Raw genomic sequence first — 144,179 nt, forward strand, 5'->3', positions numbered from 1 at the left:
GTGACACGCGTGCCATAGGTTCGCCATCACGGCTATAGGCTATATCTCAGAGGAAGCAACTGCAAAACTACCTTTGAGTATTCCTTGCCTTAAAAAAAAACAGTGAAATTCATAGGTCACCATAAGTCACCAGGCGACTTGGAGGCACATTCATCCACACAAAATCCTTATGAATCCCTTTCTTAATCATCACAGACGTTCAAGCTCACTTTTAAAATGAAAGCTGAGGTTTTCTGCATGGTTTCCAGAATGATCAGTCTGTGTAAAGTGTGCCAGAGGCCATATTGCTTCCTGACTGAATTCAAGGTGTTGGTGATGACATTCAGAGACCTAAATGGCTTGGGACCTTGAGACTTGAAGGACAGCCTCTCATTATATATGCCAGATTGAGGATTAAGATCTGCTGGAAGAGCCATCCTGTGTAGCACCAGCAGGGAAGATATGAAATGCAAGGGCAGAGGAGAAGACCTTCTTGGCTATGGGACCTCAATTGTGGAAACTCGAGGCTTGACTGGTGCCAGCATTGGTTTATTTTCTGAACCAAGTCAAGACATTGCTTTTTATAAAGCTTGACTTTTATACATATATATTAAAAACAAACAAACAGCCTTTTTCAGATGTTCCAACTTGCATTGTTTGCTCTGTCTATCATCTTGAAATTATTTATGGATTTTAATTTGGAAATGTTTAAATTGTTTTATCTGTTTGCTGCCCAGATATAATATTTTAATAAATATTAAATCAAACAAAAGAATCTGGTGCTGAGTGCAAAGGAGAACTGATTGAACATTTAAATAAAAGGTAAAACTTTACAGCATTGTTTGCATCAGAGTTAATTTTACAGGAAACCATCTACATCTTTATTCTGTTCATGACTTTATCATCTGTCTGTCTGTCTGTGTCTCTCTAGTATGCATTAGTTCACATGTTTATATGTGCCCAGATATAGCCACAGTGTGTGAAATGTGACAGCATTGTATATGCTAGAGTGAGTTCATGTGTATATGTGCATGTCCCAACATGCATTTATACATGCTCAGCTTGGATGCATATCATGTGCTAACATGAGTGCAGACATGGGTCTATGATGATGGGAACAAATGTGTTCCTGCATATACATGTAGCAGAGAGCCAGTGGTGTAGTGGTTTAGGCATTGCACTATGACTCTGGAGAGAAGGGTTTGAATCCCACTGGATGACCTTGTGCAAATAACAGTCTCTCAGCTTCAGAGCATGGCAATGGCAAACCTCCTCTCAAGAAACTTGTCAATGAAAACCCTGTGATAGGGTCACCTTAGGGATGCCATAAATTGGATTAGGCTTGAAGGCACACAAACATGGAGGTTTTACTTTCAATAAGAGAGATAGTCATGGAGTTAATTTGGTCTGTAGGTGGCCATCTGCCAATTAGTGTACCATAATCCCTCTTCTCTTCATTCTGAGGCTTTCTTCCTTTAGATGGAATCTCCCTCTTTCCTCATTTATCCTTTGCCCCACCTTGGTCACCTAATTCTGGCTATAAGTAGGTTTAAATCAGAAGTAAAGGATCTATAGCTCTCCATGGGGTCTTTTCATACTACAAAGTTATAACACTATGATTCCACTTTATCTGCCATGGCAACATCCTATGGAATCCTCAGATAGAAAGTTTAGGGAGGGATGTTTAGAATTCTAAGGCAGAGGCTTCCTCTAGTACCTCACCAAACCACAAATCCCAGAAAGCCAAAGGATGTTGTAATGACAGGTAAAGTGGAATCTGAGCCCGTACAGACAGGCCAAAATAAAGCTGCTTCGGGTCACTTTGGAGGTATGGTATTTAAATGATGTATACGTCCTAAGTATTCAGAAGCTATGCCAAAGCCATGCTCCAGTCCTTAGCACTGGAGCTTGACTTTGGTGCAGCTTCTGGAATCTTAGGACACATGCATCATTTAAACAGCATACCTCCAAAGTGACCTGAAGCAGCTTTATTTTGGCCTGTCTGTATGGGGCCAGAGTATGAGTACTATAAATGTGTAGTATAAAAGGGCTCCAGATGATGTTGTAGTAAAAGTCTCTTTAGCCCTTGTCAGTATGGCTGTTAGTAAAGAATGATGGGAGTCTCACCAAGAGGGTCACAGCTTACTTCCTTTAAATGGATGTGTTAATGTGAATATTCTGTACAAGTTAAATAGAACAAGGATGCTTCAGGATAAATGAGACTTCTAAAAAAAAATTTGAAAATTAAAAGAAAAACCACCATACTTTCTTCAACTTTCTTTTAGAAGTATGGTGGTTTTTCTTTTAATTTTCAAAATTTTTTTTAGAAGTCTCATTTATCCTGAAGCATCCTTGTTCTATTTAACTTGTACAGAATATTCATTTTGTCTGATTTTGCACTGCTGTTCCAAAGGTCAGATGAACAAGGCTGAGTTGCTGAAATCCATTAAGACTTTGCCAGAAATATTCCCATAGGAAGAATAACTCCAGTGAATACCAGCTCTTTTACATCACTAATTAAAGTTGTGGTTATCAAACCTTTGTACGTTTTAAAAAATAATCTAAAATTGGAAATGGTCGGAATGGCTTTGGAGCAGCACCATGAACAGCTATTTAAATCAAATAAATGCTTCATGTCACCTGCTAATGCTTTCCTGTAGTCTCACAGTTTCCATAATTGTCTGGTTCGGGTGACGGGGAAGAAAAAAGAACCCCCTTCTTCCACTCACGCCACAAGCACAATTGCCAGCTGGCATGAAAAGACAGCTGTTCCATATTCTGTTGAAGAATATCATAAAAAGCACAGGGTCTAATGTGGTATGCACCAAGAAGTGTTGTTCCACATTAGTAAAAGTTATGCATTGCATTGGAGGAAAAATCTTTCATAAATATTATTCCATAAGGCATTCAAACTGCTTTCTAGAGGGAGAGTACAGTATAGTCATTGTTTCACATGAACTATCCAGGTATTATAGCAGGAAATGATAGGGCCAGTCCTTGTTATTCACTGACATGGCATCAAGAATAGCTCTAAGCCTGTTGTAAGGACAGAATGGAACCTGCAACAGAATGCTTTTAAAGCATTAGGGAGGCAGCGTGGTATAGTAGTTAGTGTTGAACTGGGATGTGAGAACTTGAGTTCTATTTGTCTTTAACAACAAAAAGAAGGAAAAGTGCATACTGAATGGGATGTTAATGTGCCTTGCATGTGTATCCTCCATTGAGTTCAGGGAGGAATACAAAGACTTGGGTTAAGTCCAGTATACCCACAAATATTCTGCTAATAATAACCCTGTAAGGTAGGTCTTAAACTCTGACACAGACTGCCATAAAGCCACATTGTAAACTTAAATTTGTATCAAGGATGGAACCCAGATCTTTTTGCTTAAAGTCCAACATACTGTCCACTACACTGGACTTTATTTTCTATGTGTTAGCTGTAAAGCCCAAATAAATTGGGCTTTACAGCACTGGAGAGGGTGGGAGAAAAGGGAAGAGAAAGAGCAAGCAAATTAGAGCTTAGAAAAGTTTTGGACTACAGCTTCCACATTCACACACACAGTTCTGGGAGATGTAGTCCAAAAACAGCAATGTTTCTGAACTCTGATATATGGATCAATACAACTGCATGAATATTTGTAGTCTCCTCATGGAGCTGGCTCTGAAGACTAGTATCACATCAGTGTGTGTGTGTGTGTGTGTGTGTGTGTGTGTGTGTCCTGAACTATGCAGAATGCCTCTTCAGACATTTTGGTTGGATTGCAACACATAACAAGCTGAACTGGAAAAATGATTCCAGATTGTCTTCACTATATTCTCCTCATACACCATACCAAGTTACTTTCTCCCATCCCTGTGTGGCATTTTTTGTTTTAGGGTAGACAAAATTGAATCCAATTATTTACAAAAGAACCCAGAAAAAAAAAAAACCACACACACACACACACATTTTAAATATCTCATAGGCGGGTTACAGACCGCCATTTAGTACGTATTCTATACGTACTAGGGTTAGGAAGGGGCGGTGCTTCTGCACTCCCCTAACCCTAGTACGTATAGAATGCGTACAAGATGGCGGCACCCTGTTCATACGGGCGCCGCCATCTTTACGTATCAGACGCTGTGCGTCCGAACGTGTCGCGGCACTAATGACATCGCGAATGCGCCCCTGGCGCCTTGCGACGTCATTAGGGCGCCGCAAGAAGAAGCTCCATTTTGGAGCTTCTTTTTTGCTCCGTAATGGAGCCGTGCGGTTTGGCTGCGACGGCTCCCTTACGGAGCAAACGGCGGCGGCGGCAGACCGCCTCAAAGCGGCGATCTATAACCCGCCATTGTCAATATACTAAGGACAGCTTCCTATGTTACTAGAACTTTCCAGTCTGGATGAAAGTTTCTTGCACTCCAAATATTAAAAACTTTCCTACCCAGAGGGAGTGACTATGTATCACTCTGCCTTTATGTGTTTATTGTGATCTAAGATGCTCCTCAAAAACACCAGGCTAAACTAGACCCATGCAAGAGAAAGACTCAGTTGTACCCCTGCTGTATAACTGTCCAACTTATATAAAGTACTGAAGCAATAAAGCAATAAAACTTCCAGAACATCGAATTTTCAATTGAAGTGCCTGCCCCATTGGTTCACCTGCAGTAGGAATGGCCACGTCTGCCTTGCATGAGGCATGAGATATTTTACATATCTCACACTTCACATTTGGGTAGAACAGTAAAAAGAATTCCTGCTCTTCTTCAAGGACAAGAAGAATTATGAGAGCAATTTATATTACTACTTGGTGGTGGAGGGCTGCTTCTGCTCATTGTACTGTGGCTTGCTTGTGGGAGGGGTCTGTATTCATCAGCTTTCACTTGCCAGTGCCACAAAACTCCTTCCCTTGGTACAGCTACCTGGCTTTTAAGGTGGATTTTAGAGTATTTCACCTAAAAAGATGGATCAGATGAAGCATAGCTATGACATCGTACCCATGGATCTCAGTTGCCAGCATCACAAATTGTATCTTATTAAACTTTGAACCCACTCACATAAATGAGGCCGCCCGCCTCGGCGGGACGGCCCGGTTGCCGCTGGGGGATGCCCCCACAGTGGGCAGCGAGCCCTTCCCGGCTCGAGCGGCCCCAGAAGCCCCTGCACGGGGCTGCTCGAGCCACGATTGGCCCGGAGGGAGGGTGGGAGGCGGGACTTCCACCCGCACTGCTGGGACTATAGGTCCCAGAGGGCTTTGCGGGCGGAAGCGCCCGCTGATTGGGCAGCGTCACTAGATGGCGCCGCCCGTGATTGGTTGGGGGGCCGGGGGGCAGGCTCTGGCCCCCTTTGCCGGCCTCCCATTGGCCAGTGGGCCTTTAAAAGGCCCACGAGGTGAGGGAGCTGGCGCCATTTCATTTCGGCTCACCCACCCACCCTCCCTATGTGCATTGCGTGTTGTCACAACTTTGTGGGGCGGTTGCATAGGTCTTGGATCTGGTGGGCGTGGTTTCCAGGGCTGCGTAGCATTGGATCGGGAGTCCATCTGGACATGGGGGGATGGCTGCGAGCGATGCCGGGTTGCCATTGCGGGGGCATCATCGGCACAGCTCCCCCTCCATTGACAAGGGATAGTTAGGCGTTGATGCGCGTTGCAAATATGCGATCAATCGCCAAAACGGTTGGAGCGTAAGCGTTAACAAAATCCCTTGCCATCCCAAAGCTTGGCCATGACCAAGCACCTTGATTCATTCACTCAGCACTGGGCTGATGAATGACAGATCAAGACCTCATGCATTGGAGCCAACCCTACGTTCTGTATTTGCTGTATTTTGGTATGCTAATAAAGTTGTGGCCTTTCCTCCACATGCACTGTTCTCATTTGTCCGCGGCGGCGTCCCTCTAAGGCAACTATTCCTGTGACTTTAATACTTTATTGTCTGGGATGGAACAGCAACCACGTACACAATCCAACTGCTACTACTGTGGCCTCTGAAGACAAGAACAGCAGCCAGGCACAGTCCTATCTTTCCAGGGGCTGCTGAAAGGTTCTTCCTCCATTTTAACTACCACTGCTGTGGCTTCTGAAAAGAGAACAGCATGTATATATAGTTCCATCATGCCTCAGTCCCAGCAGCTAGTAAGAGGCCCTCCTTCCATTTCAACTGCCACTGTTGTGGTCTCTGAGAGAGGGAAAAGCAGGCAGGCACAGCTCCATTATGCCTTGGTCCGAGCAGCTGGTAAGACACCCTCCCCTCCCATTTAAACTGCCATTGCTGTGGCTGCTGGTTGAACACCAACGAGGTAAATCTCCAAGGCATGTCTTGGTCCCAGCAGTGGGTGAGAGGTCCTCTCGCCTATCACTGTTGTGGCATCTGAGGAGAGAAGAGCAGCCAGGCACACCTCCATCATGTCTCTGTCTCAGTGGTAGGTGAGAGGCCCTCCCTCCATTCCAGTTGCCACTTCCTCATTGCTATCCCCTTTTCTTTGTACAGGCACAGAAGTGTCAATTTGAAACTTTTAAGCTGTTCTGGGAGTCCTGTTTTGGCTGAAGAGTGGGTTATTAATGCTCTAGATAAGTAGATAAATAAAATCAGTTAAAGGCACTGCTAGATGCCTAATAATTTGTGTAGTCTGCCCATGTAAGATTCCAACCACACTAACAATGTGAGTTTCATTCTCAATTGCTTAATACGTTACTAGCCCTGACACACAAATAGCATTTCATGCATAGGTGATGAGCCAACACAAGACTTGCACTATAGATAGATAGATAGATAGATAGATAGATAGATAGATAGATAGAGAATTAGCTGTTCTCTATTCTTTGGCATACATTCCATTATTTCGCTTATCTGTACTAAATTACAGCTGAAGTCATTTAGAACTATAGAATCTTCTTTATAAAAAGTTATTTGATATTATATTGGCTTTGAATTATGAGGACCTTATGCATAAGAGGTCTCAGAGGCTGGGACCACAAGTAAGCAAGTAATATCAGTTTGTTATAACTGTGTAGGATAGATATCTCATCAAGTTGCCTTGGCTCTGCAGATGCTTGAGGAAAGCACATGTGCATCTCCAACACTATTGTATTTTATCAGATCTGGGTTGAGATTGGAGGTTTGTTTTGATACCCTGCTAGCATTGCTAGTGGTGAAAGACTAAGGCATCTTTAGTAATCAGATGTCACATTTTTATATGTTGAATTTCTAGGGAAGGACACATCGTCTTCCTTGTCCCTGATTTCCCCCTTCTGTGCACTTTTGTTCTGAGATTTATCTAGATTCACCTGCCAAGAAATTAAGCCAGGGCCTCAATACAACAGTCTGGTCTACAGCTCCTACAGCTGCTGGTGTACAACTGCCTCTCCTCTCGAGCCAGATTCTTTCGCAGACTTTGGCAGGCTTCCTTCAGAATTTTTATTTTCATTTAAAAAAAAAAGATTCTTCAACCTCCAAACATGTTACTGCTGGCTTGTGCTGTTTCTTTTAATAGGAACCCTCTGGAACCCACCCTCAGTCTTTGAGATGTTGCGACTCAACGTCTTTCTGGAAGAACCATTTTGAGCCCTGGATAAAATGGAATATTATTTGATCTTTGATTAAGAATGGAGAGAATATTCCATAATATTAACAAGTTAAAAATGCATTTCTTGAATGTCAAGAAACTCTGACAAGGAAAGCTGGTGACAATCTGCACAGTTTGGAACTTATTCTGCTCAAATTCAAATGTGTGTATGTGTGTATGTGTGTGTGTGTGTGTATTGGCACAGAAAATAATATTTCTTATGTACAGAATAAGTCTTCAACTACAGCATTTTCCTGCACAAAATTCACAGGGAAAACAAAGAAAACCCAACAACAAACAAGAGCATGTGAATTTTGCACAAAATAAAGTATGAACTACGAATACAGGTTGAATCTCCCTTAACCGGAATTCCAAAATACTCTAAAAACAAAACTTTTTTTTATGGGCAGCTGAGATAGTGACACCATATAGATGACATTTATCTTATGCTAAATCAGGGGTAGGCAATCTTTTTGAGCTGGGGGCCAGCTTGCTGTCCCTCAGACAACTCGGGGGGCCGAACCCGGGGGTGGAGCTTCCACCCTCTGGGGGCGGGACGACATGCCGGGGGCGAAGCTTCCACCCTCCAGGGGCGGAGCCGCATGCTGGGGGTGGAGCTTCCACCGAAGCCCCGTGGAGAGGAGGAGGCGTGTGCACGCCCTCTCCTCCTTGGTCCCTTTCTGGCCAAACACCCCCAACCTGCATCCCAAAACACACACAACAGCACATTTGTGCATTTCACATGGCTTTACTTAACATGGCCTCTTGCATATTTCAGAGGCTTATTCCATAACCAAACCCCTTGGGTTTAACACTTAGCATGGTTTCACATGGCTATGCATATTGAACATGTCAAGGTGGTTTCACCGTTTTTGCACCAAGTGTACTTCTCAGAAGTGTGTACTTGGTCAAGGGACTTTGGTTTTTCTTCACTGCACATGGGTTTGTAAAAATCACAGCAATTTACACTGGCCTTGCCTCAGAGGCTTGCTGATATCAATATCACCATTAAAGAACCAAAAACACACAGAAAAGGCACTTTGGAAACTCACACTCTCTTGGCTTCAGAAACAGTGTGTGCATGCCTCTGAAGCTGACTCATATCATTATCATCATCATCATCATCGTCATCGTCATCGTCATCGTCATCATCATCACACTATCATTGTCAAAGCAAGGGAGACTTGTTAGCATTAAAAGCACTCAAAACACACTTTGGAAGGTGACACTCTCTCGGCTTCTGAATCAGTGCCTGCATGCCTCTCAAGCTGACTCATATCATCATCATCATCATCATCATCATCATCACCACCACCACCACCACCACACTATCATTGTCAAAGCAAGGGAGACTTGTTAGCATTAAAAGCACACAAAATAAAATTTAAAAAAACCTTGAGGCCTCTGGCCACTCACCACCTTCTCCTGCTCCTCCTGCTGCCCCCTCCTCCTTTTCCTCCCTCCTCTTCCTCCTCCTGCTGCCCCACCTCCTTTTCTTCCTCTTCCTCCTCCTGCTGCCCCCACCTCCTTTTCTTCCTCTTCCTCCTCCTGCTGCCCCACCTCCTTTTCTTCCTCTTCCTCCTTCTGCTGCCCCCTCCTCCTTTTCTTCCTCTTCCTCCTTCTGCTGCCCCCACCTCCTTTTCTTCCTCTTCCTCCTCCTGATGCCCCTCCTCCTCTTCCTCCCTCCTCTTCCTCCTTCTGCTGCCCCCACCTCCTTTTCTTCCTCTTCCTCCTCCTGATACCCCCACCTCCTTTTCTTCTTCTTCCTCCTTCTGCTGCCCCCACCTCCTCTTCCTTCTTCTCTTTCCCCCTCCTCCTCTTCCTCCTCCTCCTCTTTCTTTTCCTCTTCTTCCTCCTCCTCCCCCCTCCTCCATGTGCCGTGTGGCCTGGGGGCGGGGTGGAGGAGGCAGAGGAGAAGGAGGTGGGTGGCGCTGGGAGGCAGGGAGGGCAGCGCGGGGCCCCACGGGGCCCCAGAGGGAGGGCAGTGCAGGGCCCCGCGGGGAGGCGGGGAGGGCAGCATGGGGCCCCGTGGGGAGGCGGGGAGGGCAGCACGGGGCCCCACGGGGAGGGCCGCGCAGGGCCCCGCGGGGAGGTAGGGAGGGCGGTGCGGGGCTTCCCCCTTTGCCTCCTCTTCCTTCTCCTCCTCTTCCTGCGTGGCCTGGGGCGGGGTGGAGGAGGCAGAGGAGAAGGAGGTGGGTGGAGCGGGGAGGCAGGGAGGGCGGCGTGGGGCTTCCCCCTTTGCCTCCTCTGCCCCAGGCCACATGGCCCTCTTCTTCCTTCCCCGCCGTGGTGGAGGAGGAGGAGGGCCGCACGGCCTGGGGAGGAGGAGGGGGAGGAGGAGGTGGCGGCAGGACTGGGCTGGGGACGGTCCTGCCGCCTCCACGGGCCGCATCAGGCCCGTGGGCCGGGGGTTGCCGACCCCTGTGCTAAATTATGAAAAAATGTTTAGAAATAGTCCAAATGCCTGTTAGAAATGTAAGAATAAAGTTGGAACATTTTCACATGTGGTGGACTTATAGTGAAGCACACAAATACTGGACTTTGATACACAAAATGATGAAAGATATCTTTAAAGAAAAATTCAGTGGAACCCAGAGACTTTCTTGTTTGGATTGTTGGATGATCTGGAGAAGAATTATGGATGGACTTTACAATATATGATTACAGCAGTGAAAACTGTTTGTGCTCTGAGGTGGAAGGAAGCTGCTACTCCAGCTAAAGAAGGTTGCTGATGAAGATAGCTGAACTTGCTGCAATGGACAAATTGACAGCTGTGGCTTCTAGCCACTTTGCGGGCAGATGACACACACCCCCGGCACAGCCAGAAGCCACCAAAGCCACTGGCAAAAGGAGCAGTGAAAGTCCAATCCTTGCTGGCAGCCCATTTGGAACCATAGCAGTGGCCCGCTTTAAGAGCAAGCTGGTTGCTGCAGCCCCCAGTTGATTGCAGGGCGATCACAGCTGGAGCAGCCAGAGGATGGAGTGGCCAATGTTTGATGCCACTTTAACTGCCATGGCTCAGTGCTATGGAATCTTTGGGTTTGTAGCTTGTGGCACCAAAACTGTCTAGGAGAGAAGGCCAAATGTCTTCCAAAACCGCCATTCCCAGAATTCCATAACATTGAGACATGGCAGTTAAAGCAGTGGCGAACTGCATAATTTCTAAAGTGCAGATGCAACCATAGCAGTCTTGAAACTAGCCAAGGCATTTGTTCCATTTGACTTTTTCCACAGTGCTCAGAGCTGCTGCTACCTCTAAGGACAGGGTCCAATTAGAAATACCATCTAAGCACCCAAGGAAAAGAGGTGAAGTTAACAAGGGAATGCAAATGCAGCAAACAGAAGAGTTCCTAGGTGTGAAAAATTTTCAGTGTCATAGTCTGTATAATGCTATAAATTTGAGGACTAAAGGAAAATTTTATGGGGGGAAGAATTCCTATTTGGAGACAATGCCCTCATTTGGCCCCCACCCATAGTTATACCCCACATCTATAGACACAAACATAAAATAGTAAGTTGGAAGGGGCTTCATGGGCCATCGAGTCCAAACCCTTGCTCAGTGCAGGATCTTCAGCTAAAACATCACCAGCTGGTAGCTGTTCAGCCTCTTTCTGAAGATGTCTGGAGAAGGAGACTCCACCACCTCTCTAGGCAATTGGTTCTCTCAGTGGCATCACTAGGGTTGTTGTCACTTGGTGTGTTAACTGATGGTGTCACCTCCTTCATTGACCTCCTACCATACCACACCATACAGAATACTTAGTAATTTTTTTTGTACTAAATTTACTCACAAATTGCAATTCTTGTATATCACTGACTGTAATGGCAATAGTTGTGACATAAACAGTAGCAACATTAAAATAATACCTTTAAATTACAATATCATACACACGGCTTAACTGTATTTACATATACATAGATTCATGTAGTTAAAGTGAACAGACCCCCCCAAAAACCCACAAAAAACAAGCCCCCTCCAAAATAATAATAATAATAATAATAATAATAACCACAACCCCTAATATACTGAAATCTCAATAAAAGCAAAACACATCGAAGGGGCACAGGATCTCAATGAAAGTAACACATCCCACCCACTTTGATTATAATTTGTGTGCAAAGGCTTAAATATCTAAAAACTGGGGGGGGGGATCTTAGACTCATATGTGTGTGTACGTATGTGTGCACATATGGATATATATACATGGGTCATTAAGGTTAGCAACCTTTCCATGCTTACGCTCACTAATTGCTAGCTTGAGTGTTTGCCGATTTTCTGTTTACTCATTTTTCTATACCTATTCTCTTCTTACATCAGTTAAGTCTCAGCAATATTTTTGATTTCTTCTTTCTGTTCCATTAAACCCTGTATTTCAGTGTGATCAAATAATTAGAAAATAAATCTACTTTTTATGTTTTACAAAAAAGACTAACCTTGTTTCTTTTCTCTGCTAGACTACATGTGGCAGGCATGAGATTGCTTGTTATTCAGCTTCAGCTTTGCCAATTTGATTACTCTGCTTGATCCAATACTATCTTTCAAATGATTCAGTAACCAGAATTTGGAAATGTTATTTGCTTGGACTACAGCTTCCAGAATTCCCCAGCCAGTATGTCATGTTGAAGGCATGAAGGTTGATGGTGGAGTCTTCTGGTTCATTCCTGTTAATTGCTGTCAGATTTCAAACTTCTGCAGAGCTTTACATTTCTTTGTGCATATGGATTGCTCCCCACCTCCCATGCATAGGACATTATTGCGGGTGGTAGGAATTCTGCATACTCAGTAGCAGAGGTTAGTAACCCTTGAGCAATTTCCATCCTGGGGCATATGGGTTCTATTTTGTGGTGATATATCTATGTCCTTGTTAATAGAATAAAATTTCTGTAAAGGAATGTTGAACTTTAAACATGTGTTTTAGTAATTAGTCACAATTGCAATCCTTTTTTTTTTTTTTTTAAAGGAGAACTCTAAATCAGGCATCTTTATCTTGGAATGCTCCATAACTACCTATGTCCATTTCCTTTAAGTCTTGCCACTGTGTTTCAGAGATAAAACCCATTCTAAATTCCTGGAAGCCAAATTAGAAAGTGATAGATCATAGGTTGTTTCATCTTGCAGCTGTTTAAGAATTCTCTTTTATTTTCTTTATTTTCTTTCCCTTTTTTTAGTATGCTTTACAGCTCTAGTCTGTCTGGGTTGGGAAACTTCCAGCTATACTTTTCCAGCTGTAGATATCTATGATTTCTCATTCCTTCTCTCTAGATTTATGTTGCTTGTGTGATGTTATGTGCCTTTAGTCAGATGCAAAAAACTGTCTTCCTTCCATTCATTTTATTCAACTGAATGATCTGAAAGGATAGAAAGTTCCCCCTCAGTGTAGCACTATGCATGTGTTAGATATCTGAATTTCCTCAGTTCTGTGGCTGACAAGAGAGCTAGTGGGGTATAGCTGTTTGAGTGTTTCACTAGGACTCCAGAAGACCAGGGTTCAAATTCCTGCTCAGCTATGGAAACCCATATTTTGGTGATCTTGGGTAAATCACACTCTCTTAACTTTAGAGGAGTGAATGGCAATTCCATTCAACAAACATTTCCAAGAAAACCAGGTAATAAATTCACCCTAGGGTTCCAACAACTCAGAAACAACTTGAAGGCATACAACAACAATGACTCACCAAAAAGATGGCCTTGAAAACAGCAAACACAACATACACAACAACAACAACAACAACAACAACAACAACGCAAGACTGAATAACATCAACACACGACTGAAATTACCTGCACTGTTTTGATGGTTCATATAACAAAACCTAGTTAAGATATCTGTGTATATCCAATGAACACATGGGATTTGAAGGGACATTCCTAGCCAGTAGAAGAGAAAGGCAATTACATGTATGCCTATGTTGAATGCATGGAGATGCCCCCTTGCCAAAGATGGCTGGGAAACTTTTCCATCAAGCATTGCCGCTCCTGCAACAGTCATCTAGAAGCAATCCCACCATCTGGAAATTTGTTTTATAACATTAACAAAGTATGCCTGAGTTTACTTGTCTTCCTCATCCTCCTCTATTGTCATGTGTCTCTTCGGAATCTAAAAAGAAAGTTTACATGGCAAGGCTGAGGGCAGGGATTTCAACCCCTTATTTTCAATTGACCATTAAACCTTTCTGAGAGCTATCTTAGGTGCAGAGCACATTATAAATGCTCTGACTTAATTGGTAAATCTAAACACATGGTTGGAATTTTTCTTCAAAGATGACTATTTCCATAGAGTTCTTACATATATACATGTGTATAATTACAGCGCTCTAGAAATAAAGTTTAATAAAAAATAATAATAACATTCATAACCCTCATTAAACCTGAGGGCTTGGGCTGCATCTACATTGTAGAAATAATCCAGTTTGACACCACTTTAATTGCATGACTCCATGGTATGGAATTCTGGGAACTGTAGTTTTATGAGATATTCATCCTTTTCTGTCAGAGTGTTCTAGTGCCTCACCAAATCACAACTCCCAGAATTCCATAGCATTGAGCCATGGCAGTTTAAGTAATGTCAAACTGCATTATTTCTGCAGTGCAGATGCAGCCACAGTGACTGGCCCAAGGTTATCTGCTGATTTTTGAAGACCAGGTGAGATTTGAAGAGATATTTTTCCACTCCAAGGCCAATGTTATGTCCAGAATTGGATCATCCTGGCTTTCAGCGAAAGGAAAGAGAAAGGAATTTCCACCATCCTGTTTTAGGTACCAGTACATTTGGTGAATCTTTGCCAACCAAATGTAAGTGTGTGATTTTCTCTGTATCTTCATAGCAGTTAGCTAAACCTCAATCCAAAAATGTTTGACACCTACTGAACAAAACTGGTCAGAAGTTGTGGTGACTGGTGATCTTTCCAACGTTTGTAGTATCATGGTTCTTCTTCATCATCTTTTTTCCTCGTCCTCTTCTTCCTCCTCAGTGGTCCATGATGCTTATTTCATAGAAAGGGAAGTCCCTTGTCTCTGAAAATCTTCTTTGGTTTGGAATAGTAGATGAATTATTATTCTTGAATTTTCAGTTAGCCAGGAATGGATACTCTGAGTTGCTGCTGTCCAGCCACTGCTGAGCTGGAAGACAGAGCTGGGAGAGGTATTGGTGGCAGTATTTTTTTTTATCATGGTCACATGGCCAGTATAAGTTTTATTGTTCAATAATAATAATAATTATAATAAATTTATTTATAGCTGCCTCTCCCCGAAGGATCAAAGCAGGTAACAATCATAAAATATGAAAATAACAACTATAAAACAACATAACAGAAATAACATAATTCCCTTACCCCCAATTAAAATGAATACAACATCATAACATATATTCAAGTTAATAAAGTAACCATATTTAAAATGAGGCATCATGGGATGAACAGGGCAAGTCACATCGATATCATGGGATGATCAATCAATCAATCAGTCAGGGAAGGCCTGCTGGAAGAGATCCATCTTAACAGCCTTCTTAAAGGGGATCAAGAGTTGTAATATGGTGGATCTCTTCTGGCAGGTCATTCCATAATTTAGGAGCAGCTGATGAGATGGTCCTCTGGGTAACCGCAGCATTAATGCTGCTGGCATACTGTATTCTTTTAGTTTTCTTTTGTTTTGTTTCCTCATTTTGCTTATACACATTCTTGTGTGAAACATCTCCATTTGACACAAGAATTGCATAGTGCAACCAGCATGCACCTCCATGGGATAGATATATTATATATCCATAATGTAGGACCCTGGCTAGTGAAATCCAAAACAAATAAATAATTAAAAAAATTAAAAAAACAACAACACCCTTCCCAATACACAAACAAAAACACTGAAACATTCTTTGCAACAGTGTTAAAGTGCTACTGTGTATGGGTGGAATAAGTTAGTGCTTTTAAGTCTGGTGTTCAAATCTATAACCTGTTTACTTCATAGATATTATAATAAAAATGCATTCATAATAAAAAGGCAGGCACAGTGGGGATTTTATCATGGGGCCTGGCAATACTTATAGCACTTCATCTTTCATCTTTGTTAATTTAAATAGTGACATAGTGTAGGTATAAGTTCAAATAATACTAAAAAAAATCTGCATTTCTTTAGGAAAAATATTTTCTTGTCTATTTGCTCAACTTGATATTACAGCACATATTACTATTTTTGAACTACAAGCTATAGATTAGATAATGTTTTCAAGTTACTATGGCGGGATACAAACCGCCAAATAGTACATCATCAATATGTACTAGGGTTAGGAAGGGGCGGTGCTTCCGCACCCCCCTAACCCTAATACGTATTGAATACGTACAAGATGGTGGCATCCTGTTCATACGGGCGCAGCCATCTTGACGTATCTGACGCTGAGCGTCCGTACGCGTCGCGTCCTTTGTGACGTAGCGAGTGCGCCCCTGGCGCCTCGCTACGTCGCAAACGCGACTCCAAAAGAAGCTCCATTTTGGAGCTTCTTTTTTGCTCCGCGCGGGAGCCGCGCGGTTTGGCTGCTGCAGCTCCCGCGCGGAGCAAACGGCGGCGGCGGGGGAGCGCCGCAAAGCGGCGGTTTGTATCCCGCCTATGATTTTTTTTCTGCAATAGGAAAACAGCTTCCCTTTTTTGACATGAACTGCACTAAAATACATTTTTTAAAAAAACTTCAAATGACCTTGAAAAGCACGTTGTTCAGTAATACTTTTGGTACAGGCACGTTCTTATCTCTCTCTAACTACAGGAATTTAATTCTTCTTTCTAAAGGGATTGGTTGGCTTGAGATTTCAGTACAATGGTCCAAAGCTATCATGAAGTATCATCGAAAGAAAATGTATTGGATAGTTTCTTGTTGGCTTATTGGCACACAGAACATTGGCAGAGCAGTCAATCATTCTATAACAATTCTTCACAATAATTGAATTAACTGTGAAAGCAAAATTTTTAAAATGATTTTGTTGTTGTATTTCTCAGATACTTCATAAGCAAAGTACTATGAGTGGTGAAACATCTCTTTTTTAATTGGGGAAAATCTATATTTTAAAGTAGGTTGGAATAAAATATAGGTTGTAGCTCTGCCTGTTGTCTGGGTTCTCCTTAGCTTCTTCCATAATTTCTCCCATGGAAATGTTTGCACATTTATGTCCAGTGTAACATCTGTACTCAGTTTAAAGTTGGGGAAGCAGTGTCATGAATTTTTGGTTGTGTATTTGGTTGTGCGTTCACCTGCACAATGTTGCCATTCAACACAAGGGCTGCATACCACAATCAATGCACAACTCTACATGCAGAAATTTACATTATGTACTCTTGATGTAGGATTTTGCTCATAGTATAATGCACATTAAGGGACTTTGGACGATAGGTATGCTAATGATAATGGTTGTTTGGCTTCTGGCAATGATTGGTTGAAATGACCTGATGTCACATTGGATCTGATCAGGTACAAGGTACCACTGGCTAAACTGATGCTAGAGGGATAGAGCAGACAGACAGACATGAGGAGAAAGGAGCAACAGGAAAGACAGAGGCAGAGGGTTCTTTCATGTTGGAAGCAATGAGGCATCAACACATGTATCAAGATTAGTGTGACAGAGGAGTAATAAACACACAAGGCATATGTTGTACATTGGAAATTTATTTGTTATTAAGATTTGAAAATACAGTAACTTTCATGTAATAATTGTGTGATGAGGATGCAGGAAGCTACCGAACAGTTTGTGTTGAATTTTCTGAACGAAGTATATTATGTATTTTAATCAATAATTTTTTTTAAAAAAATAGGTCAATTTATTTTGTCTATTTCCTTTCCTAGCCTAAGATGGATTTCCTCAGACACTAAATGTAAATGTTCTTTTTTACCTTACAAGAACATCCAAAATAATTACTCTTGTTTTCACCAAAAGCTCATGTAGCCCTAGCCCTGCTGCAGACTGTTTAATATAGATACCAAATATTGCTACATTTCACACTACATAACTATAACATTATATTCCTCTTTAATGGGAATAATGATTGTAGTTTGGTAGGGCCCTAGCGCTCTTTGGCTGAGAGTTCTAAATACTTCCTCCTAAACTCCAAAGAAGGAGAGAGCCCTCTATCTGCCCATCACTTGATTTATGACCTGTTTTTCCCCAAAACTGGGACTCAAGGAGGTTTACAAAACACAGATAATTACAATAAAAACACATGTAGTTAAAAAAATGAGACTAAAACTACAAACTTAAACTAATCACTTGTTTAAAATTGTTTAACATATGAGTTTAAAATGAAGAATACAAGCAGTACAGCACCATAAAGCACAGGAAAATTCCCATAAAAAACCTTGCTGAACTAAAGAGGTCTTCACCTGTCACTGAAAAGACAGCAAAGAATGAGACAGCCTACGTTTCCTAAGGAGGGATTTCCAGAGTTTGGGAGCAGCCATGGAAAAGGCCTTCTCCTACCTTTCCACCATACATGCCCATTGGATTGAGAAATGCACCTCCCCAAAAGATCATATGGCTCAGAGGTTCATATGGGAAGATACAGTCCTGAGCCTGAGCTGCATAGACTGTTGGAAGCAACTGCTTGTCAGTACAATCCAATCCAGTCCAGCCTTTCCACTGTCATCCACACTGCCCTTGAGTCACCTCAGGAGGAGACAATAGAATAGGGAAAGTGAATGAAGAGGCAGAAAGGCAAGATCCAGCAGCCCCTTTCCAATCCAGTCCATTTATGCCCCTTTCTGCCCATACAGCAGAAGAAGGTGGGAAAAGAAAGAGTTAGAGCAAACAGTAGCCACCTTATAGCATTCCCAGAGAGTAGGCAAAAAATGTGCAGGATGTTTCCTTCTTCTCTTCCCAATCCTTTGTATGGTAAGAGCAGTTATGAGTCTGAATGGTGACTATAGCAAACATAGAAGCCTTGTCCTTACAGGTTTTGGTTTCAGGAGTTTTGGCTGGTTGACTTGGGTTCTTTGACTGCCCTTGTGTTTTATAGGAGGACCATTAGTGACTGTATATATCACTATTATACAGTCACCACCAGCACATCTCCAACCCACATACCAGAACTTTTGGATGGCAGAGGAGGGTCTTGGTCAGGTAGTTTGGAAGTAAAGTAATGATATTAACTGTAGTAAGTTACTTTGGGGGGCAATGAAAGTTTTTGAAGTAACATAACAGCTGGAAACTTCAATAAAATCTGGTTTCGTAACAGCTAATATTTACTTATTACTCTTGTTTCTTACTTGTCGGGGCCAAAATAGTTTGGGAACATTTGAGTTTTTTAAAAAAATCTGTTTTGTTACTCTTTATCTGTGTTAGCTATATTTTGTTTCCCCTCCCCAGAAAGGGAGAGGAAAAGTAATGAAAGTAACTGAATGAACAACACATAATTTTACTGGTTTCCTTTTAAAAGACCATGAGTAACAGTAACAAGTTATTTTTGCAAAGTACGAAATGTGATTTTGCAAACTGTGAAGAATAAACTTACTGGGATTGCATTGGATAAGGATGTTTGAGGAAGATCCTTGCTCTAGTTCTGAGCACAAGGTGTATGGAGGCAGAGAAGGAGAAATGGAGTTTATCAGACAAGGGAAATTGGAAGTATAATTCAATGGCAATCTGAATGCAATCATGGGGTTTAACGTTATTGCGTGATAGACTACCACACACAATTTCGGCCAATGGCAAGCTATTTTCAGGCAATGGGAAGTCAGTCTGAACACAATTTGAATTTACACAAATTCGCTGAACTAGCGAATTCACGCAAATGTGTTCTGGCCCCACTTTCTTTTCATTCGAAATTAAGAGAAATTCCTCCCATGTAATAAACTCCTAAAATGACCTGTGTTCAATATGCCATCCAATGTTTTGTTTCTGTCTGAGACTATTCTGATATGTAAGGCAGAGGTTACACCTTCAGAATCTACCTTACTTCTTCTTTCACAGCCATACGTTGTTTATATATTTGAAACTCTTCCTGCTTTACACATTGGCATTTTCCTCTCCATTTAGATGGATTGGAAAGACACTGCAAGTATATGAGCTTCATATGCCTTTTGTTGCAGCATGATGCCTCAAATGGTGTTGCTGGACTCAAGAGAGAGTATTCCTGACACTGATCATCATAGCCTGGAAACAGTCTTCCTGCCTGCCTTCTTTCCATCAATCCGTCCTTCCTTCCATCCTTCCTGCAAGGCCCTCATTGGCCATTCACGTTCACCCATACCATGGGGATTTAATTAGTTGATGGGATTAGCTGATCTTGAAATCGCTACCAACTCTACAATTCTATGATTGTATGATTATCTCATATCTTGAGTTGATTATCTCATATCTCGAATACCAAAACATTGATGCTTCCTGTATCTTTAGCCCTAGAAATCTAACTACAGTTGTCCCTCCCTTTTCATGGACTTGGAATCCACAGTGTTGCTCTTGGCAGGAGGAAGAAGTGCCAATTAATAAAATGGTGGTGCAGCCCTCTGTGCATACCATGGGCATGCAACCCAAGGGAGGAGCTACTGTATACGCATCAGTGTGGGGTTTTATGCAGTTCTTGCAATTTAATATTCCTGTAGTAAAAAAACAACATCTGTGTGGTCCATAATTAAAAACAAATTCAGATATCTGTAATAGCTTTTATTAGGATTACTAAAGTGTTAAAAATTAACACATAGGTTTTTGAATTCTCTAGAACACTTCATCAGGATGACTCCAAAGAATCCCAAAATCTGGAGAGTTGGATTAGCTTTTGTATGTGTCTCTGTAGCTGTAAATTAGTTACTACACACTCCATGAAAAGAAGACATCTTAGCCTATCACCTTTCAGCTTGCTGGGATCCACAGTTAATAATCTCTCTTTATACCCACCAACCAATAAAAACATATAGTAGAAAAACTTCCTCTGTGTTTGCTGATATTCAGTGCTACTGCTTAGCGTGAAACATTTCATTCAAAGAAGCATCTGTAATGCAACCATCTCTCTTCCAAGGAGACTGGAATACAATGGAGCTCTGCCACAGTATGACATAATCATTTCAAGCATTTCCAGCAATGTAACGCAAAGGGATGATATGCTGCCTGATACTCTTGGGCTAGATTGTAGCCAGGAAAATTGACTCCAGGTTAGCCCAGCACTGTTGAGCATGTATTCATCATTTGCAAAAGTCCAATCACATATTTTTCTCTCTGTGTCATCACTTATGTTAACTGCAGAACTGCAAGGGATCATCTTCATCCCAGTTTCCATTGACTCGTCTATGACATAAATTTTAGTTTTCTTTGACTGCCTGCTGGAAAAGATTGTTTCAGCACACTGTGCTGGATTCAGTTTCTCTCTGACATTGAGAATGTGTTTTATTGCCCTTAAAGGAGCTCATGGAACCATGTGATTTATATTTTTAGTCTCCTAATGTAGAATGCTCATTTGCAAGAAGCAACACTCATGTTTCTCATCAGCCTGTTTTGTCACTGATCACTATGTTGCCAGTATGTAGTGCATCAATATCACTCCAAATCTTTTGGTAAGTATGACCATCATGGGCATCTTGCTTGGCTTCTCTTTGGAAACTTTTGATGCCATCTGAACCTTTTTCATTATACAGTCGGCCCTTCTTATACACAGATTTTTTATACACAGATTCAAGCATCCACGGTTTGAAAATGTTCAAAAAAAAGTATAAATTTCAAATATCAAACCTTGATATTCCATTTTTTATAAGGGACACCATTTTGCTATGTCATTATATTTAATGAGACTTGAGCATCTACGAATTTTGTTATTTATGGGGGATCTTGGAACCAAACCCCAGCATATAACAAGGGTCCACTGTAAAATCAAGATTGGTATGAGGATTTTCCATAGTAAGAAATGCTAAATAAGAGATTTGGGTTTCTTTCAGATGACTCAGCCTAGATTTATTTCATAGCATTTTTCTGACTGGATACTGCTAGTGGCTCAATTGTCCATGGGCATACCATTGGCCATGTATGAACCCATATATATTATGAATACCCCCAAATCATGAATATAGGAACTGATTTATGCACATGGTACAGAGAGGTGTGAAAGTTATTCACAGCTTTTATCCTCTGTCAGATATGAGATCATCATCACTGCTACCAAAGGTTCTTTAAAAAGTCAAATGTTCTTCTCTTTTTCTTCATACTCTCATATTCACCCTCTGTAAAGTGGTTTCTTGTCTTGTGGGAATTCAGATACTATACTGTCATTTTTCCCTTTGTTTTCATTTGAGGTTCAATTAGACCTAACTAAAGTAAGTGGGGGAAAATGAAATTGTATAGATCCATGGTGTGCTGGAGCTCTATAGGACCAAAGCATGGTGGGAACTCACATTTTACAACACAATCTCTAATTTTACAACATAATAGCCAGAGTAGCTAAGATAAGAAGGTATGCGGTAATGCTTTTATTTAGGTGTGGAATCTGCAAGAAATTATTCTGGGCGTCACTGGAGATCCCAGTAGAGCTGAGCCACTGTATTGTTAAAGAGACACAATAGTCAGCTTTAGATAAGGCAAATCACAAAAAACCCTGCCACTATGCATCACAAAATTATATTATTTGTACAAATGACAACTGTTGAACATTTGTAACATAGCATTCGTTATCGGCTTGATGAAGTCTAAACAATCCACTGACATAGACATAAGGAGTTGAACAATTCTGTAATGCTGATAGAAAAGCAGTTGTAGTTTGTTGATATAGAGTGTTAATCAATAAGTACCTGTTTGGAGCATTATAAGTAAATAATATTGCTCAATAAATAATATAAAAGACAAAGAAATCTGCTTCACAGTTTTTGTTGATCACATGATTTTCTGCAAGCAGACATAGTGTAAGCTTTGGTACATCTGAATGACAACTTTAACTTAAGTTCCTATCAGACATTTTCATTGTGCCATGGAGAGTGGAAAGATATGCACTATGCACTGATTCTCAGGGTTGCTCTTTTTATTATTTATTAAACTGCTTCCCATGAAAAAGAACAAACAGAAACCATTCAGTAATCTTGGGGAATGTATCATTTAAGATCTTCAAAACTATTCCTAAAATGTACAATTAACATTTTGAAAAATTCTGCATTCCCCCCATTATGACTAAGAATCATTGAGCCATCCTTGCTTACTCAATCCTGACAGTGACGCAATGCAATAATTCACAGTCAACACTTCCCTCTTTCTAAGCCTGGGAAAGACATCATGCCCCTAATAGGAAATTCTGCATTACCTCCACTAATTTATTTTAGGCCTCTAGGTGTTCTTGGCAAGACACACATTTTCCAGAACATTTTCAACTGGGTTTGAGGCTCTGTTTTGGTGGATGGACTGTGTCAAAGAGTAAGACTGTTTATTGTCTTTGCTTCTTTAGTGGCATTTGATACCATTCCCCATCATAGCTTTTGAGTCACTCTAAAGAGTTGGGCATGTAGGGCCACATGCTACAAGTGTTTTTTTCTGGCCTGATATAACAAGATACTAGGACTTCTCTTCTATCTCTTGAGACTTGCCATATGTGATGCCTCAAGGGTTTATTGCAGCACTGCATAGAAACATGAAGAGCAAGGTCAGAATGTCTGGTCATCTAGCCCAGTACTATCTACTCCCTGTACTGTGGCATCAGCTCTCAAAAGTTTTAAGAGGAATCTTTGGCCTGTTACAGACAGCCAAAATAAAGCTGCTTTGAGTCACAGTGGAGGTATGGTGTTTCAATGATGCATGCGTCCTTAAGAGTCCAGAAGCCACACCAAAGCCACGCTCCAGTCCTTAGGGCTGGAGCGTGGCTTTGGTGCGACTTCTGGACTCTTAGGACACATGCATCATTGAAACACCATACCTCCACTGTGACTCAAAGCAGCTTTATTTTGGCTGTCTGTAACAGGCCTTTGCCTCCACCCACAACCAATTGGTTTTAACTAGAGATTTCAAGGATGATAGACTTATAGAATCACCGGCTTGGAAGGGACAACAAGTGTCATCTGTTATACAGGAATGCATAGCTAAAAACTCCCAAGACATGGCCATTCAACCTTTGTTTAAAGACCTCTGAAGAAGAAGACTCCACCATGCTCTGAGGTGAACAAAGCATGTTGAATAGCTGTTATGATAAGGATATTCTTCCTAATGATTAGATGGAATATATTTTCTTGTATTTCAAATCCCCTGGCTTGTGTCCTCATCTTTGAAACTGCAGAAAACAAGCTTGCTCTATCTTCTACTTGCCGTCTCTTCACATATTTAAAGGTGATGTTCAGTATTCTGTATCAGCTACTTAACATCTCCTGCTCCAACCCCACAACAAACCTGACATAAATGTTATTCATTATTATTTGCCAGCAGAATGGACCTCCTTCTCCCCAGGCAGCTCATGCATGGTAAAGTATAGAGGGAAGAACCATGATTGTAGAAATAGTGTCACAATCATGTGGCAATAATGTGACTGGCAATTGTGGATATCGCACCATTATCTAGAGTGACTCATCCTTAACAGTTCCATTTTCATAGTCATTACTTAGTCATGATTATGACACTATCGTCATAATAATAATAATAATAATTTGTTTTATTTATATACCGCTATTCCAAAGATCATAGCGGTGAACAGCAAGTAAGCTAATTAGCAAGTAAGCTAATTTGCCCCCAACAGTCTGGGTACTCATTTTAGCGACCTCGGAAGGATGCAAGCCTGAGTCGAGCTTAAGCCCTTTTGCTCGTCTTGAACTTGCAACCTTGTGGTTTTGAGTAAATGGCTGCAGTACAGGCATTTAACCACTGCGCCACCAGGGCTCCCTGGTTGATCTTAAATCCCCCTCAGCCTACTTTATGGAAATTCAGCAGCATGGGATGGAGGAGATCCATTCTGCTGGTGATCAGACCATGAGTGAATGGCATTTCCACCAACTTTGGGGGGAGTTGAACTAGCAGAGGTTATTTAGTTAAGTATCCTTAACTAAGCAGCTGATACAGAATACTGGCTAGTTATCATACTGTGTCTCAGTCTTCTCTTTCTCAAGATAGTCATGCCCAGGTCACTAAGCTGTTCCTCACAGTGCTTTGTTTCTAGACCTGTAGCTTCTTAACTCCCCTTCTCTACATTGAACCTAGGACCTGACACATGTCAAACATATGCTCTGCAACTGTGCTACATAATTTCCTATTGGATCCAGGTCTCCTCTTTGACATATAGGCCATAATGGTCACAATGAACGCCTTTAATCAGTTGACTAAATGTATTCCTTGCTGGAACATAAGAATCCAGCCACCACTATGCATGCCCTGATAACTGTACAGATGCACTACAGAGTTTATCACACATGTCCTGTTCTCACCAAAATTGCATTAGTAAAGGGAACTGGATACATACCAGTTTGGGAGCATTCCATCTCAAACATATTTGCAATAGCATGACTATACCCTCACACTCTCTTTCACATTCCTCCCTAGCCCTGTCTTCCTGCCCTATGCCCTACCCAGCATGCCTTTTGGGTCTTTGTGTTTGTTTTGATTTTGAATGCAATTATAGAGTCAGGTTAATATGATTTTTAAAAAAAGAAAAGATTTTTTTTTAAAAAAAGGGGGGGAAGCTTGCTTGGGAATAGTGAAGGGGGTCAGAGGGAGAGGAGGAGACACTGACACCATGCAACTGTCAATATTGGAACTGCCACACAAGGAGCTTACAATATATGAAGAGTAATGCTACAGGAGCACATTTGGGAGACTATTGACAGGTTTTCCCCATCAATGACAAGGTGCACTCCAACAACGTTTGGACAGCAAGGCAGCAACAAGATGGAGATGGTGTCATGTGATAACTATCACCAAAGGCACTATTTTGTAACTTGAATGGCAATTTAAAAGCCACATGTGATAAAGTCCTGCCCTTGACAACAGTTCAGAATCTTTAGCTACCAAACTGAGTGGCATTAACACATGAGCTCTACAGTAAATAATTCAATGCAAATACTTACAGCTCTTCCCTAGTGAGTTATCATTCAAAGCTGTTATGTGATAAGTCCAAATTTTATATACCCCACCTGAGAGTCAGTCTGAACTTCCATTTAATGTTGATGTTTTATGACACTTGTGAGAAGTGAAGTGGTGAGATCTGCAGACAGCTGGAAGTATCTGGCATGTGAAACAGGGCAGGTGTGTTTTACTTGGATGTTTTTGGAAGCTTTTGTAGCAAGCAAGCAGCTACACATTAAAAACTAAGAACATCATGTGCTTTCTGTTATGTGCCACAGTCTCAACGGCACCTGTAAAAGAGATCCAAAAATCTTAGGCCAACTTGAGTGGAATGAACTTCTCTGGAATATTACTACTGACTTCAGTACTTTTATTTCATAGCTCACAGTCAAAGATCAGATGTACCTGGCGAAGGTCTTACCTGCTGCACTCAGCTTCCTGGAAGGATTACTAACATTTTGCCTTAAAGCATGATCACTTAAACAAATATTATTTGGATAATGGCATAAAGTATCTGCAAAGGCTAGGAGATGTGCTGACCTAAAGACTGGAAAATATGACCAATGTAAGTGGAAAGTAATAATTATATTTTATGGGAATGATCAGGTGTGGGCTTTATCTACTTCTTATTTTAGCCCCCTCCCTTTTAAAGCACAATTCAGTATTTTAAAAAAACAAAAACTTCAGGAAGAAACTCCTTCACCAAAAAAGCTGTCCTAATCAGCTATTCAGCTTTTATAGTAAGCCTTTGGGGTATGGTAATGATGCCAACTTACAAAACAGAGTGAATTACCAACACACTCTGATTTTTGTACTCTATTTGTAATGTGGCAGTAAAGTCTGTGCATAATGACTTCATTGTCACCATCTCATGGAAAAATCAAATCCTGTTACTAGAGACTAATGTGCGTCCCAGATGACATGTAAAGTAAATGCTATGTTTAATAGATAAACACATTTCACTATGAGGGATGATAACATAGCTGCCATGAGTGGCAAGTAATAGTGACAATGACTTACTGCAGAGTTGTGAAAACTGCATTTGTTTATTCTTAGCAATTTGCTTCTCTAGAGTAGAATTCCCCAGTAGCCTTTTCTACTTTCTAAATTATAGTTTTGGATTCATGACAGTTCATAATGTTTGAACATTTTCTCCTCTTTAACATACACTTTTTGTTTTTGCAGCTAAACCCTCATTTTGCTTCTGCTTGGTTTGTTCTTCAAGGAAAAGAAGATGCAACACATTCAGATCCATCATCTTAGAGTGATAATACCTTAACTCTGGGCAATAATCCTGTTGGAGACCTGTGATTTTTTTTTTTTTGGTCCAAAAATACAATGTTGCATTTTGATGCAAAATACAAACATATACAACTGGAAGGAGAAACATTGGTCCAAAACACACTGTGGAAATAATCGAGTTTGAGACCACTTTATCTGCCCTGGCTCAGTGCTAGGGAATCCTGGGAAATGCAGTTTATTGTGGTACCAGAGCTCTCTGGCAGAGAAGGCTAAATGTTGCACAAAACTACAGCCCCTAGAATTTCCTAACACTGAGCCAGGGTAGTTAAATGGTCTCAGACTGGATTATTTCTGCATTGTGTTTTGGCTCATAGGTGTAGTACACTCACCAGCAATTTGACTGTTGATACAATAAAGCAACCCAATGTCTTCTCGTGTAAGCTGTTATTTTATTATCATGAGCTGATCCCCTCTTTAGAATCTACTGTCTCCTTACTGGAGGTGTGAAAAAAAAAGTTATATTTATTTTATGATTTCCCAATGCAGACCAGTGAAAGAGGACTGGTGATCTAGGTTTCTGGCTTTCTTTTCAGACTCAAGGCTCAAAATGGATGATGTATAGACCAATGTGGATCTAAGCAAGTCAGAGCTATATCACCAAACTAGTTGTTGTTTGTTACTATGTGCCATCAAATTGGCTATGACTTATGGTGACCCTATGAGTGAGAGACTTCCAAGACACCCTGTTATTAACATTCCTGGTAAGGTTTTACAAACTCAGGCCTGTGGTTTCCTTGATTGATGCTATTCACCTTCCCCTTTTCCTGTTGCATTTCACCTTACCAAGCCTTCTTGACTTTTCTACAGTTTTCCTAGATTCTGTACTAAATCTCCTACCAGTGTGGCTGTCCTGCCCCCAACATCAGTCCAGACACCCACATAGGATGTAACATGCAAACATGGCTTAGATGGGGAAAACAGCATAGCCAGCATCCCGTTATTGACTTCTGTAAGTGTACATACACCTTAAGCTTGCTTCTGTAGGGGTTGTTGTTGTTGTATAGGTTAGTATTCTCTTCTTCCCTTTGCAACATCCAAATCCTCTCAAGACTCACCAAGCCTCCTGCCCGCCATTCTGTTGCTGGTGGAGGGCATCTCAGAGAAGTGTTTGGCTATGTTCCAGTAACCTTCCACAGGTTTGAGTGAATGATGTCATCGGTCTGCATCTGGCTATGTTCCCATAACCAGAACGCAAACTGATGATATCACCCATTAAGACAATATCCTTGGTCTGCATCTGGCTTCTCTGATCTGCCTCTACTCTCCATCAGCAATGGAATGGTAGGTGGGGGCTATTGCATTGAAACAGTGAATCCAGGAGGGGGCGACAGAGGAACTGAAGCATGGTTCAACATTTAGAACTATGTACATAAGTACAAGAACGATGCAGCCTAAATACATAAAATTCAATGAATGTAAATTTTAGATAGCATGTCCCTTCACTTGATGTCATCTAGAAGATCCACCATATGAAAATAGCCTGTACACATGGGCTGAGATCCTACACTTTTGAACTTAGTATAGTAATGCTAAGTTCAAAAGTGTAGGATCTCAGCCCATGTCTATGGGCTATTTTCATATAGTGGATCTACCAAGTTCTGTCAGTCTTTGCACTGAGAGGTCCCTGAAATTGTCAAGCATAGCATACACCACTGCAGCAGTAAATATTTTGCGAGGCTCTTATTTCTGAATAGAACATGTTTTGAAAAATTAGTCAGTACAGTATTGTAATCGCCAACAGGCTTTGAGCATTGGAATAAACACAGCATCTTTATTTATCATTTTTTAATTACAAACACTGTCATTTCTGAAGAATTAAATCTCTTCTCTCAAATGGAAGTTTGATTAATCTCTCCACTATTTCCATATCTACTGCAGTGTGTGGAACCTGGGATTTAAATGGCACTGGTGGAAGGCAACTCTTTTTTCAGGACTGAATTCATGAATGTATGGAAACATCAAATTCCTTTAAGATTTGAAATATGGAAACTAAAGAAAAAAACACACCTTCTTCTCATTAAAGGTTTATGTGTTGCTAATGGGCAGAGTGGAGATATGTTTGGCAATGATATAAATATTAGCATTTTTCCGTTAGGGAAAATGAAATATTTATGTTCAAAAATTCATAAGGGGCATAAGGCTTCAACAAATGTTTGCTTCACCGCCCAGTTGTGCAAGGCATGGGGTAGATAAATGTGGAAAGACTGAGGTGTCATCAGGATATCACAAACCTTTCTTATACACCAGTGACTTGGACAGACCAAATTTTGTGGCACTGTGTTGTTGCTACCGATATAACAGCAAGAAAAGCAATTGCCAGATGTGACTGACCTACACTGAGTGTGATAGGGCTATGAGGACAGAGACGACTGGCCATAAACTTTCCAAAGCCTTCCATTTAGAGACTGCGTGGTATAATGAGTGGAGCACTGGCTGACAACTGGAGGAAACACTCAGGATTCATTGCTTTAGGAACCACTGAAAATGGTAATACAGGATAATAATAATATAGCTTATTTATACCCCCCCCCACCCGCCTCTCCCACGGATTGAGGCAGGATTACAAGATTAAAAGACAATTAGTACAATTTACAATCAATACAACAATAAAATACTAACACTGAATTTACCAAGAATTCCTATTAGTTCTCTAAAAATTACAATTTGTCCATTAGCCAACAATCAGAGTCAAGGAAGAGTATGGAATTCAGTGGATAAGCTCGCTGGAAGAGATCCATTTTGAGTGCCTTCTTAAAGGCCTCTAAGGTAGTAATGAGACGGATATCTTCCGGTAGGACATTCCATTGTTGCCTTCTGTTTTACTATCTTCTTGTGAGTTTCCCCAATTCCATTCCTGCCTTCCTCATCCAATAGTAAATGGTTAAAGCCTCAGTACAATTTCTGTCTGGGGTACAGATGAGTTGTACCATTGTTAGCGAAAGCATGGAATGTACGTTTTTCAACTTCAGCTCTGCACAGGACCTTGATTACTTTATATTGTTATTCTTTATTTCACTCCTCTCTCTTTCTTGTCCTCTTTCTGTCAAGTGTTGGCTACATATCTTCTCTTCCTCTTCAACTCCTTCTCCCAATACCCCCATTTATCATCTCCTTTGTTCCTTAGTTTCTTCCTTGCTTCCTTCCTTCCTACACTGCTACAACTCCTGACTAAACATTTTTCTTCTTTCTTTCTTTCTTTTTTGATTTTTTCTCCTTCTCCCCTCCCCTTCCTATAATTCCTGATTAAATCTCTTCACTTTCTCGATCCTTTTCTCCTTCTTTATCCATCACCCACTTGTTCCCTAGCCCTCCCTTTCTCTTACCTGCCCTGGTGGCGCAGTGGTTAAATGCCTGTACTGCAGCCACTCACTCAAAACCACAAGGTTGTCAATTCAAGACCAGCAAAAAGGCTTAAGCTCGACTCAGGCTTGCATCCTTCCGAGGTTGCTAAAATGAGTACCCAGATTGTTGGGGGCAAATTAGCTTACAGTTATAAACCACTTAGACACTGCTTAGGCGGTATGAAGCAGTATATAAATGAAGCTTGTTTGTCGGTTTGTTTACCCCCATCCCTTTTCTCCTCTCCCCCATTACTCCTGACAACATTGGTCCTTTGCTCTTTCATCCTCTTTCTTCCTCTTTTCTTTCTGTGGACTCCATCACATGGAGGAGGCAAGCGTCATTAAAATGGATTAAAATGTGGCAATAATGTGATTGGGCGGAAGATTATCACACCCCTGTGTACTTTTCCCATACGTCCCATGTCTAAACTGTAATGGATGTGTCATTGGGTAATAACGGGAGTTTCTGTTATTACCCAATGATGCATCTATTACAGTTTATGTATGGGACATGAATGGGAGAAGTGCACTGAGATGTGATAATCTTCCCCCCAATCATGCTATTACCACATTTTAATCACATTTTAATGACACTTGCCTCCCATGTAATAGAGTCCTCTGTCTTCTCATTCCTTTTCTCTCAGTCTCTTCAACACTTTCACTCTCCCCTCCCTGAAGAAAACCTTTAAACTATGACTGGGATATACTTCTCTTTTCATTCTATGCACAAGTCTTTTAAAAAGAAATCTCAAGCAACAACTAGAATACTAATTTTAAAAATAAAAGGCACAATACTGTTGGTGCATCACAGTGTTGTCCATTTGTAAGGTCATGGAACAGCAGTAAAGAATAATAATAATAATAATAATAATAATAATAATAATAATAAATATTTATTTATATCCTGCCTCTTCCGCTTTGAGAATCGAGGTGGGTAACAACAAAGTTCATACAATACACAATAATAAAAACAACAAGCCCCACAAGACCCCGGCCCAACCCTCCCTCCCAACTATAAAATTAAACAGTAAAACATGGTTAAAAAGCACGTAACAATACATCAAAATTAAAAAACAAACAGCAAATAAGAAAAATAATAAAAGGAGGGGGATTCAAATAGTTCTGGACATTATCAATCGGGGAAGGCCTGCCGGAAGAGAAAGGTTTTTGTCGCCTTTTTAAAAACCTCGAGTGAGGATAATTGGCGAATCTCTTCCGGCAGATCATTCCAGGTTTTTGGAGCGGTGACAGAGAAGGACCTCCAGAAGGTCACCGCCAGTCTGGTTTTTCTAGATTGTAAAAGGTTTTTCCCAGAGGATCGGAGTGTACGGGAAGGACTGTATGGGAGGAGGCATTCCTTCAAGTAGACTGGACCCAGGCCATGTAGGGCTTTCTAGGTGATAACCAACATCTTGTACTGTGCCCGGAAGCTAATAGGCAGCCAATGTAGTGATTTTAAAATAGGTGTAATATGGTCGAACTTGGATTTTCCGGCGATCAGTTTGGCTGCCATGTTTTGTATCAATTGAAGCTTCCAGACGTGGCACAAAGGTTGCCCCATGTAGAGCCCATTGCAGAAGTCAAGACGAGAGGTTACTAGAGCATGTACAACCGTTTCTAGGTCCCGCTGCTCCAGGTAGGGGCGCAACTGGCGTATCAGCCAAAGCTGATAACAGGCACTCCTGGCTGTCACATCAATCTGAGAAGACAGCTGAAGTAACGAATCCAGGAGTATCTCCAGGCTGCGGACGCAGTCCTTCAGGGGAAGTGTAACACCATCCAGGACTGGTGGACTTATCTCCATACCCAGATTGGGGTTACGTATCACAAGTACCTCCATTTTATTTGGATTCAGCTTAAGTCTATTTTCCCTCATCCAATCCATTACTGACTTCAGGCAGTCATTCAGGGGGGGAGATGCCCTCCTTGGTCACAGAAACAGTCAGAGACATAGAGAAATAAATTTGTGTGTCATCAGCATACTGATAACACCTCGCCCCATGTCTCCGGATGATCTCACCCAGCGGCTTCATGTAAATGTTAAACAGGATGGGGAACAGAATGGCGCCCTGAGGGACCGAGAATGAGCTTTTTGAATTTTATCAATATATCAATAGTGTGCACAATACGATAAAATTCGAAATGAACTTTGACTATGCAGAAATCAATTTCCTGGATGTATTAGTTGTAAAGAGAGGAGCCCTATTGAAAACTGACCTCTACAGGAAGGAGACTGACACTAACTCATTCCTGAGGTATGACAGCTTTCACCCACCCCACATGAAGAAAAACCTGCCTAATTCTCAGTTCCTCAGAATAAGAAGGAATTGTTCTGGATTAATAGAATTTGATAGACAAGCAAAAATTCTTATGGAGCAATTGGCAGTGCGAGGTTACCCCAGAAAGGGCTTAAAGCAGGCCTACTTCAGAGTAAGGAGGATGGAAAGAAGGAGCATTTTTACAAAAAAACAAAGAGAGGGAATACAATCTAGAATGTTCATACCCATAACGTATAATGGCAATACAAGATACATACAAAATGTTATCCTTAAATATTGGAGCCTGCTCCAGGATATCCCAGGTTGCTCAAAAAAAAAAACACCCTGTTTGTGTTTAAACGTGCTAAGAACCTTGCGGACCATTTGGTCCATAGTAGGTGCACAGTTAAGGAGACCCAGCAAAACATACTACAGAGGAGAACCAAAGGGAATGTCCCATGTTACAACTGTAGTGCTTGTAAATATTGTGTTAAAACCACTGCATTCATTAATCCTGTAAATAACAGACTGTATACTTTGAATGACCTGTTTACTTGTAATACTAAGGGAGTAGTGTACGCCATTCAATGTCCATGTGATCTTTTGTATATTGGTATGACTACTCGAAGAATAAAAATGAGAATATCAGAACATAGGAGTTGCATTAGAAATAGAAGAATAAAGGCACCTATGGTCCAACATTTTATTCAATGCAAACACTCGGATACAGACATCAGATTTTGGACGATAGAAAGAATCTCTGGAACTGGGACACATCTGGACAGAAAACTCCGACAAAGAGAACTGTTTTGGATTTTCACTCTTCAAACACAGAAACCACATGGACTGAATGAGATCTGCAATTGGTTTGAAATTCTGTAACTATTTACCTGTTCCTCTTTACCTATGTCTATGTTTGTTACCATGAATACTATTTGTTTGACTGACTGTATTGATATATTAGTAGTTACTATTTCCTACAGGATCCTGCTTGCTTCAGAACAGTTTTAGGTGGGACATCCCAGTCCTAGGTAAGTCTGGATACTATTTTAGGAGTTTACATATGTATTTTTTTTCCTTTAGGACTATACTTTATATCTTTAAAAGTTGCCTGCATGTATATTCTTTCAGATATTCTTATCTGAGAGATTTTATCTGCAAAGTGGTCGTTAAAGGCATCACAGCAGGCTCTCGTAGACTGAAAAAGAGGATTCAAGGTGGAAAGAGTTTGAGTCAATGTCTTAACCACTTTGAATAGCTCTGCCGGATGGGACTTTGCAGACACAACAGATGCGGAGTAGAAGGACTTCTTTGCTGCACACAAAAGCTATTTACTTTGAGCAGTGTATTTCTCACTGTAGAGCTGATCTGCCCCCTTCCCCACCCTTCAAATCTTTATGCATTAGAACAGGGGTTGGCAACCCCCAGCCCGCGGGCCGGATGCAGCCCGCAGAGGCAACAGGACCAGCCCCAGCCTGGTCCTGCCGCCGCCGCCACTGCCGCCACTGCCGCCACTGCCTCCGCCACCGCTGCCTCCTCCTCCACCACCACCTTCTCCTCCTCCTCCACCTCCTCCTGGGACGCATGACTGACTGCGCTGCCCTCCTCCTCCTCCTCCACTGCTTGGAGGAGGAAAAGGAGGGCCGTGTGGCCTGGGGCAGAGGAGGCAAAGGGGGAAGCCCTGCACCGCCCTCCCCGCCTCCCTGTGCGGCCCTGCACCGCCCTCCCTGTGCGGCCCTGCGCCACCCTCCCTGCCTCCCCGCGCGGCCCCGTGCCGCCCTCCCCACCTCCCAGCGCTGCCCACCTCCTTCTCCTCTGCCCCGCGGCGCATAAGAAGGAGGAGGAGGAGGAAGAGGAGGAGGGGGAGCAGAAGGAGGAGGAGGAGGAGGAAGAGGAAGAGGAGGAGGAAGAGCAGAAGAAGGAGGAGGAGGAGGAGGAAGAGGAGGGGGGAGCAGAAGGAGGAGGTGGTGAGTGGCCAGAGGCCTCAAGGTTTTTTTAATTTTATTTTGTGTGATTTAAATGCTAACAAGTCTCCCTTGCTTTGACAATGATAGTGTGGTGGTGGTGGTGGTGGTGGTGGTGGTGGTGGTGGTGATGATGATGATGATATGAGTCAGCTTGAGAGGCATGCAGGCACTGTTTCAGAAGCTGAGAGAGTGCTACCTTCCAAAGTGTGTTTTGGGTGCTTTTAATGCTAACAAGTCTCCCTTGTTTTGACAGTGATAGTGTGATGATGATGATGATGATGATATGAGTCAGCTTCAGAGGCATGCACGCACTGTTTCTGAAGTCAAGAGAGTGTGACTTTCCAAAGTGCCTTTTCTGTGTGTTTTTGGTTCTTTAATAGTGATATTGATATCAGCAAGCCTCTGAGGCAAGGCCAATGTAAATTGCTGTGATTTTTACAAATTCATGTGCAGTGAAGAAAAACCAAAGTCCCTTGACCAAGAACACACTTCTGAGAAGTACACTTGGTGCAAGAACGGTGAAACCACCTTGACATGTTCAATATGCATAGCCATGTTAAACCATGCTAAGTGTTAAACCCAAGGGGTTTGGTTATGGAATAAGCCTCTGAAATATGCAAGAGGCCACGTTAAGTAAAGTCATTTGAAATGCACAAATGTGCTGTTGTGTGTGTTTTGGAATGCAGGTTGGGGGTATTTGGCCAGAAAGGGACCGAGGAGGAGAGGGCGGGCACATGCCTCCTCCTCCCTGCGGGACTTCGGTGGAAGCTCCGTCCCAGGGTGCAGCTCCGCCCCTGGAGGGTGGAAGCTCTGCCCCGGCATGTGGCCCCGCCCTTGGAGGGTGGAAGCTCCACCCCCCAGCTTCGCCCCCCCCCAGTGGTCTGAGGGACAGCAACCCGGCCCCTGGCTCAAAAAGGTTGCCTACCCCTGCATAAGAAGATTATTTATATAGCCTTGCAAGCTTCCTGACGTTCTAGTTCCCTGTGTTTAAGCATCTATACAACTGTATAGCCATGTCCACACTGCAGAAATAATCCAGGTTGACCCCTCTCTAACTGCCATGGCTCAGTGCTATGGAATACTGAGAATTTTTGTTTATTATGGTACCAGAGCCTCTGACAGAAAAGGCTAAATGTATCAGAAAACTACAATTCCTAGAATTCCTGTGGCAGTTAAAGTGGCATCAACCTGGATTATTTATGCAGTGTGGATGCAGCCTCAAAGCAGCATTCCTTTAAATAAATCCTCCCTCTGGAATGGCCCAGTTTCAGATGTCACTTTGGCTCCTCCTGACCTCTGTTTTGTTAAAGCTCTACTTAATTATGAGCAGCCTTCTGGAATGATGGCAGTCTTTATGGTTGGACTGAGTGAGGTCTAAATCACTCTTGTTTCCCCCTGTTTTTGAAAGTCATCAGGAATGGGTAAAATCAAGTCAGCCAACTGTATTCTTGCCTTGCAACTATTCAAGAGCCTGAAATGCACACCAAGTAAGAAGTTGACATCTTTCCCATCCCCACAGTTGGTGCTAGTATTGGATGAAGATGCTGCTGTGTACACTCTTCTTTAGGACAGTTGTCATTTTGTGTGACTCTCCAGCAGCTGGAAGAAGGAGTAGATGTGTGTGCCTCCAACTCATATAGGCAATAATATTGTCCCCTCCTCCTTCTGCAGTTCTTCTAAAGATATTTTTACCTCTTTGGAGAGAGTCTCAAACCTGCAAGAGTGCTTTCCAACCACAATACTGACAGAAAGATTTTTTTTTTTTTGGTTTGGGAAGGAATCCATAGTTTTAACACAGATTCTGAACTGGCCAAAACAACATCAGGTGCTGTGAATTAGAGGAGTCGGGGAAAAGGATGGATGGAAATGATGATTTACACACAAAGAAGCTACACACTTCCCCCCCACGGACTTAGGAATGTTAAGCAATAAACGTCTGAGTGGGAAAGTGTGGTTTTGAAAACATTTTCTCTGAAATCAGCTGTGGAGGGTTTTTTTTTTTTTTTTGGGGGGGGGGGCTATTTTGGCTCATGACATTTTTCCTAACAAGCCAAAAATATTTGTTTCAGGATCACTCTTCTCCATGTGTTCTCTTTATTGCTTGCCTTAAATGGTATTTCTGCTTGCTAGTTAAATGGTGTTTCTGATTGCTGGTTTCATTGTACCTGACTATCCACCCACTGGTAGAGAACAGTTAATGTCAACTACACAGAGGCAACCTATCTCCTTTGCCTAATAGTAGGGCTGGCCTTGGGAAGAGGCAGTGGTTATTAAATGTGGCACAAAATTCCATTTCAAGGACATTTTTTAAATTTTAAAAAAATCTAGTTTGCCTCTGTTAGGAGTACTTTTATGTCTGCTGTAGAGAACTTTTTATAGCTTTGTTGAAACATTGGATACTATCTGTAATTTTCTAAAAATAACAATTAAATTACAGGCTTGTAAAAATTACTTAAAGAATATCCATTTTCTCCCCTGGTCAAACTGGGATTCTACCACAGCAGTATAAAAGGAAATTAAGAGCATTGAGAACACAACAACACTTTTCTTTGATAAGGCATTTGCAGAATGTTTTGATTGTGCTATTTTGACACTTTGGAGATTCACAATCCAGACCCAAAACATAGCTTCAGCATATCCATAAGTGAGATCCTTCAGTAGACAACAACCAATGCAGACTGTATAGTGCACAGAATTAGTTATCTAAACTCAGCATGAAAACATATCATAGGAAAAGTAGACCACTTCCCCTCAAGTAAGACAACTCCTTTGAATTCCAAAAGGTTTGCAAGATCTGGCACTGTAGGCCATAGGTCACATATGGCCCTTTGGACCCAAAGTATTGTGGATACTTCATTGTGGGCCAAAAATCCACTCCATTTTGGGATCATCTTCCAACTTGGGCCAAAAAACACCCCTCCTGTTAAAAGCCTCAAAGACTGTGGCAGGGCTATAAATGCCCCATCCTGAAAGAGCTACCCCTTGAAAAGTCAAGGGGACACAAGATGGAAAAAACTTTACAAAATTCTTCTGGAAGAAGAACTAGAAGTGGAAACAGCTAGAAAAGTAATGATAAAATGACTCCCAAACATTGGACATATGATAGAATCGGAACATTGGGAGAAATAATAGAGAAAGACCAACAAATTTATGCTATGTCAAGACCTAAAAGAAAATTCCTTCAAGATGTTGCACCAGAGGTGAATCAGAAAAACTTGATAAAATGTACAAAACTGATGAAAACAAATACTGGAAATGTCATGAAACTACAAGATCCTTTTTTCATATGTGGTGGAAATGCCCCACAGCAATAAATAAATATAAAAATAAAAATTTAAAAATAAAAATCACAGTCTGATGACAAAAATCTTTGGCAAAATTTTTCCCATGTATCTATAATTCTGTTTGCTAAACATGATGCATAGGTTGAAGGAAAACTCTGAGAGGAAAAATTGGGTAGTAATGTACATGATAAGTGTAGTGAGAATCCTGTTTGCACAAAAATGGAAAGTCAGAGATATAACTGCAACTGAAGAATAGCTGATAAAATTGGCAGATACAATGGAACTTTAAAAACATACATATTAAATTAATGAAAAATCAATGGTAAAGATTGGAAACCAGTAATAATAAACTGGAAAGAAAACTAGACAAACTTATTGCATATTAAGTGAGATACTGAGACAATAAAATATAATACTGAGATATTAAAAAGTGGGAAACTAAGTTAATAAACAGTTAAATAGGAGAATTAAAACAGAGCACATTTCTGCTCATATACACATGAATAGATTTAACATTAGTGTTCAAACCGGGTGAAATGGGAGACATATCAGATTTAGAAATAGGGAACATTTGATTTAACTATACAATGATATTGTTACTGTTGTAGGAAAATCAAGGAAAGAAAAAGAGAAGCCAACAAAGGCTAGATAGGAAGTACAAAGAAGTGCAAATAAATTAAGAGGGAATGCTAAAAGGAAAGTGCGCTTAAACACAAAGTAATTAGACATATGGTGTTTTCTTGGGTTAATGAACATGAAGATACAGTGGGCCCTTGTATCTGCTGGAATTTGGTTCCAGGACTCCATGTGCATACCAAAATGGATGCTCAAGTCCTATTATATACAGTGGCATAGTAAAATGGTGTTCTTTCTATAAAATGGCAAAATATAGGTTTGCTTTTTGGAATTTATATTTTTTTTAATATGTTCACGCTGTGGGTGGTTGAATCTGTGATAAAGAATATGTGGATAAGGATGATCAGCTGTACGTTAGATAAAATGTACAATTATGATTGGTGACACTTGTCATTTGACTTGGTTTTTATCAGTGGCATCACCAGTACGGGGGATCGGGTTCGCAGCAGGTGACACCATTGTTTCTCAAACATTTGTATTTTGGCAGAAACAGGTGTGAGTGGCCTGAGGCTCAGTGGAAGGAGAAAGGAGAGGCCCCAGATTTAAAAAAAAAAAATTAAAATTTTAAATTTTAAAAATGACACCATGAGTTGCTGCATCAGGTGATACCAACCCTAGTGAAGCCACTGGTTTTAATTATTATTTTTATATGCATAAATGTATTGTGTCAATTAAAAAAAAACAATTATTGTCTGAACAGACTGCCAGTTTGTGTAAAACTCTACCCATTGTGTCGCAAGCCACCTAAATATGTTGCAGCTTGAGTGTTTTAACCTGTGATTCAAACTACAAATTATTTTATTTATTATTATTTTTATTAACCATCTCTCTTTTACTGCTTTCTATATAGGATTATAAAAATTTGTATGACTTATATTTATATTTCCCGCTTCTTCCAATGAGGTCAAGCTAGCATACATAGTCATTTTCTTCTCCATTTCATTTGTATAAGAACAAACCTGAGTTAAGAGAGAGAAAGAGAGAGACAAGTCCAAAGCCACCCAGTGAGTTTAATGACTCAGTGGGAACCTGAACCTATATCTTCCAAACCCCATCAACATTCTAAGTGCCACACCAGGCTGGCTTTCATCTTCATTTTTCCATTTTATTTCAATTTATCCTTCAACAGGCTTTTAGCATTATTTAGCAAAGTCTTATAACAAACAGTCTCTTGACAGAAGAATACTTGATCAGAAACAGTGGAGTTTATCAGACAAGGGAAATTGGAAGTATAATCCAATGGCAATCCGAACGCAATCATGGAGTTTAACGTTATTGCGTGATAGACTACCACACGCAATTTCGGGCAATGGCAAGCTATTTTTGGGTAATGGGAAGTCAGTTTGAACTCAATTTGAATTCACGTAAATTCGCTGAACTAGCGAATTCACGTGAATGCATTCTGACCCCACTTTCTTTTCATTCGAAATTAAGAGAAATTCCTCCCATGTGATAAACTCTAGTGTCACAAGAGAAGAAGAAAAACTGAGCAATCCAATTTGCCCACATCCATGGTAATATGGGGAAAGTTATTACTACAATCCATACCAAGGTAAATGGAAAGAATGATATGGAGGGTTTCCCAATCTATGCAAGTGAAATATACTGCTTTGACATATTGCACAACATTGCTCTAAAACTCTCAGAAGCATTGCTTGGGATTATACTGCATACCAAATGAGCTAAGGTGGAATGCCAGATTCATCCAAAAATGATGTTGCTTTTTCCATGAGCCAGAAAAATTATCTTCCACGAATAGGTTGTGACAAAAGAAAACCTGGAAACAAAAACTGTCTGTCCTTATAGCAAGTTATCCATTTGTCCTATTTCTCTTCCCAATGTTTCTTTTGACAGATTAACCTTCTATTCACTTCAGAGCATCAGCTTTGTTTTAGAACTATGCTTCTAGAATGTGGCTTTCAGGCTCATTTTAAAAATTGTACTTTACAAAGGTCCCATTCAAAAAATTTCATTGCCTATGGCTGGCATCCTTATAGAGAGAACAATTTGAATCAGGAAAAGGAACACTGTGAATACAGAGTATCATTTTCTATGAGTGTGAATGAATATCAAGGAACAGAATTCTGTACTGCCCCAAATAATGGTTTTATGTAAGATATTTTACCTTTGTCAGGTTTCTTTTTTGACTTGGATGTGTAATAGTCACCTAAGGGCCTCAATCCAACATCCCCTCAGCGTAGCATAAATATCTGCACGTGGACCTATGCTATGCTAAGACATATACCCTCCCACTGACTTACTGTAAAGCCTCTGAAGACACCCCATATGGCCATTCTGTGCTTCCTTGGAAGCAGGATCAGAGAAGCATTTGGCTATGTCTCCATGGCCGGACACACAATGATTACAGAAGCTCTGGGACTCTTGGAGGACCCGGCAGATCTCAGCGCTGATGTCATCATTGTGCATCTGGTATGGGGAGGTAGCCAGATGCTTCTTTGGTCCTGCCTACTCATCACAAAGCACAGAATGGCCATGTGGGGCAGCTTCAGGTGGGGTGCTGTGGGTGGGATTTGGATGTTGCAGAGGGAGGCAGGGAATACCAACATCTTCCAAAAAGGACATCCACATGTGTAAGGGACACTTATGTGTGCATACATTCCTAATAGGACTCCAGCACTTGTGTGTTCTGTGAAGACCATTTATGGCTGTCTTGAGTTGTGATCAAATGCAATTTTAAGGGAGATGTAAATGGCCTGGTTAAATGAAATATCTGTAAGACGTTCAGGGAAAATTAACCACACTGGTAAAACACATGGCAAAAATTTTCAAGTGATTGGGGGTGAGCAAGGCATGTCCATCCAGATGTTGCTGGACTTCATGTCCTATCAGCCCCAGCCATCATAGCCAATGATGAAGAATGTTGTGGGTTGCAGTGCAGCAGAATATGGAGGGATGCACTTTGCCCATCCAAAAATTTAAATCAAGGATGGAGAGCTTGCTGCTACTGCTACTGCTGCTGTTGTGGTTGTCAAGGGTTTAATTACACTTTTGGCAGGTGTGATCTGTCAAAGGCTGCCTGTGGGTGGAGCTGAATCTAGAGGCGGACAGTGTAAAAAACAGAGTAGACAGGTATCTTTCTCTTCTCTTGCTCTCTCCATGCAATCTATCTATCTATCATCTATCTATCTATCTATCTATCTATCTATCTATCTATCTATCTATCTATCTTTTTCCAGGAGTTTGAACTGACAGCTTGCCTTCAGGGAGCCCTTGAAATTACAGTAGGTCAAGGGCCACATATGACACCAGGGCTCTAGATTGTCCACACCTGGCTTAAATAAAACATGGAAGACCTAGGCTACTGCCACACTGCATAACTGAAAGAGTGTGATACTACTTTAACTTCCATGGCTCAATGTCATGGAATTCTGGGATTTGTGGTTTGGTGGGGCACCAGAGTTCTCTGACATGGAAGGCTAAATATTTAACAAAACTACAGATATCAGAATTCCATAGCATTGAGCTTGGAAGTTAAAGTGGTATCAAACTGCATTATTTCTGCAGTGTGGCAGCAACCTGAGCTGCAAAGCATATGCCACAAGAAACACTGATGAGTGGAATGTATCACCTGCCTAGGCAGGAACATCACTGCCTTGGCCTGACTCTTTCATATCTCATTCTTTTGCTTTCCTGGCTTGCTAGAGCAGAAGCAAAACCACACTGAGGCATGTGGCCTGTGTATACACTGATGTAACACTGTCTCATAATAATTTGTCCCTTACTTGTAGCATCCATCTGTCAAAAAACCTTGGCCACTACTGGTTCCAAAGTTTCTGAAAGAAACAAAACACTTTACTGTATCTACTGAAAGGCAGGAACCAAGGTGGCAGAAATGTAGTCATTGCCCAAGAGCAGACAGTTTCCTCCTTCCAGAGTTCAACACCATTAGCAAGACCTGAACTGCCCCAAGACCTTTCCTAAATCTCTCTATCTCTCTTAATGTGTACAAAAAGATTCCAGCATGTGCCAGACAGATTAAAAAACAAAGCTCTGGCAGGCATTCTGTTGTGGAAGCTCTGGGAAGCATTTTGGCTGTGACCAGACACTTTCACAAGCTTCTGTATCGCAGAAGCTGGACAAGACGCACTAAATTGAAATTTCTGAGAAAACTAATTTTCCAAACAGGCCAAAGGACAGAACCTCTCCCTTTTTACTCTACAAATCAACTCAGATAATGCTTTCCCCCCTATGACTCACTTGTTAGTCCCTCTCAGTGATCTTTTGCATGCCAAATATCTGAACTTTTGGTGAGCCTTCCCGAAAACAGCCACTTCAAATAGCATTGTCCTTACCACATAGTGTATGTGTGACATTAGCGATCTGTCACTGACATCTTTTTTCCTCTGCCCACAAACATCTTTTTCATGTATGTATATATATCTATTTGTGTACGTATGTGTGCAGTTACATACATACACACACACACACATATCTGTGTTTTCAACAGTTGACTTTTGTGTAAAAAGTAAGAATGGGATAGAAGTGATCTCATTAAGGAAGAATAACTGCTTTCTGTCATCTATAACCACATTAGTATGCTGAATGAATGAACAATCATTGTAGACCACATGTGGGTGGGTGGAACTATGTCACTCATCATAAGCTTCTTTTCTTGTGCAAAAAATGTGGGCAGTAAGAGAAGTAATAAATTAATTAAACTTTTTTTATAAAGTAACTTTGTAGTTTTCTGATAGTCACTTGATTGATCTGATGCCAGTATGGGAATGCCTTTATAAAGGCTGAGATTAAATTTCTAAGAACTGTATGTGTGAATGGCTAGTCCCATGCTCAAACCATCCCTCTGTTTATCATTATGGTGATATTGTGAATGAATCTCAAATAGCCTGTAGACATTTGGTGAATTTCATACAGGTTTCTTAGGCAACTAAACAGTTTGCCAACTAAATAGTGATATGCAAATTATGCTGGGATTCTGGAATGGGCAATCTTGAAAAACGATCATTTCATTAGAGGTTGTATGAAACTCCCAGAGAGATCAGAAATAGAACACCTCTACTGTATCAAAGAAAGAAAAATATTTAACAGCTTTGCAAGTTTATTCTGTTCACATTTTCTTCTCGCTGCATCATTTATAGAATACAGATTTTATTCTTGTAACAGTCAGAAGCAATATTTATTTATTTAGTTTATTTAAAGTATTGCTGCTCTGGATTTTTCCACATATAGGTCTAGCTCTAAGGCAGCTTATGTAAACTCCTAAAACAAACTGACACATTTAAAATAATATTATCAGACAAACCAAACAGAATGAGAATAGCACCAGGAAAATGGCAATGGAAATAGTTTTTAAAAATAAAAATAAAATAAAAAGGAAAAAGACCACCATGAGTCAGTGGCCTAGGAAAGCAGAGCTGGCTCTACCATTATATACAGGTAGACCCCTTCTGATGATATCAGAACTTAATTGGGGTGGGAGAGAGAAGAAGAAAAAGAGTGTTAGATAACAGTGCCGCATAGCACTACCTCTCTGACCACTTTCAGCAGACAGTGCATAGAATTGGGAAGGGGATGCCATTTTGTCTTACATCTCAGGCAGCCCATGTCTCAAGCTGGTCGTGCCTGACACCTTTAAAATAGAATAATAGAAACATAAGATAATAGAGGTGGAAAAGGCCACAAGGGCAGTGCAGTGGTATCACTAGGGAGGTGCAGGGGGTGCAGCCCACATTGGGTGACACCTCAGAAGAGGGGTGATACCCGGTTTGGCCCTCCTCCCATTGCTCCCTTACTGGCTTGCTGTAGTGGTGGGGGCCTCCACATGAGAAGCAGCAAAGAAGAGGTCTTCCCCCATGGCAGCCAGCCCCACTGGTGATACCAGGGATGGGGATGCCACAGGGGTAGTGTCATTCAACCTCCAGCTACTCAAGAATACACAACTAAAGCACTCCTGAAAGATGGCCATCTAACTTCTGTCTGAAGATCTAGGAAAGAGATTCCACCACTCTTTCAGGCAGTCCATTCTACTGTTGAACAGTTCTTGTAGTAAAGATGTGTTTCCTAATGTAATTGTAATTTAAATCTCTTGATTCATTTAGAAAGGCAATGTGTCAAGGCCATGTCTCCAGTGATCACCTTCCTGACCTCTGAAGGTGTGGACATTGAACATATACTCACTAATGATGACTTGAGTGGAAGTCATATTGATGTGGAAGAAGATCACCTGTTTTTCAGGTGCCTTGGGGTCCTCTATATACTATAGAATTGTAGTGCTTTGATTACACTTAGTACTGTCAGCCCACGCCATATGCAGGTTTCCCTTATGCAGCTTTCAGCTTATGCTGAAGCTGCACTACAGTTAAATGAATGGCATACATGCCATGGCACACGCATTACACCACACTGCGTACACATGGCCCATTGTTTTCAATGAGCCATGAGCTTACATGCTTTTCCTTTTACACACGCGCCGGCTGGGGGGAGGGTCTGGAACGGATCCCCTGCATAAGGGAAGGGCTGATAGTAATGAAATCCTGGGATTGGCAGTTTATGGAGGGGAATTTAGACAGAGAGTGCTCATGTTTCACCAAACTAGAAACCTCAGGATTCCACAGGATACAGCCATGGCAGTTAAAGTATAATAGTGTTTTGTGAATAGGCTTCTGGTTGAAAGCCATGGGGGCTTTAAAATGGTCCAGGAAATCACTAGTACAAGAATTGTTATTAACAATTAATGCTGGTTGATTTTAGATCATATAGGAGATTATCTCTTAAGATGTTTTCTCAAATATATTCTCATACAGTTCAGCTATAAATATGAATGCAACAATTATAACATGGCATAAGAATTCCAAATCCACATAGCCTGGTGAAACATAATGCAGATTACAAAGGCTCATAAAACAAACAAACAAAAAACAACACCATTATATACAACAGCTTCATGAAACAAAAAAAGAAATAAAACTACAAGGGCCAAACAGATCTTAAACAACTAAATATACTGAAATGCTTTAAATGCTTGAAAAAACAGGGGAAGGCTTTAGCCTTGTACTTATTACCACAAATGTAGTGTAGTAAGCTTTTATACTTGGAATCTGGAGTGGACAGAAATAAGAAAATTAGTTGGAAATGGTTAATGAGTTTAGTTAATGGTTAACATGTTACAATATAATTCAATTGCATTTACATTAGAAGGTGAAATAACTACTAAATTTAAGTTAAATTTCCACTTAAATGTATGTTAAGTGCCTGCATTAAAAGTCTTACTAAGATAAGCTGCAAAATTCTGTTCATGATAGTTACTAATTTATTATTTTACTACTAATTTCCTTATGCATCCCAGCAAATGTTCCAGCCAGGATCATGAGCTTCATACTTTTATTTCCAGGGACAGATGAAGAGCATCTGTGTGGTGTCTGGTTCAGAAGACAGGAAAAACACCTACATGTAAACAAGATCATCCTGTTCCAAGACACCCTTGATGGTTTAAAAATGTTTAAAACATGGAAATAATTAATGTAGCCCAAAATCGGTTGGTTCTTTTGCAGTCTGTCTCATTAAATTAATTAATAACATAACTAATAGCTCAATTACAGACTGCCCTTCCGCAAAATTCTCCTTCTGACCCCAAATTTTTAACATTGCAGAGAATTAGATGCTGAAAATAATTTGCACCTAGAAATCTTACATTTGCTGTGTTTTTGTTAACATGGTCACTCTGCCTGGCTCTTTTCTTTGGATGGCTGAACTGCATTTCTAAATGCTCAATTGGAAATTTAAGTCAGGGTAATACTAGAAATTTGGAGACTGAAGGAAAATGTCATTGTAGGGAGGTAAAACCTTTGTTTAGGGAGGCAATGCTCTCATTTTGCTCTATCTCCTATAGCTACTAGACCTATAACTTAAGTCAACCACTTTAAGTATTTTTTTCAAATAAATTTAATTTAATTGTCCTTTTTCATGAAAAAAAATCCAATTTAATTGATAACCTGCTTCATTTTTACTAGTTAGCTCTTTTTCTGGCCTGCCCTGCTCCTCCTCCATTAAACTCCTCTCCCCAACAATTTCTCTGTGTCATCTTCACCTGGAAAACCTACATATCCACTTATATTCTAGCCAGCCTTCTTAATTGTGTTCATCTGAATATATTCTCACTTCCTACATTCCCCATGCAAAAGCAACCATGTGAACCATACAAAAATATGAAATGATCCAGGTCAGTTTGACTGTGACTGATCTCAATTAGTTAGGATCCAAGATTGAAAAAAGCTACTTTAGTGGATTACAACTCCCAGAATCTCCCAGCCGTCATAGACTGTGGCTCTGCTGTGTAGGGAATTTTGGCAGTTACCAAAAAAGTAATTTGCCCAAACTGTGTTTAGAAGCAGAAGATAACATGGCAAGAGGAATCTTGAATTCTTCTGCTACTTTCAAGGGTTGCCACATAATACAACCTGCTTCTGTGTCAGAAGCAGAGCAATGTGAAAAATTCCCTACATGTATAACCTTCAAGGCTGCCTGCTGTATGGAATAATATTAAGTACTGAAGTGCCCCTCCCCACTTTAGCCTTGCAGCTGAATTCTGCCTGAGCATTCTCTTTCCCTCAGGGGCCCTATTGCTCTGCAAAGTCCCTCTAACGAGCCAGCATTGATCCAGAAATGAAATATGTAACCCCCTTACTCCTATTCCCTCTCCTCCCTGCTCATTCTGTCTATATTCTGTTCTTGGAACTGGGAAGACAGAGGTGGCTGCTGCTATTTCTATTGCTATGTGGCCTCAAGCCTTCCACCAACCCAGCTAATGAGGGCCAGGTTTATTCCACATGCTTAGTGAGGCTGCCAAGGAGACAGTGCTTTGAGAAGATGGGAGAAGGAATCCACGTCAGGCACGACTTCCCACTGCCTTCCTCAGTTCAGCAGTTTGAGCAATCAGTAGTGTAAAAAGGGATTTATGTGATTTAAACACAGTGACATCCATCTCTGCTGCTCTTTCAAAGAAAATGGATCTTTAACTTTGTCCATGGTTTACAGGAGAACAAGAGCTGGGAAATGTGACTCAAAACCAAACTACCACTACCAAGAAAAACTAGAAGAAAACAAAACACAGCAACAATGTGATTCACAATAATTATTGTTCCTGAGTAACACTTTACTAGGCATTCATTAATAATGAATAATAGCACATTAATAATGACTTAGGGGCTATACAGACTGCCCCAAAGGGGTGGCCTGCACTCACCCCTTTTATGGCCAAATAGGGGCCACGGCAACCTCACACTGTGACCCCGATCCGGCCACTGGACGGCACAAAAAGGAGCCTCAAAAAAGTGACTCCTTTTTGCACCCTCCAAAGGGAGCCATAGCTGTGGCAGCACAGCTGTATGGCTCTCCTTCAGTGCTGCAGCACCAGATGTGCACCATGATGCCATGCACCATCTGGAATAGCGCACAGCATCATGATGCCCTGGGGGCAGAGTCAGGGCATCAAGTGTCAGGACTCTGTGCCCTGACTCCACTCACAGTCTGGCACAAAGTGCTGGTCTGTACAGGGCCTTACTCTCAACACATTTTTAAAATACACATACAAACGCACACCCTCAAATCACTACAAGAAATGCACTGGTGACTTGATTCAATCAATGAAGCTACAGCCCTGTGTTTGCAATTGATAACCAGGAATCTTAGAGTTTTCTCATTTTTAGGGTCAGCATTTGTCAAAGTCAACTTGATAGAAAATAGCAACAACAACATCAATGACAAATCACTATAAAAGACAAATTATGGCTGGCCTCACTGCAAATCCTTCAAAATTTTGTTGTTGTTTTGTACCATTACATTAACTGTAACTTATGGGGATCCTATCATAGGGCTTTCTTGGATAAATTTATTCAGAGGACTTTGCTGTTACCTTTCCCTAGAGCTGAGAGGGTGTGATTTGTGCTAGGTTATCAGGTGGGTTTTCATGATGGCAATTTCTGAGTGGGGTCTCCTAGCCCAACACCCAAACCATAATGCCATAATGACTCCCTCAAAAATAAGTTACTGAAATAAGGAGTAAAACATTACCTGTACAAAATGTTTGGTTATTAATAGTCTATAGCCTGAAAATAGAATAATTAAAAAAAATCCAAAAAACAAACCTTGATTTTGTCATTTTATATATGGGACATCATTTTACTACACCACTGTATATAATGTGAATGGAGCATCCATTGATTTTGGTTTCCACGTGTGGTCCTGGAACCAAACTCCAGCAGATACCAAGAGCCCACTGCATTTTTAATACATTCAGATTCTTACCATATGGTAGTTTTAGGCCACAATCTTCAATTTCCTTGGGAGAAGCTCCCACTGAATTCAATGGAACACTAGTGAATACATAACCTTTGCATTCTATCGGCAATAAAATATTATGATAAAGGGGGAAATCCTGCTGCATACATGTCATAACCTCAGTGTTTAATTAGTCAAACCTGGGCTGCTAGAGGGCTGCATGAACCTACTACGAAACTTTTCTAGTTGGCTGTATTTTTCAGGGACAAAGGAAATGCACTCTGAAGATGTGCAGAAACATTCTTTATGACTTCACATACTGCAGGACCATGCTGCCTACTCTTATCCCATCTGTCAACTGGGTCTTCAAAGTTATATTTCCCTGAGGCTTTGATTTATCATTGGTTGGATGAGAGAACAATTAGCACTCACAGGCAATTTCTCACAACAAGAAAGCCTTTGTTCCAAGCTTCTGGAATGTATTTTCTGTTGCATGTACCTGCAGCATGGGGATTTTTGTACATCCAACTGCCAAAATGGTGGGTGTTCTCTCTCTCTCTCTCTTTTTTTTTTAATGGCTTGGCAAAATTGCCAAGAGAGTTTTGGCAGGAGTACTCTTCAATTTCAGATTTTATCTTATTTTTGATATTTGTATCCTTAAGATTTTATTGATAGATACATAATGCTTGCATTGTTCCCCTTAACATAATGGTCTATGTTGTCGTTGCTATTCTTATGTGCTTTCAAGTCATTTCTGACTTATGGTGGTTTCTTCAGTGGAAAAACCATGAATATGAATGATAAGGAGTCCTCTCCCACCAAGAGCACAACTCACAACACTCTTTGCAACTTTGAAACACATTTCCAAAGTGTTTCTACTTTCAGTCTGATCTTAGCAGCCACAGCTTCACAGGATCCACCTTCTCTCTATCTCCTCCTCCTCACCCCCCTTCCTCCCAGCCAGACAAAAGCAACACCATATCTTGCCCATTTTGGCAAACTTTGCATTCTCCTCATTTCCAAAGTCTTTCCACTCTGAATCTGATGTTTGCAGCTATCACCACAAAGGGAAGGTACAGTGTTGTTTTTGTCTGGCCCAGAGAGAGGGGAAGGAGGAGGAGGGGAGAGGAGTTGAATACACCTGAGGTGGCTTCAAACATGGGATTCAAAGGGATAGTTTTTGGGAATGAGGAGGATGAAAAGTTTGGCAAAGCAGGGAAATGTATGGTGTTGGTTTTGGATGGCTGGGAGAAAGGGTGAAGAGGAATGGGGGGGGTGTGTGAAGAGGTTGACCTTGTTAAGCAGCAGCTACAAAGTCGCAAATAGTCAAAACCATAAATCTGAATCCCATGAATGTGGAGGTCTAATTGTATACCCATTTCCCTTAAAGGGCTTGGTTTTCAGACCATTTGCCATCTTGGTCACCCTTTTCTGAAGAAATTCCAGCTTGTCAATATCCTTCTTGAACTGCTGTGTCCAGAACTGAAAAGGTTTTTCCAGATAAGGTCTGACCAAAGCAGAATAGAATGACACTAATATTTCTTTCAGTCTGGATGCTACCCTCCTGTCAATGCCACCCAAACCAATATTAGCTTTTTTGGCCATCACATCACACTGTGAACTCATGATTAGCTTGTGGTCTACTAAGACACCTAGATCCTTTTCAGATGTACAGTATGCCCTTTCTTTACGCAGGGGATCCGTTCCGGACTCCTGTGCATAAAGCTAATTCCGCCTATGCTCGAGCCCCATAAATGAATGGGGCTCATGCATGTAGTGGCACGGTGGTGCAGCAGTGCATGCATGCCCCATCATTCCCTATGGGACATGCCGCCCCTTCTCCCCACACAACTTTCAGCATATGCTGAAAGCCGCATAAAGCGCGCCTGCGTATGATGTGGGTGCACTGTACTGTACGGTAGCACTATTTATCCCACATTTCTACAGATTATCCACAAGAATATCATGGGGAATCTTTGCTGCAAGACTATTAAACATAGATACATGGAAATTGGCATGCATAGTAAGGAGACTCTGTTGGTGTGTACTTGGACATTTTTTTTTTTAAAGATGCATTAATAAATACTAATTAATTTAAATGTGTCCATGTCCTTGAAATATGAAGAACCATGCTAAGTAACTAGGCATGGTAGACTTCCCTAACTAGCACATAGCTTTGGACTGGGAGTGAGGATTATGAGGGGCTTCTTCATGCCCCTGCTGTGGGACAGCTTTGCCTCATAGGTCTTTTCACACATGGAGTAATGTGAGGAGCAGCCCCATCCTAAAAGAAGAAGAAAGTGGGGCCAATTTGAAAATGAACACCATTATGTGCCACCTTATCTCACGCAAAGACAAATAGCACCCATTCAGAGGAGAAAGCATTGCCAATACGAATGAAATCATGACATGCCTATGCTTTCTCTTGCAAATTAACATGATGTCAGGGAGGACCATCTGAGGAGGATTTGATATTTCCACACACATACACACACCGAGACAGCTGGCTAGAAAGGAGCAGGCAGGAAGCAAGGTGAATGTCCTCACTGCCTTTTCCTTCCTGGTTGTGGGGCCAGGCAGGCGAGAGAGGCAGTCAGTCAGGGAGGGAGGGTGGTTGGGCTGCTCCTGCCTTCCCCGGCGTTCCCAGCAGAGAAGCCCTCCTTCTGGGCATGCAGACCCCAGGCTAAAGAGGAAGGATGGAAGGAGGGAGTCAGAGGGGTGAGGTGCCTGGCCCCACAACCAGGAAGGATGGAAGGAGGGAGTCAGAGGGGCGAGGGGTCCTAAGAAGGAGCCTTCAGCTGCCCAGGAGGAGGCAGCCTCAGTCCACCCTTGCTGCTGCTGCTGCTGGGGCAAGGAGGCAGGCAAGCTGAGGGCAGAGGTGCCTCTGCCGGGATGGAGGTGAGCTGAGCTGAGCCCTGCAATGTGAGCCTGGGGCTGGGCAATGCCTCCCTCCAGGGGCCAGGGCTGTCCCCTGGGTCCCACTGGGTCTACTCGGCAGGGTGGGTGTCAGTGCTGATGGTGCTGACACTGTCAGAGAATGGGCTGGCTGTGGCAGGAGTGCTGAGGCACAGGTCTTAAATTCGTCTGGAGAATAAAGGGAGTGGATCCACAGGGAGAGAAATGGCAGGGTCATGGGGTCATGGGGTGTCAAGGGTCATGGGGTGTTTCTAGTGCAGGCAATTCAAGGTTGATCCAGACGTGCATTCCATACCAGGCAAAATCAAATTGACTGTAATTTTGGAGGGGAACAGGATTTATAACTTGGATGTTTCTCCAAATTTACCTAAACCTGGAATGGCCCTGGATTGACCCTGGATTGACCCAATTGTGTTTTGCATTGTATGATATTATTTTGCGAATTGACATGAAACACCATGATTTACCCTGCATTGACTCTGGAATGACCCTGGGATAAACTTCCAATTCTCACTGTGTGATAAAGTCCATAGGTATGGAGCAGACATCTCCCAGTGGGCATGCCTAAGGTTTCAGCAGCCATGGCTTTATCCAGATTGGATGGGCACAATAGCTTGAACCCCACTGTTAGACCTCATTAGAATAGATCTATTTAATCTGTGAGATTTATCTATGTGTTGGCTCATCATTCAATAGTTCATTTGATGGTTCTACTCTAGTTGGGACTAACCAATATTCAGGCCAGCTCTGACCATAACTTTGGTAACTTTGCTTAAATACATCAAGCAAGGGGTTTTTCCAGCCCTTGCAAAGTGACAAGAAAAAGACCGGCTGATCCTCCTGTTTACCGAGCTTCTGATAGACCAAATCTCCAAATTCAGCTCACTGATATTGACTATGCATACAGTGTTTCAGTTTGATGTCCATGAGCCTTTGTTTTGTGTAGGATGTGAAAAAAGATGCCATTTAGGAATCATTTAAGAATAAAAGTCCCCTTACTTACCAAGGCAACAGCACATTATAAATATTTAAAGATCTGGGCCTATGGAGCTCAGGAAGGTTATTTTGTCATGTACTGACATTCTCAGATAGAATGTCATTGTGGGTTCCAATGATAACAAACTTACTGTCACCTCTAAAGGAGAAAATAAAGCATATCTGAGATATGCTTAACCTTGGTAGAAGCTTTTTTCACAAACCAGAAGATGGATCTTGTTATTACTTCCATTCTCGTTGCCTTGAGAACTAGCTAAAAAATTCCAGTAAAAGGAGAAATAGACATCTCTCAAAATGGCTGTAGCCTAATATAAGTGATCATCGTAACTGAAGTTAGTGCTGTTTCACAATTTTTTATTGAGCATTACTTGCTCCAGCCTAACCATGGACCAATTCACATCAGTAATACATCAATTACACTTCATTGAATCTTTTTGTGTAGACTTCTTCTGAGTAGAATTTATGTCTTTAATCAAACTTTTTGATGTTTGTTTTGAGCTTATATCATCTTTGCCTGAATTACAAAGATCAGGTTTACTTTTAAAGTGTCTCCATGAACAGAATCATTGGAGCATCTAAGGTTATTTCAATTTATTTTTGTCATACAAAGTTGTTGGTGTTACAGAGTGTCTTCAGATCACAAATTTCTATAGATTTTAAATGAGCAGAATTAACGCCACTTTTCTTAAATTGAGCTCCTCTATAAAAAGCAAGAAAGTCTAGTGAGAGTTTCCTGACATCTTGATGTTGTAGGAATTCAATTGTAAAAGAAATGTTCTCGCTACTCTGGAAAGAAGCAAAGTAGACAAATGTTTCATGGCAACTAGCTCCTTGAAATCATCGGAAGGGAGGTTTATCCATGCTTGACCAGAGATTGCATTTTGAACTAATAGATGTCCAAAGAACCATGAGAGGGTCATCTATTTTGTCAAAGGAACAAACTGTTAGCGTCACATTAGGTTCAATATATATATCAAATGTGTCAAAGACTTTTCCTCTGTGATACCTTGCATATGGCAAATACATTTCAAGAAAGTACATTTACTATTGGAGCCAACCTGAATGCAGATGCCCTAGGAGGGACAGGACCAAGCTAAATTCTACCTTATTCAATAATTTAAACTGAACTTTCACAGAATTTGGTCTATTGGATATAAATTTGGTTTGCTGGTTAGACAGAACCAGATTGTGGTGACAGAAAGTAATTCCATTCCTCTCATCATAGTTTTTATTCTAAAATAGACAAGATCCTACAATAGACAAGATGGCAGAGAAAAATGGAGTTGATTGAATAAAGGAGCTAACTCTTCTAAGTATATCCTGCAAACAGCTCATATTAGGAACTGAAGACAAAATTCCTACAGACAAAAAGACAGACTTGACTAAGACCCTGGCTTACGTTATCTGAGATCCTTCTTTGTGTGTGCACTTTATTCAAGAGTTGGGTGGAGAAAATTATACATAACACAAGAACTATTTATTGAATGGTAGGCCAAATCTGGTATCTGAAACAGAGATCAGTTAAGTTCTGCTTGGGCATCCTGTCTGCAAATGCCCCCAATTCACTACTCTTCAGAGTTGGAAGAATGCAACCTAGGATGATTTGAAGAACTGACTGTGTTCGTATCACACAATGCCTTGCCAGAAGTTTGATTTCAAAAAATACCTTTGCTTATGGCTGAGATAAGGTTTGGTAAGAAGATGGGAGCTGAACAGACATGGGGAAGAGACCTAAGCATGTCTGCTTAAGAACCAGGTTTGGGATTTGTATTTTAATGGTTTTATAGTGTTGAATTTTAACTGTTGGTTTTATGTGTTTTTAATTGTGTTTTGTATTTTAGTGTGATGTACTCTGCCTCGAGCCTTAAGGAAAAGCAGGAAAGAATTATTATTATTATTATTATTATTTATGAAATAGTGCCCCAATAAAATTAAACTCTTCTAAAATCAGAAGGCATTGTTTAAAGATGACATATCAGTGGTTCCTCACTCCATTGCACTTGAGCTGTCTTTGGGGAACTCCCGTCCTCAGAACTCCTGCCCCTGGAAGGGGGAAATCCCACCCCTGGAAGTCCCCCCCCCCAAAGTCCCACTCCTCCAGCACTGGGTAACACCCAGTTTGGGAACACCTTTGAATTTGGGCACTTGGTCACTAAAAGGTTCGCTAACACTGCGCCATGTTTTTGGCAGGATTGATTCAGATGAGGTTTGTCATTGCTTTCCTCTGAGGCAGTGGTCCCCAAACTGTGCCCTTTAAGAGTTTGTGGACCTCAGCTCCTAGAAGCCTCAGCCATATTGGTCAATAGTTTGGCATTCTGGGAGCTGACGTCTAAAATATCTTAAAGAACACAGTTTAGGGATCACTGCTCTGGGGCATAGTGAGCGTGGCACTACACTACACTGGTTCTGAAAGGTAAGCATCTCCCTCCCCCCCTCCGAAATATTCTTTCAGGCCCTCCAAATGTTTAGCATTGGAGGAACTTAAAATGCCAGTTGAGCATTTAGAAATACAATTTGGCCACCCAAATAAAAAGATCACAAAAATATACCAAAGGAAGAAACCAAGGGGATGGTTGGGTGGGAAGCAGCAAATACTAGAATTCTGGGTGTGAACAATTTTCATTACCTTGCAAGGCTAGAAATTTGGGGACTGAATGACATTTTTGCAGGGGCATGATGCCCAGACACATCCTTCTTTTCTAGATCATGTCCTACATTTCAGCCTTCTGTCCAGGGGGACTGTCAAATGTCCTCCATTTTCATCATAACTAAGAAGCATGAAATTACATTTCTGGGAGTTTTTAGCCTTTGGTTTGTAATGTCCTCCGTTCATCTCCATTTCGGGAACCCTGTTGGCACAGCGGTTAAAGGCCTGTACTGCAACCAGAAGGTGGTGAGTTCGATCCCAGGCCAGGGGTCCACTCAGCCTTGCGTCCTTTCGTAGGTCTCTAAAATGAGTACCCAGCTTGTTGGGGGCCATTGGCTTACACATTGTAAACCGCTTAGGGAATGCTTCAGTGCACTGATAAGTGGTATAGAAATGTACTTGCTATTGCTATCTTGAATGTCCTATGTTTTGTGGTGGCTTGTCCTACAAGGCTGTGAGGACCCTACATTTTTTTTTTTTAACATTCTTACTTGCGGGGGCAATGCCTTCATTTCTTCCTCTCACTGGATCATGCCATTATACCACATTGACATGTGCACCCATGCTGCTTTTCACCTTTCTTATTATGCCTTTTAATGTTTTTATAGTGCTGCACAATAGAGGACATTAATGGTCCAAAAGCAAATGAAGCCTGAGCTCTCCCTAGAATCCAGGGCTCCATCCACACTGGAGAGATAACCTGTTTTGGCATTGCTTTAACTGTCCTGGCTCAAGGCTATGGAATTCTGGGAGTTGGAATTTGTTGTGGGGCCCTTGTCCCACAACAAACTCCAACTCCCAGAATTCCATAGCCTTGAACCAGAAACGACTTAAAGCGGTGCCAAACCGGGTTATGTCTCCAGTGTGGATGCAGCCCAAGACGACTAAGCTTAGGCTGTTGTGCTTTGGATACCTCAAGAGAAAACAGAACTCATTACAAAAGACAAAGCAAAATGTTGTTTACAGTATTTGTTTGTTTACTGATTTACTTGTGGGATTTATACCCCACCTTTCTCCCCAAAATGGAATTGATAAACCCAACAGGGTGCTATTTGGACTGGATGATGGCCCTTGTGGGCTCTTCGTTTGGACAAGAAGGCACACTTTCTGGACCCTGGTCCTGAGGCTCCTTCAGACTCCAAGGGGGCCCTGCTTCTCCTCAGCTGGGGCCAGGGACTCGTCCAAACTCTTCCTTGCTGAGGAAAAGGAGGCACCCCGAGGAGCTCCTTTTTCCTTGGCATCCCCCTTTGTCCTTTGCCCCTCCCTCCTCAGCAAAGTTGGGGGATCCAGGGTGAGTAGGGATGCCCTTGGCTCCCCCCTTGTTCTCCACTTGGTCCCTCCCTCCCCATTGCGAGGAGCAGCCAATTTGGACAAAGGAGGGGGGGAGGCTGGGGCTGGGCTCGCCTTGCAGGTAGCCGAGAGCAGGGAGCCCATTCTGGCATTGCCGCGGAAGGTCCAAGGCGCTTCCTCCGCTGGCTGAGTGACAGCCCCTCGCCTATATAAAGCCGGCCCCAGAAGCTCTGGGAAGCCACTCCAGAGAGAGAGAGAGAGAGAGAGACAGGCGGACGCTCTTTGCTCCTTTCCCCTCCTGGAGAAGGCTCTGCATCTGCCACAGAAAAAGGAGGGAGCAGAAAAGGGCCATTCGCCTCCTCTGGGCTTGGAGCGAGGCGCTCAGGAAAGGCGGGAGAGCAGGTAAAAGTTTGGAGACGAAGGAGAAAAAGTGTTTTGAGGGGCTGGTGTCCTGAGGAATTCCCCATTTGCAGGTGGAGATGGTTCAGGGGAGGGGTTTAGGGCGCTTTGTGGCTGCATCCGCACTGCAAAGATCATCCGGTTTGACACCCCTATGATTTCATAAAACCTGGGGGAGGGGGGGTCATTTGTCCTTCTGATTTCAACATAACTTTTCCTCCAAAGCTTGTGGGGAGCACTAAAACTCCCAGAATCCCCCAGCCATCATGACCAGGAGCTGCAGAGCAGGCTGGGGGATGCTGGGAACTGGAGTTCAACTTTCCCCATTGATTTCATAGGACCTAGGGAGGGGGGGGGGGACATTTGTCCCACGGATTCCAACAAGACCTTTTCCCCCAACGCTTGTGGGGAAGTGTCCCCCCCGGACTAAAACTCCCAGAATCCCCCTGCTTCTCCCAATTTTGGCTGCATCCGTCCTGCAGAAATAATCCGGTTTGGTACCCCACGGCTTCATGCTATGGAATTCTGGGAATTGTTTAATTCAAACAGTTAAACAAAATACATTATTAAAATGGAACAACAGTGTCGCAACAAACGAGCATTCCCAGAATTCCATAGCACAGAGCCGTGGAGGCAGCCAAAGGGGTGCCAAACCGGATTATTTCTGCAAGGCAGATGCTACCAATGTTGCCAGAAGCAGAATTCGAGGAAAATTGGACTCCAGTTCCCAGCATCCTCATCCTGCAGTGCAGCTACTGATCATGCTGGCAGGGGGATTCTGGGAGTTGTAGTCCAGGGGGAAAAACTCTCCACAAGCTTTGGGGGAAAAGGTCTTGTTGAAGTCAGTGGGACAAATGACCCCCCCCCCAAAGGTCCTATGAAATCAATGAGGAAAGTGCCCCCCCCCCCAGGTCCTTGAATTCATGAGGAGATTAAATAGGGCTGGAGTCCGTTGTTGTTGTTGTTGTTGTTGTTGTTGTTATTGTGTGCCTCCAAGTCGTTTCCTATCATGGGATTTTCTTGGCAAGTTTCTTTAGAGAAGGCTTGCCTTTGCCTTCCTATGTGGCTGAGAGAGTGTGACTTGCCCAAGGTCACCTGGTGAGTTTTTGTGGCTGGGCAGGGATTTGAACCCTGCTCTCTCTCTAGTGTCGGAGTCCAACACTCAAACACTACACCATGCTGGAGTCTGATCCCTGTCTCTTTAGATCAGGGGTAAGTCCCATTGAGTGCAATGGGACTGGCTCCCAGACAGAACTGCTGCCATACCTCCTTTTCTCAGTCTCTTGGGTGGTTGGTTTGTGTTACTGTTTGCCTATTTCCTTATTGTAGAAGAGCTTTTCAGCAGTGGCTTAAGAGAACCAAGCTTTAGGACTAATAAGACAAAGGACTAACCCATTGCTGGCAAGTTTTCCTGGAGAAATGGATTGGAATGGAAATCATTTTTGTGAAGCATTTGAAGGAGGCTGTGACTATCAATTTTTAGCTTTCAGATTGGGAACTTTCACTGTCCAGCGCCCCACATAAACCCGAGAGGACAATCTTATGTGGATCTAGTTGGGAACAAGTCCTGTGTCCTCCAGCAATTGTTTAAAGCCTGCATCCTTAAAGCAGGGCAAGTTGTCACTCCCCAGAGCTCCCAAGGCACAAGATGCAGCAGCATCTTTGGGGCACAGTTGAGGTGTGTGACCAAGCAAGCCCCGCGTGAAATGAATGGAAGCTCCATGAAAAGTCTTCATTAATTTCACTGGTGTCTGAAATGAATGGGAATGGTGCAAGAACCCCTATTCTGCACAAGAAAACATCATTTTGAATCAGACACTTTGTCAACAGTATTCTTATCCAGGAATGGCACCTACTAAGTTTTTATGTTGATTGCTTTTTTGATAATGCAGCCATGGCTTGATAAGATGAAATGTTTCTTCAGAGTACAATGGGCTGAAAGCAGTTTGTCCAATGCCTGTATAGTTGATCATATATATATACTTATTGGCAGAGTAGCTAAGCATGCACTTAAATCTTCCAAGGGAAGCAAAGGGCCTGAAACAGTGCTTAACTTCGACTCCCATTCTGCCCACACTTAGCCTTGAAATATTGTTGAATGGCTAGTCCCCTTGCTCTAGTTAATTGCCACACATTATGCCAAAGGACCAAGTAAGGTGTCCGTGAATGACAAGGTTCCATCATACAAAATGGACACGATCCACTTGTGCAAATAAGTTAACATTCCTTGCTTTTGGTGTGATGTGATCTTTGGAAATGTGCATCAAGGACTGCACTGGGGCAGTGAGTGGAAAAGACTTCCTTTTCAAGTCATACATTTACTCAGAAGTAAATCCCATTGAATTCAATGGGGTTGATGCCAATAAGCTGTGAATTTGTAATTTTATCTGGATCAGGTTTTTAAGTATATCATGAAATGTACTGAAGCTTTCAAATCAAAGTAATATGTGACTAGGTTCACTCTATTGACTGCGTTCAGACCCTGACCAGATGTGCAACCCATTCATAAGCAAGCTTACTCAGAAGTAATACCTACTGGTATTCAGTGAAACATTATATAAAGTCAATATAGGATAGAGTATAAGGCTGCATAGGATTGCAGCCTTACATCCAAAAGAAAATGCATTATAATGATATAACATCCATGATATAGCAATAACTACTGAGAAGCAGTCTGCTATTTTTCCAATAACTAGTGTGTGTGTGTGTGTGTGTGTGTGAGAGAGAGAGAGAGAGAGAGAGAGAGTTGAGACTGAGACTGAGAGACTGGAATTTGCTGTTATAGCTTAATATATAAGTTAAATTACATGTGAAACCCTGCTGGAAATACGATTATCTTCCAAGAATGTAGCTCTGTAGCTAGCCAAAAGTGGATTTAAGAGATGCAATAACTAGTAGACTATTTAAGTGCCTAGGCGTCTCATGGAAAACTTTTGAAGACAATCCTAGTTATACTATATATATTTCCATGAATTTATTAGGAAAGTTATTAAACACTTGTGTCCCCATTCTAACTAGTTTTTGAGTGAGGATTCTCACCAATACCATCAAAATCAAATCTGGATCAAGCATACGGATTATAACACAAATACAGAAACATACTTGAAAATTACAAATACATAGTAATTTTATATGAATAGCAGGGTTTATAAGGATGCTCCATTTAGAGTAAACTGTTAATAAAACTGTTAATAAAAAGAAGCAGAATTTAATTGGAATAAAATAGTTTCCTTTGTACATTTGTGGGGGATGTATTAGTCTTTAAAATGGAAAAGGATATTCAGTAATGCATATATCTTGGTTAGCAGGCATTATGTTACACCGGAGCTGGCTGTTGTGGCTGACAATCTTGTTAACTTTGTGGGATTCATCAGAGGCTCAAGGTATGTCTTGAAATATCTGTAAAATTTTAGTCCAAGCATTTTTCATGTCCAAAGAGTAGACAGAAACTGCTATAACTATAACACAGTTTCTCAAAGAAATTAGCCTGCAGTATTATGCACACCCATTTGGCTTGGCCTTGAGAATAATTGTTCAAATATTTATTTCCATTGCATGCCTGAAACATGAAGCTAGCTTGAATAGACAACATATCTTACAAGAAATGTATCAAGGAAATGGGTGGGGGAAAACCAACAAAAAGATCAATGGAACAAATTTTGAGTGCACATCAATTGTTCAGAAGCGCTAAATTAACTTGTGGTCTCCTTACACACTGGCAACTCAGCTAATTATATTTAGAATTTGGTTCACTTTGCTGAGAATTGACATTCAGCCAATCGTTTGAAAAACTGCCATTTTTTAAATTTGCATCCTGCTTGACATAGAAAAAACTCAATAATAGTTTATATATGGGATTCATAGTGATGACTGGTGGTTCCTGTGTCAGTGGAGCACTGAATCTACTCCAGGGTTGGAGCCTTAAGAGTAGTATTCAGCACATTTGGAAACTCCCTTAAATTTCACACTAAATCTCAGAGTAGATTCCTCCTCTTGTCACTGGGACTTTCACTGCTAACTCTCATTTCCTTCATTTCAGTAAATATTACAACAGTAGCAGGTATTCCCAGATGATTAATAAGACCCAGTGCTATCGATTTAAACATTCATTCAGTTTCACTAAGAACATTACTTCTACAATTTCTTTAAGAGCCAATGCCAAATAGACGGAGTTGCTGGATTAGCAGCAATCATTCATAATCCATAAAGAAGAAACAATAACTACAACAATATATGTTTTTATTTATTTCACTTCTATGCTGCCTTTCTCCCAAAAAGAGTCCCAAAGTGGCTCATAAGATAAAAAAAATTATTAAAATGTCACAATAAAGCCACAAAAGAGCTGTCATTAGGAATTTTACCCTCTGATGATGGGGCCTTAGCTATATAGAAGAAGGTCCCAAAATATTACCATGCTCCAGTCATCCCTGACCAGCAACTACCAGACATTTCATGGGCCATGGTGAGCATGATAGTTCAATACTATCTGAAAATTAAAATATGGGAAAATCCAGAGGTTCAGCCCTGGATGTGAGAAGTCCTAGGTTTAGTCTTAGGTCTTGGGAATGAGAAAGCCCCTTACTTGTGATCCTTTAGATGCCTGTAAGATTAACTAGACCATTAGACTAGATGGGTCACTGGTCTGATTTAATATAAAGCAGCACTTTACAGTCTATGCAATGCAGAAAACTAGCAGTGGCAATGCATACTTTGAAATAAATCTAATCTTTCTGCCATCTTAAGAAACTTGGCACTGTGCTTTTTATTACGTTGGTTCTATGGGAAGTGCTGTATTGCTGCTTCTCCCAGCGCCTCCATGTGACATGAGAAGACTGGGAATACATGGGAAAAACCTATTCTGTACTTGGACTCCTCTCCACCTCGGCAGTGAGGAGAAGGTATGATGTGACTCCTCAGCTGAGACAGAAAGAATTGTATAGGAAGTAGTATCTCCCAGGGTAAACAGGCCTGGAAGATAGCCCCTCTCCAATCAAACTGGGCAACCTATTTCTCACAATATTTTAGAAACAGAATATGTGGGATTCCCTGAGCATATGGCTAACTTGAATGACCACAATTTAATTCCTTCATTATTTATCCAGTATGATTCATTGATAGCATGCTGGTTGGGTTCAAAGAGACGCTGGTGTACATTTCTGTTTAGCTGGGGATGGCCCTGACCCATGCAAACTCTCCACCTGATTTTTCCCATGTGTAATGCAGTGCTGTAGGTGATCTACCTCTTAAAATTATTGTGGGCATGGGTGAGTTGATTGCTACAAATTGTCCCTTCAAGTCTGCAGACTTGAAAATCTGCGGACTTGAAATTCCTCAGAGGAGCGACTACCATTAACCCTATGGGACATGCACTCATAGTGCATGCCCTGCACGCACACACCCCATTCAAGCCTATTGGGCTTGAATATGTGTGAGTTTTGGAACTTGCCAGGGGGGGGGGGTCTGGAACGGGCGACTGTATATGCTAATTGGTAATGCTCAAACCATACTTTATAATGTGACCTGTTAGCTAATGAGACACCACCATGCTGTACATTTCTTTATTAATCATGTTCATCCATGTTGATGACTTTGCAGATGAAGACAGAGTGGATGAGACCACATTTGACTTGATGCAAATCAGCAACATCAACAGGAAGACCATAGGAGCAAAAGCATTTCGGGGTAATATTTCTGGGTTCCCAGCATACCGCTTCATCCGGTTTGATCATATACCGCCACTTAACTCTGAGAAATTAAAACAGATTATTCAACTGATCCAACAAAATGAGGGGTTCATTCTTACTGCTACCTTCAGGCAAGACAGGGACTCCAGGGGCACTATCATTGCATTGGATGGCCCTGGCATCTCTCAGCGGCAATTTGAAATTATTTCCAATGGCCAAGACAATACACTTGAGCTTTCCTATTGGGTAGATGGCTCCCGAAAGGGATATCCTTTGGAAGATGTGGACTTAGCTGATGTACAGTGGAAGAATATCACTGTACAAGTAACAGGAGAAAACTATAGTCTCTATGTTGGGTGCGACCTCATTGACAGTTTAAGCCTGGAGGAACCTTTCTACGAAAACCTGAAAGCAGAGAAAAGCAGAATGTATGTGGTAAAAGGATCTGCGAGAGAGAACCACTTCCGGGTAGGTAATCTGCAAATGATACAGTTTATGAGTCAAATAACATACAGTGCAGTACTATCTGTATCTATCTGGAAATAAGTCCTCCTCAGTTCAGTGAGACTTACTTCCAGGTAACTGTGTATAAGATTTTACCCTTAATTGTCTTGAACTGAGTATCATGGTATCATGAGACACTAATCATTTACACTTGGTCGAAAATCCATCTGTACTCAATGCCTTTTTATTTGTGGTAGGTATGTTTAATATTGCATTCTCTTAGGTCAAGACTAAACAAAATTCAACTAATGGAGCTCTCACTGAAAGCTATAATCTTGTATCTAGTCTTGCTCTTCTCCCTAAAATGGGTAATAAAATATTTCATTTCATTTGTAGCCCACAATTCAACTTTCCAGGGTCCTAGAAGATTCAAGTTGCATGTATAGTTCTACCCCCATTTTTATTCTCACAGTCCAGTAATAACTGAGATTAAGTTAGGAGAGAATGACAGGCCCAAGGTCACTCAATGTGCATTGTGGCTGACTAGACTTTTCAACCTGCACTATTGCTTCAGCACCTAGGAAAGTGCTGTTAAAATTTGTGCTAAACTCTGAAGTTGATTTATTGTCCAGTTGATGTGGAAGGTATTAACCACCACTGATTATGGGAAGAGGAAGCAGAACTTCCAGGTGTACTGCAACTGATTTTATTTTTCTGCCAGAGCAGTAAGGTAAAACTTCACCATACACCATGCTTGAAGGGCCTTTTCTAGGGACTTCAATTTTTTGTCTGTTTTGGAACACTAGTCCTGGCTTTTCTTACATTACTCACTTCATATATAACTAAATTAAGAGCCCCATTTTCTGATAGCTAAAACAAAGGCATGTTTTGGAATCAGCAGAATCCCAGATTGAATCACTCTCATTAAGTAAGATCTGGAAATGTCTGCACCAAAGTGTCAATCAGATTCAGAAGGATCCAGTGACCCAGACGGTGTGTCTGCAAAAATGGATACATTTCTCCCTAAGCACTCTATATAGGAGGAGAGGGGGGAAGAAATGAAAGGGTGTGTTTTTGTGACTGGAAACACTAGCTTTTAATTACATACTGATAATTAATTATGATTTATCATAGCTTTCCATTCCTGGTGTTTTGGAAAAGCCACTGAAGTAATATATTTCAGGATGTTTCAGTGTACGTTGCCAGTTCTCTCTCCTAGGGAACAGGAACAGGAACATTAAACAAGTCTTTGTGGCATCTGTGGGATCTGGGAGTGTGAAGGAGTTTGTGCTTCACTGAAAATATTGATAGTTTCTGTCTTTCTGCAATTGTATGACCCAATGTCACCACAGAATGAACTATTGGACGTCTTTCTGCCTCTCCCACTGTGTTGTTCACGTTCATCATCCAGCCTGGCCTATTATGCTTCCTTTGACTTTGGTGCAAACTGGACATAGAACAAACAAATATTAAGCCACTTATAATTCATTATAATTTCCTATTTCCCATGCTTCTGTTATGTATACTATTGTTATTGTCTTACATATGACTCCTACACTACACAGAGAGGGTTAAGGGGAAGGAAATAATGATCAAATTAGGACTTTGAGAAAAATTTCTTTACCAGTAGTTCTAAAATTCTGCAAGTGTCTTAGCTGAGGCCACTACTATGCTGACTCTTGAATATATTTATCTTCCACTTGATAGGAACATATGGAATGGGCTTTGGTGAAGATCATGTGGCTGCTTTATAGCCCATTAAGAGTCAACTTAGAAGGGAGTAACTGTCTGAAAATGCAAACCAGTTCTGAGAAACAAATAAAAAACCCACTTGATTTCCAGTAATAGTCTCAGGTACACATGGTGATACAAGTCAGATTGGGGAACTACAAAATTGATTTGAAACAAATTGGGTCATCATCTGAAAGTGAGAATTGAGGCCTGTGTTTTGGGGTCAGTGCATACCCTTCCTAAAGAATTAACAATAAAGGTTATGGTGTAGTAGTTTGAGTGTTGAACTACAACTTTGGAGGCCAGGGTTCAAATCCCTGTTTGGCCATGGAAATCCACTGTATGACTTTGGGCAGATCACACACACTCAGCCTCAGAGGAGAGCAAAGGCAACCCCCCTCTAAAGAATTGTTGCCAAGAAAATAGACTGATACAAGCCTTAGGGTTCCCCCAAGTCAGAAATCTTTCAGAGCTCAGAGGGCCATTTATTTTTATATCAAGTAAAATATTGTTCAGATATACACTTAAGAGTTCTGCTGGGAGATACATAATGTTTTTGGTGAAGACCATGTGGTTGCTTCATAGTTAATTAAAATCAGATGTCTAGGTTGCCTCTGCTTATGGATAGGCCAAATGCCTTGCTCCTTAATAAGTTATCTAGCTGTTTTTTCCACCCATCGTCCTGCTAGCCTATGTGACCAGTTCCTTCCCCTGGTATTTCACTTAATATGTAGGGAGAAAAATGAGGGTATTGCTTCACTACAAATAAGAATTTTGACCCCTCTCATGAATTTTTCCTAAGGTCTCCAAATTCCTAGAATTGCTTAGAGTGAGATACTGAAGAACATTCACAACTAGGACTCTTATATTTGCTGCATTTGCCTTCCCTTGGTAATTTTGCCTGACTACATCTTTAGGTGCCTACACTGTATTTCTAAATGTTCAGTGGATGTTTCAAGACACTGCATTGCTAGAAATTTGGAGACTGATGGAAAATATTGGGAAAGGGGGAGAACTATTATTTGAGGGGGCACTTTGGCCCCCTCATAGCTACACCACTTTCTGAGAGGGCCAGGTCTATGTTGTGCTTCTTTGCTAGTACAACTTTTGAATATGGCATTGACCTAAAAAAAAGAAAGGCCACCATGTTTCTGACTGCTTGCCAATATTAAGTGTGCCACAAAATTGTAAAAGAAAAGTTCTGCAAAAGAATTCACTAAATAAAAATGTTTCCTCTCTAAAAGTGAGCAGTTGGATGTGTGTGTGTGTGTGTGTGTGTGTGCTCCTTGAGTGATCCTTTGGCCTAATTGTTTGAGTACAGAAAACATCCATGCACAATAAGCCATGCACAATGCTTTAGTAATATTAAAGTGCAGTTCATCACATTACTCAGAAGTCAGTCCAGTGGGCTGTTTGCCAAGGAAGCATATATGAAGACAGCATCATCTATAGTCCCAGTGACTAATCCCTGTAGCTATAAAATTGAGTGAAATTCCCTTCTGGAATCTTAGGTGATCTTTTAGTGCTGGTGGTGTGATTCTCTTAGAATCTCTTAGTTGGCCTCTCCTAGCCACCCAGGAAATTTCATACTGGTTCCCTTTGTGAAGGAATTAAAAGCAGATTTATAGTTTTTTGTGGGTTTTTCAGGCTATGTGGCCATGTTCTAGAAGAATATGGCCACATAGACAGAAAAACCCACAAAAAACTATGGATGCCGGCCATGAAAGCCTTCGACTTCACATTAAAAGCAGATTGTTGGGAGTGTGATACTAAGCAGGGAGTGGGAGCATATAGGTCTGATGGAGCCAAATTATCTCAGTCTTTGAACATGCTCCCCAAAATGCTCAAAGACTCAAACCAGTGCTAGAATGATTCCCTCCCCGCAACTCAAAAGGCCAAGAAAAGAGAACTGAATGTCATAAAACATTGTGGTTGTGAGTGGAAATGCTTCTTCTGCACACTTGCAGTACATCCCAGGATCTAGTATTTAGTACTCTGCTATGTTAAAAAAAATATAGATTATATTACAATGTGTCTCCCATTGCAGCTTTCAAGTATTTTAAAGGGTGACACAACTACTAGAACACCTTGTCTCTCATATGGAATAGCCCTGTGTCACTGTGTTTTGCTGCAACTTTCTGAAATTTTCCTCGTTCCTGAGTCTGATATATGCTAGCTTCAGAATGCAAAATTATTTTTGGTATGCAGCCTAGTTTTGCTGAAAAATGAAAGTCAACAAATGTATATTAAAGGTGCAAGGAAATTAGGCTACAATCTTATACTCACTTTCTGGAGAGTGAGCCACACTGAGTGCAATGAGATTCACTTCTGAGTAGGAAAGTGCAGGGTAAGGTTGCTAATTAGCTATTCCATTTCTCCCATGGAATGCTGAGAACTAGAATTCTGTGGAGCTGCTAGGGCTAACTATCTAGGAATTTTCAGCACAATCCTATGATTTTTTTAAAGATGGTAGTTAAACTGATACAAAAATAAACTTAAATTGTAGAGTACCTAAAATATTAATTGTTTTCTTTCATTTGCTTATACTTTCATGGGGCTCAAGATGGTATACTTTGTTTCCTCCTATTTGAGAGCGTTCTTACTACAATTTGTAAGGTTGCTGAGGCTCAGAAGCTGGTTAAAGACCACCTTATGATTTTGCTGAGTAAGACCTCCTAGTATGTAATGCCTGCTGACCACTCTACCACTTTGTCTCTCATATGGAATAGCCCTATGTGCTACTGTAAAGAAAACTGGGGTACCTGATAGTACTCTAGAATTTTTTAATATTCTCTGCTGAAAAATTCCTGCTTTGTTTATGAACCAAGTATATGAATAATATTAAAAATATATTTTTTACAATTCAGTAGGTTTGAATGTTAAGTTAGAAAATGTAAAGAGAAGAAAAAGTAGTCCAACAAGCTGCTATTATATCCTTATAATAATACAAAAGACTTTTTAATTATTGCTTGTAGGGTCTTATACAAAATATTCATCTGATTTTTGGAACGTCAGTAGAGGATATCTTACGCAACAAAGGATGCCAGAAGAGCCAATCAGGTAAGAAAAAAAAGGACCATTATTCATTAATGGCTTATTTTGCCTCTTACAGCCTAGCTGCAGGTTCTAGCAGGATGTGTGAATAAGCAGAAGATGAAGGGAGACCATGAACCTTACTGCATTACAAAACAAACCCAACACAATGCTGAGTCTTTCTGCTTGCTTCCTTGCATGATATTGAAGCATGTTTGTTCTCTTCCAGGACGTGCAACTGTCCTGTTCGGAAAAACACCAATTTTCAGTTCATCTCCCATGCTATTATGACCTGAAAAGAATGAAAGTGTTTCAGTATCATATGGAGAAGCAAACAGAGGTGGGTTACAGACCGCCTGTTTGGGGCGGGCTGCACCCGCCCCTTTCCCCGGTGTATTGGGGCCTCAGCTGCCAGACCGGCAGCCTCCGAGGCCCCGATCCGCCGCTTTGCAGGCTGCGGGGAAGCGGCAAAAGGCCGCTTCCCTGCAGCCTGAAAAGGGGTGTCCTTGGGGCTTCAAGCCCCAAGGACACCCCACGGCGGCGGGGAGGAGGAGAAAGGGGCCGCTTGGCCCCTTTCTCCCTTGCTTCGCTGGGCGCAGCCATCTGAACGCTGCGCCCAGCAACGCAAAGCGGTGCCGCAAACCAGGAAGGAGCTCCGAAACGGAGCTCCTTCCTGCTCCGCGCAAAGGGCGCACTAAGCGCCCTGGTGCGGAGCGACAACGTCACATCCGCGCTGCCCCCGTATAGAGGCAGCGCGGTCATGACGTCGTCATGGCGGTCCCCATGTGGAAGGGGAGCCGCCATTTTGTATGGACTCAGCTTGTACTAGGGTTAGGGGGGTGCGGAAGCACCGCACCTTCCTAACCCTAGTACGGATTGACTCCGTACTTTCATGGCGGTCTGTAACCCGCCAGAGAAAGCTTTTGCTGTGTGTCGGGTTTGTTTGACAATCATAAATGTAGGGAAAGGAAATTTTAGCATCTATAGAGTTGAACTCAATCTTCTGGCCATGTCCTACCTGACATTACTATGGCACAAACAAGCAGGGGGGCACGTCCATTACTTGCCGGGGCAAAGTTCTTGTCGGTGTGATATATTTATAAGGTGATGCTAATTATTTTTTTTGTATATTGGTTGCTGTCACATCACTACTGACACAAATATACTTGGTGCTTTCTTCCTGCTTTACATGTCTTAACACATTTTCAATCTCATTATGTAAGATAGAAAGATGAAAAAAGCAAGTTATTAAAACTGAAGATTAATGCATGATGCAATCTTTGGTTTGTGTGTATGTGTCTCAAGGTTGCCTTATGGTAATCTCATGAATTTCATAGGGTTTTCTTAGAAAAGGCATACTCATTCCTACATTCTTAGAAAAGGCATACAGTCGAACCTCCCTATACGCGGATTTGCCATACGCGTATTTGAGTATACGCGCATGGCAAACCCAGAAGTTGTTCCTAATGGCGGCGCGCGTGCATGCGCGCCGCCATTAGGAACAAAGTCCCTTTCCTCCCCTCTTCTTTCCCCCTCCTTCCTAACTTCCCTCCCCCCTCCCTCCCTCCCACCTACCTACCTACCTACCTAAAACTAACCTACCTTCCCTCCCTCCCTCTCTCCCTCCCTCCTTACCTGGGTCGCCGCGCCGCCACCGCCGCGTCCTCGCTGCTGCTGCCGCCGCCGCTGTAAGTGGCCCGGATGCAGCCTGGAGGTCTCTTGGCCTCCAGGAGCAGCACCCAGCCGTTTTGTGGTGGCGGAGGCCAAGGTCGCGAGGGAGAAGAGGCTTGGCCTTGTCCTCCTCGCGGCCTCGGTCTCCGCCACCGCAAAATGGCCGGCTGCTGCTCCTGGAGGCCAAGGGGCCTCCAAGCTGCAGCCGGCTCTTTAAGAGAGGTGGCGACCAGGGAGGACGAGGCCTGGCCCCGTTCTCCCTGGTCGCCGCTGCTGAGAAGGAGCCGGCTGCAGCCTGGAGGACAAGGGGCCCCTTGTCCTCCAAGCTGCAGCCGTCTCTTTAAGAGAGGCGGCGACCAGGGAGAACGGGGCCAGGCCTCGTCCTCCCTGGTCGCCGCCTCTCTTAATGAGCCGGCTGCAGCTTGGAGGACAAGGAGCCCCTTGTCCTCCAGGCTGCAGCCGGCTCTTCCACTGTACTACATTCCTCTGAATATAGCCTGTAGCACCTGCCACTCCTTGGTGATCCCCAAAAGACACAATAATGGGACCAGCATTAGAAAAGCTTCTAAATATGTTAAAGAGAGAAATAATGGACCTCACATTAATTATTCAAAAACTGATGCAATGCAAGAAAAACCAAAAATATTGATTGCCAGATTCTGTAAGTGCACAGTTCAATCTGGGGTAATAGTTATGATAGACTTCATGTAATACAAGGGGAAATGGAGAAACACATTTTTTTTTAAAAAAAATCTAAAACAGAACCAGTATAACTAGTAAGAGTCTGGAGGCCTCTTTTTGCTCACCCCTTAGTTGTTATCATATCATATTGTCATGTTCCCTTTCTCCTCCTCCTTTATGTCTTTATGCCATTTCTGACTTATGGCAGGTGTAAGGCAAACCATGTGTTGATCACATGGTTGGGCTCCTTGTTGTGACCTTAGAGGGAGCAACTTATGCCAGGAGTGTCAGTGCCTAGCAGCACAGCGGGATACATGTGTAGACAGTTGCTTGATGTGTTCCAGATTTTTCTACAAAATTCAGAGGAAAAGGTGATTTTTTTAAAAAAAATATTTAGCCCAGGATAGGGAGGATTAGGTGTGGAGCTGGCCTTTTCTCCAGAAGACAATCAGAAGTCAAATTGGGGATTTGGCCCTGTGCCATGAAGATTGGTCTCAGTGAGGGCAGGGAGAAGCCAGTTTAATTGGCCTATGGAGACATGCCCTTAGCTATATGCTATTTATATAACTTAGTAGTAGTTTAGCTCTTGTATCTGTTTATATCATCAGTATTTTGGTGCCCAGACTTTCAGTTCTGGCAGGAGCAGAATTAGAGTTAATTCTTTGTGAAATGCTGCTGCTCTTCATTTGTATAACAGTGCTGTCTGGAAAAATGTTTTTAAAAAATGGAGAGAAGTGTTTGAGTGATATATCTATTACATTTCTTGATTTTCCATTTGCTCATTTACAACTCCTGATTTCCCAGACTAGAAGAATAGGGATAGAATGATGGATCTGTTTTAATTGCTGAAATTCCTACTGAACTCTTTGAACCTTTGAAAATGTCTTCTTCATGCTTTGAAGAATGAAATTGCCAGCCGGGTATATATATAATTTGTAAAGAAACCTATTTTAAGGTCAATTCAATCTACAGGAGGAAGATTTAAGGCCCAAAGTTACTGGACCTTGAGGCCCAAGTTACTGGTTACTGGACGTGTAATGTAGGGCTTAGTTGTGATTATTTTAATACACACACACACACACACACATATTAAAAGTACTTTATTACAATTCATTTTTAGAAGCTTTATTTTCTCTGCCCTTTCCTTAAGATAAGCCATACAACAACAAATACCAAATACAATAACACTAACCTCTCTTGTCAGATGTAAAGTTTTAGGTGATTTGCATTTCAAGCCTGTTTTGGCAGAAAAGTCAGATACACAGCCACACACTTTCGTACAGCATTGTTTCCTCTTGAAACATCAGTGGCTGCATCCACATGGGCCAGAATATTCCAAGAGTAGCCCTGAGTGTTCTGCCCTGTATTCCTCCCAGTATCTGGGCACTCTAGAATGATGCTGGGCAGATGTTTGCATGTGCATCCCACTGTTCTGCTTACTGCTGCTATTGCCACTACCACTGGCGCAATTCACTCCCTTTGAGTCAAAAAATGAGACACCCCACATTGATCACATGGCTTGGGGCCTCATTCTGACCTCAGAGGGCGTGACTTGTGTCAGCAGTAGTGGCAGTGGGTGGTACAGTGGGATGCTTGTGCAAACAGCCATCTGGCATTGCTATGGAGGGCTCTTGATTTCCTGGGAAAGTGTGAGTTTTTAAAACCCATTTTAAGGGTGGTATAATGTGGGTTCTGTGCTGAATTGGTCTTACATTGTCAGGGCAGTTTGAACCAGAATCAGGATTTGGCCCCTGCGTTGTCTGGACTGATCAACATGAGGACAGGGGAAGGACGTGTTATGTGGCCCATGTAGATATGGTCACTGAGAAGCTGGCTTTCCAGTATAACAGAAGTGGGGGGATCAATGGTCCTCCAGAAGATGTTTGACTGCAACGCTCATAATCCTTCACAACTGGTTGTGTTTCCTAGGAATCATTAGATTTGCAGTTGAATAAAATCCAGAGGACCATGCATTCACTCTACACCCATTACATTTTAAAGGAGGGGTGGGAAACATTTGGCTTTCTAGATAGTGATGAACTCATATTAACCGTTATGATTGGCCGGGTCATATTCCACACCCCTGCTGTCAGAAATGATCTAGAAATACAAATAATCAAATGTAATCCTCTAAGAAATGTGACTCCCAGGTTTTAGCTTTGACTAGATGTGAATTGCCAGTAGGAAGTGATGCCTTAGTGTTTGTTTTTGCCTTAGTGTGTGCTGCCTACCTATACCCTGTGCTGATTCTACATCAACAGCTCACTTTAAAAATCTCAAAAATATCATCTTGTGATAACCTCATAAAGCTATTATGTGCATACATGACAGGAATAACTTCTTTCATTCACTGAAGATGCTCCTGAAAACAAGTGGTAGCTCATAACAAATTGTTCTGTTGTGCTTTGCTGCACTTCTTGAGCTTCCAGTCTAGAGGCTAAGACAGCCAAGTTATTTAAATTTCTCAGTGCTGGAAACAATTCATTACAGACCTCAGAAGATGGTTTACTTAACAATTGTCATTGTTGGGAGATTGATTAGCAGGATTAGCAGTAATTGTCTTCCCCCTGCCAAACAGTTTCTGTTCTTAACTGTATTTCTATGCCTCTGGATATTTACAGTCCTAAAGCCCAATTTTGCTCTCATTTAACAATGTTTATACAGCCTGTTTTTTTTTTTTTTTTTAAAAACTTTCTTGGCAGCTTTGGAATTCTGATTAACAGTAATTTGTCCAAGCAAAACTATGATGCCCTGCTATTGTCTTCCCCATACTATCATTTGCAGTGGTAATACAATGAAGCAATACATTTATGAAGACTCTTTGGCTCTCCTATCTAAATAGATTTTGTCCCTAAATAATAATTTATGTTAAATATATATTCTCCAAACGTGGGTTTGAATATTCAGAGAACATCAAAGCAATACTGTTGTACAGTCTTGGCAAGGGAAATGCTAGATACACTTTCTCCAACTAATTTTTTGGTTTAAGCCAAGAAGCATAATAAAGTAGGAAGTATGTGGGGTTTTTTTTAGTAGTCTTGTTTTATTTTTCCTATGTATGATATTTTGTCATAAGTCAGGGCAGGACCCCTGTGACAGCAGCAAGTATATTTCTGACAGAGGTAGACTGCTGTCTGCTGAAGAGATAGTCTGTAGAAAGAGTCCTGCTCTGTGTTTCTTTAAGCATGATGATAATGATGGTGATGATGAATCTTGTGTTTAATATTGAGAAAGAAGATTATGGGGAGTAAAATATTCCCTGGAAAATCTTTAATGTACAATTCTGTGTCTGATTACTTCAATTTGGGGAAACTGAAGTCCATGTGCTCCATGTTTCAATCAAATAAATACCATCATTCCAAAGTCCTCAATTTCCTTCTAGGTATTTTGGAGAGCAACAACAAGGGCCTATTCCCAACAAGGTGTGACCTGGAGGTCCCTAAAGTTTTCCAGAGAGGGCCAAAAACATGTTCTTTAGGGGACACTGGGAAAAAGTGGGGCAAAACAATTGTGGAGTCTGTGGAGTTAGTGATCCAAGGCATCCGTGGACGTGGACAAGCTCCTTGGCTGTGTGAGAAGGACGACCTGCCCTCTCGACCCTTTCCCATCTTGGTTGACCGTTCAGGGAGGGGATATAATAACATCTTCATTACAGCTCATAATTAATACATCCCTCCGGGAGGGAAAATTTCCATCTGCCTTAAAACAGGCTATAGTGAAGCCACTCTTGAAGAAACCCTCCCTAGATCCCCTGCACATGAGCAACTATAGACCGGTCTCCCTTTTACCATTCTTGGGCAAGGTGATCAAGAGGGCAGTGGCCTTCCAACTCCAAGTTGTCTTGGATGAAACCGATTATCTAGACCCATTTCAAACTGGCTTCCGAGCGGGATATGGAGTGGAGACTGCCATGGTCGCCTTAGTCGATGATCTCCGTCTGAGCATCGACAGGGGAAATGTGACCCTGTTGGTGCTCTTGGACATCTCAGCAGCCTTTGATACCATCGACCATGGTATCCTTCTGGAATGCCTGGGAGAATTAGGCATCGGTGGCACTGCACTCCAGTGGCTCTGGTCCTACCTCTCAGGAAGATTCCAGATGGTGAGGCTGGGGGACTGTTGTTCTCGTAAAAGAGAGCTGACATCTGGCGTCCCTCAAGGCGCCATTTTGTCCCCCATGCTGTTTAACATTTACATGAAGCCGCTGGGAGAGATCATCTGGAACCATGGAACTCGGTGTTATCAGTATGCTGATGACACCCAGATCTATCTCTCCATGTCTCCGACTGATACAGTGACTAAGGATAGCACCTCTCCTCTGGATGCCTGCTTGGAGTCAGTAATGGGCTGGATGAGGGAAAACAAACTCAGGTTGAATCCAGAGAAAACAGAGGTACTCGTGATAGGTTCCCCAAGTGCAGACAGGGAAATTTGCCATCCTGTCCTGGACGGGGTTATGCTCCCCCTAAAGGACAAAGTATGCAGTTTGGGAGTATTCCTGGATTCATCTCTACAGTTATCATCTCAAGTAGATGCGATGGCGAGGAGTGCTTGGTACCAGCTTCGGTTGATACGCCAACTGCGTCCCTGTCTGGACCGAAAGGACCTTGAAACAGTAGTACATGCACTGATAACCTCTCGCTTAGATTTCTGTAATGCGCTCTACGTGGGGCTACCTTTGTACCAGGTTCGGAAGCTTCAATTAATTCAAAATGCTGCAGCCAGATTGGTCGCCGGAACCTTAAGGTCAGACCATATAACACCCGTTTTAAGATCTCTTCACTGGTTGCCAATTAGCTTCCGGGCTCAATACAAAATGTTGGTTATTACCTATAAAGCCCTGCAGGCCACCCCGTAGGAATGGTTTTGCTCAGTCCCTGAGAACAGCTAATTGGCTACAATCCATGGCTAATATGGTAAGACCAATAATAATAATAATAATAAATAATAATAATAGGATTTATTTATATGCTGCCCAATCACTGGGAATCCGGGCGGCTTACAACAGAGGGGATAATAGACAGTTCCCTGCCCCCAGGCTTACAATCTAAAAAGACACGACACAAAAGGAGAAGGGAATGGTGAGGTGGGGAGGGGATCATAATCTATTGTGTCTATTAATATAATTTGGAACAAATGAAACCCACTGAGGTTGAAGGCAATGTTTCCTTCATCCCATTTCTTTATGGTTTCCAGGTGTCCCATTTTTAAAGGGATGCCTTCTGTCTAGGATTTTAAAATCTTTGTTAGATTGACACAGGATGCTCCAAATCTCATATTTAAAAGTGGTCACCAGCCAGCCTCCCACCATCTTGACCCCTCTGCATTTGGTATGTAGCAAACTTGCCTATTAAATCCCAAATGCTAGTGCACTGTGCTGGGATCACAGCTGGCTTAAATGCTGGGCTTCCTCCTCTCCCCTTTCTTCCAGTTGGCCAGCCAATCACCAAAGTGAAATTGTTATTTTGTGATGGCTGGCCTGTCACTGTAAGATTTCCATGTGCTTTTATGGTTCCTGTGAGATTTGAGCCTGGAGATCTCACAAGAGGGAAGCCTTTCATGAGATATGAAGCAGGCTTACATAGGTGTGCCTCACATGACCTAGCCAATCTACTGTTGGATTATTGTGTCTTGTATTACTGTTTTGAAAGTCTGGCAACCCTTAAGAGTTTAGCCCATGAACAAATAAGCTGGTTTACCTCTTCCGGCTTGAATTCAGGATCCGGAATGCCCTGGATGTTATCATACCGAAAACGCTGCCTATCTACGCAGGATGCTGCTGCGCAGATGCATCCTAAGTGGAAGCCTCGCTCAGCTGGCCAATTTTTGAAGTTGGAAGCTTCCTGACTTCAAAAAAGTGCTGGCTGAGCGAGGCTTCAACCCAGGATGTATCCGGGCAGTGGCATCCTACATAGATAGGTGGCAATTTAGGAATGATCCTCCGGATCTTGAATTCAAGCCAGCAGAGGTAAACCGGCTTATTTGTACAATTACACCAAATGAGTAGTCATTTCCAGTCCTTTTAAACATAATCCTTACACATGATGGAAAAAATGTGTTCCTTCAATCATTGCTGAAAAGTTTAACAAAAATGTTACTCACTCTCTTTGGAAGTCTGTAGCTATAGTGATGTATTTCTCCAATAATTTATAGAATTCAAGGGTATCTTCTGTGCAAACAACTGGTGAGATATTTTGTTTGGAGTGATACTATTAAAGTCCTTGAAAAGAGTGATAATAGTGATAATAGTTTCATTAATGCATGTGCATATGCATTCCTGCTACAATTTTTGTAGCTTCCTGCTGAAGCTACAATAATTGTTTGTTTTATCAGCATAACATTTCTTTTTATCTGTAATTTTCAAGGACTAGAATCTTAACAAGATTTCAGAATGTACTTTTTTTTCCTTTTCAGAGTGATCATGGAACATTTGATGCTTTTAAAAGTGGATTGTGTATAATACTGCATATGCTTGATGATATGTCCCTAAAGGACTTTTGTTTTTCGTTGGCCCTGAGTTTGTAAATTTGGCTCTTTCACAGCTGGGATATAAATTGTCAAAGAGCTATAATTGGAAAGGTTTTAACTTCCAATCCTGTTTTTCTCATGTGTATAATTTGGCATGAAACAATTCCAGAGGGGATGCAGTTGCAGTCCACCTATAGCAGTGATGTATAATTTGAGCCAAACATTATAATCAGTGGAAAGCTGTTGTGTATATGTCATGGGACTTTCCTTGCTTTCTTCCTGCCAGCTGAGGTGAACACCATCAATGAGAGCACAGAGATCCTTCACCTCACCCCTTCAGTCATGACAGAATACATTGGTGACAACACTGAGAAGAAAGCAGAATTCTGTGATCGCTCATGTGAAGAGCTTGGGTCTATGTTTACTGAACTCACTGGATTGCGCATTGTTGTGAACAGCTTAACTGAAAAATTAGAAAAAGTGGTAGGTATGACTGATTTGTTTTATTTTCGATGCTCAGTTCCTCATGCAGTAACCTTCAGTTTGTTGTTGAACTGTCAGATCTGGCCATGGTGACACATACTTTTGTTACATCCCATTTGGACCATTGTAATGTGCTTTACATGTAGCTGCCTTTGAAGAGTGTTTAGAAACTTCAGTTGGTCCAAAGGGCTGCAAACAAATTATTAAATAGAACTAGCTACTGACAGTTAACAAGTCACTTGGAACACTTCAGTGGTTGACAGTTTATTTCCTGGCACAATTCAGTGTGCCTATGACTGATATGGCTCAGGTCCATGTTATCTAAATTCTCCCATATGAGCCCACTTGTCTTTTGAGACTTTGGGGAGGCACTTTTCTCTGTCCTACCATCCTCACAAATACATCTGGTGGGAACACAGGAGAGAGCCTTCTCCATGGCTGCCTTCAGGCTCTGGGACTCTCTTCTTAGACAGGTTAGACTGGCACCCTCCCTGCTCTCCTTTCATAGGAATGTGCAGACGTTTTCTCGCCCGGAAGACCTTTGATGGCTAATTATTGAATGAGAAAAGAGCCTTTCAGAAAGTGCTATACTGTGTAGTTGTTCTTGTTGTTGTTGCTAGTAGTCTTGCTTGTAACTACTTTTAATCCTTTGGTTTGTTTAATTGTGTTTATAATTTTGTATGATATGAATTTTAAACCTGTGTCTGTTTTAATCTTTAGTCTGGCATATTGGTATGCAAGGGGATCCTGCAGCATTTTTTAGACTAACTGTGCAAAAGCTCTAGCAAGACCATTTGTAGACCTGGCTTTCTCAGACATGCATCTAAGGAAGTAAACCATGCCTATGAAAGCTCATGCTACAACAAGGTTTACTGTGTCTGTTTTAAAAATCTTGTACAAAGAATAATAGCAACTGCAAAAAATTTAGCAACTCAGCTAGTTACATGTTCACTGCAGTCTGCCTAGAAGGTAGTCAACATAAAATTTCTCCTGCCTATTGGGTAGCTGTTTAATAATGGGAGTTATATAAAAAGCACGGGTTTCTATATAGAGGGGGCAACAAAGAAGAACATGACTGATTGATTCAACCTCCTTAAAGCCACAAGGACAAAAACGACAATGGTAAGGTACTTTTTTGTATCTACCTTCCAAGACAGCAGATGGAAAGATATTTAACCTTGCCAACATAAAAGCCCTTCTTTGTTTAGGGATGCTCAAATATTCAAAATACTTGGCATGTTTGCCAGTTCTCCCAGTTACCCCAGTAGCAAGATGTGGTATTGATTGGCTTCTATGAGTTTGCAAGTCAATATCTCTAATTCGCTGGGTGATGACAAATTTTGCCTTATTGTAGCCTAGCAAGGATATATAAGTGACAATGACAACCCAATGGAGGACAGCTTCATGGCTAGGGATTTCTTCCAGGTAGAAATAAAAGAATCCTTTAAAATTAACGGAGCCAAACCAACTGGAACAAAAAACATTCTTAATCAAAGGTTGAATTTACGGATCCAAATGCGTGCCTCAACTGATGATAGATCAACTTCTAAATGGAGGGTGCTACAACTTCTTTCACACAGTTAGTCTCCAAGGTGCTATAAGATTCTTTTACCCTCGAGTCCCAGATTGGAAAAAAGACAGGATAGAAAAAAACCCAACCACTATTACTACAGCTCTCTTCCTACTCAGGGCCAGTACACACCGCCATAAAGCAGCGTGCTGCTCGCAATACCAGAGTTAGGGAGTGCGCACCAACCTCACACTCCCTAACTCTAGTCCGTGGCAGTGCAGGCAACAAGGCGGCCTCCCATCCACACAGGGTCCACCATGATGCCGGTGCTGCCTCACAGTGTCCCCACGGCCACGGACGCGACATCATAAGGGCTGAGATGCAGCCCTTATGATGTTGCAGGAAGGAGCTGCATTTTGCAGCTTCTTCCTACACCAGCTCATTCCTGTGGCAACTACATGGCCACAGGAACGATCCTGAGGGGAAAGGGACTGTCCCTTTCTTCTCTTGGCTGTCCAGGTGTCCGGGGGCATGCATTTTGCCACTTCTCCATGGCCCTGAAAATGCCGGATTGGGGCCGCAGGACTACCGATGAAGTTGCCCTGGCCCCAATCCACCGCGAAAAGGGGCAGGTGCAGGCCGCCCATTTGGGGTGGTCTGTTCCGGGCCTGAGTCAGTATGCATGATGGAGTGTGCACTTTAGTTTCTAAAATTCTTGAACTGGCCCTGTAGCATCCTCATTATTTCCAGTCTGCCAGGTGCTTCCTTATGGGATTTATTCTAAATAGCCAAAGTTTGTATCAGCCTGAGTGAATGAAAAGAATGGTGGACTAAATAAGGCTTTGGTCTGATCCATCAGGGCTCTTCTTATGTCCTTATGTACAATATATACTTGACTGTAAGTCGACCTCATGTATAAGTTGAGGGCAGACTTTGGGGCCAAAATGATGGCTTTTGATATGATCCATGGATAAGTTGAGGGTAAAACTTAGGGGCATGTAACAAAGAAGGTAAAGGGTGAAGCAAAGCAGAACAATGTCAAAGAACAAAATTCCAGCAAGCATAACTGTTTTTGCTGGATCGATGAGAGAGCAGAGGAGGATCAGTGCTTCCAAGACAGATTACACTCTTTCCTTTCACCAAGGGATGGTTCCTTAAAAAAAGAAGGGGAAAAAAAAGAGTTCAAGTACAGTACTTACACTGACCCATGGATAAGTCAACTCAGGTTTTTGGGTCAATTTTTTAACCAAAATTTCTAGACTTATACATGAGTATATACAATACTTGAAAGAAACAGTGACATAGTGCACATCTATCTGTTTGGAGGTATGAGATTTCAGTCTAAAGGGGGGCAATCCCTACAGGTAGACTTTATATGTGCACATGTATCAGCATTGGTAAAATCACACAAAAAGAAATAATTGTACTTCCTTGTTTCTTTCTTCACTGTCTGCTACAAATAAAGTTTCCCATATTTAAAATGGTTCTGAAGTAATCTGACGTCTGTTTCAGGAATGAAGTTATCTTCCGTATTAAGGGAGATAAATTTTTCTAGAAGAAAAGCTTTTCAGTAGAAGTTACTGTGTCCTTTGTAAATTTGGCCAGTACTGACTGCATTAGCTGACAAGTTTGCACCTAGAGGAAAAGTGCAGTCAATGGATTGTTTGCTTCCTTTTTAGCCAAAATACCCATTGACTAAAAGAAATTTCTTTTCCAAGTGTTTTAACATAATAATAATAATAATAATAATAATTATTATTATTATTTGTATACCGCCCTCTGGCAAACCAATCCGGGCAGTTAACAACAGTAAAATGTAAAATATGACAATTAAAAACCCTTTATCCCTCCCCCCCCTTAAGACAGTATTAAATAGTATAACATATTAAAAACACAATATCAAGCATAAAAACAGCAATTAAAACTAAAAACCCTGATATCCCTCTGTTGATCCTCAACCATCACTAAGATGGGGCCACGGGAGGAATGAGGGAATCAGGGAACCTGGGAACCTGGGCCGGGATGGTTAATCTGGAAAGGCCTGCCGGAAGAGATCCGTCTTGACCGCTTTTTTAAAGCTGTCTAATGATGTTATCTGACGGATCTCATCTGGCAGGTCGTTCCAGAGTTTGGGAGCGACAGCAGAGAACGCCCTCTGGGAGGTCGCTGCAAGCCTAGATTTTAGAGGCTGCAGTAAATTCCTCCCAGAGGACCGGAGAGCGCGGGGAGGATTGTACGGGAGGAGGCGGTCCCTAAGATAGCTTGGACCCAAGCCATTTAGGGCTTTAAAGGTGATAACCAACACCTTGTACTGGGCCCGGAAGCTGATAGGCAGCCAGTGGAGGGACCTCAAAACCGGAGTAATGTGGTCCCTCCTAGATGTACCTGACACAAGCCTGGCTGCCATGTTTTGAACCAGCTGTAATTTCCAAGTCAAGCACAGGGGTAGCCCCATGTAGAGTGCATTACAGAAGTCAAGGTGTGAGGTTACCAGTGCGTGCACAACCGTCTCGAGATCCCTTACTTCCAGAAAAGGGCGCAACTGGCGTATCAGCCGAAGCTGATAACAGGCACTCCTGACCGTCGCATTTACCTGATTTGTCATCAGGAGTGACGAGTCAAGGAGCACCCCCAGACTGCAAACACAGTCGCTGGAGGAGAGTGTGACCCCATCCAGGACTGGAGGTTGCAACCCAATTCTTGGTTTCGGGGGCCGCTACCATGAGCACCTCCGTCTTGTCTGGATTCAGTTTCAATCTGTTTTTCCTCATCCAGCCCATTACCGCCTGAAGACATTCATTGAGAGAAGAGATGCCATCGGAATTCGAGGCCGACGAACGAGATACGGAGAAATAGATTTGGGTGTCATCAGCGTACTGATAACAGTCCAAACTTAGAGGAAGCAGAGTTTCATACTTGTCTGTTTCTGGTGCATTTGCACAAAGGTTACATTCAGGTTTTTATGCTGGAAGGTGCATGTTCATTCTGTTAAATCAATCAAAATAACTTGTACCTCCACTCATCTCTCTGTTTCATTGCACAGTCTGAAGTGAATGAAAAAATTGTGTCAGAATTGCTTGGCCCCAACAAGATTCTGAAAAACCAGTCGGCATGCTGGCAAGATGGTCGTGAATTTGCAAATAATTCACAATGGGTTGTGGACAGCTGCACAAAATGTCACTGTCAGGTGAGACTTCAATACAGTTTTTATATCATATACCATTGCTCTGGCATTTAGACATACATAGTAGGATTTTTTAAAAATCTGCATCAATAGTCTTTATCAGTAGATAGTGAAAAACAGGCTGGACCCATTTCCTTCATTTCTTTCTTCTGGTCTTTTGGCTTGTGTATCACTTTCATATGTGGACAAAGGAATTTGGACATATATTCTCAAGTATTGTAGTTGGCCTAAATCTACAGTGGGACCTTGTTATCCGCTGGGGTTTGGTTCCAGGATTCCCCGTGGATAACAAAATCCATGGATGCTCAAGTCCCATTAAATACAATGGTAAGGTAAAATGGTGCCCCTTATATAAAATGGAAAATCAAGGTTTACTATCAGGAATTCATACTTTTTTTGAATATTTTAAAGCTGTGGATGCTTGAATCTGTGGATAAAAAATCCGTGTATAAGGAGGGCCGATTGTATTTGTTACTCTTGATTAGAAGCTTAAATATCCTGAAGCCACTAGATCGTGTCTGTTTTTGGCAGCTAAGCAAGGTTAATACTTGGATGGAAGACCAGCAAAGAATACCAGGTTCTGTAGGCTATTTTTCAGACGAAGGAAATGGCAAACCACCTCTTAATTAGGCAGACCCTCAGAAATGCTTGGGGTTGACATGCAACTTGGGGGTCATACATACAAACAACTAGAGCAGAATAAATGGAATTTATATAAATGTGGATTTACTAAGTTCCCATCCCTTTAATGGATCTACTCTAGTTAGGATTAACTATTTAATTTAGATGTTTATCTTTGATGGCTATAAGTATAGGCTGTTAGCCTCCTTGAGTCCCAGTTTTGAGAAAAGTGTGAGATATAAATAAATATAATGATGACAATGATGATGATACCCTAAGCACTGTGCTTAGAACTGAGTTGACTGATAACTTTGTCATTTCAAATATCCCTTATATGCTAAGCTACCATAAAGAAAGATTCATTCCGTACCAGCAGTATCCATTAAAGGGATGGGGTACTTGAGTATGGAAAAAACTTATGATCACTATGAGTCAGGCAGGTGAAACTCTGAGGGCACCAATATTAAGAACTCTAGTTAGCTATTTCTTGTACTCTATTGTACCCTACCTCTGCTTTGCTCTACAGTGTGCCTGCTCTGTTATATGTTTTGCACCTCAAAGATAAGCTGAAATGTCAAACACAATTCCTGCAATGATCATTTTTTTCTCTCAATTAGATGAATGTTCTATTGAATGGTAGGACACTTGCCTTATGTATTCTTTGAATAATGGTTGCATTTCTGTTTTCTTTGCTTGTAGAATTCCAAAACAATATGCAATAAAATCACATGCCCACCAGTACACTGTGTCAGTCCATCATTCATTGATGGCGAGTGTTGTCCTGTTTGCTCCCACTGTAAGTATGACCTACAAAGACAGTTGCATGTAGGGTTGCAGCAAGATTACCCAGAACCTGGGGGTACTTCATGCTTTTGGCAAACAACATATCATATTAGAGTATATGGAACACTAATATGATCAGTGAATTAAATAGGGTATTATAGGTGCTTTACAGAGCGCCCAAAAAGTGCTCTGCCGGTGCCCGTGTTTGCTGAGCGAGGGAGCCACAGCGAACAAACCGCGCGGCTCCCCCACACAGCAAAAAGAACCCACAAAAAGTGGGTTCTTCTTGCGATGCAGTTGTGACTGTTGACCAACTTGTCTGGGGCTTCTGGGATCTGAAGACCAAAATAAATGGAGGACTAAAGCATGGGAACCACTGGATTAGACCATGTCCAGCTCCATAGCAAGGAATTCTGACAATAGCCTTCCCCCTTAGACTTTGTAAGCCAGTGTCATGAATGACAAAGGTGAAAGATTCTATGAGCACTGTCCTCCGCTAATGTGAACTGCACCCTTCTGGTGCACTGGTTAAATGCCTATACTGCAGTCACTCACTCAAAACCATAAGGCTGCGAGTTCAATACTAGCTGGGGCTCAGGCTTGACTCAGGCTTGCATCCTTCTGAGATCACTAAAATGAGTACCCAGCTTGGGGGCAATTAGCTCACACATTGTAAACTGCTTATCAATTAAGGACAGCTAAAATCAGGAGAAGTAGTATTTTTAGATTCCTACACTAGTGGCAAATATTCAGTAGACTTTCACTTGTAAATACTTAACATGACAGTGCATTTAAGTCCTTCTATGTGTCTTCTGGTTGCAGCTGATGACAGTGAAGAAGGCTGGTCTCCCTGGTCTGAGTGGACAGAATGCTCTGTCACATGTGGATCTGGAACACAGCAGCGAGGGCGCTCATGTGATGTCACCAGCAACACTTGTCGAGGCCCCTCCATTCAGACCAGGACCTGCTCCCTTGGCAAATGTGACAATCGTAGTAAGTGCTCTCATATCTCTGTTTTTATTTGCAACGTCTCATTTAATTGCCAAACAAAACAAAAACAAACCTGGATTCAATCTTATGTGGAAAAGAAACATTTCTATATTTTGTTAGGTTCATCAGGTTCATCAAACTTCTTTAGGGTTCTCTAATGTTGTCTACAGTGAAAATAAGCAGATAGAATGCAACTGACAAGTGAGGATATAGATGTATAACCTGCATGGAAATGTTTGTTTTGACATACCCCAATTCTGTTCAGCTAACTTTAAATCTTGTGACAAGCAGACACTTGAGTACCTTGCTATGGGATGGCTACATATTTGCATGGGCTGAAAGGAATGGGTGGAAAGCTATCATGGATTGTACTGTATATTCAATGGGGAATTTGTGTTAGAGCCATTGGGGCAAGCACTTCAATTGTCATTATTATTCTTCCTTTGACCAGTACGTCAAGATGGTGGCTGGAGCCACTGGTCCCCTTGGTCTTCCTGTTCTGTGACCTGTGGAGTAGGCAACATAACTCGCATACGACTCTGCAACTCCCCTATCCCACAGATGGGTGGGAAAAGCTGCAAAGGAAGTGGCCGTGAAACCAAAGAATGTGAAGGGCCACCATGTCCAAGTAGGTTTTCTGTTCTGAACCCCCATTTCATAGTATCATTTGTCAGGAAAAAAGAACCTGTTCTGTAAAGCAGAGGTTAACACCTTTCTTCCCTATGGTACCAATTCTGGTTTACTTGGAAGTGCTATCTGGCCTTCTCATTGCCAATCCAGAGATGAATAAAGTATAGCCAAAGGAACCTATGGTAAAAGAACTTGCTAGTAAGTCATTTTAAGTGGTCTGTTCTACTGATAAGCTACTCCTTATTCTTCATTAATTTAATATATTTTATACTATTTACCATATTTAAAATGATATTGGAAGCACATCTTGAAGGAGGGGATGAGGAAGTTCTGTTACATAAATGGAGGGTCACTTGTACACTGTAGGATTTTAACCTATGAGAATAATCTTTGAACTGTCATGTTAGGAAAAACAGTTACTGACAAGGCTACAAATCAATTAACCTGTCATATAAGGCAAGGTAGGCAGAAGCTGTATGCATACTTGCTAGGATGTTGTGCCAGCACAGAGGTCAGATGTTCTGCCACCTACAGGTTCCCTGTGATGATGGTTCTAAGATTGTGCTGTAACTGTGATTGGCACCTTGCCACATTATGGAGGTCTGTAACTGCACAAAGCCAAGGACTATTACAACACTATTGTTGACCTTCAGTGCCAACATGGGAAGTTCAGAAGGGCTGGGGCTAGAATACATGCTACTATACCTTCCCCATGTACAAATATTCAGGGGGTGTGGCTGTGGGCAGGGGACAAAATGAGACCACTGCCCCCAGTAAGAATTCTGCCCCCCTTCTGATAGATATAATTCCATTGTCACAAATCGTTATTTAGATTTAAGAACACTGTGTGATAAGTGTGTTCTACTAAGGTGAAATGCAGCTTCATATTTTAAATTAGCATCAAAATTATAATAATAAGATTTATTTTATTTATTTATATTTTATTTATATTCGGCCTTTTCCTTGCAGAATCAAGGCAGATTACAAAACAAAGGCATCAAAAATACAAAATACACCAACCATCAAAAATCACAGCAATATTATAACAATAAAGTAATTATACAAAAAATAAAAAAATACAGAGTACAAGATCCAAATTACATAGCACAATACCTACAAAATGAGAACCCCAGTGTTTGTATTATATGTTGGTGTCATATTTCATAGATTTAAATAAAGATGGTCTGAAACTACTACAACCTGAACATTTACACATCTTACAGTCCATAACCCCTTTATCCAAGTTGTCTCATTGAAATGAGTGGGATTCCTTAAGTAAGTGGATTTTAGCCAACATAGTTAAGGTGATACCTTGAAAATGAAGCAGATTCTTTTGAGGGGATGGAGGGTTTCCAGATTACTTGCTTGGCTACTAAGAAGATTTGCATTCACTGAATTAATGAAGTGATTGTTGGCAGTAACATCTTGAATTGGATGAATGACATCACCATATGTGGTTATTATCCTTACTTAATTGTGCTGTATTATTCATGTTAATTTTTCCTGTTGTTTGGATTCTTCCAGTTAATGGCCGATGGAGCCCTTGGTCTCCCTGGTCTGCTTGTACAGTTACATGTGGAGGAGGGATTCGTGAGAGATCTCGTCTCTGCAATAGTCCAGAGCCTCAGTATGGAGGAAAGTCATGTGCAGGAGACACCATACAGAGAGATATGTGCAACAAGCAGGATTGTCCAATAGGTGAGTTTGGAATGTATTGGATAGTCATCATATTTGATTCAAAATGGCATAATCCAGTCATTATACTTCATACATCAGCCCAGTGTGGTGTCCCAAGCCTGTCTGGAAGACTGTCTTAAGATTTTTGGAGGACTCCAACATTATGATAGAGCAGATGATTTCCTCAAAATAAACTCAGTCTAACTTTCATATGTACTTCATTCTCATTGCTATGCTTTTGTATTAGGATATTAATTAATTTCATTCCCACAGAGGGTATGAATAATGAATAAAGATTCAAAATAATCCAGTTCTGATACCTGGATGCATGATGATGCAGGCAACCTGTGGGATTTCCTCTAGGATGCTCTGGAGATCCTGGAGGATGGTGTCATTGCCATGCTTCTGGCTATCAGAATGTAGCTGGAAAATCCTCAGATGCTTTATGTCCTCTCTGGCCACCACAGTGACTTTCTGGAGTGCGTGTGCAGGAAAACGGTGAGTCTCTAGTGGTGGAAGTGAGGAAATATGGTGTAGTTATGCAACGTCTTCTCAGTGCAGAATCTAAAGGATGGGGCTTCTTGTCAGCACCTGGACTTGGCTAAGATTCTCCTCATTAGGATTTCCCAACACTCAAGAAGCCCCCTTATATCCCCCTCCATCCAATCTTTGAATATTCTTTCCAGCCCTACTTTGTATTACATGGAGTATACCTTTTCAGTAGCTTATTTTATGTGAAATAGGACAAGGAAGGGAAACCATGGAAGGCTAGCGAGGCACATCAGCCCTCCAGGAAACATTTTGCTCTGTAAAGCCCCCAAGACCCCCCTGGAGTGTGTGTGGGGCATTTTGACCATGTTTTTAGTCACACCTGGGTCACTTTACACCAAGGAGAGGTCTTTTTTACTTCATGTTTTTAACATAGCCTCTGGGGCCTAAAACATAATATTCTTTAGTTGGCAGTTAGAATATTTGGGTGTTAAAAATGGCGGATTGGTGCTTTGGATTTTTTTCTTTGCAATTTTTTCAAACCATGGAGGTGCACTTTGCCTAAGCCTGAAAGACAGTAGTGGTTAATAAAGCAAACTATATTACAACCGTGTTATGCCTAAAAATATTAAATTAATAAAACAGTCTTTCTTACATGAATGGCATAAATAAAGGTGCATCTACACTGTAGAGATAATGCACTTTGACATCACTTTAAGTGTTATAGCTGCATTCTATGGGATCCTGGGATTTGTAGTTTTACCTGGCCTTTCACCTTCTCTGCCAGAGTGCTGGTGCCCTACCAAACTACAAATCCCAGGATTCTGAAGGATGGAGCCATGGCAATTAAAGTGGTGTCAAACTACATTATTTCTGCAGTGTAAATGCACTCTACATGTTCTTTCTCCTCCCTCTATAGATCACCACAGCTAATGCTCTTTCATCCTGTTTTGGCAGATGGATGCTTGTCGAATCCTTGCTTTCCTGGAGCAGAATGCAACAGTTACCCTGATGGTTCTTGGTCCTGTGGTGCATGCCCTGCTGGTTACCTTGGAAATGGAACTTTCTGTGAGGACCTTGATGAGGTAGATATGCTTCCTGTTTTTATGGAAATGTAGCTTCAGCCCCACCCATAGAAGCATTTTGTTGTCTGTCTTTCCCAGTGAGATAACTGTCATTTTTCTTCAGCTATATTTATTTTTGTTTTTTCCCCCTCCCCTGGCAGTGTGCAGTAGTGCCAGATGTTTGCTTTAAGTTAAATCAGAACCACCGTTGTGTAAACACAAATCCAGGATTCCATTGCTTGCCATGCCCTCCACGCTACAAAGGAACCCAGCCATATGGGGTGGGCCTAGAAGCTGCCAGGACAGAAAAACAAGTAAGTACAGTTGAAAGAAGGCCAGTGGCCAATAGCAGAATGGAAAATGTGATGCATCTGGTATAAAAATGTGGTACAAAGAGGCTGAAGATGTGTTCATCCTAAAGACTCATTGTTTTAGAGAATGAAGAAGAACAAAAGCCAAATTTCATGTTTAAAATAGGGAACACCATTCTCCACAAAACCAGAGTAGCTTAGAAATTAAGCTTAGTGATTTTTAAAGCAAATATAGGGCAACCTTAACATTGGGTAAGCAGTTGACTGAGGCAGCAGATGCAGAGGAATGTGTGAAGCTGAGGTGTGGGGTTGAAGGACAAATCTAAGGAATGCTGTGGATATTGCATTCTTTGCGTTCCCAGAATTCAGGAGGGCCTTTGACAAGGTCCCCCATGTCGTTCTTGCAAAAAAGCCAGTAAAATGTGGGTTAGACAATGCAACTGTTAAATGGATTTGTAATTGGTTGACTGGCTGAACCCATAGGGTGCTTAGCAATGGCTCCTTTTCATTCTGGAGAGAAGTGACCACTGGGGTGCTGCAGGGTTCTGTCCTGAACCCTGTGCTATTCAACATATTTATGTTGATGAAAGAATTAGATGAAAGACTTAGATGAAAGAATAGGGGGCATGCTTATAAAATTTGCTGATGACCCCAAATTAGGACAGGATGAAAATTCAAAATGACCATAACAGATTAGAAAACTGAGCAAAGCTAACAAAATGATTTTCAACATAGACAAATGTAATGTACAAAAAATAAAATAAAATAAAATAAACGCATAGGTATAGGATGGGGGGCACTTGGCTTAATGAGACTACATGTAAAAGGGGTCTAGAAGTCCTCGTAAACAATAAGTTGAACATGAGTCAACAGTGTGATGTGGCAGCTAAAAAGGCCAATGCAATTCTAGGCTGCATCAAAAGAAGTAAAGTGTTTAGATCAAGGGAATTAATAATGCCATTCTATTCTGCTTTGATCAGGCCTCACTTGGAATACAGTTACACCACAGTTCCAGAGGGATATTTAAAAGCTGAAGCATGTCCAAGGGAGGGTGGCCAAAATGGTGAAGGGTCTGGAAACCATGCCCTATGAGGAGAGACTTAGGGAGCTAGGCATGTTTAGCCTGAAGAAGAGAAGGTTAAAAGGTGATATGCTCGCCCTGTTTAAATATTCGAAGGCATGTGATATAGAGGATGGAACAGTTTATTTTCTGCTGCTCCAGAGAATAGGGCCCAGAACAATAGATGCAAACTACAGAAAAAGGTAAACCCATTGAGAAGGTTGTCAAGTTGTGTCTGACCATAGGGGTGGTGCTCATCTCCATTACTAAGAGAGCCAGCGTTGTCAGAGACTACTCTGTGATCATGTGGCCAGTATGATTGCACAGAATGCTGTTTACCTTCCCACTGGAGTAGTACCTATTTATCTACTTGCAGTTTTATGTTTTCAAACTGCAAGGTTGGCAGAAGCTGGGGATTAGGAATGGGAGCTCACCAAGCATGTGGTACCTGGGCCTCGAACTGCCAATCTGCCAATCTTGAAATCAACAGAGTCAGCATCTTAACTACTTGAGCCACCGCATGATGGGGTGAAAGACATTCCGCCTAAACATTAGGAGGAACTTCCTGACAGTAAGAGCTGCTCGACAGTGGAGCACACTCTTTCGGAGAGTGGTGAAGTTTCCTTCTTTAAAGGTCTTTAAACAGAGGCTGGATGGCCATCTGTCAGCGGTGCTTTGATTGTGAGTTCCTGCATGGCAGAGTGTTGGATTGGATGGCCCTTGTGGTGTCTTTCAACTCTATGATTCTGTTATTCTACGTGAAGGGTGAAGTTACAGTATTCTCCAGCTTTATGCCCTAAGCTAGTTTGCTGATATCACTAGTGCTGAAATAAGATTTGGTTCTCAGTTTACTTGGCTTCAGTATGCAGCATGGGGCACAGCCATTTTGTCTTTTATTGCAGGGAGCTAATAAAGAAGTTGCTAAGTGCTGATGGAGATGGACAATAATTTTAGCCCTTAAGCCTCAGAGTCCTTATTACTTTCATATCTGGAAAGTCTTGCACGTAAGAACTGGCACCGTTAATATAATGGATACATTTTATGAAATTGTTTGACACAGCCAAGTGTCTGTTTTCATAGTTTCACAGTTCTGGTTGACATAGTTCACAGAGTGTAAATGGAGAATATCCATTAATATTAAATTATTCTTGCAAAGTTGTCAGTCAAACAATAGCAATATAGAAGTACCAGTCAGGACTCCTTGAAAGGAAATCACAGTCCATTAGGTTGTCTCTAAAGCAAAGGCAACTAACTGGCTGGTTAGGTGCTACATCTGGAATTGCTGCAGAGGAAATGGGTGGGATTGAATGCTTCTGTCTCACTGTAAGTTTATGTTAATGACATCCAGAAGTTTGCAGATGCGAGAAAGAAATTTGTGAAGTAATGTATAATTCTACTTAAGGACCTTTAAAAAAAGTAAATAAAGATTTATTCATAATGTCTCCATTGACAAATGTGCACAGCTGACTTGCTCAACAAGCAAATGTTTCTTCAGTTTTTGGCCAAGATTTATAATGAAAGGTTGTTAAATCTGTGACCAATGGGAGGACAATGAAGTGTAAACAATATTGTGGGAAGTTGATGTTTCCATTTGTCTACCTTTCTGATTAATCAGATGTTTTGGAAATGCCATATGTTATTTGAATAAAAGATTGAATGCCTGTCTGACTATTCATACTTAAAACTTTTGACATCATCTTGGTTAATTTATTTGGAATACACTGCAACTTGTCAATATTCTTGAATTGTGGTGCCTAGAAGTGATGTCTGACCGAAACAGAATAAACTGGCACTACTATTTTCCTTACTCTGAATACTTTACTCCTGTTGATGTTACCTAGAATTGCTTTGGCTTTTTTGGCCAGAGCCCCAACTGTTGACTCATGTTTATCTTGTGGTCTACTAAGATTCTGAGATCTTTCTCATGTGTACCACTTTCAAGCCAGATGTCACCCATCCTGTATTTGGAGGTTTTGCTTTTCTTCTCCTTGTTTGTCTGAGATCATGTGCTGCAGTTTGCTAATGAGTAACACCGACACCGAGTCTGGCAAAACTACTTTTTTGGACACTTATTCCCAGAGTTCCCAGCAAGCAATTCCCAGAATTCCCCATTCAATTACTTTTCCAAGCTCTGTGTAGACCTGGTACTTATAGGTTTCCCTTGAAGCATGGTCTGAATGATTTCTAATCTGTTTTTCAGGTATGTGAACCTGCCAATCCTTGCAAAGACAAAACACACAACTGCCATAGGTCTGCAGAGTGTATCTACTTGGGACATTTCAGTGATCCTATGTACAAGTGTGAATGTAGAACAGGTTATGCTGGCGATGGGTTCATCTGTGGTGAAGACTCTGACTTGGATGGATGGCCCAATAATAACCTGGTTTGTGCTGCCAATGCTACGTATCACTGCGTGAAGGTAAGTGATATGAAAGTATGGAAATGCTGTAACTTTATTAATGAGCAGGAATTAGGAGATCTATTTATTGCCTTTAGCAAGTAGTTCTCGCTGAATTACTTTTTGGCTTGAGAAATGCTGAGTGGAATATTTCCATATTGTCTTACTTGGTTCTTTTCTCTGTTTCTGTCTCTCTTTCTCTCTTTTTGTAGGAAGACTGGTTGATATTAGTGAGATTAGTTCCATTTTCTAGGTTCATTGCCTGCAAATACTATTCTTCTCAAATACAATTGTTCCCTGGGGGTAGTATTATAAAAAAGAAGCAACTATTCTGTGTTTAGCAATGTAGAAAGTGTGCATTTATTTTAATGTGCAACATTCCCTGATAGATGTTTTTATATGCAACTTTTTTTCATGTCCACAGTTTTGTATGCAAATTCTAAGCTGAAACCTGTATCACAAAAGTTAGGGGACTGTTTGATTTGATGGATAAACAGGTTTCTAATCTGCAGTTCAGTCCAGATATATATAAACTAGATTGGTTTATTTAAAAAGATGGACCAAACAATTTTTCCTCCATTTTTATCTGAAGATGTTTTCTTTTTCATTATTTCCTTCATAAAAGATGGATGGCATGGGGATGGTGGGGGGGCATGATGCATGCACGCCAGCTGCCCCGACTCTGCCCCCATGTCCCCCGCTTGACCAGACAGCAGGTGGCATCACATCATGTCTTTGGTGCAGCACTAATATGCGCGATGCTGAAGAAGTGGCAAAAAGCTTGCACCGCAGAAAGCCCAGATCAGGGCCATGGCCACAATCCAATGAGGAAAGAGAGGTGGCTGCCCAAAGGGGCAGTCTGTTGAACCCCTGAGAGAAATGGTTATAATTTCAAAACTGGCTGTGACTTTACAAGGCTAAGAATAGGAAACTAGGAATGAGTTCTGTTTTTCCTGTTTTTCTGTGAACAAGAAACAAATCCTAGACTTTCATTGAGCATACCATTCAGATGTTGGATTTTTTCAGTTTTGGGCTGATGTCTGCTTACTTGTTAATATTGCCAACTCAGCATTTGCATTTCATATTCCTTTCCTTTCCTTTCCTTTCCTTTGGAGTCCTGTCATCAGGACATCCTTCATTTGATTCAAGAAGCAAACCTAGAAATTTGCTTCCTATAAAAACAAAACAAAAAAATTATAGCTAACATGATGAATCCATTTAGAAGAGGTTCTTCCTCAAAGCTCAACTCATTATAGTTTTTGTACATATGTGGATTTTATAGAGGCCAAATGTCATTCTTTAACAACCTAGCAAAAGTATCAGGTGGTACCCATCATTAGATAGCATTTTAATTTAGGAACATCATCCAAAAGAACCAAAGACTGCCTTCCATTACCAGTGAAAGTGTGTGAAAATTAATTTAATCCATATGCTTTTCCAAAATTTTTAATTCTCTAGAAATTGTTTTAGAGCTCCCATTTTGAGCTTAACTAGTGATGTATTTTACAGTCTCTTGTGGGGAAAAGATCTAGTCAAAGTTTGGAATGCTTAGCCACTTCTACATCAGATGTTTGTACCATCAGATGTTTTACATTGGTTTGTATTTACAGGATAATTGCCCTCTCCTGCCAAATTCTGGACAAGAAGACTTTGATAAAGATGGGAAAGGTGATGCTTGTGATGAAGATGATGACAATGATGGTGTAGAGGATGATAAAGTAAGCTTTCTTTTACCTTCATAAAACCATCTTCTCCTTTTAGAAGAAATCAGTAGGGACATCATCAAGAAGCAGTTGGTATCTTTATTGTGGCATAACTTCTGTAAGCCAGAGGTTGGTGTCTAAGCTTTATACCTTGGGCTGTCACACTATTATGTACAGATATAACTATGCTTTATCTGTCTCACATTTCAGGCTGACCCATTTTCTCAGAGAATGGAGCACTTGATATTAGATTGCACAACATACTATTCATTTTGGTAATATGTAAAGCTGATAACACTGACATTGGGATACTCCAATTATACTTAATTATTTAGGACATGGTGGGCCACTGTGGAGATTCTGGAGTGTCACACCTGCTTCCTCTCCCCCCCATGAAAATTTGTTTTTTCCCCCATACACCTCTAGGGGATATGGGGACATTTTCATCATGTTTTGTTACAAAAAAAGGCCTCTCTTGGGCCCAGGGCCCCACAAAATGTAGTGGAAATTCACCCCATTTCCATTTGTCCATTTGACATTTTTAAGTGTTTCAGTTGGGGGGGTTGTTTATTTGGGTTTTTATTTTTGAAAAATGGTGCAAGATTTTTTTGACCCTGGGGGCAGACATTGTAGAAGTGCCCTGCATATCCCCTGGAATGCATTTAGGGGAAATCTGGAGCAAAACATTTTTTTCCCAAAATATATATTTTTTCTATGTATATTTGACCCCAGGTGGGTGCAAAACAGTACGGGGAGCTATGATTAGCCCACACTTGATTTAAGATATATTATTATTATTATTATTTGATGTTAGCTTATTCATTCATTCATCCATTCACTTTTAATTTTGTTTCTGTTTTACTCTTCTATAGACCTTTTATTTGGTTTACAGATGGGGATTTTTTCCCCTGGGAAATTATTTCCATAGTCTCTGTCTTTTGTTTATATACTTTTTGTTTAATCTTGTTTTTCCTTTTAGGACAACTGTCCCCTTCTTTTTAATCCCCGTCAATTTGATTATGACAAAGATGAAGTTGGCGACCGTTGTGATAACTGCCCTTATGTGCATAATCCTGCTCAAATTGATACAGATAATAATGGAGAGGGTGATGCATGTGCAGTGGATATTGATGGAGATGGTATGTTCTCATTAATTCATATACACTTTATTTATAGTCAGGTTTGTAGCACCTGAATAAACCACTGCTCCATATGAAGGTCAAATAAACCAGAATAAATTATCCTTTATCAGCTATCTACCTCAATGGTACATAATTTTAAAACTCATTCATTGACATGCTTAAAAAAAACAATGTATGGTGCAACATTTACCATGTGACTGTTTGTGTTCCCAACTATCTAGTTTATGCCTACCATTTTCAGACAAGATTGGCCAATCTTGAGGTCAGTGTTTAGAATGAGACTCATCAGTGAGAAAACACAACCAATTAGATTTGGTTCTGTCCAGTGGCGATGTTCAATTTACAGAAATGTCTGTGTTTCACTTGACGTTTACATGAATGGGAAGGGGGGGAGGCAGTTTTTGCTTATTTCTTCTTGCCTGTCTTTGTCACCATCCACCCTGATTTAGAGGGTTCTCAAACCTTCCAAAGTAGATTTTATGGAGTATATGTAGTTACAACAGAACTGGTTAAAACTGCCTTCTCCCATTTTATTCATGGAAGCTTCCATTTGATTATAGAGATTTCTAGGAATGGAAGAACATCTTCTTTCTTCAAAAAATTGCCACTGGATGCAGCCTTGTAATACTTTTTCAGATATAATTTTGTGACTGTTCAGGAGGCAGATAGTGTGACATTTTCATTTGGTCCAAGTTGGCAACATAGGTGCAAATCCAGATTCTACTAATATGTAAAAAATAGTTAAAGTGTGACTACTATTGTAACAATGCAGGCAGGAATGTGCATTTGAATTTACATTGAAATGTGCATCCATTTCAAAACAATATTTTGCAGATGGACTGTGTCCTCACTTGATCCTTATCCTGGAAACATAGTGAAATGTGCATGATTTATGCCCAGTATTCCTAATCCAACAGGGATACATGGACACAGGTCTATTTGTACACACGAACCAGTTAACGCTCATGGGTCTGTATTAGTTCTCTTGAATCTTTCAGCAGATGATGCCACCAACCATGGTATCCTTCTGGGTTGTTTGGCTGTTATAGGACTTGGGAGTGCTGCTGTGCAGTCATTCCAGTCTTTCTTGGCTGAACATTTCTGGAGGATGGGCTGGTGGGACTGGTATTTTTTTCTTTTGTTCATTAGCCTGTGAGGTACCACAGGGGTCAATTCTGTCCCCTATATTTTTAACATTTATATGAAGCTGCTGGGAGAGATCATTCAGAGCTTCGAGGCTGCGTGTCATCAGTATGCTCATGATACCCAACTTTATCTTCAACTGATGCCAAGGAGGCAGTGATAGTAAAGCGTTGAATGCAGATTGGGGCTTAATCCAGACAAGACAGAAGTGCTGTTGATCAGTAGGAAAATCAGCTTGAGTTTTAGATGGCAGCCTGTATTGGATGGGACTATACTAAAAAAAGTCTTTATCATCTTCCCTATTCTGGAATAGAATGGATTTTATCTAGGCATCTTTAACAAGTTTTTTTTGGGGTAAAGTCTTATCATCTTATGATGGAAGAATCGTTTTTAAAAGAATGTCCCATTCATTTTATATGTCAATGTAACAAAGAATGTAAGAACAATTCTGATCTAATAAAGCCATAGTCCTTGATATTTATTTATTTAATACTTTAATCTAGGCCACCCAATAACATAGGTTCTCTGGGCAGCTCACAAGAGGTGAAAGATAATGTAATAAAACATTTTTGCAGAATATTCCTGTATGAAGAACTACATCTGACATGCCAACTAAATCAAATGTCTTCAGTGAGAGGGCTTGCCAAAATGGCTTAGAGGAGGAAGAGAGATGTATTTTGGATGTTAGAATAATAAGAATCTCGAATTACTTTTTTAGTTCTGAAACCAATAATGATATTTAAGGTTATTAAACTGGCAAAACTGGCCTGAACAGTAGCCCAGTGCTGAAAAATCTACCAACTCAAACATTGTTGGTATTTTCACATTGCCTCTAGGTTTTGGCATGACTTGCATGCAGAAGCATCCATGTCCCAAGGATGTTGCTAGAGCATTTCCTGGCAAATCAATCCCAGTTTTCAGCACTGAGGGAAAAATAAACCCTTATTAAGCCCTAGATTTGATTCAGTAACTGTAAAACGTTGGATGTGTCTATCAGGAGAATCTCTAAAACTTTTGAAGGTTTTTCAGAGTATAAAGTTTCTATCAGCATTCGGTTATTTATTTTATTTATGTAGACCTTTATAGCTCATTTTCTCTAGATAGCCAAGGCAGTTTCTAAGAATTAAAATGCTTTCTATTTTTTTAAAAGCATATGCATGTAGGGATGGAAAGAGTATTTGAAAATATTTTTAAAATGGTTAAAAAAAACCTAAAAATATTTTTAAGTGTCAAGAGATGAGAGAAATCCTTGATGTGCAAAAATCTGCAGTTCAGGAATTAATCTATACAAAAATTGCATGTGGTTTTGCACAGAAAACAATGTTTACTTTATCGAAAACAACACTTTCTGCTCCATATTAATATTTTCTACACGGAAAATGCTGTAGTTGGAAAATACTCTCCATAAAATTCTCATAAAATATTTCGTACAGAAATCAGGATTTTGTTTTGCACAGAGGATAACATTTCTTATGGGGCCAGGGAATGCTCTTTTTTCTGCAAAGGAAATGCGGGTCTTAGCACAAAACAATAATGTATGAATTTTACACAGAATAAGTCTCAATGGAAATATTCTTTGAAAACAATACAGAAGACTTGCTTGCAAAAGGGAAAAAATTGTTAAAAGTACTCATTGCTTCCTTGGAGAAGAACATTAGCTAATGCACATTAGTCCCCCCCCCCCCCAGTGGTACATACAAGGATCAGTTAAAACATGGCCACAGAATATTACAAAAGTTGGAAACAAAAATCTAATGTATATCAGTTCCATTAAGGAGATGCATTCCATACAATTTAAAAAAACACCCAGTTTACATAGGGATAAGGAGAAAGCAGTAGTAACTTTTTATACTTCAGTAGATTCCCAGAACCCAGTAGTCAGCATGATCACTGCCCATGCTGTTTGAGTCATTCTGTGTGTTATCATTCAAAAAATTAACTTTTCCAAGCTCTGGGGAAAGTAGTCAGTGCAATGGTACGTTGTTGCTATTGTTAAACCACTGAACAGAGAAAACAGCTGGAAATCACTCTCAGAGCAGAGAATAGTAACAATAAAAATATGTTTCCTCCAAAATTAGGCTGCTGAATTCAAGAAAGCAAGCTTGGTGGGAAATGAGAGTTTAGATTTTTGTTGAAGTACTAATAACAAATTCCTGGGCAGATCATGTAGTCATCCATGTTCTGGATTCATGCAGAAAATAATACAAGTTTAGGGCCTATTGAAGATTAGAATAATATACTTTTTTATTTTTATGCAGCCTCTTAAATCACATAGTTTAGGGACATCAGCATGTTTCAGTTGTTCTTTGATTCAAAGGCATCTTGTTGCTTGATTCTATACCTTCCTTCTTGCACCACTATTTTCCAGTCCACTACAGTTGATTATCCCCAAGAATTTTGGAGAAAAACTAAGGTGGAACCCACAGTCCTAAAGTATTTCAATCCTTGCTTTATGTCATTTTCAGAAAGTTTTAGATTAGGAGATCGGGCAGGGCTCAGTTGAGAGTGAATGGACATCACCAGAATGGCCCTGACTGAATCAAGGCTGTAGAAATAATGTAGTTTGACACAACTTTAAGTGCTGTAGCTCCATCCTATGGAATTCCAGGATTTGTAGTTTTACAAAATCTTTAGTCTTACAAGGTCATTAGAATTTTTACAAGGTCATTTACAAAGGATTTCACCTAAATTTTACTGAACTCAGGTAGTGTCAAAACCAGCATGCAGAATCTAATAGATTCTAATAGAATCTAATAGCTAACAGAATAACTAAAAACATTGTTTGAGAGAGAGAATGGAGGAGGAATTTAATAGTCTTGCCTATCTACTGTGTCTTGCAAAGTTTTTGTGTGATAGGAAGTTGAGCAGAATGTTGTCCTTATAGAGCTAGACTGAGCAATGACACAATCAGTATCTCATCCTAGAGGTATTTTGCCAATGTAGAGCCAGATAGCACAACACTCTAGTCTATATAATATTTGTAACCTAACAGACAGGCGTTACAATTCAGGAAAGGCATCGCTAGTTATGTATGTCCTAAATACTATTGAACTTCACAAGAGAAAACTCAGCAATTAGAAGTACAAGAGTTTAGGGTCAAGAGATTAAGCTGAAAGCTTTTGCAGATGACCTGGTTATTATCTTGGAAAAACCCCTAAAAAGTATTAAGTTTCTTTTGCAAGAACTGGAAAATTTCAGGAATTTGGCTGGTTTTAAATTAAATAAAGATAAAACATGGCTGTTGACAAAAAAATTAACAAAAACGAAGGTGAAAAAAAAATACAAGAAAATTGGGTTGTAAAATTAAAGATGCAATTAAATATTTGGGTATCTGACTTTCAAACAAAACGTCAGATCTTTATGATTTAAATTACTCAGTAACCTGGAAAGGAATACAGAAAGAATTGGCGAAATGGAAAAATTTAAAGTTATCCCTATCAGGTAGCGTAGCAACAATTAAAAGATGTAGCCTACTGAAATTGATGTTTTGGTTTCTCAATTTTCAGATAATTCATAGTCAGAAAGTATTTTTACTTTGGGAAATAGAATTTTAAAATATATATATATCTGGGATGGGAAGAGAGTAAGAATTAAATGGTCCGTTCTAAATAATTCTACAAAAAAAGAGGGAATGGCAGCTCCCAACTTTCAGCTATACTATAGTGCAGCTTGTATTCTGTGGACCCAAGAGTGGTTTAAACCAAAAAATACAAAAACCATATTATTAGAACATTATAATTTATGATATGGTTGGCATGCCTATGCCTAGTTATGACAGTTACAAAAAAAAATAAAGAATTCAATAAACACATATTAAGGAAATCATTACTTAACAATTGGTTGAAAGCAAAACACAAGTTCTACTCAGGCATTCCCCTTTGGGCTTCCCCACAAGAGGCCTTCTTAAATCAAGGGGAAAAGGATAATTAACCCATGATAACGAGGGTAAACTCAAATTAAGATCAAAAGAAGAGTTAGCCAGACCTGGGGGGGGGGGGGGGATGCAATGGTTGACTTATTTGCAACTTATACAGAGATTTAAGGAGGATGATAACCTAATAGCTTTTGAAAAAGAAGAAAATGATTTAGACAAAATAATCTTAAAACCTGAAAGGAAAAAAATAGTAAGTAACTTATATAGCATATTACTGAAAAGAAATTTAGAAGAAGAAAAAAAGAATGTATGGTAAAATGGGCGCAAGAATCGGGACATAATATAGATTTAGAAAAATGGGGAAAAGCAAGAATTAAAACAAGGAAATTTACAGTTGCCCAAATATTAAAATAAAACTATTTTAAAGTGGTAAATAGATGGTACATCACTCCTTCTAAAATAAACAGAATATATAAACAAATAATAACAGTTGCTGGAGATGTCAAAAAGAAAGAGGATCATATTTGCAAATGTGGTGGGATTGCCCATTTACAGAGAAGTTTTGGGCAATGATCTATCTAGAAATGAAAAAGATGTTAAATATAGAGTTTGATATGAACGCAGAACTATATTTGTTAAATGTAACTTCAGTATTAGGCAACGAAGGAGAAAGAAAGCACTGGGGAATAGGACTATATTTAATAACAGCAGCTAGAATGCTAGTGGCAAAAAAATGGAAATCCACATATACACCATCTATAGAAGAATGGAAAAATAAAATATTTGAAATGAATTAATTAGACAGATTAACAGCAATATTAAACAAAAGGGACATGGATAAATGGAGAAAAGAATAGTCAGGAGTGACATTCAATTTAATAAACAAATAGAATAGTCAACAGGGGAAACTTTATTTAAGATTTATACAGGTTTAATTATGGTGGGTTACAAACCGCCGCTTTGCGGCGGTCTCCCGGCGCTGCTGTTTGCTCCGCGAGGGAGTCACAGCAGCCAAACCACGCAACTCCCTCGCAGAGCAAAAAAGGAGCTCCAAAATGGAGCTCCTTCTCACGGCGCGGCTATGACGCTGCGAAGCGCTGCTGGCGCACTCGCGGCGTCATAGCTGCTGCGACACATGCGAAAGCACAGCGTCCACTACGTAAAAATGGCGGTGGCCGTCTGGAACGGCCGCCGTCATTTTTTACGCACAGAGTGCGTATTAGGGTTAGGGAGGTGCGGAAGCACCGCACCTCCCTAACCCTAGTACGCGCTCCGCGCGTACTTTAATGGTGGTGTGTAACCCGCCTATGTGTTTTTATCTTCCTTTAATATAAAGACAAATTGATGGTTTAAAAATTAGAGATATTTTTGATAACAGAACTGATTATGCTACATTTAATGTACTTATTCTGCTTATTGAATGTATACCATATAATTAACTGAATGCATATTGTATTCTACAATCAATGACGTGCTATTAAGAGAAAAAAAAGTATGTCCTAAATACCACTATCCATTCAAGACGACTGGATTTAAATCCAAAATGACATGAAGTTTTCGGGGTGATCCTAGACCAATCACTGTTTTTCAGTTTAATTTACCTCATAGAAATCCTTGGAGGATGAAACAGGTTGAAGCCCCATTTCTTGCTCTGTGTGAATGGACACTGAATCCTAGTTTGCATTGCCTTTTTATCTTGGCAGATGTTTTCAATGAACGAGATAACTGTCCGTATGTGTATAACACTGACCAGACGGATACAGATGGGGATGGAGTTGGTGATCACTGTGACAACTGCCCTTTGGTACACAATCCTGATCAGGTAAATGAAGTACCACTTCTATACATAGTTTAAATTGTAAGATTTTACAGTTTCCTTGACTGTAGAGGTCTTATAGGCTACTAGACAGCTCAGAATCTGAGATGAAACACTTTTTTTTTTGCCTGGCATAAAAAATGTTTCATTAATGGCTGTTGCTTCTTTTCAAGACCTAAATTCATACATGGCTGACAGGAAGAAATATTCTGTTATTGGAGAGACACTCCATAGTATCATTTTCTGCCCATTTCTGCTTACTGAAATCCTTTAGAGATGTCAGAGAGGAGAAAGACTAGGTCTTCCAGCTTGAGGGTGGATTCACGTATGCATGTTTGCCAGTCATTAACTGCCACATGAAGTGATGACACTGAAGTGAAATAGCAACCATTCATCTGAAACCACAGAGATCCTGTATTATCTCAGGTTCAGTGCTTTCCGATAAAGGCTATTCAGTCATTCAACTTTGAGCCAATGAGTGGTGTGTTGCTTGACAGTGTACATGCATGTGTAAATCAGCTGTGCTTAGTCAAAAGACAGAAGGATTATTTTGCAATATTTCTGAAGAAGGTCTTTTTTGTTTCAACGTTTGCATTTCAATGATGCACTGGGAAGAAGAAGCAATATTTAGTATGATTCCCATGGATTGAGGATGGGAACAATAACAGAACAACAAACATTCATCAGTTAAAACACAACTTCAGTCAAAACATATATCAGTTTAAAAGAATGAACAAGACACATACTTATTAAAACAATCTATGTAAAATTCAAAACTGTAAAAACAATTTTCAGTTTTAAAAAATCATGTGGATAAGCACTCCCAGAAGAGATTAGTCTTCAATGCTGTTTTAAATTGAGACAGCATATCCAGCAGGTTGTTCTACATTCTAGGGGCAGCTGCAGAAAAAGTCCTCTGGCTGACAGCTGCCAACCTTGTCTTGGCTGTTTGGAGTAACCATCCACCAGAGAATCTGCAAAGATTTTACAAGCTACTCCTTCTCATAATAATAATGAAAAATGGTTGATCAGTAACATGAAGAAGGGTGAGGGATGGTCCAAAAATCTTTCAGCATTGGTGACACAAAATGAAAATGGCATCTCGCATGGTAATAATGTCAATAACTGACCGTATTTGTTTAATATATTTATACCATTTAATATATTTCTTATATCAAAGTGTTTCCAAAAGAACTGAAGGAATTTTTTTTCTTTTTTTTTGGAGCATAGCTCCTGGAATCCCCGATCTAGGACATTCTGGGAACTATATCCTGAAAAGTAATTTTTTCAAGCTTTGGTTCCCAGACAATCTCCCATCCAATCTCCTTTGTGAGCCGTCTTGGGTTCAAGTTTGAGAAAAGCAGCATACAAACAAATACATGCATAACATAATCCAAGCAATATTCCATACTTATCCCATCTTGACTTCATAAAGATGGCTGCATCAGGTTCCCTCAGACAATCCTTTACCATTTTTTGTTCCTGTTTGGTACTCTAAATTCTGCTGAAGTAGAATATCTGACATGCACCTGTACTCTGCCTAATTAGGACCACACTTAGGACAGGTAGAGGAGAAGATTATGTAATGATTCTCCAGGATAGTGAATATCATAGTGTACAAAATGCACTTTCTTTTTTGGAGTGCTTTTATATACAGATTTCAAGCATACAGAAGCTGAGTGAAGTGAGAGTGGGGAGCACATTATATTTCTGTGCATGTATGTGAAACACAGTATCTGCATCTGCTTGTGTATATGTGTGCATATGTAAACTTTCGTGTTGTTTTCCAACAAGGCATTTTAAAATTGCTAATATAGGGCCATAGAAGACAGGCAGGAAGGAGCTGCCTAAGGCCGCTCAGGCCACAAGCGGCCTGGGATTATGGTGACTGCATGGCCTCCTCCCAAAGCTGGCTGTTGCCACAGAACTCAACCCACACTGCCTGTAGCTGGATTATCCCAGGTCCTTTTTGCTCCAGTCCAAAGGGCCAGAGCATAGCATTGGAGCAGCTTTGAGACAATTTGGAGACATGCGTCATCTAGATACCATGCCCCCACAGCAGCCAGAAGCCACTTCATTGGCCCACCTGTTCCGGGCCTCTATTCCCAGACCACAATGAGTTTTCCAGCCTTATGTTACATCTGTGCTGTATTTTACTCAGAGCTTGGAAAAGTTACTTGGCTCACTTGAGTACTTCTGGAATTGTAGTCCAAAAAGTAACTTTCCCAAGATCTTGCTGTACCTATACTGAATTTAAAAGGAAAAGTTTGCATAGAATTAAGATGGTTCTGTTCAGCAACATGACAAATTATTACATTAAAGACAAACATTAATGAAAAACAATAGGGGCTGCATTAAAGTGAATTCCCAAGTTATTAAAAGGCAATTTCTTAACTTTTAATGCTCTGCCATGAAATATTTGCCTTTGAGGTGGGTGACTGGTCTAGAATTTCTAATGGTGCAAGTTATTGCCACTGGCTCTGAGGATTTGTAAAAAATGAAACAACATACTGAATACCACTGAGGTTGCTAGTAGCCACTCATACTTTACGAATTTTGCTTAGCTAAGAGACATTTCTCACAATAGCAGCACATATTTTTTTCATCTCTAAATTCATATATTGGAACTTGAGTCTAGAACTGGCTTTAAATGATGGTATTGCATTTTTGTCTTGCAATGCTCTCAAGAGGTACTGTGGGGACTGATGCTACAAATTTACCAAATTGAAGCAGATCCTGTAAAGTCTCACTACTAGAGAAAATAGGTCTGAATCAGTCATAATGAAATTTAGAATGAAACTTTTTTACTAGAAATTAATTTTATGTATTAAAGATGGTACCACATCTCATCATGCATATGACCCCCACCCAATCAGGCTCTTTTATTTAGCAAGCCTCTGATGTACATAGGAAGCAAAGAAAAAAGTGAATGAACACCTGTAGCTCTGTTCACATTTCTCCCTTCATACGTTTATCATTATCAGAAGAGATGAACAGGGTTGGCTTTTTTGTCACAACCATGCTGCCTGGCCTGCTGTTCTGTGGTTGTTTTGGGTGAGAAATCTAAATCAGGGAGCCTGCATTAAACATGTAGGCTTTCCATGTGATTTAGAACCTTGCAATCCAAATCCTGGAAAAGTTACTTGGAGGGCAGGACTAAATGCAATTGCTAATCCCAAGTAGAGTAGACCCAATTGAATCAGTGACCCAGTGGGCTTGACATACATATTGACTTGCCATCTAGCATGGCCTCTGGAAGCTTCAATTCAAACCAGTACATTTAATAATAATAAAACTTTTATTTGTATACCGCTTTCCCTCCAGATCAAGAAAGACATCTTGTAAGACATCCTATAGAAGGATAATACCAATTCAGTTGAATGAAACTTTTCAGTTGGCATGCATACAATTACAATGTAGGAGCACTCATGTACTCATTTACTTGGGAATATGTCATGTTGATCAAAGTGAGATATATGTCTAACTAATACATTTAATTATGACTAAATTCACTGGATGCAAACTGGAATTTCAGTCAGGAATCATGATGCCAGATGTAATTTACACCTCTGGGACAATCCCAATATCTTTAAAATGCTTTCAGGACATTGATGGTGATGGTAATGATTTGGTATTGTCTTTACCATACATTGAAATTCCTGAAAGGCAGGAGTCAACCATTGCCCAAACTCCAATCTTTTTCTCTTTCTGCCATTCAGACTGATGTGGATAATGATCTGGTTGGTGACCAGTGTGACAACAATGAGGACATTGATGAAGATGGTCACCAGAACAACAAAGATAACTGTCCTTACATTTCCAATGCCAACCAGGCAGATCATGACAAGGATGGGAAAGGGGATGCTTGTGATCCTGATGATGACAATGATGGTATCCCAGATGACAGGGACAATTGCCGCCTCACATTTAACCCTGACCAGAAGGATTCTGACGGTAAGATTATTTCACAGCCACAGAATCTGCAAAGAACATGCACAGCTGCAGAGCCCCCATCTTGTTTTCCATACCCCAGTTATAAATTACATATTTTGGAGAAGTTACCTGTTTGGACTAAAGATCCCAACTAGCCAAAAGCTGCTATCGAGATGTTTATATCTAATGAGCATGTTTTTACAGAAAAGAGAAAGAATATTCTATAAATGCAAGATGAGCCTCTGTGCCTGAAAGCCAACCAAAGTTTGACTGGCTTATCTGATAGATGGGTCTTTTTTAAGAGTATTAACACGTTTCTTGTCTTCCCTTTGTGGCTGCATTCAGTTTTAAAAATGTTTCTAGTCTCGTAGGGTTTATGTATGATATTAATTTATTTGTTGGGTTTATGTCCCACCCTTGTCACAACAAATGGAATTCAGTTTAAAGAAATCGACATCCAAAAATACAAATGGGGGGAGGGGTCCTAGAGCAAATCAGGCCTGAATTCTCCCTAGAAAGGAAAGATGATTAAACTGAAGTTGTCGCATTTTGTATCATGAGAAGAAAGGACTCACTACAAGAGTTGAGAATGCTTGGTAAAGGAACAGCAATAGAAAAAGAGGATGTCTACATCCCTGGAAAATGATTAACCATCCATTATGAAGCCTCGCCCTCCCTCCAGTCCATCTGCCTTGGTCCAGGCCTTGGAGGTAGAGAGGAACTGCTGGACCTCTTACCCTTTCCCTCCACCACTCCCTTCTCCTTCTGTGTCATGTCTTTTTAGATTGTAAGCCCGAGGGCAGGGAATCGTCTAACTAAAAGATTGTATGTACAGCGCTGTGTAAATTTACAGCGCTTCATAAATAAAGGTTAATAATAATAATAATAATACCAAATGGATAGATTCAATCAGGGAAGCCACTGTCATGAGTCTGCAACACCTGAGCAGGGTGGTTGAGGATAGGGTGACTTTCATTGATAGGGTTGTCATAGGTCGAAGTTGACTTAAAGGTGGTTAGCAGGAACAACAACATCCAAACTAGAGTTGTCTGCCTTTGAATCATGGCAACCCTGTAGATGAGACACCTCCAAGAACCCCATCTTCCACTTCTCTTCTTAGTTTCTGCAAGCCCATGCCCATATCCCCACTGATTGAGTCCATCTGACATGCGACCTTCCTCTCCTTCTTCTACCCTCTGCCTTTCTTAGCATTACTGTGTTTTCCAGTGATCCATGCCTTCTCATTATATGGCTGAAGTACCTCAGCCTCAATTTAATCATCTCGGCTTCTAAGGAAATCTCTGGCTTGATCTGTTCTTTTTGGCTGTCCATGGAATCCTAAGCACTCTTCTCCAGCACTATATCTCTAATGAGTTGATTTTCCTTCTGTCTGCTTTCATAACTGTCCAGCTCTTGCACAGTGATGGGGAATACAATCGCTTGGATGATTCTAACTTTTGTACTCAGTTGTGTATCTTTACTCCTTGAAGCTTTTCTAGTTCTTTCACAGCTGCCCTTCCCATTCCTAATCTTCTTCTTATTTCTTGACTGCAGTCACCATTTCAGTCAATATTTCATCCTAAGTATGGGAATTCTTTATTTTGATTTCCTCATTGTTGAGAGTGAATTTATGTATCTTTTCTGTGGTCATAATTTTTGTTTTCTTTATGTTCAGCATTAATCCTGACTTTGCACTTTCATCTTTGACCTTCCTTAGTAACCATTCCAAGTCTGTGATGTCTTCCACCATTATTATGGTATCACCCACATACCTTAGGTTGTTGATGTTCCTTCTTTACTCCTCCTTCCTCTTATTCTAGCTCTGCTTTTCTTATGATGTTTTTGGGATATAAATTGAAGAAGTGGGGTGATAGACTGCAGCCTTGCCTGATCCCTTTGCCTATTGGGAACCACTCTATATCTCCAAATTCTGTTCTGACAGTGGCCTCTTGTCCTTGGTACAGATTTCTCTTCAGGACTATCCAATCTGGTGCCACTCCCATGTCTTTGAGTGTGTTCCATAGCTTTTCATGATCTATAAAGTCAAATGCTTTGTTGTAGTCAATAAAACACATGCTGAGTACACCTACTGATTTAAATTTCATTAAGTCTTTACTTACCATGTTTCTGTTGAATTCATTGGTCTACTTTAGTTGGGATTAGCAATAGAAATTAGGTTACAATTAGGATAAACAACAGGGAACTGATACTATAGGCTTTGCTCAAAAATACCCAAAGTATGACTCCTAGATTCCCCAAAAATTAATAATAGAGTGATTTTTTGCTCAATTCCCAACTGCTGTAAAACTTACCATGTTCTCCCAAACCCCCTTGCCTTGAAAGCATGAAAAAAAAAATCACACCCCAAAGTAATCAGCAATCACAACTTGAAGTGACACAATGCTATGCCAGTGAAGTTTGTTGGGGAGGCACAGGCAAAAATTAGCCCTCAGTTCCTTTGGCCCACCCCAATATACACAAATGCACCACCTTTCTGAAAACTTCATGTGGTTACCCTTACTGCAATTATCCAACATACCACTTCCTTAATTTTGAAGATGGGTGTTTTAAAGGCAAGTAAGCCAGTCTGCAAATCAGCACATTCAGAGCAAAACAATACATTCTGATTCTGTTGGTTTTTTTCTCTTCATCACCCTTTGGCCTATTACAGACTGCCAAAATAAAGCTGCTTCGTGTCTCTTTGGAGGTATGCTATTTAAATGATGCATGAGTCCTAAGAGTCCAGAGGTCGCGCCAAAGCCACACTACATTCCTAAGCACTGGAGTGCAACTTTGGTGCAGCTTCCGGATTCTTAGGATGCATGCATCATTTAAACAGCATACCTCCAAAGAGACCCGAAGCAGCTTTATTTTGGCAGTCTGTAACAGGCCTTTATAAAGTTTATAGTCACCCCTTGATCTTAATTTTGATCTCCATGATCCTACACTTGAAGTTTTACAGCCATATACAGCACAGGCTATCATTTAGCCTCCCAGTACACCCTATCCTTTCACTTATTTTTCCCCATGTGATTCCAGTAACTGGAACATCCATTTATTGCCAGGTGTGTCCCATTAGCCATTCTGTGACAGATTCTCCACAGATGAATCCATGTCTTCTGTAGTTAAGGTTCTGACAGTAAGGGTCCTCTTAAGGAACAAAACTAAATGATACTTTGGCTGCATCTACCCTGCATAATTAATGCAGTTTGACATTGCTTTAACTGCAATGGCTCAATGCTATGGATTCTGCGATTTGTAGTTTCTGAGATATTTAACTTTGTCAGAGAGTTCTGGTGCCATAACAAACTGCAAATATCAGGATTCTATAGGATGGAGCAATGAGAGTTAAATTGGCATTAAACTGCATTAGCTCTTCAGTGTAGCATCAGCCTAAGTATCTGTAAGCTACCTTTTAGACAGCAGGCTTCCAACAAGCCTGTGGACGTGGCTGGTAGAGTAAATGTTTTCCTCAATTTCTTGAAGGAAAAGCAGCCTTGTCAGCAGCAATCATCACCACAGGGGATATGGGGAACATGTGCGCTGAAGAATTATAACTCCATTTGGACAAAAATTGCTTCTTTGATGTTGGCAAGTGGAATGAAAGTAGGAACACACACTTCCCTCCTCATGTGTTAAGACAACATTTTCAGGAGCATACAGCTGGTCAGAATTTGGAGTTCAGTTTGGCAGCCAGCCAGTCAGTTGGTGGGAAATGGAGCCATTTTCTTACAAAGAGGAACTGCAAAAGCCATTTGAGATACTTGAGTCTTTCCTTTTTCTGCCTGTATTTTAAAAACATTTTTGACTATTGCATAGCAAAGGTTGTCCTTGGAGATTAGAGTGTAAACCACTTTCTGCTTCTGAAGGATGTGATAATGAATCTCTCTACTGATTAGAAAATTAATGCATATTCAAAATATTGAGGGTGTGGGAGAATTATACTGACTGGTATACCCAGAAGTGTTTGAGAATGTCAGGTTTGTTTGTTTTTAGAAAAACAAGTGTTTAGGCTTCATGGTTGGATAAAGACGTTCAAACATATATTGGAGATACCAAAGTATGAGAAACCAAAGGGCACAAGGAACCCATGAATTGTACTTTCTGAACAAACTGGAAAACTTGGGACAATATGGAAAATGTGTGTGGGTGAAAATTTAAAAATATAGTGAGTTTGCAAGATGTGATGTGCAAATTGTTAGTGGGTGAACATTTCAGTTTTGCTGTTTTGGCATCTACAGCTCTTCAGTCTAAATAACTTTTTAAACAAACAATGGTAAATACAGTGCTACCTCGGGTTACGAAATTAATTCGTTCCGCGGCGCCGTTCGTAACCCGATACATTTCGCAACCCGAAAAGGCTTTCCGTTAGCGCTGGAAAGCCGCTAGCCGCGCTTCGCATTTGAATTTCGCACCGAAACGCGCCGAAATGAATTTCGTAACCTGAAAAATCTTTCGTTACCCGGAACAGTTTTTTCCAATCTAACTTTTTCGTACCCCGGAAATTTCGTAACGCGATCAATTCGTATCCCGGGGTACCACTGTATTAAATTCTCAAACTATTTACCACATTGCCATTAGGAAAGTTTCTCTTTATTAGGAGATTTGTTGGTTCCAGACTCTTATCACTGGAATAGCTCTGTCACATAAATTATCAGATTTCATTACAGTCACATTCCAAGGTTTAGAAGAATTGCTATTTCCCTTATAGCTTATCACTACTATCCTTTTTTGCATGGTAAGCAATTTCTCCCATAAATATAGTATAGCCAAGAGCTATTTTGAATCTGATTTACTGTCATGCCTTCTTCACCCACTTAGATACAGATGTGACAAAATTACGTGGCCATATCTTTTCATGACAGAATATCACTGAAAGCGCCTGATAACACAGAGATAAAATTGAATTTTAGAACTACAACGCTCCTTTTTAACACCAAGTTATTTTGTACTCAGAGAGATATAAAGGATTCAATGGTTTTTCCTTCTCCCTTCCCCACTCCTGAGCAACTGATATTTCAATTCACTTGCAGCTGAGATCATTGTAGTTATTGACTGTGATCACTCCAGTTACTAAATGAGAACCTAGACTGGGCTTGCGTGGCACGAATCATCACCTATAGAGCTATGTAGCAATTGTGTTCCACTGCTCTTAAAACGAATGGTGATGTTGTGCACACTCTTGGTCCCAATATGCAATGACAAATCTACAGTGCCAATTCTGTCTGTCTGTCTGTCTGTTTGTCTCTCTTATGCTCTGCCTTTTACCAAAAGCTGTTGTACACAACATGTTCAAATACAACTGTCTTCACATAACTGCTTGTAAGACCAGTGAGAGGGGCACTAGTGCCCTGACAACAATTCTGAAATATTTTGGCTTCTGTCCCTGCAACTGAACACTGTCATACTGTTTAGATACATCCACAGATGCCTAATGGAAGCCCAAAGTAATTTCCGTTGCAATATCCATTTGCACAAGAACGGTTATGCATCAACCAAAAATATTCAACAACATTGTACAGATTGAACATCTCTTATCTGGAATTCCCAAATCCAAAGTACTCCAAAATGATTCCACGTGGGTGTCTGAGATAGTGACATCTTTGCTTTCTGATGGTTCAGTGTACATAAACTTTGTTTCATGCACCAAACTATTAAAATATTGTACATAAAATTACCTTCAGGTTATGTGTGTAAAGTTATAAGAAAAATAAATGAATTTAATGTTTAGAGTTTGTGCCTTTTGGCCAAAATATATCATTATGTATATACAAATATTCCAAAATACAATTATTATTATTATTATTATTATTATTATTATTATTATTAATATAAATCCAAAATCCAAAACACCTCTGGCCCAAAGCATTTTGGGCTCAACCTCTACAAGGTTGCACTCATGAAACTACTTTCACAACTGTAAATTGAACATGACTGTTGTGATATAGACAAAAATGTACAACTGCAGCATAAGTGAAATTAAGTTTGTGCCTGGTAACTCTATGCTTCATTTTATTCATTGACACATAGAAGCAGCAAAAACATAAATGCAAACAATGTACCTTAATTAATATCTTAAAAAATATTCATTTGATGCGAAAAAACATGACCAGGACAGAGCCACTCATTAGCACTTTTCTGGAAACTCTCATGCACGCACTAGTGGGAGGCTTTGTGTATCTGAGGCCTGAAACAGACAGGCTCAAAAGTGTGGCTTTCAGCTGCTTCGTGGGCATGGTGTGCATATGACACATGCCTCTATGTAGCCATAAACCTCTCTGAGGCCACCTAAAGTGGCCCAAAGTTGGCCAGAAAAGTAGTGGCAAAAAGTGTCTCCTTGTAGGTGACCCGTTCAGGACCACAGCAGCCGCTGGCTTTGGGACCATGGCATCCAGTCCGAGGTCCTGGGCTGATCGGGGGTTGATCGCTGGAGAAGTCAGAGGCTGCTCCAAGCTGCCCATCTGTCTGACCCTCCTGATGTATCTGAGTATATCTAGAATTGCCTCACAGTATGCAAGAGGGTTGTGGCCAAACCCTATCCATACATTGTGAAACAAGTTAGAAGTACTAGAGCACAAAGTTTTCATCTTTATAAACTTCAGAGTGCAAACCTCCTAACAGAAAAAACTGTTCAACTCTGAATAGAACAAACTGCCTTAGGAGAATGATGATTTTCCTTTGCTAAAGTGTTTAAGCAGGTGTCCTAATATGCTGTCACTCCATCTTCCATGTGAGAGTCAGTGTGGTGTTGTGATTTGAATGCTGGACTAGGACAATGGGAGACCAGGTTTTGAATCCCTGGTTTGCTATGGAAACCTACTGGGTGATCTTGGGCATGTCACACTCTCTTAGCCTCAGAGGAAGGAAAGGGCAACACTCCCCTCTGAACAAAGAAAGCCCATGATAAGTTTGCCTTAGGGTTGCTATATTTCAAGAATGACTTGAAGATACACAACAACAGCCATCTGCTGACTTGTACTGTGCAGAAAATTAAATTATATAACTTCCAAAACTCTTCCAACTCATAGATTCTGAGATTCTACTACTAAAACTATGAAGACCCATTAATTAACCAGCTGATTTGTCTCTCTTGTAGTACAGTAATACATGGTGCGCGTGCGCACACACACACACACTTATCCTCCTTTGGAGAAAGTTGTGAATGTGAAATTAAACAATTTTATGTTTTGTTATTTTCCCCCTTGAACATAAATACATTAGGTGATGGCCGAGGTGATGTCTGCAAAGATGATTTTGACAATGACAAAGTCCCAGATATTTATGATGTGTGTCCTGAAAATGATGCCATTAGTGAAACTGACTTCAGAAAGTTCCAGATGGTTCCTCTGGACCCTAAAGGAACAGCTCAGATTGACCCAAATTGGGTGATTCGTCATCAAGGCAAAGAACTGGTACAGACTGCTAACTCAGATCCTGGCATAGCTGTAGGTGAGTATTGGAAGAATTCAAAAGGCAATAGCAATAGCAATAACAAGTACATTTCTATACCGCTTATCAGTGCACTTAAGTAGTTTAACAATCTTGGTAGTCATTTTAGCAACCTTGGAAGGATGTAAGCCTGAGTTGAGCTTGAGTCCCTGGCTTGTACTGAACTCACAACCTTACGGTTTGTGAGTGAGTGGTTGCAGTACAGGCATTTATCATTATGCCACTAGGGCTCTATGAAAGCGTATAACCTGCAGTCCAGCTACAGTTCAGAGAACCATTTTAAATATTCAGAAGCTTTCCAGTAGTACTCTGGATTTTTGTTTTATTTGAATTGTACATCCCCTTGTCTTAAAAGGAAGTGTTTTTGAAACTTTACTGGGTTGTGTGTGATACTGAGAACTGTAGTTTAAGAATGCAAATTTAAAACCCCTTTGGATATTGGGAACTCTGAACAGTGACCTTATCTATTATCTGGAATACCTCTGGTGAAAACTGCTATTTAGAAAGAGTCTTTGAGCCAGATTGTACATTCACTTCAGTCCTTTCAAATGACTTATTTGAAAAGGCTAGAAAACCTTATCACTTCTGAAGAATGCCTTGGCAACTATACTGATACTGTGTAATAACAAATTTCTTCATATAAATAGCTTGATACCAAAGTTTTACCAAAATAGAAAAAGAAAAGAAAAAAGTAATGCATTCTTTACTTTTCACAAGGTGATTTATTTGATTTCCCCCCTATCTTTGGTGAATCTGAATATTTGTTATGCAAATAAAAATCCTTTTGATTCGTTATAAACTTTAACACTATTCTGGTGTTTGCCTGAATATATGGATGGCTGAAGGATAGTAGGAATGTGGTTGCATATATAATTGTTATCTCTTCCCACACATTCAGAAATCATCCATCACAGCCATAGAAATGAATTTTAAATATATGATGGCCCTTGGGTTATTTCAGTACGCATACGCACTGATAAATACAGTGGGCTGTTCCCTTATGCGGGGGATCTGTTCCAGACGCCCTCGCGTAAGGGAAATACTGCATGTGTTGGAGTCCCATTAAAACAATGGGGCTTGTGCCCACGGCGCCGTGCAACATGCGCACCATGGGTGAATGCACCATTACGTCTTCCAGCGCACACCGCTGTTTCTTCTGGCATAGCTTTCAGTGTATGCTGAAAGCCACGTATAGTGCACCCGCATATGACGTGGGTGCACTGTATATCTAATATACATATTCACCAAATAAGTTCATTTTAAATCAAGCGGTGGGAAGGACAATTAAAATTAAGAAACTTGTTTATTTATTTATTTATATGCTGCCCTTCTTCCAAAATGCAATCCAAGGCTGCTAAACACATGAAAGATAGGCCATACTGACTTGTTCATGGTGGAAGATAGGGAATGTGCCAAAACAGACAGATGCCTGAAATCAAATGAATACTTTAAGGGTCTTGACAGACCTTCCCTAAGGGGCAGCCAACAGCCGCCCCTTTTAACGTTGGATTAGGGCTGCAGCAACTACATGCCACGGCCCCAATCTCATATTTCCATGGCACAAAAAGGAGCTGCAAAAAGTGGATCCTGTTGGCACCCCAGAAAGGGTGCCATAGACACTGGTGCACAGCTTTTCCACACTCCTTTGGCACTGCATCATGTAGACACAGCACCAAAGGAGCCCCGTGACACTGTGCAGCATGTGGTGTGGTGTGTGGCATCGCGCCAGCATGGGGCAGAATCAGGGCATGCATCATGTGGATACCACACCCTGACTCTGCCCCCAGGCCAGCCTTAATGGCCGGTCTGTACAGCCCCTTCAAAGCTAGATAGTGCACAAACATTTCTGTCCAAATTATTTGTAATTTCTATGACATCAACATCAAAATTCTCAGCAGAAAAATAACATTTTTTGTCCTGTTCCAGGTTATGATGAATTCAGTTCTGTTGACTTCAGTGGTACATTTTATGTCAATACGGACCGGGATGATGACTATGCTGGATTTGTCTTTGCTTACCAGTCCAGTAGTCGCTTCTATGTCCTGATGTGGAAACAAGTTACTCAGACATATTGGGAAGACAAACCCACCAGAGCTTATGGTTACTCAGGGGTATCACTTAAAGTAGTGAACTCCACAACTGGCACTGGTGAACATTTGAGAAATGCTCTTTGGCATACTGGAAATACACCTGGACAGGTAAGAGGTGTTGTATAATTTCCATTCAGCAATATCCTGTCTTTATTAAGAACAAAAGATCTCTGCTGTATCAGACCAAAAGTTTATCAAGTCCAATATTCTGTTTACACATTGGCCAACCAGTGGCATAGGGAAACCAAATGGCATACAAATAGCGCTGTATCCCTGTACTGAGCCTTCTCACACAGGACTTTATCAGACGAGGGGAAATTGGAAGGTTAAAGTGGAGACAATGCAAGGTCATCCATGACTTAGGGACAACTTCGCAGCTGATTATCACATGGCCCTGCATGCAATCAGGACAGAATCTAGGGAGAAAGTGAGGAGAATCAAGAAATGAGCAAATTTGCAAAACAACCGTATTTACATGTCCAGTTTGCTTGCGAATTCATTCCCTTTGTGTAAAGCCAGCCGGGTGGAAAGCAAGCCTCCGGATGGCTCCTGTTCCCAGATTTCCCAGCGTACCTTGCTTTCCCAGGGAGAGGCAGGCAGGCCTGATTCTTAAAGGGGTACACAAGCACTTCCCTTGCCCCACTCCTCTCCTCCTCTTGGCTGCCTCTAATTAAGGACGCAGCTGCTGGGGGAAAGGCAGAGGGAGAGGACATTTTGACATTTCTCCTGGACAGGAGGGAGAAATGGAGGACATGCCCTGGAAAAGGAGGGCAACTTGACACTTTATCCATTTTTGGGATGACAGCACATAGCTCCATGTATGAAAAAGTGCATAGAGTAGCTAACCCTCTTAACTGAGAAGTATCCCTGCATGCAATTCCAATTTTGTACATTCCTTGATTCTCTGACCTTGCATGCTAGTATTTGATTGGTAAATCATAGCAGCAGAAGAGTGACTTCACCACAGTACGAGAATATAAAGATGATTATCAGCATGTTTTAAACTACTGGATATACACAACTACAAGTTGAGAAATTTATGCCCAAAAATTGGCCCTAAAATCTGGGGTCAAATTATATAAGGGTCAATACAGTCACCATGGGTTGAGACTGAGTGGAGGACAGTTAACAACAACAACAAACAGTAATATTGCTCATAAAGCTCCTTTAAAAAGCAGTCCTGATACCCCACTCTCCGTGCCTCAACGAGCTGTGAGGCACCAGTGTGAATGTGCATGAAGTGATTCTCTTCTCAGTCCTATCTCCAAACCTTCCCTCCTCCTCTTCGCACTTCCCCATTTCCCCTCCACTTTCAAGCTGATCTCCAGACCTTTCCTCCTCTTTGCATTTCACCATTTCCCCTCCACTTTCAAGCTAATCTCCAAACCTTTGCTTCTCATCCTCCTCCTCTTTGCATTTCCTTTGAAAACCAAGCTTCTCTTCCCCCCCTCCACTTCCACTTTGAAGCCAATCTTAAAACCCATCTCCTAAATTCTACCCTTGACTTATCCACGGGCCATATCAAAATCCATCATTTTGGCCCTAAAACCTTCCCTCGACTCATACATGAGTCTTATGCACTATATATGGTACTTTATGACTTCAAATCTACAGCAGTGATTCTCAATTTTTATCCTCCAAGTGTTTGGGACTTCAGCTTCCAGAAGCCCCAACTATCATGCCTTATGATCAGGGATTTGGGGAGTTGTATCTCAAAACATCTGGAAGAGCAAATATTGAGAAACACTGATCCAAAAGAGAGAAACCACAGGAACCTGATTTCTTCCAGTTGTAACAAGTCATTCACAAGGCTTCCCTCCGCCCCCCAAAAATGATTTTGTTTTTGTTTTTCCTACCACAGGTCCGTACCTTGTGGCATGATCCCAAGAATATTGGTTGGAAAGATTACACTGCCTACAGGTGGCATTTGATCCACAGGCCTAAGACAGGATTAATAAAGTAAGACATTTCATATGGCATTGCTTTCCCAGTCAATCACAAATAAGGCTTTACTTAGGAGTTTATCACATTGAGACTGATATTTATTTATTTATTTATTTATTTATTTATTTAGGTATTTATATCCCACCCTTCAGCCCTAATGGCTCTCAGGGCGGCTTACAATTGTTATTTTTAATCAGACAGTTCCCTGCCCTCAGGCTTACAACCTAAAAGACACGAAACAAAAGGAGAAGGGAATGGTGGAGGGAAAGGGGATGAGGTCCAGTGGTTCTTCTCTCCCTCTGAGGCCTGGACCAAGGCAGATGGATTGGAGGGAGGGCTCTTCCTTTATGATTTTGATGTTAAAGAGAGATTAAAGTGAATTTAAAGCATCCTGCAAATGAAGCAGAAATTGTGAGTAATTGCACAAATGATTATCACATGCAATTGCACAAATAAAATGATAGTGAAAGTGCATCGCCAGTGAAATCCCAAAAGTAACAAAATGTGCATTAATGCTTCCTTTGTGACCACTTTCATGGTGAGTTTTGTGCGACATTGTGTAATTACGTATTTTTTCTGGGATATTCACCGGATAAACTCCCAGTCTCCTTTGTGTGATAAACTCCTTAATGGTATGTAAGCAAATACTAGTTGTCATTTCATTCATGGCATCCTTTTTCTGTTTATTGACTAAAGATCTGGGTGGATTCTGAATAGTTTGCTATTGTTAAAACTTTGCATGCCATCAGATATATTCAATTTCCATTGAATAGGTCTCATAAACAAAGCCTATTATTCAATAAAAATAATACTTGGACAGGAGCTGTTTTTTTCTCCTTTCTTTCTTAAAAATTGGACTTTGGAGGGAGTAGGAGAAGAAATGAAAGAAGAAAGTAAAAAGATTCCTCAAGGGGAAACTAAATGTACAAAATATACAATTGTACAAATGAACTAAATGTGTCAGATGTATAATATCCTTCTCAGCATAGATCTACTGACTAGGCTGACATGAAAAAAGCAGAAAGTAGTATCTATAAAATTACTGATACCCACAACATAAAGAGCTGTGAATGCTAGACAGATTGGTTCATGTATGGACTCTGTATGGAGTAGACCCTGTGTTAGAACAGTGCTGGGAACCTGCAGCCTTCCTTGTATTGTTAAACTCCAGTTCCCATCTGTCCTAGCCAGTTTGGCCAATGACGGGAGTGATAGTTTATGAATATCTGGAACACCACAGGATCCAAGTCATATGTTTTAGAAATGTCTGGGTATTTCATATCTCAGTCCCTTCTTAAAAGGTCTTTCATTTAGCTTGAACGATAACCTGTCACTTAAACATTGCATCTAATCTACATGGTATTATTTCTTCAGAGTTTTAGTATATGAAGGGAAGCAAGTTATGGCAGATTCTGGACCAATCTATGACAAGACCTATGCTGGTGGGAGGTTAGGTCTATTTGTCTTTTCACAAGAGATGGTATACTTTTCTGACCTCAAATATGAATGCAGAGGTAAGTAAAGATCTTCAACAATTTTGTGGTCCCAGTCATTTCAGCTTCATAAAACAATTAGAAGATTCCTTAAATTAAAATATGCTTAGCCAGCAAGATAGTTAGTGGATGCAATTTTGGGGCTGGTTTATAGATGTAGGTTTATTACTTGGTAATTACTGTATATACTTGTCAATAAATTGAAAAATTTATACAGTGGACCCTTGTTATACGCTGGGGTTTGGTTCCAAGATTTGTGTATGCTCAAGTCTCATTAAATATAATGACATACCAAAATGGTGTCCCTTATAAAAAATGGAAAATCAAGGTTTGATATTTAAAATTTATACTTTTTTTGAACATTTCAAACCATGTATGCTTGAATCTGTGTATAAAAAATCTGTGTATAAGAAGGGCCGACTGTACCAAAAATGGATCCAAAAATCCTGAGTAGATTTATATATGGTAACGTTGGCATAAAGTCCAACTAGAAGTATATTTTGCTCCTGGACCTCTATTTCTACTCCTATATAGTGCCCCTTTCCATCCTTAAACATTTCCTTTGCCTGAATTGTTGCTTTTACATATAATACCACTCCTTTTTTTTCTTTTTTGAGCTGCTGACATAAATTCTCTACCAAAATTTTTATTTGTTAAAAATCTTTCTTCTCCTTTTTAAATTATTGTTTCCTGTAAACAAACAATTTCATTTTTAAACTTTTCTAAATAGCGGAAGATTTTACTTCATTTCTGTGCAGAGTTTAATCCTTTGACATCTCAGGATATAACTTTCATTATTACTTAATATTTAGTTTCAGAGTCCAGAATTATCCTGCGGAAGGGATATTTCAAAGAGCCATGGTGGGAGGGAGCAGAGGTTGATTGGCACTTCCTTTTGTCTGGGGAGACCATCCTGTAAAAGAAATGTTACCCTCCCAAACTGCTATCTTTGCCTTGCCAGTGAAAGAGTTACCTCTGCAACTGAGGAAACATCCGTCAGTATTAGGCTTTTCTTCCCCTTTAAAAACTTGAGCAGTGCTTCCTTCCCCCCTTTTCCTGAGGTAGCCTCTCTTGCTAGGAGATTTCACTAGATCAACTGCTTCAAGAAAGGAGAGGGTTTTTAAAGGAGCAGGAACCTTAACACTCAAGCATCAGGAAAAGGAAAAGGAGACAGATTTTTCCCCCCTAAACCACTTTGACATGGGTGAATACTGGGCAAAACTTGCACAGAATTCTTGCTTCTTCGTTATTCTTTCCAACTGACATTCCTCAGTTGTCCTCAAATCCTTTTTGTTGTTGTTGGGAAATGAATAATGATGAATATTCTATGCATATCTACACCAGATCCCCAAGTGAACTGACTCCATTGTAAAGAAAACAGCTTAATGATGCATTAGGTGGTATGAAATTCTTTCTCTGGAGTTAGACTTGGAGTTTCTCACTGGTGTTTGAAAGCCATATCCTAGTTTTGTAGTCATAGCCATGCATGTAGTAAACAATGACTGAGTGAGAGTAATTTCTAACCTTTCCCTTAATTCCTATTGGTTAATAATGTAGGAAAGAGATGTTTGTTTTCAGCTGTTTCAAATATTCAAATACTTTGAAGGAAGTAAACAAATTACCATTTTAAACCTACTTACTTCAAAGTAGTCTAAATTTTAGAAAATTTATTATTTCAGATAACTTGGAATCTACAGTGACTGTGCTGCCTGGTCAGTTCTGGCAGCTGTAGTCCAAAAAGTAACTTTTCTAGACTTTGAGCAGGTTCCTCTGAAATCAATTTATGAGATTAGTAGAACACATTTATAAACAGACCTGCTTAGGGATGGTACATTCAGTCAGAGGTCCAGGCAGACAACAATGTAAACAGATGATAATAATAATAATAATAATAATAATAATAATAATAATAAAATTTATTTATATCCCATCCCTTTGAGGTCAATTGGGGCGGCTAACAGCAATAAAATACAATACATTATACATCAAAATTCCCTCCCCCCCCTAAAAATTATTAAATCACTTATAATTAAAACCAACAAATTAAACAACTTTAACACATACACATTACAAGACAAAAACAAGCCAAAACAAAACAAAACAAGTAAAACAAAACAAAACAATAAACTATGGTGGCATTTCCAGGGAGGATAAGAAGAGAGTTCCTGAGGCTGGGTTTATCTATCCTGGAAAGGCCTGCCAGAAGAGATCCGTCTTGACAGCCTTTTTAAAGATGTCTAAAGATGTCAATTGACGGATCTCGTCCGGCAGGTCGTTCCATAATCTGGGGGCGACAACAGAAAAAGCCCTCTGGGAGGTAGCCGAAAGCCTAGATCTTTGAGGGGAGGATTATATGGGAGGATTATCTGCGGGGAGGATTATATGGGAGGAGGCGGTCCCTGAGATAGTTTGGACCCAAGCCATTTAGGGCTTTAAAGGTGATAACCAACACCTTGTACTGGGCCTGGAAACTAATAGGCAGCCAGTGGAGGGACTTTAATACTGGAGTAATATGGTCCCTCCTAGATGTTCCTGACACTACTCTGGCCGCCTGCACTAATTGCAGTTTCCGAATCAAGCACAAGGGTAGCCCCATGTAGAGCGAATTACAGAAATCTAGACGTGAGGTTACTAGCGCGTGTACAACAGTCTCGAGATCCCTTACTTCCAGAAAAGGGTGCAGCTGGCGTATCAGCCAAAGCTGATAACAGGCGCTCCTGACCGTCGCATTCACCTGATTTGTCATCAGGAGCGACGAGTCAAGGAGCACCCCCAGACTGCAAGCACAGGCACTAGAGGAGAGTGTGACCCTGTCCAGGACTGGAGGTTGCAACCCAATTCTTGGTTTCAGGGCCGCTACCGTGAGCACCTCTGTCTTGTCCGGATTCAGTTTCAATCTGTTTACCCTCATCCAGCCCATTACTGCTTGGAGACATTCATTGAGAGAGGAGATGCCATTAGAATTCGAGGCCGACGAACGAGACACGAAGAAATAGATCTGGGTGTCATCAGTGTACTGATAACACCCAGCTCCATAACTCTGAATAATCTCACCCAGCGGCTTCATATAGATGTTAAATAACATCGGGGACACTATAGCACCCTGTGGAACCCCACAGGTGAGCTCCCTTTTACTGGAGCAGCTGTCCCCGAGCAGCACCCTCTGGGATCTGCCTGAGAGGAAGGACCGGAACCACTGCAATGCAGTGCCTCCGATACCTAACCCCCTCAGGCGGTCCAAGAGGATGCCGTGATCTATCATGTCAAAAGCCGCTGAGAGGTCTAGGAGCACCAACAGGGTCACACTACCCCTGTCGATGCTCAGACGCAGATCGTCGGTCAAGGCAACCATGACAGATAAAGTAGCAAAGCAATTAGATTATGAACAATCAGTCAGATTCCACACAGTAATTAATATGACTTGCAGATTCACATTGTACATACTGCAACATGTATCTAATTCCCAAATGTGAGTTTTTATTGACTCTGTGTGTGTGTGTGTGTGTGTGTGTGTGTGTGTGTAAAATTGTCCCAAGTGTGCATTGCATACAGCCCAATTTTCCTTTGTCTTTATTGCAGATGCCTGAACAAAAGCTGCTGCATAACCAGCAAAGTACTGTAGATGCCATTCAACGTAGACACCTCTGTACATCCTGGTACTCCCAATTCCTCACTCTGTTTTCAACTTTCCCTCTGGCATGTTCCCCTGACCGTGTACCTCTTTTGCTGCCAGGAGGGAACCCTTCAATCTTACACCTAAGTGCCTTCTAAGACCTTGGACCAAAAGGGCCTAAATGTGACCATCAAATCCACCACTGAAGCAAAACCAGATTGCTGTGGAGAGTGAAAACTTAGCAAACATGTTTGTTCATTTGCTTAGACTTTTTTTCTGATGACGTTTACAGTTACATTGTAAAAGTGTAATTACTTAATGTATTTATATAGATTATAGATATGGTGGGATGTGATGTAGCAGGGGAAGATCGATGTCAAGATGGATTGGGTTGGAAAGTAGTCAGAAGGCAGATCACTTCTGTAATCCACATTGCTCATATCAGGGCTGGGCCTTGGTGATAACACAATCTGGGAGATAAATTTCAACCCAATTAAGAAGGAGTTAATATGAAATACTTTCTCCACTAAGAAGCCATGCGAAGTCCAGATTAAAAGATTAAAAGATGGTTCCATGCACTAATAATTTTTAGCACCTTTTAAGATGAACCTAGGGATGCACATCTTTGCTTCTTTTGTCTCACATTCAAGATGAAAACATTTCACAGGTCTTCTCTCCTGTGTGTGAGATTGTAAGGGTTTTGAGTGATTTTTTCACATGGGAAGTTGGTGAAAATTTTGTGAAGGGTTTTATTTAACACAAAAACCTGTTTTGCACAAAGTATTGTTCTTTCGGCAACATACAATATTCTTTTTGCAAAATACTGTCATTTCACGTGGACAACAACCCTCCCCCAGCTTGTTTTTTTCACCCTCTGCAAGAGTGAAAAATACTGACATTTCTTTTCATAGGATGTCTCAGTGTATTAAACACCCTATCTTGTTGACAATGAGAACACTGTGACTAATCTACATCCCTAGATTAAATGTGTGCTAATTATTAAAAATAGTTGATTTTGTGTGTGTGTGCTAATAATTGGTACTAGCCCTTCAGCAGTTATAGTTAAGTTACAGCATAACAGTTTGTATACAAACTTCAGATGCTATACTTGTTTCTGTTCTACAAAAGTGAGCTTGGAATTATTTCTCATGGAGGTAACCTGTAAGAGAGTGCTCAGATTGACACAATCCATCATGCACTGTATGTGGACATCACTGAATCTATTCTCATGAGCAGGATTAGCGCCGAAACAGACAGCTGCATTAAGACAGCTTCATGCCAGCTTTGTGATGTGGAGTTTAGATGTACCACACCACTGAGTCACCTACAAGCTGTGGCGATTACACACTTTCCGGCTTCTGGGCAACTCGGGGTGTGGCATTTAGATGCCACTTGCCCCAAAGCCAGTAAAAAGTTGGCTCTAGAGACAAAGGGGTGGCTTTTTTCAAGCCCAAATAGGAATGGATTATTGCCATTCCTATTTGGGGTGGAAACTGGCTGGATTGGGGCTACATGTCTGTTTGCCATGTCCCGATCCAGCCTTAAATGGGGCAGCTCCAAACCACCCCATTGAGGTTTCACCCCTTACTCATAATTCCAGGGCAGTGGAGTAATGTAAGTCATTAAAATTTATCAAATGTGTGTGAGTGTGTGTGTTTTTAATGTTTATGTCTCCAAAGGAATTATTCTAATAGCACTTAGTGGAAGTACTGTAGTTCAGGAGCAGAGAACATGCTTTTCATGTGAAAGATCCCAGATTGAATTTCCAGACATCTCCAGTTAAGGTTAGGGATAGATTGTATGAAAAATTAGAGAACCACTGCCAGTCAGTGAAGATGAGTTGAGGAACATCCCCCCCCCCCCCCCACCTTGAGAAGTTGCTGGACTGTGACTGAGATGCTATATGGTTGATCTTACCATAAAAGTTTCATGTGTGCAACTCTAGCTCCCTGTCACCACTCCAAGGCACTTTGATACTACCATACTCTGTACTGTGATGCCCGCCCCCCCTTGATGGTCCATTCACTGCCAGCAGAGAGAGATTGGAGAAGCATATGTCTGTGTCCTCATAGCCAGATGCAGCCTGAGGACATACTGAAGTATGCTGGTGTCCTTTGGAAGTCTTAGTGGATGATGTCCTCATTCTGTATTTAGCTGTGAGAACAGTTGCTTCTCCAGTCCCCTACCAGCCATCTGTACCAGTAATGGAACAGCTTGGAGGGGTGTGTGCTATTGGTATACAGTGGTGAGTTGGGGGAGCTTGAATTGCTCCAGAGGGTGGAAGAGTATACTACCTTCTATAAAGACTAAAACCAGACATAAAGGTGGACTTGTGCCTGCATATGTCACTAACATGATGTCAGCCTGTTGCATCATATCTGGCCAGCACAGACAATGGTGAGAGATTCTGGGAGTGTCAGTCCAATCTGAAGAGCCATAAAATTGCTTAGCTTTGGTGTAGATAATATTCTAGATGAATCAATGGCCTCACTTAGTGTGTTCTGCTGCAGAGAAAACCAGCCTTACATGAAGCCAGGCTAGAATATTCTGCTTTGCATATTCTGTAACTGTTCTTTTGACTTGAAATAGGACTGCTCTGAAGTAAATTTAAAAATGGTTTGTGTATATCAGAAACAACCGTAGATGTCCCTTTTATAAGAGAGGTTTCACTTGGCTTTCAATATAAATTGCCCTTCTGCCTCAGATATGCACTCAGCATTTCATTTTTTGTGACATGTGTACTCTGTGGATATGTGGAAGAATGCCTGGTGCTTGGCACTGTGTTTTTTATACATCTTTCCCATCTAAAACATGACATGGGTGTTAAATTGGAAAGACAGAGCAGGAAGGCAGCACACTTGGTCATCAGGTAAAGTTTAAAATTAGCCTGTAGAGAACTTAATTTGCACTAATAATAGAAGCAAGTATATGATGAACAGCAGTTTCTGAATATTGTGCCCTTGAAGCATCCATGTAAATAGTTCTGGGCCAGGTGAAGCAACATTATTCCAGCAAGCACTTCAATACCCCTGTACCTTCCTGATCTGGGTTTCTGTGGCAAAACAATTATGACCAAAATCTGACAATATATTAGGGTTCCAATTACAAGGAAATTAACAATCTATTTATTATTGTACTGTGCAGATGTCTTGTACAGTAATTTTTGAAGGCATACCACAGAACACATTAACAATGAAAGATGAAGCTGGCAACAGGATGCTTTTAAAAGTCAGACCAGTAGATATGAATCCACTGTGCTATACATGTGATTTATATAAGTTACATTAATTTTGGAATGCTCTGAATCATCAAATAAACTAAGGGACCACTGAGACCTTGTAATTAGAACCTTGATATTTACCATTGACCTCAACATTTGAATCTTTTTTGTATGCCTGCTGTGTATAGGACTTTTAAAGAAAACTTGCTGGAAAAGGATCAACCTTTTATCATAACCACATACAATTATTCAGTTATACAATAGTATGTACATATTTAACACTTATTTTATACTTTTATTTTATATTGTTATCTTGAATGAGCTTTGCCCATGAGGTATATTTGTTGGTGTAGTTCATAGCTGAGTGTCATGTGACTCTCCAATTGCTGTTAGAGTGCACCTCCCAGAAGCCCTAGCCATCAGACTGAATTGTGGTGAGGGATGCTGCTGAGAGGTCCACTCTAACACTATTTGGAGGATTGCATGGTTCCCAACCCCAATGTCATGTTATTCATTGACGGGGTTTTGCAAGAGAAAAATATGGTTCATCTTGGTCTGGGTACACTCAGCTATACACATGGGTCTTTATTGAGAAGAGGGAATACATGCAGTAATAAGGTTGTGTGTGTATGATTTAGTAAGACCAATCTGCTGCTTAGTTTCAGGTGGGGGACAGAATCCATCTCCAGTAATTTTTATTTAGTTAATGTGTGCACAAAATGAGCTTTTGGATCAGGTTCAGGAATTACATACATAATTTCCTATCCAACTGGTGGTATACATCGTAGAAGTCCCTAGTACAAGTGAGATGATATACTTGATCCTGAGGTGGATATTCCCATTAAAATTAATTAGTGGACAGGAAAGCATCCACCATTGGATTGAGGCAATCCTAGATTCAAAGCAGGAACAAATTATAATTTTTGCATTATTACTCCCACAATGCCCCCACCCTCACCCCATCATAGTCAGAGGGCTGGGACATTCTTGGAGCTGAAAATCTATCTTTTCTCAAACATGCCCACCACCAAAATTAATGAGGCAAAGGATGTAGATGATTGCTCTTCTGTGCAAGTGTGCTAGTGTACATGGACACATTAGGTGGATTTGGGTAATCTCTCTTGCTTCATTTGAGGATGTAGTGAGCCAAAGGTTAGTTCCTCTGTTTTGAAACAAACATTTGAATTGATTTCAACATAATATACCATATAAAGGAACCATTGTTTTTGGCTAATTGCACATTTTCTTTAATTCTGTCATATTAACATAAACTAATATTAACATAAAATCCTTTAAACAAGGTTTTATCTGTTGTTTGCTGGGATGTTTTTGCATTTCATATTTTTAATGTTTTGAAATTATAGCCTGAAGTCGCAGAGAGAAATGGGGGAAGTTTCGTTCATGTAATAATGTTTATGTATCCTTCAAATAAAAAGGAGACATCAGTGCTGGGACTAAGATGTTAATATTTAGATTGTACCATAATTGCCCATATACTATGTAAAGTATTTATGATTTCCTTTTTCTTGTGTGTTTTGTGTATGTGCTTGTGAGAAAAAAAAGGGAAGGGAAGGGTGTGTGTCTGTGCTTATGACCAAGAGACCAACAAAACTTTAATTTTGTTTTGCCAAAGATTGTAAATAGCTATTTATTTGTTTGCCCGGATAGAATTTCAACAGTTAATATCCCTCATTTATTCAAATTCCCCTTTTGATACATTTAAGAATAGACAATAAACTGTAAAAAGGTTTTATGGAAAGTGTTCTCTTTATTTTTGCATACTTGATTTTTTAAAAAAGAAATATTGTTTTAAAAAAAGCCAAGATGCCCATCTTGTAGTTTTTTCTATTATTGAAACCAAACGTCCTTTATGTAAATTTCTTAGGTAGCCAGTATTGGTAGGAATATAATTCAACTTGAGCCTTTTACAGATCACCAAAGCATGCATGAATGATTATACAACCATCCTTTAGTGCAGCTCCTCCTGATCATTTTGATAGATTGTGCTGTCCGTGTTGGACTGTAATTTTGTTTGTTCAAGTCATTTCTGACTTACAGTGACCCTAAGAAGAACCTATCAAGGAGTTTTCTTGACATGTTTTGCTTAGAGGAAGTTTTCCATTGCCTTCTTTGAGGCTGAGAGAATATGACTTGCTCAAGGTCACCCAGTGAATTTGCATGGCTGAGTGGGGATTCAAACCATGGTCTCCAGTGTCATAATCCAGCTCTTAAACCATTACATTAAGCTGGCTTTCATAAGTGTGTATATAGTAATATAAATTCAACTGCTCTTCCCTATTAGAGTAAACCCCCTGAATTAATTGTTGCAAAGTAAGAACAGTTATGAAAACTCCATTGATTCCATAGGTCTGCTTAAGTAGAAAGTAGCAGCTGGATCTAGACCCAAGAGATTGATTTTTCATACAAGATCAGTACCAGGCATCGTTTTCCTCACAGAACCTGTGTTGGCATTTTTTACAGATGCATGCATAGGCTAATTTCGAACCCTTCAGCAGCTTTTTCTGACCTGTTACTCCTACTGCAAACAAAAATAGTTATAAGAATCAGTTTATCTAGAGCCCACCAATTAATGCCTCATTGATTTTTGCTGACATACAGGAAAGCTTAGTCTTTGTCAGCTGCACTGATTTAATGTGAAACTGGTTATCATATTCTGACTTTGAATGTAATTCACAATTGCAGTTTGTTTACTTCAGTTTATATCTCATATTTCTCCCAGCACCAGATCCCAGGTGGCAAAACAACCATTTCACCATAGTCCCACATGAAGCAGAGTTGAGGGAGAATGGAGACTAATTTGACTGACTGAGCCTCATTAACCATCAGTCCCTGCAAAGTGATATGGAAAAAGTCAGAAAATGGCCTTACATATAGCAACCCTTTTGTGCTATACAAAGAACTCTTTATTTTTTGATGGATGGGGACACTCAGTGCAGAAGGGGCTGCTGCATTTTTCTTTTATTGGTGTATTTTTAAATTGTATTGTAAAGTATTGGTGCATTTATTCATTTCATTTATGTTTATGTGCATTCTTTTATTGTAATCCACCTTGAGTCTCCTCTCTGGGAGAAAAGCAGGACATAAATAAAAGAAATAAACAAAATAGTATATTTATATGAGTGAGTAGGCAATAGAGTGGCTATTGGGACTTTTTAAATTCATAAAATATATCATACAACCACGGACTCAGACCCCATTATTAGTTCCAACTAAAGCAAACCCATTAAATCAATTCAGCCTTGTAAGTCTTGACAGTGGTGGCCAGTGGCTTCCATGTCAGTGGGGGAATAACTCTACTCTGGCTTTAGGTATCAACTTGAAAGGATAAATCCAGTTGCTGAGTTCTACACACACACACCCCGCAAATAGGTTCAGTACCTAGGACAGCTCCTTTAAAAATTCAGACTCTCACCCCAAGAGAGTCAGTGTTGACTTAGCAAATTCATAATGCTTTAGTAGGTCTGCTCTAATTGGAACTAACAACTGGGGTTTAAGCCTTAAGTTCCTAGCCCTCAGATGTTGGTAAATGGAACTGTTCAACAGGTTTAGAGGAATTCCTTGAGAAATGTGACATACAAATGTTAATGTGCAAATCCATGCAATTTCACAACTGAGATGACATATTTCCTGAAGTGTGTACTGAAGCTGCATTCTGAATTTCAAAATTCTATAAAAAAAATGCATCCCTACCATTTTGCTGTCATGTATGCAATAAATTAATCATGCCTCTGACTTTCATGAACATCACTGCAAGTGACAAAATATCCAACTGAGAGATTCTGATCACTGCCAGAATATTTTTCAGTATAGGAACGTTTTTACTGTCTGGCCTATGTTAAAATAGTTGTGCTTTTGTTTACATCTCTTTTCCTTTCACTTTGTCAAAGAAAGGGTTGTTTGGAGAAGTAATGGAAAATCACACTAATTTGCTGAAGGGCTGCCTTTTATTTAAATGAAGCCCATTTCTTCAGGCTTCCTTTGACTGAAAAGCTTTTCAGTGCCTAAAATACTTCTACCTACAGTGTTTTCTCATTCATAAACTTACTGCAGTTTTGCCTGCTCTGTGCATGAATAAGAGAGGAAGACTTCCAAAAGCACTATCTTGATGATCTGGAATTCAGTCATCTATCTAATAATCATATGGGCCTATTATAGCCTACTTTCAGTATTTTGCATGTAAGACAACGATTGGGGTCTCTACAGAATACACTGATATATATAGAGTACATACTCCCAAATGAGATCCAGCATGATGTTGTGTGTTGAGTGTTGGACTAGGACTTTAGGAGACAAGGGTTCAAATCTCCACTCTGCCATGGAAACCCACTGGGTGATTTTGGGTAAGGCACATTCTATCAGCCTCGGAAGAAAGCAGTGGCAAACCTCCTTTGAAAAAGTCTTGCCAGGAATCTCATGATAGGTTCACCTTAGGGTCATCATAAGGTGGAGATGATTGGAAGGCTCACCACCACCACAACAATATAGCCCAAATATCCACTGTGTTTGTCAAGGTAGAGAGAGAACTCATTGCAACCCTTTTCAGGAATTCATTCTAGGTATAATTAACATAATAGTGTAACGGAGTGGCAGTGAATATGGAAGTGAACATTAGGTTTCATCTTTGAAATATGCTTATTATAAAATACATTGACAGCAGTTAATTCATACAGTAGTATGCGTGGAAACTTTCCCTAATGATTATTCTAATGAAGACAAATAAATAGGAGGAGGGTTAGGAAGTTGACGCTAAGCCATATTTAATTTTTTTTTAATCCCTAGACTTATCCCTACAAGCAGCATAGTGTAGTGGTTTGAGCATGGGACTGCAACTCTGGAGAACAGGCTTTGAATCTATGTTTGGCTGTGGTAATTCACTAGGTGACCTTGGGCAAGTTACTGTATCCCAACCTCAGAAGAAGGCAAAGGCAATCCTTTTGAACAAATCTTGCCAAGAAAACCTTATGATAGGTTGACCTTAGTGTTGCTATAGGATGGAAACCAAAGTGTACACCAACAACAGAATGATTACCCAAAAAAGGGGGGAGGGATGAGACAGGATGTACATCTAGCTCTCTACATCTTAATTAAATATTTTACTACTATTACCAAAATTAGCAAAAATTGGAAGATGATACACAACTAGGAATGTGCATACTTGAGAGCAGAAGTAAAATTGATATATAAAGCCTAAACAAACAGTAATAATGTTTCCTTTGACAAGACGATATAAAAAAATAATAATTTTGGCAAGTAAGTCTGGGAAGCTAAAAACGGATTTTTGTCATGTGATTATTGCAAATTATTATCCCATTTTTCTGCTCTGTACTTTTTATTTTCCTCCAAAAATTAGCTACATAGTTTGATTTCCTCAAAGATAATTCTAATAGGGATTTAAAATGTAAGCACAAGGAAAAAAATTCCCCCAAAGTACAGTATTGTAAGTACAGTACTGCAAAACTATTTCTTGGCATGCAAAACCTATTACTATTGGAAATGCTTGCCAAATTGGTTAATGTACAAATGTTTGGCCCATGTAATTTTGGATATAAAACAAGTATTAGTCATGATTACATACTCGGAGATTGTAGAGCAGTGATGTACATCATTTTTAATGGTTTTAAAGGTCATTTGGGACAACAAAACCACCTTCATGTAATTCTTGTTGTTAAAACATATGACAATTTGGGGGATATCAAGACATGATTACAGAAAAAAAGGCCCTGTTAGAGAACCTTTGCACTTTTGTTGGACATTATATAGACTGGAGTGTTGATTCCCCCCCAACCCCTGACTACATCTGCTTTCATTTCAGTGTGTGAAAATTTACAGTATAAACAAATGTGTACTGGAACAAGCCAAACTGGCATATGGAGTGCAAAGATGCTTGTCAAAGTACAGTTTCATTCTCAGACACAATGGTTTTGTTAAGTATATTACACAAAAATGGAGAGGCTGAACTGAAATTGATAACTTTTATTCTTCTCACAGCATGCAAAAGCTCTTTTTTGTAATCCCAACCAGCCATTACTTTAATTATTATTCATTTGTAAAAATGAGGAGTGAGACTGCATGGTGAAGTGAAGATTGAAACTACATAGTGCTCAAAGCATGTGGTACAATCCTGTCCTGACGCTGGTAAAGAATGGATTAATTAGATCACAGAGGGATGTGCCTCTGACATCTATCCTGGCCCACCATCTGATTTTCTCTTTACTGGACTTGGAAAGAAAGGGTAGGCATCACTTTGCAACACACTAGAATCTTGTTGTATGAGTTATGGGCACTGCTTTGTGGTTTTTGTGTTTGATTGATTTCAGCTTCTCCCACATAATCTTGTTCTTTTCTTTTTGGCTTATAGATGAACAGTATGCATGCAAGTATGAAAGGGTTCCTTTTCCGTTAATTTTTCTATAGTATCTGAAAGAATGATTGCACCATTTTGAAATCCTGCTGATCGATTCTTAAAATTTGCCGGACACCAGGGCCCATGCAGGCACACTACACAATTATAGTGCTATTATTCCACATTAACTGCCCTAGTTTTGTTCTGTTGAATCCTGGGATTTGTAAATTGAGGAAAGAGTATTTAGAACTCTCAGCCAGAGCCCTACAGTGTCTCATCAAACTACAAACCCCAGATTCCATAGGATGGAACCTGGGCATCCTGGCACTGGTGATCCCAAAGAAACAGGCAGTAGCAACAGCAGCAGTGGCACTGACTCCGTGTTTCTTCCACTGCCATCACCACCACTGTTGCTACTGACCATCTTTTCAGAGCACTGGTGACCCCCAAAGAGATGGGCAGGAGCAGCAACAGTGGCACTGATTCCATGTTTCTGCTATTGCCATTACCTCAAGAAAGAGATCCTCACCTCACTTGCTGATGGTGACTGCAAGTAAGGTGAATAACTCCTTTCTGTTCCCACTGAGCCTCACCCACACCCACCCACAATAGTCCAAAAAGTTACACTGTGTCTGTACATATCAGGAAATTTGTAAGCAGTCATGACAGCATCCTTCATGGACATTACAGTTGCCCTAACTGTGCATTTGTAAGTTGCTATATGTGTTTGTGCCTACACATTTGGGAAATGAAAATAAAAGCCGTGGTTGTATATGTTCAAATATGCTGGCACAGAATGGACTATGAGTAAAAAAAAAACTGCCATGTTTATTTGCATAGGCTGATCATACTACAAAAGGAACACACATAGTAACATCAAGACTTTTGCAGCAATGTGAAGGAGGTTGGTAGGAGCAAGAAAAGATGCAGGCCTATAGCACCTGTGCAGCACCAAAGGAAAAGATAGATCTGGTGATAGGACTTTAAAATTCAGTGTGGTGGGATGCAGACCACCCAAAAAGGGCAGTCTATCTGCGCCTTGTTTTGCTGCGTGAGGGAGCCGCAGCAGACAAACCGCGTGGCTCCCTTGCGCAGCAAAAAGCGGGTTCTTCTTGCAGCGCGATTGTGATGCTGCAGTGTGTCAATGGTGAACTTGCGGCGTCACAATGATGCCAGGACATGAGGACGCTAAGCATCTGTCGCATCAAAATGGCGCTGCCCATGTGTACAGGGCGCCGCCATTTTGATGCCCTCATCACGTGCTAGGGGTGAGGCATGTATGGGTGGTGCACCCTCAGCCAACCCCTAGCACATGATGAGTGCGCACTTTAGGCCCATTTGGAGAGCGCCTGTATTTGACTGCTTTTTGGTGAATCTTTACAGATGTCCTTTTTTCTTGAATTACAGAAATGATGAAAGTTCTTCATTGACTTGAGTTTCATGTCCATAGGTATTGAGAGACTATCTGCTCTCATCTGAAGCACATCAACCCACCATTGTCTTCCTTACATTGACTTCTATACTTTCAGGACTGGAGCCCTACAAATGGCCATATGAGCCTCACACATGGCAACATTATTTCAAAACTAGCTGAAAACTAGAGCTTACTTCAAAAGGGTACTGCCATTCAAATGCAGGAACTAAAGTAACTGCAGTACATAACCAAATGTAGCCCACATTCCATCTTAACAGTTAAGGCAACCACAAGAGAACATTCCTGAGAAATTCTAGGAAAGCAGGCAGGTCTTGAGTAGGAAAGCCAATCCCATTATAAAAGCAAAGATACAAAACCACTAGGAGAATGATCACATACAAACATTCCACATATGAATTGTATATGCTCATGCCACACTGGGAGTCCTTTCCAACTTTGTTTCTAATACAGTAAACCATATTGTCAGTGTCCTAACTGGAACTTGCAAACCACCAACAGAAGGCCACAAAGAATACATGACTCATTGGTGAGCCCTGCAATAAGGGCCTCTGCAGGCATTTGTTAGGCGTACAGTAAGACTGTATGTTATAGGCATGTAAGGGCTATACAGACCATCTTAAAAGGGTGGTCTGCAGCTGCCCCTTTCCTGGACGGATCAGGGTCATGACAACCTCATGCTGCAGTCCCAATCCAGCCTTTGGAGGCTGCAAAAAGAAGCCACAAACAGCAGCTCCTTTTTGTCCGCCCCCCCCCCCCACCCAAAGGGCGCCATAGCTGTCACGGCACAGTTCTATGGCACCCATTTGGTGGTGTGTCATTTGGACACAGCACCGGAGATGCGTCATGATGGTGCGCACCATCTGGAGTGTTGTGCACCATTATGGCACCCTGGATGGGTACCATTATGGTGCACACCACTCCAGATAGTGTGCGCCATCAAGCGTCATTAGGGCAAGTGTTGTCAGGATGCTGAGCCCTGACTTCGCCCACAGGCCGGCCTTTTGGGCCGGTCTGTACAGGCCCTTAATCCATTATTATTTCATCCTTGTATATAAAGATTAATAATTAAAGGAGTTTCCTCCCCAGTATGGCAGAAAATGGATACTCTTTTACTCTTTCCATGATTTGTATGTCATAGATAGGACAGATGCCAAATACCCACATGTACCAGCTATGGTCTAAATCCTATTCTGAGTTCCAACTAGAACAGCCCTTTTGAATGATAAGTAGTTATGTATGTAAATCCACTGTTTCAATGGATCCACTCTGGGTGGAACTACCAATAGAATTCAGGGCAATATGCCACTTTGTCTCTAGTATTTCAGGAGTGCTGCTCAGGTAATACTTGAAGGTAAGTATTAGGCTTGTGACCTAAATACCTGGAACAAGATATATGCAGGGTAGGCCTAGTTTTTACTGTAGGACAAACATGGATTTTGAGTGTTCCACTTTCGGGCCACCTAATTAAATACTTTATCAGTATCAAAACAAAGAGCAAAACTCTATCCATAGAGACAGTTAGACATCAGGAATAAACTTCCTTTACTGTCCTAGATACAACTGGATCCACAGTGGTATTTTCATTCTTTCATACCTTGGGGAATCCTTGTGAGGTTTTGCATGCCCATGTTTGAATCCGCCATAAGAAAAATATGAATCCTGCAGGAGGGGAGGGAGATAAAGAGTGGTTTTCACCTAAGGGAAATTTTATGCTTCTTTTCTTCAAGCAGGAACTCAGCCATTATTTTCATGGTACTGAGGCTGGAAGCTATTTTGTTTTTGTTATATCTTCTTATTGCCCCACCAAATAAGCATTCTGTGCTTTGACTGAGATGTTGGAAACACTTTAATAGATTTTTTTAATACATTAAAAATAATATCCTTTGTGTTGCTTATCCTTGGAAATTCTGCCGAAATGTGGATTAGGGAACACTTTCAAACTGATTCACAAATATTTTTATGGAACAGATGTGCTTTTCCTTATATCAGAGCTTTTTCCCCCCAAGCACTTTTTAAATTATTCTCAAAGTTTGAAATATCTTGCCAAGCCATGAGTAGAAATCTGCAATGTGCTTATAAAACAAAATTTGCAGTATCAGATACCACTGACTTGATCATTCAAGTCTTCCACGTGTCAACAGCTCTTTAGAGTCAAGTAGAATCCTATGTGGAATTCTTCACAAGTTTTTCAAGGCACACGGAGTGTAGACTGCCGACCAACAATCAATATAGAGTGAACATAAATGCAAAATAAGAAGTTGTGTGGTCCAGTGGAAAGTGTACTTTCTTAAAAAGTAAAAGACATGGGGCTAGATCCCATGGAAAAGTTACTTGTTGAGTTTCAACTTCCAGAATCTGCCAGCCACAGTGTTCAATGGCCATAATGGCTGGACAATTCAATGAGTATTAGTCTAAATGTATCCATTCTAGGTTGCAGTTGGATCAAAATTTAGGCATACACAACTGGGCTATCTGAAGTGGATCTTCCTATTCCACTGTCCCCACAACAGACTCTATCCCTGCAAATGATCCACATAGTGCCTGAAGATTCTGCTGAATGGAGTGAGTTTATGGGGAAAAGGATCCTCCACTCCAAAATGAGTGGAGGTGCCTTCAGTGAAGGTGCCTTTCAACAGCAGACATATTCCAGAACGTTGTTGTTGTTGTTGTTGTTGTTGTTGTTGTTGAGTGCGTGCTTTCAAGTCATTTCAGACTCATGATTACCCTAAGGCAAACCTTTCACAAGCCTTTCTTGCTAAGATTTGTGATTGCCTTCCTTTAGGCCTGAGAGAATATGACTTGCCCAAGGTTACCAAGTGGGTTTCCATGCCTGAGTGGGGATTTGAACCCTAGTCTCTCAAAGTCTTAGACCAACACTCAAGCCATTACTCTACACTACACTACACGGCACTGGATCTCATGTAAGTGCTCCTATAGTTAATAGTTCTGAAAAGTGAAATGATTGTTTGAAAAGCTACATCAGATTACAAAGGGTGTCATTTATTTTGCTTAATTTGAAAAACATGACAGAAGCTTTGGGATTAATTCAAAATGAGAATTTACCAGGCTGAAGGAGGAAAGATGGTACTGGTAAGAATACAAAGCCTGTAATAAATTAATTCTCCAAATTACACAAATTTGGTTGGAGAATGCTCCAGATAGTTATATGTAATTGTTCTGTTCTTTTTCATCCATTGCCTTGTCTTTGTTGTGCTTCTGGAAAGAAGGCATTTTCAATTGAGACTGCCATGGTCGCCCTGGTCGATGATCTCCGTCTGGGCATGGACAGGGGTAGTGTGTCCCTGTTAGTGCTTTTGGACATCTCGGCGGCCTTTGATGCCATTGACCATGGTATCCTTCTGGAACGCCTGAGAGAGTTGGGTATTGGGGGCACTGCTCTGCAGTGGTTCCGTTCCTACCTCTTGGGTAGATTCCAGTTGGTTGTCCGGGAAAGCAGCCAAAGGCTGATAAGGCAGCTAGTTCCCAAACAAACAACCCTCTCCCAGCACAGCAAAGTCAGTCCTAGAGAGATGCAGTAGCTTTACCAAAAGGGATTACCAAGAGAATTGTCAGACAGTCCGAGGTTCAGGGCAACAGATAGGCAGGTCGATGAAGCAGTCCAAGGTCAAGGTTTCCGGGTATTCAAGACAAGAAGCCAAGGAGCCAGAGACAGAGTCTTTCCTCTAAAAGAGTCAGATATCCACTGGCAAAGAACCACACATGCTCCAGGTGTTTATAAAGGCAAGGAGCTGGCCTTCAGCTGTGCCTGATTGCGAAGACGCTTCTGATAAAGCCTCCGAGATCTTCGAAGGCCCTCTCTTTCAGCTCGACGCTCATTGAAGGTAGGCACACTGCCCAGATCCTCCTCCATGTCCACAGCCTCGGCACTAGGCAAACTTGACTGCTGAACCTCTGGAGGGGCCACAAACTCTGCTCCAGCAGAACTAGGGCCAGCCTCTGGCTCCTCCATTACAGGTTCAAGCCCCTGGGGCTCTGGCTCCTCCGTTATAGGTTCAGATCCCAGAGGCTCTAGCTCATCCTCTGAGTCCTCCAAGCCATCTTCCAGGCTGGGCATGACATTACTCCCCCTCTCATCAATCTCCCTCTCACCCTGAGGAGGACGAGGCCGGTCAGGGAAGCGACGATGGAAGGCCTGAACCAGACGAGGGGCATGAACATCTGAGGCATCCTCCCAGGAGCGCTCCTCTGGCCCATAGCCAACCCAGTCAATTAGATACTGGAGGCGACCCCGATGTCGACGGGAGTCCAAAATCTCAGCCACCTCAAATTCCTCTTCCCCATTCACCAGGACTGGATCAGGCGGAGGAGTTGAACCCGCATCCGGCCGAACCCCTGAGGCAGGAAGCAGCAAGGAGCGGTGGAAGACTGGGTGGATCCGCCATGTCCGGGGAAGCTGGAGCCGAAAAGCCACAGGATTAATCTGGGCCACAATTTTATATGGCCCCACGAACCGGGCATCCAACTTGCGACACGACCGCTGCAGAGGAAGGTGTCTTGTGGACAGCCAGACTGAATCCCCCACCTGCAACGGTGGACCTTCTTGACGTCGCCGATCCGCTCCCCGTTTATACGCCTCCTTGGCTACCTCAAGCTGTTCTTTCAACAGGGACTGTGCTGCTCGGAGTTCCTGGAGCCACTGATCTGCCGCTGGGACCGTTGAGACAGGAGCCACAGCAGGGAATCCTCGAGGATGGAAGCCCCCAGTGGCAAAGAAGGGGGTCTGCTGGGTCGAGGCATGGACCGAGTTGTTGTAGGCGAACTCGGCCAGCGGGAGCAAGTCGACCCAGTTGTCCTGCCGGTAGCTGGCATAGCAGCGGAGATACTGCTCCAGGGTCCCGTTGGTCCTCTCCGTCTGACCATCTGACTCAGGGTGATGTGCCGAGGACAGGTGAGGCGCGATGTCCAGGAGGCGGAGCAAGCTGGTCCAGAAGCGGGCGGTGAACTGGGTACCGCGGTCTGAAATCACACCCTCGGGAAGGCCATGAAGCCGGAAGACATGCTGGATGAACATCCGGGCCGTCTCTTTCGCCGTGGGGAGGCCAACGCAGGGTACGAAGTGGGCCATCTTGGAAAAAAGGTCCACCACCACCCAAATGGTAGTGCAACCAGCAGAGGGGGGCAGGTCCGTGATAAAGTCCATAGATACTAACTTCCAAGGCCCTGCTGGTGTTGGCAAAGGCAGCAACAAACCTGCAGGTCGTCCCCTATGGTCTTTAGCCCGGTGACACACTGGGCAAGTGGCCACGTACTGAGCCACCTCTGCCCGGACTCGAGGCCACCAAAACTCCCGGGTGAGGAGGTGCAGGGTTTTACAAAAGCCAAAATGCCCAGCCGATTTTGAGTCATGACAAAGCTGCAAGACCGTCTCTCTACAAGGACCTGCTGGCACATAAAGGCGATCCCGGTGGTAAAGCAAGCCATCCCGCATCACGAAGGGAGAAGTGTCCCCCTCCGCCGAATGCTGTGCCACAAATGGGTCCTGGCCCTGGAGTTTCCGGATCTGGTCCAGCAGTGTAGCCTCCCTCAGAGCAGCGGCAAAGTTCTCTGGGCGCAGAATGGTGGACAGAATCTCCCCCTCTGGGTCTGTGTCATACTCTGGCTTCCGGGAGAGAGCGTCGGCCTGTCGGTTCTGGGCTCGAGGCACATATTGAAGCTGGAAGTTGAAGCGGGCAAAGAACGATGACCATCGCTGCTGCCTCTGGGAGAGCTTCCTCACTGTCTGTAGGTGCTCCAAGTTCCGGTGATCCGTGTGCACCCGGACTGGGTGAGCCGCTCCCTCCAGCAAATGCCGCCAGGTCTCAAAGGCCGCCTTGATTGCCAACAGCTCCTTCTCCCAGATGGTGTAATTAAGCTCTGGGGTGGTGAGCTGTCGGGAGTAAAAGGCGCAGGGCAACAGGTGCGCCTTGGGCCCCGTTGGCTGAAGCAACACAGCCCCTATGGCAACATCAGAGGCATCTGCTTCCAGGACAAAGGGCGTGCGTGGGTCAGGGTGTTGCAGGATCGGGGCTGACGTAAACTTCACCTTCAGGACCTCAAAGGACTTCTGTGCAGCAGCTGTCCACTCGAACCGGGTCTTCCCTCGCAACAGTCGAGAGATAGGGCTCACTAGGGTGGCGTAGTCCTTGATGAACTTCCGATAGAAGTTCGCAAACCCTAGGAACCTCTGAACATCCTTCCTGTTGCGAGGAGGTTGCCAAGATAGCACCGACTCCACCTTGGATGTGTCCATGGCCACACCTTGAGCAGAGACACGGTAGCCCAGGAAGTCCACCTCGCGGAGGTCGAAGGCGCACTTCTCCAACTTCGCGTAAAGCCTGTGCTCCCGGAGCCTCTGGAGAACAGCACGGACGTGGGCATCATGGGCGGCCTGGCTCGGAGAGTAAATCAAAAAGTCATCCAAGTAAATTATAACAAAATGGTCCAAATAGTCCCGGAAGACATCATTCACAAAATGTTGAAAAACAGCCGGAGCATTACATAGTCCAAAGGGCATCACGGTGTACTCGTAATGCCCATACCGGGTCTGAAAGGCTGTCTTCCACTCGTCCCCTGCCCGGATCCACACCAAATTGTACGCCCCACGGAGGTCCAGCTTGGTAAACACCTTGGCGTGGCGCAACCGCTCTAGCAGCTCTGGGATCAAAGGCAGGGGGTACCGGTTCCGGATGGTGATCTTGTTGAGGGCCCGGTAATCGTTGCAGAGGCGCAACTCCCCACACTTCTTGCGCACGAACAGTACAGGGGCCCCAGCAGGGGACTTGGAGGGACGGATGAACCCTCTCTGCAGATTCTTCTCCAGAAAGTCCCTCAGAGCTGCCAGCTCAGGCTCCGAGAGGGAGTAGAGTCGCCCCGCTGGAATAGGGGCCCCCGGCACCAGGTCGATGGCACAGTCATAAGGGCGGTGTGGAGGGAGCCGGTCTGCCTCCTTCTTATCAAAAACATCGGCAAAGTCCCGGTATTTCTCTGGCAACACCACCGAACACTCCTGAGCCTCCGCAGCCACTGCAGCCGGGATCCGGTCTGGCCAGCAGTGCTCCTGACAATATTCCGAGCCAAAAAGAAGTTCCCTCCGAGACCAGGATATGTGTGGGTCGTGCTGCGAGAGCCACGACATGCCCAAAACCAAAGGGAAGTGCGGGACTGCGGCCAGCAAGAACCGGATCTGCTCTACATGGCCCTGGATCTCGAGGTGGAGCACGGGGGTCTGGTGCGTCACAGGACCAGACCGGAGGAGCCGTCCATCAATAGTCTCCACCGGCCTGGGCTCAGCCAGAGCCTCCAGTGGGATGTGATGACGTTGAGCAAAGCTCAGATCCATAAAACAGCTGGAAGCTCCGGAGTCGATCATGGCTCCCACAGGAAGGAGCTCCATGGAGGGGAGCCTCAGGTTGGCGGCCACTAGCAAAGGGTCCTTCCTGGAAGCTGATGTGGATGAAGTGGGTTCGAGGGACAATCCCAGGTGGTGAACCCTCTCTACACCTGGGAGGATCCGTTTCCCTGCGGGTTGGGTCGGCGTCCCTTAGCAGGGCATTCCCGAGCAAAATGTCCATGGAGGCCGCAGTATAGGCAAAGACCCTCCCTCCTCCTGCGCTCCTTCTCTGTAGCGGTGAGCCGTGGTCGTGCTCCTCCCAGCTGCATAGGTTCCTCAGTTGGCTGAGAGGGAACAGCCACAGGTAATACTGCAGGAGCTGGTCGAGCAGGATGCGGCAGAGGTGGAAGGGCATTCTGACGAGCTTGTCTACGAGCAGAGAGGCGGCAGTCCAATCGGGTAGCTTGTGCAATCAACAAGCTCAGAGAATCAGGAGGCTCAGAGCGTGCCAATTCATCCAGCACAGCTTCAGAAAGCCCTGCCCGAAACTGAGCCTGCAAAGCACTATCATTCCATGTCAAGTCCTGAGCAAGCAAGCGGAAGTTGGTGGAGTACTCAGCTACAGTTCCTGTCCCTTGGCGAAGAGCCTGGATCTGACGTTCTGCAGACTCAGCCTTTACAGGATTCCCCCAGGTGGCTTGCATTTCTGCAATAAAGTCTTGCAGACTATTGAGGAGGGGGCTGTCCTGGTTCAGGTAAGGGGTAGCCCATTTGCTGGCAGGCCCAGAAAGCAAACTAATTATAAAAGCCACCTTATGGGAATCATCAGGAAAATCTTCCCTCCGGAGCTTAAAATGTAACTTGCAATTAGCAAGAAAACTGTCCAGCATCGTAGCGTCTCCCTGGAATTTATCAGGAAGGGAAGCAAAACATTTCCGTCGGCGTTCAGGAGCAGAAGGGTTCCCTTGATTCTGCATAGCAGCTACAGTCTCAGTCAATTGCTGCACCTGAGCAGAAAGCTGCAAATTCATCTGCATCATCTCGGCCAGAGCTTGTTCGCTTGCCATGATGCTGCTATCAGCCTAATTACAAGGCCAGTGGATATTCTGTCCGGGAAAGCAGCCAAAGGCTGATAAGGCAGCTAGTTCCCAAACAAACAACCCTCTCCCAGCACAGCAAAGTCAGTCCTAGAGAGATGCAGTAGCTTTACCAAAAGGGATTACCAAGAGAATTGTCAGACAGTCCGAGGTTCAGGGCAACAGATAGGCAGGTCGATGAAGCAGTCCAAGGTCAAGGTTTCCGGGTATTCAAGACAAGAAGCCAAGGAGCCAGAGACAGAGTCTTTCCTCTAAAAGAGTCAGATATCCACTGGCAAAGAACCACACATGCTCCAGGTGTTTATAAAGGCAAGGAGCTGGCCTTCAGCTGTGCCTGATTGCGAAGACGCTTCTGATAAAGCCTCCGAGATCTTCGAAGGCCCTCTCTTTCAGCTCGACGCTCATTGAAGGTAGGCACACTGCCCAGATCCTCCTCCATGTCCACAGCCTCGGCACTAGGCAAACTTGACTGCTGAACCTCTGGAGGGGCCACAAACTCTGCTCCAGCAGAACTAGGGCCAGCCTCTGGCTCCTCCATTACAGGTTCAAGCCCCTGGGGCTCTGGCTCCTCCGTTATAGGTTCAGATCCCAGAGGCTCTAGCTCATCCTCTGAGTCCTCCAAGCCATCTTCCAGGCTGGGCATGACATTGGTGCAGCTGGGGGACTGTCGCTCCGATAAGAGGGTCCCTACATCTGGGGTCCCTCAGGGAGCGATTTTATCCCCCATGCTATTTAACATTTACATGAAGCCGCTGGGAGAGATCATCCGGAGGCACGGGGCACGGTGTTATCAGTACACTGATGACACCCAAATAGTCTTCTCTGTGTCCCCGACTGATGCAGTGACCAGAGATGGCATCTCTCCTCTAAATGCCTGCCTGGAGTCGGTAATGGGCTGGATGAGGGAAAACAGACTCAGCTTGAATCCAGAGAAAACGGAAGTACTCATGATAGGTTCCCCGGGCCCAGGGATGGATATTTGTCCACCTGTGCTGAATGGGGTCACGCTCCCCGTGAGGGACTCTGTTCACAGTCTGGGGGTGCTCCTTGACTCATCGCTCCGCCTTACATCGCAGGTGGATGCGATAGTCAGGAGCAGTTGTTATCAGCTTCGGCTGATACGCCAGCTGCGAGCCTACCTGGGCCGGGGGGACCTTGAAACTGTGGTACATGCCCTGGTAACCTCTTGGTTGGATTTCTGTAACACGCTCTACATGCGGCAACTCTTGTACCAAACTCGGAAGCTACAATTGGTGCAGAATATGGCAGCAAGGCTGGTCACTGGATGCTCCAGGGCCTGCCATATAACACCTGTTCTACAAGATCTTCATTGGCTGCCTATCCGCTTCCGGGTGCAATACAAGGTGTTGGTTATTACCTATAAAGCCCTAAATGGCTTGGGCCCAGGGTACTTGGAGGACCGCCTCTCCCCATATAGTCCGCCCCGCGCTCTCAGATCAGGTAGTAAACACCTGTTAAGAGTTCCTAAATTTAGGTTTGTCTCCTCTTCTCAAAGGGCTTTTTCCATCGCAGCCCCTCAAATCTGGAACTCACTCCCGGATGAGCTCCGCTCTGCAACCTCCCTAGATCTTTTTAGGAAGAATCTAAAAACTTTTCTCTTCCTGCAAGCCTTCCCGTATGTGTCCTGATGTTATCTCTCTCTCCTCTCTGCATTGTGTCAACCTTTTGTTATGTATTCTGATTAAATTTGGCTTTTATGGATTTGTTACAATATTTGAAATTTTATACTGTTTTTAAGGGTTGGGGTGGGTTTGTATGGGTGGGTTATTGGGGGGCTATTGACTGTAACTTTGTATCTTTTGATAATATTGTACACCACTATGATCTGCCAGGAATAGCGGTTTATAAATAAATCATTCAAATCATTCATTCATTCAATCAATCAATCCAATACCATGTGCTCTTCTGAAAATGAAATTTGTCTCCTTGTGCCTCCATTCAGATTGCTTCTCAGGTTTTAGGTTTCAGCTTTTACTATCTCTCTGTTTGTTTTTCTAGTCTAAGCTTACAGTAAGTAGGCATGTTGCACATGCTGTGCTAAATCCAATTGTCAAACCCAACTAGAATCGAACCAGTGAATACAGAGCCTCCAATAGCCACAGCTCAGCTAGAACTGTCACTACTAATTCTCATCTCTAGGAAAATTCTCATATCCTCAGTTGGTCTTTAAAAGTCATGATTTCCGCCACTCTTCAGCCTGTCAGCCACCTGTTGCTTGGTAGAGCTTGCAGACTTCAGAGTACTTTGCACACAATTAACTCAGGAGGACAGGAGAGGAGAAAAGTTTTCTTTTTCTTTTCAGGGCAAGAGCAAAGAAGAAGGTGCTGGAGCCACTTTGTGGTTTTGACGGTTTCAACAGACTGTGTCACTCTGCAGTCTGGTAACTAAAAATAACAAACACAATCTACCCAGGGGAAGTGCAGAGTTGTACCTTGATGAGGATCCCCTTTAAATTAACCGACTAGCCAGAGTGTGCATTGGGCTATAGCTCTTTCTCTGAGATCCCCACCTTTAATGGAATTCATATTTCACCCTTCCTCTTTAATTTCCTTAAAATAGGATCAATATTGCAGAAAAGAATTTCTGGTTTGAAAATATTTTTCTCCCCATGTCAGTATATGTGAAACTGGAGTTTGGCTTCACTGCACTGAATATGGATGATAGATGGTGGATAATGCAACACATGGGAAAGGTTGCAACATGGTGACTGACATGGAGCATTATCAACACACCGTTTAAGACATGTCCAGGATAATACAGTGGACATGATGCAAGAGGCTGATGCAATAGTAGAATCATAGAATCA

General features: G+C 41.5%; 1 protein-coding gene across 1 annotated transcript; it reads left to right on the forward strand.

Annotated features, from left to right (window-relative positions):
- The first annotated feature begins 56,746 nt into the window (after positions 1-56,746).
- Positions 56,747-118,322, forward strand: THBS2 (thrombospondin 2). Its single transcript, XM_089528414.1, has 21 exons — positions 56,747-56,797; positions 60,103-60,177; positions 62,390-62,946; positions 67,629-67,713; positions 76,793-76,989; positions 81,543-81,686; positions 83,004-83,100; positions 83,910-84,080; positions 84,529-84,705; positions 86,232-86,405; positions 87,831-87,958; positions 88,099-88,251; positions 91,509-91,727; positions 93,317-93,424; positions 94,389-94,548; positions 101,272-101,390; positions 105,104-105,338; positions 112,539-112,766; positions 114,693-114,964; positions 116,718-116,815; positions 118,175-118,322. Exons 2-21 carry the CDS (start codon positions 60,108-60,110, stop codon positions 118,320-118,322), a joined length of 3,540 nt encoding a protein of 1,179 aa, XP_089384540.1. The 5' UTR covers positions 56,747-56,797; positions 60,103-60,107.
- The last annotated feature ends 25,857 nt before the right edge of the window (positions 118,323-144,179 follow it).

The sequence above is a fragment of the Sceloporus occidentalis genome, unplaced genomic scaffold (genome assembly GCF_023333645.1).
Source record: "Sceloporus occidentalis isolate IW3139 unplaced genomic scaffold, rSceOcc1.0.p SCAF_6, whole genome shotgun sequence".
Taxonomy (NCBI): Eukaryota; Metazoa; Chordata; class Lepidosauria; order Squamata; family Phrynosomatidae; genus Sceloporus; species Sceloporus occidentalis.

What these genes read in the sequence shown, in the direction of transcription:
- THBS2 (XM_089528414.1), top strand. Translation starts at nt 60,108, where the DNA reads ATGTTACACCGGAGCTGGCTGTTGTGGCTGACAATCTTGTTAACTTTG. An exon ending in TTGTCCTGTTTGCTCCCACT is followed by an intron (nt 83,101 to 83,909) that starts GTAAGTATGACC and finishes TTCTGGTTGCAG; the next exon opens with CTGATGACAGTGAAGAAGGC. An exon ending in CCTAAGACAGGATTAATAAA is followed by an intron (nt 116,816 to 118,174) that starts GTAAGACATTTC and finishes TTATTTCTTCAG; the next exon opens with AGTTTTAGTATATGAAGGGA.